Source organism: Oncorhynchus keta, chromosome 37, assembly GCF_023373465.1.
Source record: "Oncorhynchus keta strain PuntledgeMale-10-30-2019 chromosome 37, Oket_V2, whole genome shotgun sequence".
Taxonomy (NCBI): Eukaryota; Metazoa; Chordata; class Actinopteri; order Salmoniformes; family Salmonidae; genus Oncorhynchus; species Oncorhynchus keta.
In genome coordinates this window covers 24,519,069-24,648,779 of record NC_068457.1, presented here as the reverse complement: position 1 = coordinate 24,648,779, position 129,711 = coordinate 24,519,069, and the positions used below count along the sequence as shown (strand labels likewise).

Here is a 129,711-nt window from a genome sequence, read left to right as displayed (position 1 = left end):
GCAGCAGTATAGAAACCAATAACCAATGGCTAGCACACCATTAATGGTACTTAGACTGACAGCCTGGCTCCACTCTGTGTTTACAGACACAGAGCCCTCTATTTAGACACTGTAGTAGCATGGTTGCTTCAGTGAAATGGGATTGATCAGTGGCAGGGGGCTGAAAAGAGATTGGTCTTTACAACTGGCAGATGTAGTTGGACTGGTCGTATTCTACACCACATGAGTGGTGTTAATGATAGTCAACTGAAAGTCCAGACAGCCTCAAATACCAGTTAGATTATATAGAATATCTGAACAATAGCTTCCTCAACAGGCTTGGAGCCCCACACATCCCCTTCAGCCAATCAGTCTGAACCAGAGAAAGTTCAGAGAAAGTTCCTTGTGGCAAGTGTTAGGAGGTGTCATCTCAGATGTTGAAGAGGTGTCATGTTGAGTTTCCTCAGTGTGTTAGGAGGTGTCATCTCAGATGTTGAAGAGGTGTCATGTTGAGTTTCCTCAGTGTGTTAGGAGGTGTCATCTCAGACGTTGAAGAGATTTGAGTTTCCTCAGTGTGTTTGGAGGTGTCATCTCAGACGTTGAAGAGGTGTCAGGTTGAGTTTCCTCAGTGTGTTAGTGCTGGTTCACATTAGTGGTTTGGTCAGGCCACCGCCACTACAGGCGTTAGATATTGTTCTTTCTAATCAGCACCCCTATCGGGTTTCTCTGTGGTGAAGCAAGGCGCCACAACCACGTACACACACACACACTTCATCCATCCCCTTCTCCAACGACCGCCGACTGGCTGGCTGTGTGTGGGTGTGTGTGATGATGAATGAGAATGTGTTCAGCCCGAGGTCCTTTTCTCCATTCCTCTCTCCTCCAACAGGGTTTCTTGTAGGTGTCCTATTGAGCCGTGGTTTGAGGGTGGCTGGGTGGTTGAGTCTGGAGACAGTGATGGATGGGAACATGCGAGGCCCTGTTAGCGTAATGTTATTAATTACAGGCTAAGAGAACAGATGAGTGTGAGAAAGACCACCGAGCCAGGGAGAGACAAGTAGAGTTAATGATGACGGCCTCCCTTGACCGCGCTGAGATGGGCCACTTCATTCTCTGACTGGTGGCTGGATTTAATGTTGAGGTTTACAGTTTGGGGGTAAATGTTGCTCCAAGTGAGGAAGCTGGTAAATGGAAAATGTGATGCTTTGTGCTGCTGAGGCATTTTGATGGATTTCAAATATGTATAATTATGAACGGGTCTTCTCCATAGACTGTCCCCAACCAGGAAGACATAAGGGTACAGAATACTGAGACAAATGAAACAGCAAAGAGCTAATAACTTCCACTTGCACTTTCCAACCGAGGTCTGTCATAAGGCTTGAGAAATAAAACTTGGGATCAACTAATCCTAACCCGAGCTTCATATCCATATCCTGGCTCAACCCTAACCTTAGCCTCAACCCTAACCCTAACCCTAGCTTCATATCCATATCCTGGCTCAACCCTAACCTTAGCCTCAACCCTAACCCTAACCCTAGCTTCATATCCATATCCTGGTTCAACCCTAACCTTAGCCTCAACCCAACCCTAACCCTAGCTTCATATCCATATCCTGGCTCAACCCTAACCTTAGCCTCAACCCTAACCCTAACCCTAGCTTCATATCCATATCCTGGTTCAACCCTAACCTTAGCCTCAAACCTAACCCAACCCTAGCTTCATATCCATATCCTGGTTCAACCCTAACCTTAGCCTCAACCCTAACCCAACCCTAGCTTCATATACATATCCTGGTTCAACCCTAACCTTAGCCTCAAACCTAACCCAGCCCTAGCTTCATATACATATCCTGGTTCAACCCTAACCTTAGCCTCAAACCTAACCCAGCCCTAGCTTCATATACATATCCTGGTTCAACCCTAACCTTAGCCTCAACCCTAACCCTAACCCTAGCTTCATATACATATCCTGGTTCAACTCTAACCTTAGCCTCAAACCTAACCCAGCCCTAGCTTCATATACATATCCTGGTTCAACCCTAACCTTAGCCTCAACCCTAACCCAACCCTAGCTTCATATACATATCCTGGTTCAACCCTTTTAGCCTCAACCCTAACCTAACCCTAGCTTCATATCCATATCCTGGTTCAACCCTAACCTTAGCCTCAAACCTAACCCAGCCCTAGCTTCATATACATATCCTGGTTCAACCCTAACCTTAGCCTCAACCCTAACCCTAACCCTAGCTTCATATACATATCCTGGTTCAATAACCTTAGCCTCAAACCTAACCCAGCCCTAGCTTCATATACATATCCTGGTTCAACCCTAACCTTAGCCTCAACCCTAACCCTAACCCTAGCTTCATATACATATCCTGGTTCAACCCTAACCTTAGCCTCAAACCTAACCCAGCCCTAGCTTCATATACATATCCTGGTTCAACCCTAAACTGGCCTCAACCCTAACCCTAACCCTAGCTTCATATACATATCCTGGTTCAACCCTAACCTTAGCCTCAACCCTAACCCTAACCCTAGCTTCATATCCATATCCTGGTTCAACCCTAACCTTAGCCTCAAACCTAACCCAGCCCTAGCTTCATGACATATCCTGGTTCAACCCTAACCTTAGCCTCAAACCTAACCCTAACCCTAGCTTCATATACATATCCTGGTTCAACCCTAACCTTCCTCAAACCTAACCCAGCCCTAGCTTCATATACATATCCTGGTTCAACCCTAACCTTAGCCTCAACCCTAACCCTAACCCTAGCTTCATATACATATCCTGGTTCAACCCTAACCTTAGCCTCAACCCTAACCCTAACCCTAGCTTCATATCCATATCCTGGTTCAACCCTAACCTTAGCCTCAAACCTAACCCAGCCCTGCTTCATATACATATCCTGGTTCAGCCTCAACCCTAACCCCCTAGCTTCATATACATATCCTGGTTCAACCCTAACCTTAGCCTCAAACCTAACCCAGCCCTAGCTTCATATACATATCCTGGTTCAACCCTAACCTTAGCCTCAACCCTAACCCTAACCCTAGCTTCATATACATATCCTGGTTCAACCCTAACCTTAGCCTCAAACCTAACCCAGCCCTAGCTTCATATACATATCCTGGCTCAACCCTAACCTTAACCTCAACCCTAACCCTAACCCTAGCTTCATATACATATCCTGGCTCAACCCTAACCTTAGCCTCAACCCTAACCCTAACCCTAGCTTCATATCCATATCCTGGTTCAACCCTAACCTTAGCCTCAAACCTAACCCAACCCTAGCTTCATATCCATATCCTGGTTCAACCCTAACCTTAGCCTCAAACCTAACCCAGCCCTAGCTTCATATACATATCCTGGTTCAACCCTAACCTTAGCCTCAACCCTAACCCTAACCCTAGCTTCATATACATATCCTGGTTCAACCCTAACCTTAGCCTCAAACCTAACCCAACCCTAGCTTCATATCCATATCCTGGTTCAACCCTAACCTTAGCCTCAACCCTAACCCTAACCCTAGCTTCATATCCATATCCTGGTTCAACCCTAACCCTAACCCTAGCTTCATATCCATATCCTGGTTCAACCCTAACCTTAGCCTCAAACCTAACCCAACCCTAGCTTCATATCCATATCCTGGTTCAACCCTAACCTTAGCCTCAAACCTAACCCAACCCTAGCTTCATATCCATATCCTGGTTCAACCCTAACCTTAGCCTCAACCCTAACCCTAACCCTAGCTTCATATACATATCCTGGTTCAACCCTAACCTTAGCCTCAACCCTAACCCTAACCCTAGCTTCATATCCATATCCTGGTTCAACCCTAACCTTAGCCTCAAACCTAACCCAACCCTAGCTTCATATCCATATCCTGGCTCAACCCTAACCCTAACCCTAGCTTCATATGCATATCCTGGTTCAACCCTAACCTTAGCCTCAAACCTAACCCAGCCCTAGCTTCATATACATATCCTGGTTCAACCCTAACCTTAGCCTCAACCCTAACCCTAACCCTAGCTTCATATACATATCCTGGTTCAACCCTAACCTTAGCCTCAAACCTAACCCAGCCCTAGCTTCATATACATATCCTGGTTCAACCCTAACCTTAGCCTCAAACCTAACCCAGCCCTAGCTTCATATACATATCCTGGTTCAACCCTAACCTTAGCCTCAACCCTAACCCTAACCCTAGCTTCATATACATATCCTGGTTCAACCCTAACCTTAGCCTCAAACCTAACCCAGCCCTAGCTTCATATACATATCCTGGCTCAACCCTAACCTTAGCCTCAACCCTAACCCTAACCCTAGCTTCATATACATATCCTGGCTCAACCCTAACCTTAGCCTCAACCCTAACCCTAACCCTAGCTTCATATCCATATCCTGGTTCAACCCTAACCTTAGCCTCAAACCTAACCCAACCCTAGCTTCATATCCATATCCTGGTTCAACCCTAACCTTAGCCTCAAACCTAACCCAACCCTAGCTTCATATACATATCCTGGTTCAACCCTAACCTTAGCCTCAAACCTAACCCAACCCTAGCTTCATATCCATATCCTGGTTCAACCCTAACCTTAGCCTCAACCCTAACCCTAACCCTAGCTTCATATACATATCCTGGCTCAACCCTAACCTTAGCCTCAACCCTAACCCTAACCCTAGCTTCATATCCATATCCTGGTTCAACCCTAACCTTAGCCTCAAACCTAACCCAGCCCTAGCTTCATATACATATCCTGGTTCAACCCTAACCTTAGCCTCAACCCTAACCCTAACCCTAGCTTCATATACATATCCTGGTTCAACCCTAACCTTAGCCTCAAACCTAACCCAGCCCTAGCTTCCATATCCTGGTTCAACCCTAACCTTAGCCTCAACCCTAACCCTAACCCTAGCTTCATATACATATCCTGGTTCAACCCTAACCTTAGCCTCAACCCTAACCCTAACCCTAGCTTCATATCCATATCCTGGTTCAACCCTAACCTTAGCCTCAAACCTAACCCAGCCCTAGCTTCATATACATATCCTGGTTCAACCCTAACCTTAGCCTCAAACCTAACCCAGCCCTAGCTTCATATCCATATCCTGGTTCAACCCTAACCTTAGCCTCAAACCTAACCCAGCCCTAGCTTCATATACATATCCTGGTTCAACCCTAACCTTAGCCTCAAACCTAACCCAGCCCTAGCTTCATATCCATATCCTGGTTCAACCCTAACCTTAGCCTCAAACCTAACCCAGCCCTAGCTTCATATACATATCCTGGTTCAACCCTAACCTTAGCCTCAAACCTAACCCAGCCCTAGCTTCATCCATATCCTGGTTCAACCCTAACCTTAGCCTCAAACCTAACCCAGCCCTAGCTTCATATACATATCCTGGTTCAACCCTAACCTTAGCCTCAAACCTAACCCAGCCCTAGCTCTAACTGGTCATTTTATTCCTTGTGATAAACAACATTTATATTCCTGTGCTTAATTGCTTCTGGCTTTCTTTGCACATAACTGAAAGTTGATGAGATCCCGTACTGTAGGTCGTGTCTGTGATGAGATCCCGTACTGTAGGTCGTGTCTGTGATGAGATCCCGTACTGTAGGTCGTGTCTGTGATGAGATCCCGTACTGTAGGTCGTGTCTGTGATGAGATCCCGTACTGTAGGTCGTGTCTGTGATGAGATCCCGTACTGTAGGTCGTGTCTGTGATGAGATCCCGTACTGTAGGTCGTGTCTGTGATGAGATCCCGTACTGTAGGTCGTGTCTGTGATGAGATCCCGTACTGTAGGTCGTGTCTGTGATGAGATCCCGTACTGTAGGTCGTGTCTGTGATGAGATCCCGTACTGTAGGTCGTGTCTGTGATGAGATCCCGTACTGTAGGTCGTGTCTGTGATGAGATGGTTGAATGTAGCCCGTACTGTAGGTCGTGTCTGTGATGAGATGGTTGAATGTAGCCCGTACTGTAGGTCGTGTCTGTGATGAGATGGTTGAATGTAGCCCGTACTGTAGGTCGTGTCTGTGATGAGATGGTTGAATGTAGCCCGTACTGTAGGTCGTGTCTGTGATGAGATCCCGTACTGTAGGTCGTGTCTGTGATGAGATGGTTGAATGTAGCCCGTACTGTAGGTCGTGTCTGTGATGAGATCCCGTACTGTAGGTCGTGTCTGTGATGAGATGGTTGAATGTAGCCCGTACTGTAGGTCGTGTCTGTGATGAGATCCCGTACTGTAGGTCGTGTCTGTGATGAGATGGTTGAATGTAGCCCGTACTGTAGGTCGTGTCTGTGATGAGATCCCGTACTGTAGGTCGTGTTGTGATGAGATCCCGTACTGTAGGTCGTGTCTGTGATGAGATCCCGTACTGTAGGTCGTGTCTGTGATGAGATCCCGTACTGTAGGTCGTGTCTGTGATGAGATCCCGTACTGTAGGTCGTGTCTGTGATGAGATCCCGTACTGTAGGTCGTGTCTGTGATGAGATCCCGTACTGTAGGTCGTGTCTGTGATGAGATCCCGTACTGTAGGTCGTGTCTGTGATGAGATCCCGTACTGTAGGTTGTGTCTGTGATGAGATGGTTGAATGAGTGATACGTCACCAGACAATGACCTAAAATATCTCACCAGTCTTTTTGTTACCGCGATCTTTCAGTGAACCTAAACTATCACCACAGGGGAACAACAAATACAAGGACTGAGAAAAAGATCATCGAAAATCACCTTAGGTTGCCATGGTTATACTGTACTTTTTTAAATGGTGAATTAACTACCCCGGAGACCATATATTACCACTCCCAAATATGAAAATAATTTGTCTGAATCCACCCATTAAGACATGTGGTTGAGTGGATACCATATATATTTCAGTGTTGGGGTAATGATAATGATGGTGTTATTAATGTGGTTGAGTATGCAATTGAATAGAAAATACCTGCATGCATACAAGCACAATGGGAAAGGAAATGATGCAAAATGCCAACAAAACAAGTATCCAGTTCCACAGTATAATCAGATAAATAGTTTAGATTCTGTTTAATTCACCTCCTACATTTTGTTTTGCTAAGTATACTGTTTGGCAACAGAATATCGTACCCAGAGAAGCATTAGAATTAAAGCAACATATTTTCTCAGAATCATAGACTGTTTCAGGATCAGTCTGTGGAGTGTTTGCACCACTGTCTGTTGTTTCCACTATTCCAGCTTGTCCAGTGTTATAGAAGACGTTGGTCCCTCAACACCATGGTAGCCTATAGTTTTCATGTCATGGTTCAGGAAGAGTCTTACAGTGTTTCGTCAAATCAAATCAAATGTTATTTATCACAGGCGCCGAATACAACAGGTGTAGACCTAACAGTGAAAAGCTTACTTACACGCCCTTAACCAACAATGCAGTTTTAAGAAAATAGAGTTAAGAAAATATTTACTAAGTAAACTAAAGTAAAAAATACAAAAATACAAAAAGTAGCACAATAAAATAACAATAATGAGGCTATATACAGGGGGTACAGGTACCGAGTCAATGTGCAGGGGTCCAGGTTAGTTAAGGTCATTTGTAGGTAGGGGTAAAATGACTATGCATAGATAATAAACAGTGTTGTGTCTTTGGCTATGTCAGATTAAGTGATATGACATGCTATTCCATAAAATAATTTCTCTGTAATTAATATTACCTGATTGAGCTAATCATGTAAATGTAATTAATTAGAGAGTCGGGCACCACAAAATAATATTTATAGAGCTGTTTTCTTCCGAATAAACTCTTAAAGACCTAGTAATATTTTACATCAATAGCAGTCAATATCAATCGTCATCTTAATTCAGTCTCATCTGAAAGTTGTAAATTCTTGGTTATCTGCACGAACCCTGGCTAACAATTTGAATCAGCAATACAAAATTGGGTTTAATTATTTATTTACTAAATACCTAACTAATCACACAGAATTACACATAATTAAAACATAATTTGATTACAAATTACATCATAAAGGAAAACGGCCCTAGCGGGCGAAACAGATATGACAGCTTGTTACACAAAGGGGCTGGGTTTGAGTGAAAGAGCGGGAAGACTGAGGAACAAAGGGAAGAAGCTATGCTATCGTAAATACAGTATCTTATGCATTCTAAATTACTGGCCATTTGGAAAAGCAAAATGCAATAAATAATTACTCTGAGCTGCGCTTTGGTAGGTTGGTGGTAGATGGAAGGCCGTGTTGCCCAACCGAGTCCTTTGAAGAATGTCTCTGGTTGTCAATTGGATACGTTGTAGTAACGTCGTTGGGTGATAGACGGGATACTCTGTCTGTTCTTTCCTTGCCCTCGTTTGCATCTGCTGTTGCTCACTAAACAGCTAGGAGGTATCACTTCTGTTGTGAAGTTTCTGTCAAAGTTCATACCATTCGCAACCAAAGCTCACGCTGATGTTGACTTCATTTTGTAGTTATTAACTGAACCATTCTGACAAAGGACCGTCGTCCTCACGTCCTCGGAACAAGAGGTTACATTGTCGTCAAGGGCTTATATAGGAAGGGAGAGGAGGGCGTGTTTGAAAAGTTTTATAGCCCATGTCCCTTCACAGGGGCGGGCCACTGATTGAGCAGAGGCCAATGTTATGAAAACCCAAATCTCACATTTTAGAAGATAAAATCACATTTTATCCCATCACGAATAATTTCATATTCAAACATTTAAATTGAACAACAATTCCATGTGAATCCGATAACTCTGATGTGTAGACTTTTCACTGTAGAGTTTATGTCATCTTATCATTGATGAGAATGTCTCAGATGACAACCGAACTGACATCATATTCATTAAGTACCACCGAATAAACTCAATTGATCGGATTACCAGAATATAGTTCATTTCCCCCCACCTTCTGATGTTCCCATGTTAACCAAGGGTTCTGAAAATGTATCCTCAGTAGGGTAGAGAGAGGAAAAAGGGGGGAAGAGGTATTTATGACTGTCATAAACCTAACCCCCAGGCCAACGTCATGACAACAGTGAGTAGCATCAGTGTGAAAACAAAGGTGGGGGGGGGTCAATGCAAATAGTCTGGGTGGCCATTTGATTCATTGTTCAGCAATCTTATGGCTTGGGGGTAGAAGATGTTAAGAAGCCTTTTGGACCTAGAGTTGGCACTCTGCTACCATTTCTCTTGCGGTAGTCTGGGCGGCCAGGTCACAGTTGTATATGAGAACTTGTTCTCAACTGGCCTACCTGGTTAAATAAAGGTGAAAAAAATAAATAAAAGTACAGTCTCAGACTTGGGTGATTGAGTCTTTGACAATTTGTTGTGCTTTCCTCTGACACCGCCCAGTATATAGGTCCTGGATGTCAGGAAGCTTGGCCCCAGTAATGTATTGGGCCATACGCACACCCTCTGTAGCGCCTTATGGTCGGATGCAGAGCAGTTGCCATACCAGGCAAGATGCAACCAGTCAGGTTGCTCTCGATGGTGCAGCTGTAGAACGTTTTGAGGATCCATGACAAATCTTTTCAGTCTCCTGAGGGGGAAAAGGCGTTGTCGTGCCCTCTTCCCAACTTTCTTGGTGTGTTTGGACCATGATAGTTTGTTGGTGATGTGCACACCAAGGAACTTGAAACACTCGACCCACTCCACTACAGCCCCATCGATGTGAATGGGGGCATGTTTGGCCCCCCTTTTCCTGTAGTCCACGATAATCTCCTTTGTCTTGCTCACGTAGAGGGAGAGGTTGTTGTCCTGGCAGCACACTGCCAAGTCTCAGAACTCCTCCCTATAGGCTGCCTCATTGTTGTCAGTGACCAGGCCTACTACCGTTGTGTCGTCAGCAAACTTAATGATGGTGTTTGGAGTGGTGCTTGGCCACACAGTCGTGGGTGAACAGGGAGTACAGGACGGGACTAAGCATGCACCTCTGAGGGGCCCAGTGTTGAGGATCAGCGTGGCAGATGTGTTGTTACCTTAGTCTTATTCCTGTATTGACGCTTTGCCTGTTTGATGGTTTGTCTGAGGGCATAGTGGGATTACTTATAAGTGTCCGGATTCGTGTCCCGCTCCTTGAAAGTGGCAGCTCTAGCCTTTAGCTCAGTGCGGATTTTGCCTGTAATCCATGGCTTCTGGTTGCGATATGTACGCACGGTCAATGTGGGGAAGACATCGTCGATGCACTTACTGTGACTGAGGTGGTATACTCCTCAATGCCATTGGATGAATTCCAGAGCATATTCCAGTCTGAAACAGCATAGCATCTGTCCTGTAGCGTAGCATCTGCGCCATCTAACCACTTCCGTATTGAGTAAGTCACTGGTACTTCCTGCTTTAGTTTTTGCTTGTAAACAGGAATCAGGAGGATATAATTATGGTCAGATTTTCCAAATGGAAGGTGAGGGAGAGCTTTGTGCGCGTATCTGTGTGTGGAGTAAAGGTGTAGTGTTTTTTTTCTCTGGTTGCACATGTGACATGCTGGTCGAAATTAGGTAAAACTGATTTTAGTTTGCCTGCATTAAAGTCCCCGGCCACTAGGAGGGTCGCTTCTAGATGAGCATTTTCTTGTTTGCTTATGGCCTTATACAGCTCGTTGAGTGCGGTCTTAGTGCCAGCGTTGGTTTGTGGTGGTAAATAGACGGCCACAGAAAATATAGATGCAAACTCTCTTGGTAATAGTGTGATCTACAGCTTATCATGAGGTACTCTATCTCAGGCGAGAAATACCTCGAGACCTTAATATTAGACATTGCGCACCAGCTGTTATTGACAAATAGACACACCCCCACCCCTCATCTTACCAGACGTAGCTGTTCTGTCCTGCCAATGCACGTAAAACCCAGCCAACTGTATATTATCCATGTTGCAGTTCAGCCACAACTTGGTGAAACCTAAAATATTATAGTTTTTAATGTCCCGTTGGTAGGATATTGTCGAATGGAGCTCATCCAGTTTATTCTCCAGTGATTGCACGTTGGCCAATAGAACGGATGGTAGAGGCGGGTTACCCACTCACAGACGAATTCTCACAAGGCACCCTGATCTGCGCCCCCTGTATCTCCTTCTTTTCTTCAAGGGGATTTGGGCCTTGTCCGGGAGCAGCATTATATCCTTCGCGTCAGACACACTAAAGAACAAATATTTGCCAGTTCGAGGTGAGTAAACGCTGTTCTGATATCCAGAAGCTCTTTTCGGCCATAAGAGACGGTAGCATCAACATTATGGGCAGAATAAGTTACAAACAACGCGAAAAAACACACAAAATAGCACAGTTGGGTAGTTCCCAGTCATATCTCACTAGATACCAAAGCAAGGACGCGCATTCAGACACATACCAGTATTCAGGAAAATAATTTAAGGCCAGTTATCTGATCAACCTTACCCCACAGTCAGCTGAAAAATGCCTGTGATGAGAAGAGAATGAATAGGAACGATGCCCATCCATGTTTTAGCACCAGGATGCTGTTTGCTTTGGCAGCCTGACAGACAGACTGTGGAATGCAGAATGCTGTGTTTCTTCTGGGCCATTTCCATCATATGAAGACAGACTACAAGATACAGCCCATCTCCAGGGTGTAGTGTCATGACAACGCTGCCTCGAAGCATTCAGTAAATAGAGGTGTCATTTGTCAATCTGAGTTACACCATGACAAAACAAATATCATGTTTGAGATATCATTTGTCTCTATGTGACAGGAAGCCACAATGGAAGTCGGACCCCAGTTCAATTCCGCATCATAATGTCGCTTTCCCCGGGTCTATGAGTGACCCTGGTGAGTGACAGGGTTCAGGACCCCCAAACAAACACGCTAAAACACACACACACACTGCCGTCAGCTGGCCTTGTGTGCTCAACGGCCCCTCGCTCTAAATAAATGAGCCACTGAGTTCATCACACTACAGAGGCGCTCAGACAGGATGAGGAAGCTAAGACCATTTGATGCATTTGCCTATAATATCTCATGATTCACTGCAGCTGTCTCCTCCCTTGTAGATCTTTAATTCCTCTTTTTGTCCATTTAATAAGGGATACACTCATTCACACATCTTCAGTAGTAAGACTCGTGCAGGTGTGCTGGAGACATTCCCAAAAACAGATTGCTAGCCTAAGTTGAACCTTTTTATTGAAAATGATGTCACTGTTTCGGTCTAATCAGCATGAAAGGCTTTAACAGAGGTTGGTAGACCAAAACATAACTCAAATGATTGTGTACCATACACGTACATTATGCTTTCCAACAGATGTTCAATAGGACCTGTTTAGATTTTCTTTGTGTTATGGTTATCGTACTTTCCCAGCGGTGAGGTTTCTCTATCTTATACGTGTCATACGATAGATGGGAGTCCTACGGTAATTACTACTAACCATTCATAAAAACTAAAACAAAAGAGAGCAGCGAGGCAGAACTAAGACAAACTGCTGGCCAGCCAAGGTTTCGTGAACATGGCATGTTACTTAACGATGGCGTGCTTCGTTTGCCAACACTGACATGCCCACATTTCACAGGCTCATCCATCAAACTAAACTCTACCCTTTAAAGTGAACAAGTGACGGGATAAATATTAAGTGCATCTCTCCGTTCTTCTTCACAGAGGGCACGCCAAAACATACAATAACTGTTTACAATTGACAAGAATAGGAGCATGATTATTTTGAGGGAGCTGAAGTAGTAGGCCTACTGGAACAACCAGTAAAAGACATCTGGCCTCAGCCAATGAGAGCTCTTAAACACTGTCGTCCTGCAGACGTTTAGTCTAGGGCTCCATGCTGGGAGGGGAGGTCAGTGAAGCATGTCGTGAGGTTTGACCCCAATGGCATTTCCTATTGGCCCAGGTCAGGATTCTGGAATGTGTGGAGCCGGTGCCCTCTTTGTTTCACACCTGCTCTCGGTTAACATGACCTCTGTGGATCTAAAGGTTAACTGCATGCCCCTTTCTTAAATAGTTATGTGGTTTTTAGAGCAAGTGGCTTGTTTTGGGTGTGTGGGTGTGTACATTGTAAGATGCATTCTGGGTAAGAGCGCATACTATGACTAAAATGTAAATGTAAGATTGCCTTTTTCATTTCTACAACAGTGTTATATTTCCTTGTTATGCATTACGAATGTACATTTAGGGATTCATGCCTAAATAAAGACTGATATAAGGAGCTATGAGCTGTTATGAATGCTTACAACAGGTCTTAGAATACATTATGATCTGATGGAAGGCTATGTAATGGGGGATCATTGGAATGATGTGATTGGTTTAGATCCAGCTCATACACCCTTGACGTATGTTTCTGGAACTAGTTGAAGGAACCCCGTGACAGTCAATCATGCCTGATGATTTTCAGTCCTAGTTGAAGGAACCCCGTGACAGTCAATCATGCCTGATGATTTTCAGTCCTAGTTGAAGGAACCCCGTGACAGTCAATCATGCCTGATGATTTTCAGTCCTAGTTGAAGGAACCCCGTGACAGTCAATCATGCCTGATGATTTTCAGTCCTAGTTGAAGGAACCCCGTGACAGTCAATCATGCCTGATGATTTTCAGTCCTAGTTGAAAGAACCCCATGACAGTCAATCATGCCTGATGATTTTCAGTCCTAGTTGAAAGAACCCCATGACAGTCAATCATGCCTGATGATTTTCAGTCCTAGTTGAAGGAACCCCGTGACAGTCAATCATGCCTGATGATTTTCAGTCCTAGTTGAAAGAACCCCGTGACAGTCAATCATGCCTGATGATTTTCAGTCCTAGTTGAAAGAACCCCATGACAGTCAATCATGCCTGATGATTTTCAGTCCTAGTTGAAGGAACCCCGTGACAGTCAATCATGCCTGATGATTTTCAGTCCTAGTTGAAAGAACCCCGTGACAGTCAATCATGCCTGATGATTTTCAGTCCTAGTTGAAAGAACCCCGTGACAGTCAATCATGCCTGATGATTTTCAATCCTAGTTGAAGGAACCCCGTGACAGTCAATCATGCCTGATGATTTTCAGTCCTAGTTGAAAGAACCCCGTGACAGTCAATCATGCCTGATGATTTTCAGTCCTAGTTGAAAGAACCCCGTGACAGTCAATCATGCCTGATGATTTTCAGTCCTAGTTGAAAGAACCCCGTGACAGTCAATCATGCCTGATGATTTTCAGTCCTAGTTGAAAGAACCCCATGACAGTCAATCATGCCTGATGATTTTCAGTCCTAGTTGAAGGAACCCCGTGACAGTCAATCATGCCTGATGATTTTCAGTCCTAGTTGAAAGAACCCCGTGACAGTCAATCATGCCTGATGATTTTCAGTCCTAGTTGAAAGAACCCCGTGACAGTCAATCATGCCTGATGATTTTCAGTCCTAGTTGAAGGAACCCCGTGACAGTCAATCATGCCTGATGATTTTCAGTCCTAGTTGAAGGAACCCCGTGACAGTCAATCATGCCTGATGATTTTCAGTCCTAGTTGAAGGAACCCCGTGACAGTCAATCATGCCTGATGATTTTCAGTCCTAGTTGAAGGAACCACGTGACAGTCAATCATGCCTGATGATTTTCAGTCCTAGTTGAAAGGGTTACAGTGCTGATAAAACTCAAACACAGATTGAGTAAGGAATGTCTGTCATATAAAACAGGGTTTGTTTTTAGAAGATATTTCTATTGAGGCTTTTTCTTGGCAGTCGTTTCCCAGTCTGCATCAGAAGGAACTTACCAGGGAAGGATTGTTTCAATTAAATTGAAATTTAACTTAAGTAAATATCATCACAGCGATTTAATCTTGGAACACTGACGTACCCTTTATTTACTGAGTAATGGTACATATTATCGGAACTCTGGGACATGGTTCTATTTTGATATGTCACGTCTCACTCTCACAGCATATTTAGCTCTTTCACCAATATACATTTAGGTTTCCGCTCTCAGAGAGAAGACTGTAAATGTGAACTCCTTTTCTGGCCAAAGCTGTGTGAGCGATCTTAGTCGGACTATCAATTTCACCTTGTACATAACACAAACTGCTCATGCTAAAAGCAACAATGAAAATGGAGACCTAACTCATCAACATGCCAATACTGCATACTATTGAGGTCAGGGGTCAAGGGATGTTCACTTCTGTGAGTATAGATTACTTGTCGTCATGGTGACATATTATGGCATTCCTGCATGCCATAGCTCGAGGTGATTGGAAATGCAAGAAGGTATGAAGAGGTCCATTTCTCAGTCTCAGATGGGTAGTCTTTGTCCCAAGTCCATTCTCTTCTTTTGATTCCATTCAGACTTCGACATGCTTTGGAAACTCTATCCAGCATTGGATGACACGGGATGACAAGGCAATATAAAAGATATCCAGCTTTCATGTCAAAAGAGATTTATTTTTTTCAACATCCATTTCCCCCAATAATGACTCAATGTTGTTTGTTCTGTAGGCTATATCCATTTAGTTATGTAGGCTATATCCAGTTAGTTCGGTAGGCTATATCCAGTTAGTTATGTAGGCTATATCCAGTTAGTTATGTAGGCTACATTCAGTTAGTTATGTAGGCTATATCCAGTTAGTTATGTAGGCTATATCCAGTTAGTTATGTAGGCTATATTCAGTTAGTTATGTAGGCTATATCCAGTTAGTTATGTAGGCTATATTCAGTTAGTTATGTAGGCTATATCCAGTTAGGTATGTAGGCTATATTCAGTTAGTTATGTAGGCTATATCCAGTTAGTTATGTAGGCTATATCCAGTTAGTTATGTAGGCTATATCCAGTTAGTTATGTAGGCTATATTCAGTTAGTTATGTAGGCTATATCCAGTTAGTTATGTAGGCTATATCCAGTTAGTTATGTAGTGTCACACCCTGGTCGAAGTATTTTGTGTTTATCTTCATGTATTGGGTCAGGCCAGGGTGTGGCATGGGTTTTTGTATGTGGTGTGTTTATATCGGGATTGTAGCTAGTGGGGTGATCTAGCAAAGTCTATGACTGTCTGGAGTGGTTCTCAATCAGAGGCAGGTGTTTATCGTTGTCTCTGATTGGGAACCATATTTAGGCAGCCATATTCTTTGAGTTTGTCGTGGGTGATTGTCCTTAGTGTCCTTGTTCCTGTCTATGTGTTAGTGTACACAAGTATAGGCTGTTTCGGTTTTCGTTACGTTTATTGTTTTTTGTAGTGTTTGTATTTAGATTTGTGTTACGTTTGTTTATTAAAACATGGATCGCAATCTACACGCTGCATTTTGGTCCTACTCTCCTTCACACCAAGAGAACCGTTACAGAATCACCCACCACAAATGGACCAAGCAGCGTGTCAACAGACAGGAGCCACAGGAGAGGCAACAGAGGCCGCAGCAGCAGGAGCAGCAGCAGCTGCAGTGGGAGAGGCTGCACTACCTGGAGAAATGGACGTGAGAGGACAAACTGGACGGTAAAGGACCATGGGCTCAGCCTGGAGAATATCGCCGCCCCAAGGAAGAACTGGAGGCGGAAAAGCTGAGAGGCGCAGGTATGAGGAGGCAGCACGGCGTAGCGGATGGAAGCCCGTGAGTCAGCCCCAAAAATGTATTGGGGGGGGCTCACAGGGAGTAGGGCTCCGCTAGGTAGGAGACCTACGCTAACTTCCTGTGGATACCGGGGGGCTAGAGAGACCGGGCAGGCACCGTGTTATGCAGTGGTGCGCACGGTGTCCCCAGTGCGGGTGCATAGCCCGGTGCGGTATATTCCAGCTCCGCGTATCGGCCGGACTAGATTGAGCGTCGAGCCAAATGCCATGAAGCCGGCTCTACACATCTGGTCCCCAGTGCGTCTCCTTGGGCCGGCTTACATGGCACCAGCCTTGCGTTCGGTGTCTCCGGTTCGCCTGCATAGCCCAGTGCGGGCTATTCCACCTCGCCGCACTGGCAGGGCGACCGAGAGTATTCAACCAGGTAAGGTTGGGCAGGCTCGGTGCTCAAGAGCTCCAGTGCGCCTGCACGGTCCGGTCTATCCAGTACCACCTCCACACCCCAGCCCTCCGGTAGCAGCTCCCCGCATCAGGCTTCCTGTGCGTGTCCTCGGTTCAGTACCACCAGTGCCAGCACCACGCATCAGGCCTACAGTGCGCCTCGCCTCTCCTGCGCTGTCGGAGTCTCCCGCCTCTCCAGCGCTTTCGGAGCCTTTCTCCTCTCCTGCACTGCCAGAGTCTCCCGTCTGTTCAGCGCAGCCAGAGCTGCCAGCCTGCATGGAGCAGCCAGAGCTGCCAGCCTGCATAGAGCAGCCAGAGCTGCCAGCCTGCATGGAGCAGCCAGAGCTGCCAGCCTGCATGGAGCAGCCAGAGCTGCCAGCCTGCATGGAGCAGCCAGAGATGTCAGTCTGCATGGAGCAGCCAGAGATGTCAGTCTGCATGGAGCAGCCAGAGCTGTCAGTCTGCATGGAGCAGCCAGAGCTGTCAGTCTGCATGGAGCAGCCAGAGCTGTCAGTCTGCATGGAGCAGCCAGAGCTGTCAGTCTGCATGAAGCAGCCAGAGCTGCCAGTCTGCACGGAGCCGCCAGAGCTGCTAGTCTGTAAGAAGCCGCCAGAGCTGACAGCCTACATGGAGCAGCCAGAGCCGCCAGTCAGCGTGGAGCAGCCAGAGCCGCCAGTCAGCATGGAGCAGCCAGATCTTTCAGTCTGCCAGGATCCGCCAGTCAACCAGACTCTTCCAGATCTGCCAGTCAACCAGACTCTTCCAGATCTGCCAGTCAACCAGACTCTTCCAGATCCGCCAGTCAACCAGACTCATCCGGATCTGCCAGTCAGCCAGACTCTTCCAGATCCGCCAGTCAGCCAGACTCTTCCAGATCTGCCAGTCAGCCAGACTCTTCCAGATCTGCCAGTCAACCAGACTCTTCCAGATCTGCCAGTCAACCAGACTCTTCCAGATCTGCCAGTCAACCAGACTCTTCCAGATCCGCCAGTCAGCCGGGATCTGCCAGAACTGCCAGTCGGCCAGGATCTGCCAGTCGGCCAGGATCTGCCAGTCAGCCAGGATCCGCCAGATACGCCAGTCAGCCAGGATCTGGTAGATCTATCTACCTGCCTGAGCTTCCTCTCACTCCCGAGCTTCCTCTCACTCCCGAGCTTCCTCTCACTCCCGAGCTTCCTCTCACTCCCGAGCTTCCTCTCACTCCCGAGCTTTCTCTCACTCCCGAGCTTTCCCTCAGTCCCGAGCTGCCTCAGTCCCGAGCTGCTCCTCAGTCCAGTGGGGTTCTGGGTGAGGACTACTAGGCCATGGTCGGCGGCGAGGGTGGACTATCCAGGGACGCGAGGAGAGGGGACAAATACATTGACTGAGTGGGGTCCACGTCCCGCGCCGGAGCCGCCACCATGGACAGACGCCCACCCGGACCCTCCCTATTGTTTTGAGATGCGTTCGGGAGTCCGCACCTTAGGGGGGGTTCTGTCACGCCCTGGTCGAAGTATTTTGTGTTTATCTTCATGTGTTGGGTCAGGCCAGGGTGTGGCATGGGTTTTTGTATGTGGTGTGTATATATTGGGATTGTAGCTAGTGGGGTGATCAAGCAAAGTCTATGGCTGTCTGGAGTGGTTCTCAATCAGAGTCAGGTGTTTATCGTTGTCTCTGATTGGGAACCATATTTAGGCAGCCATATTCTTTTAGTTTGTCGTGGGTGATTGTCCTTAGTGTCTTTGTTCCTGTCTATGTGTTAGTGTACACAAGTATAGGCTGTTTCGGTTTTCGTTATGTTGATTGTTTTTTGTCGTGTTTGTATTTAGATTCGTGTTACGTTTGTTTATTAAAACATGGATCGCAATCTACACGCTGCATTTTGGTCCGACTCTCCTTCACACCAAGAGAACCGTTACATGTAGGCTACATTCAGTTAGTTATGTTGGCTTTATTCAGTTAGTAATGCAGGCTACATCTAGTTAGTTATGTAGACTATATTCAGTTAGTTCTGTAGGCTATATTCAGTTAGTAATGTAGGCTATATCCAGTTAGTTTGGTAGGCTATATTCAGTTAGTTATGTAGGCTATATCCAGTTAGTTATGTAGACTATATTCAGTTAGTTATGTAGGCTATATTCAGTTAGTTATGTAGGCTATATCCAGTTAGTTATGTAGGCTATATCCAGTTAGTTATGAAGGCTATATCCAGTTAGTTATGTAGGCTATATTCAGTTAGTAATGTAGGCTATATTCAGTTAGTAATGTAGGCTATATTCAGTTAGTAATGTAGGCTATATTCAGTTAGTAACGTAGGCTATATTCAGTTAGTTATGTGGCTATATTCAGTTAGTTATGTAGGCTATATCCAGTTAGTTATGTAGGCTATATTCAGTTAGTTATGTTGGCTATATTCAGTTAGTTGTGTTGGCTATATTCAGTTAGTTATGTAGGCTATATCCAGTTAGTTATGTAGGCTATATCTAGTTAGTTATGTAGGCTATATCCAGTTAGTTATGTGGCTATATTCAGTTAGTTATGTGGCTATATTCAGTTAGTTATGTAGGCTATATTCAGTTAGTTATGTAGGCTATATTCAGTTAGTTATGTAGGCTATATCCAGTTAGTTATGTAGGCTATATTCAGTTAGTTATGTAGGCTATATTCAGTTAGTTATGTAGGCTATATTCAGTTAGTTATGTTGGCTATATTCAGTTAGTTATGTACGCTATATTCAGTTAGTTATGTAGGCTATATTCAGTTAGTTATTTAAAACGTAGCTTTTATTTTCACGACTTCCGCCGAATATGGTCCCTCTTCTTATTCGGGCGGTGTTCGGTAGTCAACGGGCAAGTACCTTCTCGTCTTCCAAGTACCTTCTCGTCTTCGCTGATACACTTTTCATTTTCCATTGGTTTTGTCTTGTCCTCCATCACACCTGGTTCCATTTCCATCAATTACATGTTGTGTATTTAACCCTCTGTTTCCCCCTCCTGTCCTTGTGGGTAATTGTTTCTTGTAGTGCTAATGTACGGTCTGCTGGTATTTACCGGGTTTTGTTGTATTGTTCTGTTGACGGTGGTTTATGGATATTAAACGACACCGTTGTAAATCAGTTTCTGCTCTCCTGTCTTCTCTGCCGCCAGTACGCACCTCACTACATTTATACTTTTCTTACTTTCTTTTGCAAGGCTAGTGCTCGATCAGTGTGTGATTCCAACACCAGATCTCCAGGTTGTCTCCTCATTTCTCCTCTTCTGAAAGGAAAGTGTGCTGGTCTGGAGGAGGTATGGCTTCCCTTGAAACAACATGCCAAGGACAGAAGCACAGCCTGTGTGGGCTCAAGTCCATTATCCCAACAGCACCGTCAGTGTGAATGCAGGCGCCTGCGGTGGGACTGTGCTAAGTAAAATAGGATTTTCATGTTTCACTATGGTAGAGAGAGAGAGAGTCCACCTTTCCTTGAACCCAGAAGGGGCCCTTCTCCTGACGAGAACTGCGATGGGAATCATTTTGGTACTTCTTTTGGGGTTTTGGAGGGACGGTTTCAGATAGGTTTTACAGTGTTTGCAGATTGCTGACACACTGAAAGTGAATGCTGAGACTAAAGCGTCAAACCCTTAACTTTTGGAACCATGCCTTAAACAGAGGCACCAATTGTACAAATACATTTTCTGCTTTGTGCTTTGTTTGCACTTTGTTTGCAATTCTGCAACACACTTTGCACTTTGTTTGCACTTTGTTTGCAATTCTACAACACACTTGCAAAACACTTTCTTACATTAGACACTTTGTTCAAGAATGACATTTCTTGCAATCATTGGGAAAACACTTCTATTCAAAATGCAAAACATACCTGAAATTTGCAACACACACACACACACACACACACACACACACACACACACACACACGAAAACACAGTAGTTGAACACCAATTAGTCTGAGCCTCAGCACTACAAATAGACCTCCGGTAAGCTCACCTCTTTTGTGAGAACTTTGCAAACATGGAGGCATCGATAGTGAGAGGAAGAGGACGAGGAAGAGGACGAGGACAAATAAGGGGACCAGGCAATAAACAGAGGCATATTTCCAACAACATTAGGGCCACTTTAGTGGACCATGTCATAAATCAAGGCCTGACGATGAGGGAGGCTGGGCAGAGAGTCCACGGTAGCATCCATAATACGGACATTTAGACTGGAGAACAGGTATGTCTTCAACTTTCTACACTAGGCTGTTCCTATGCAATTGTTGTACATCATTCTGCATCACAGTACAATACAATGTAGTCCTACAATATTAGGTCTATGCTCCTCAGTGAACAAAAACAATAGTTACAGTATAGTGCTGTGAAGTACATGTAAAACAGTTTTGATGTTACTGTGTACAGTATGACAGTACAGTATGTATGTTGTCTGTGGGGAACCTGCCTTGCTTGTAGTTTTGACTGAATGTGTGTGTCCCAACCCACCCTTCACCCCCACCCTCATCCTTGTGTGTAAATGTAGACATTGTAGTCCTGTGTTTTGAGTTACGCATTTTCTGTTACAGAGTCCTGGACTTTGATGCAGCTGCGTAGCCTCATGAGTTCTTTTTCATTGATGAAGCTGGATTCAATCTAAAACCAGGCTTCAGGGCCGACATGTTAATGTCCCTGGGCAGCGCGGGGGAAATATCAACTTGTGTGCCGCCATTAGTCTGCAAGGAGTTCTCCATCACCATGCCACCCTCGGTCCCTACAATACTACACACATAATCGTGTTTCTGGATGCATCACCATGCCACCCTCGGTCCCTACAATACTGCAACACATAATCATGTTTCTGGATGCATCACCATGCCACCCTCGGTCTCTACAATACTGCAACACATAATCATGTTTCTGGATGCATCACCATGCCACCCTCGGTCCCTACAATACTGCAACACATAATCATATTTCTGGATGCATCACCATACCACCCTCGGTCTCTACAATACTGCAACACATAATCATATTTCTGGATGCATCACCATACCACCCTCGCTCCCTACAATACTACAACACATAATCATATTTCTGGATGCATCACCATACCACCCTCGGTCTCTACAATACTGCAACACATAATCATGTTTCTGGATGCATCACCATGCCACCCTCGGTCTCTACAATACTACACACACATAATCATGTTTCTGGATGCATCACCATACCACCCTCGGTCCCTACAATACTACAACACATAATCATATTTCTGGATGCATCACCATGCCACCCTCGGTCTCTACAATACTGCAACACATAATCATATTTCTGGATGCATCACCATGCCACCCTCGGTCCCTACAATACTGCAACACATAATCATATTTCTGGATGCATCACCATGCCACCCTCGGTCCCTACAATACTGCAACACATAATCATATTTCTGGATGCATCACCATGCCACCCTCGGTCTCTACAATACTGCAACACATAATCATATTTCTGGATGCATCACCATGCCACCCTCGGTCCCTACAATACTACACACATAATCATGTTTCTGGATGCATCACCATGCCACCCTCGGTCTCTACAATACTGCAACACATAATCATATTTCTGGATGCATCACCATGCCACCCTCGGTCTCTACAATACTACACACATAATCATGTTTCTGGATGCATCACCATGCCACCCTCGGTCTCTACAATACTGCAACACATAATCATATTTCTGGATGCATCACCATGCCACCCTCGGTCTCTACAATACTACAACACATAATCATATTTCTGGATGCATCACCATGCCACCCTCGGTCTCTACAATACTGCAACACATAATCATGTTTCTGGATGCATCACCATGCCACCCTCGGTCCCTACAATACTACAACACATAATCATGTTTCTGGATGCACTACATAATGCAGTTGTACAGGACGGACCAGAGCAGCCCAGGTTTGTTGTCATCTGGGATAATGTTAGTTTCCACCGGGCTGCTCTGGTCAGGGACTGGTTCACCAACCACAATAACTTCACAGTTGTGTACTTTCCCCCTTTACTCCCCATTTCTCAGTCCGATTGAGCAATTATTTTCGGCTTGGCGTTGGAAAGTGTATGACCGCCAACCACATGTCTGCCTGCCTCTTCTGCAAGCAATGGAAGAGGCATACGGAGTTATTGAGGTGGTGTCAGTCCAGGGTTGGATACGGCATGCAAGGCAATATTTTCCCCTTTGACTAACCAGGGATGACATTGCTTGTGATGTGGATGAGATGATGTGGCCAGACCCAAACAGAAGGCGAGATCCATAAACCATCCACCCCATCCCTTACAATCCCTTACAATACTAGTTTTTGTTTACCATTGCGCTGTAATTTTACTGTAATTATTTTTGAGTTTAGAGTAACATATTGTATTGATTATTGTACTGTAATTCTACTTTTCTTCGTGTTTTTTTGTTGTTGTAATATATATTTGTTTAGAGCCTTTCTATTTCTGTGTTCATTGATGTCACACCCCGACCTTAGAGAGCCTTTTTACGTCTCTATTTAGTTTGGTATGGGTGTGATTTGGGTGGGCATTCTATGTTCTTTATTTCTAGGTTTTTTATTTCTACGTTTTGGCCGGGTATGGTTCTCAATCAGGGACAGCTGTCTTTCGTTGTCTCTGATTGAGAATCATACTTAGGCAGCCTTTTCCCACCTGTGTTTGTGGGTGATAATTTTCTGTTTTGTGTTTCTGCACCTGACAGAACTGTTTGTTGTCGTTGGTGCGTTGTTATTTTGTTCAAGTGTTTTGACAATAAATCACGAACACTTTCCACGCTGCGCTTTGGTCCACTTCTTCATGCACCGACGAGCGTGACAATTGAAATGTGGGTAGATGTACTGTACCGGAACAATCTTTCACAGAAGCCTGTATGAGAAATGAAAAAGGTATACAAAGTACTAAAGACAGCAGTGTTTTGTATAAAGTACATCAGTGTGTTGTTGCTGCATAGAAGTGAGATGTAGAAGTGAGATGTGTATCTCCAAGTGTTGTGTCTCATTTGGTTTGTGTGTAGAGCTTTGACACAATGAGCCAAATTCCGCAACAAGTCTGTAAGCAATTGCAAAAAAACTATAAATAATTACGGACAGCACTTTGGCTGAGTCTGCTGGCTCAGTCAATTTCAATGGGACTATTTATCTCTAAACATAAACCAATACCTTGGAGATTGTTTCAAATTGTAACCTTGGAAAAGTCTAAATGCTGAGCCATCTTTTATTTTCCTCATAAACTACTGTCCACACACACCTGAACTTGTAACAGGAGTTTAAATTGCCTTTCCAAAACCATTCAGGAGTTCGATTTAACCACTGGGGAAATGGTTTAACTGCTACTGCATAAATATTTCAGATTTAGCTGGTTTAAGGAATTTATCCCTACCAGGATACAGCAGCTGCATACAATATCCAATATACCAGGGGTTGTGAAGAGGCATGGGTTTTATCCACTCTTCCCTCACCCTTATCTGACAGCCCCTTGCTGTGCTGGAGTGTCGGTGGAGTATTGCTGATGTATCGTTCCCTAATGACACTGAATACAATCCTCAGTAGATAACCCAGGCCTAGCCAGGGACAATGGGCCTCACAATGGGCTGCTGCGCTGTAAATGTAAACCTAATATGCCACTGTTTGGCCAGGACAGATAAGCCTAACTGAGTCCCTGCTAGATTCAACAGATGAGAAGAGACATGAATCCTCAATACAAACAGACCAGACTGGCCAGAGGAGGAACCCCTATCAGAGAGAGAGAGTGTGTGTGTGTGTGTGTGTGTGTGTGTGTGTGTGTGTGTGTGTGTGTGTGTGTGTGTGTGTGTGTGTGTGTGTGTGTGTGTGTGTGTGTGTGTGTGTGTGTGTGTGTAGCTCATGGCAATTCAATGAATTGGTCAATGCACTGGAACATTCTTTTGGTCACGTTTTCTTTGGAGCTGAAAGCTGTGGATTGTGTGTCTATGAAAGATGTGTGTCTTTGAGTTAGAATGCAGATTTACTGTGCCATTGTGATTGCATTATTAGATCATTTGAATATGAATGAAAGAAACCTGGATCTCCACCATGAAGATAATCCCCTTTGGGGTTCTCACACACATATGTCAATCTCACAGAAGTAGCCCTGGCCATAGAGGCCTCTCCCCCTCTCCTTTTCCTCCCTCTCTCCCCCTCCTCCTGCCTGTACAGCGGTTGTAAGGTGATGTAGGCTTCTTTGAAACCTCTCTTTCTTTTCAACAGAAGACTTGGCCCTGCCCTTACACACTCAGACTACTCCTCCCATGCCTCTGAAGGGCAGAAGAGAAAGAGAGAGAATTCGAAAACAACCTCAATTTTGATAAACTCCCATATCTACTGGGTGAACTACCTCAGTGTGCCATCATAGCAGCAAGATTTGTGACCTGTCCCCACAAGAAAAGGGCAACCAGTGAAGAACAAACACCATTGTAAATACAACCCATATTTATGTTTATTTATTTTCCCTTTTGTACTTTAACCTTTTGCACATCGTTACAACACATCTTTACATAATATGACATTTGTAATGTCTTTATTCTTTTGTAACATCTGTGAGTGTAATGTTTACTGTTCATGTTATTGTTTATATTATCTACTCCACTTGCTTTGGCAATGTTAACACATGTTTCCCATACCAATAAAGCCCCTTGAATTGATTTGGCCTCACTGACTAACTAAGGAACTTCTGCCTCCGTGCCTGGCCAGGCCTGGGCCCCAATGTACTGACACACAGAAAGAAGGACATTTAATGGAATGCTGCATCTCAAATCCAGTGTAGTGTAATGCTTCCACCATTCTGTAGTGTGTCTAACTAATAATGATGTTGACTTAACCACATATTAATATAGGTAAAGAGCTTTGAGTTTGAGGAGTAGACGTTCTGTCTATGCAAATCATCAATATTACTTTCTGACAATAACACCAGATCTCCATGGCTACAGACTAGTTGCTATGGAGAGAGGTTAGATCTAAGAAAATAACCTCTCAAGTTGTCTAGGCTACTGAGCCTTGACCCACAATGCTGAGCGCTAGGGGATGTCGGCTTGTTTTCATCTCAGCAGGACAAATATGAATTATGGATTTCACTGTTTGAAAGGGGAAAACCAGGCCAAGGCTTTCCAATTAGTGAATCTAGCTGAATGCCAAGTGCAGTTTGTTGCCCTAGTATCTTGTTCCAATGGGAGCCTTTTATATATAACCCCACTGATCTAAAAAATAACATTGTAATTATTAGATTTTTCTAATAATGCACCCAAATCTCTGTTTAAAAGGCTGCAAGCATTGCTTTTGTAGTCCAGACATCAATCAGATTAGCAGTTGGTTATTATTGAATCAAAGGTTAAATTCTACGTAGGAAAAGTATGAAAATAATTTATTTTTCCTTTCTTTCTTTTCAGTAACATTGTCCTCACACAGGAGGGCAGGGAAGGACAGGCTCTGTCTGTCTGTCCGTCCGTCCGTCCGTCCGTCCGTCCGTCCCTCCCTCCCTCCCTCCCTCCCTCCCTCCCTCTCCAAGACACATTCTGCTCCAGATAACTCTTCTATAAACATTACTGTTGATATTTTCACAATTTACAGAACATAGAATAGAGGCAAAACCACCTCCCTGTAAAAATAATCACAATCAGCTCTTCCCATCATTACCTGCCTGTTTTCCCAACATGGTGTCACATGACAGGAACAAAATAGGCTTTTCTTCCATTTCGGACCAGGCCAGGAAGACCCCATTTGAAGAAATAATCATGTGGTCTCTGTACCCAGGTGACCCGATAGACCAAAGGTTGTTCATTCCTCAATGCTCCATCTCCACTGATCCTTGACCCAGTTAGCTTCACCTTTCTATGGGTTAGGAATGTCCTCCCCACACTGGATAAAGACTGACCAATAAGCTAACCTATAACCAGTCCAGGGACCCCCCATGAGAGAACCACTATGTCTATTTGCACTTTACAAGCTAATTACCAAACAACGGAGCAGGGTTAAGGTAAGTTTAAACTAGCAGCTCAGACGGCGTATACACAGGCAGCTGTTGAATGGTCCATTAGCGCTATGCTAACAGTTAACATCAGAAGTAGAGGCCCCACAGGGTGGAGCCCAGTGAAACATGCAAATCCACTGACCTCCGCCCTTTCCCGCATGACCTATGCAGGCGTTCACTGATTGGCCTGGGATGCTCTGTTCCAATGTTCATAGCGTACCAATTAGAAGCAATGTGTTGGACATGCATTCTAAATGTTATTCTTTTACGCATGTTGGAACATAGACTTTTGTCTTGTGAATGCACTGACTACTCCTCATGAGTCTTATCTACCCACTACTGTTTCAGCTCTGACTATCCTCATGATACCAATGAAGAGTCTTATCTACCCACTACTGTTTCAGCTCTGACTATCCTCATGATACCAATGAAGAGTCTTATCTACCCACTATTGTTTCAGCTCTGACTATCCTCATGATACCAATGAAGAGTCTTATCTACCCACTACTGTTTCAGCTCTGACTATCCTCATGATACCAATGAAGAGTCTTATCTACCCACTACTGTTTCAGCTCTGACTATCCTCATGATACCAATGAAGAGTCTTATCTACCCACTACTGTTTCAGCTCTGACTATCCTCATGATACCAATGAAGAGTCTTATCTACCCACTATTGTTTCAGCTCTGACTACTCCTCATGAGTCTTATCTACCCACTACTGTTTCAGCTCTGACTATCCTCATGATACCAATGAAGAGTCTTATCTACCCACTATTGTTTCAGCTCTGACTATCCTCATGATACCAATGAAGAGTCTTATCTACCCACTATTGTTTCAGCTCTGACTATCCTCATGATACCAATGAAGAGTCTTATCTACCCACTATTGTTTCAGCTCTGACTATCCTCATGATACCAATGAAGAGTCTTATCTACCCACTATTGTTTCAGCTCTGACTATCCTCATGATACCAATGAAGAGTCTTATCTACCCACTATTGTTTCAGCTCTGACTATCCTCATGATACCAATGAAGAGTCTTATCTACCCACTATTGTTTCAGCTCTGACTTATCTACCCACTATTGTTTCAGCACTATTGTTTCAGCTCTGTTTCAGCTCTGACTTGGTTTGGAAAGGGAATCAGATTATATACGGAGCTTGTTCCCCCGTTGCCCGAACGGAGGGGTCAATTGCCTAGATGCAGCATAGATGCAATCTATGTTTATTAGTCTGTTCGTTCATGTGTATAAATCTGTTTCATGGAGTCCTTTGACAATCTGACACTAGCAAGAGCAGGTTCCTCCCAGTTTCAGTCTACCCACTATTGTTTCACTGACTATATCCTCATGATACCAATGGCAGCTCTCATGATACCAATGAAGAGTCCACCCAGTGAGTTCAGCTCTGACTGATACCAATGAAGAGTCTTATCTACCCACTATTGTTTCAGCTCTGACTATCCTCATGATACCAATGAAGAGTCTTATCTACCCACTAGTCTGACTCTCTGACAGAAGAGTCTTATCTAATTATTTCACTTTTAATATGGTGGAAATTCTTATCTACCCACTATTGTTTCAGCTGACTCCTCTCCAGAAAGTCTTTTACCCACTATTGTTTCAGCTCTGAAATCCTAAGATTCAGCACAAGACGGTCTGACGATTCTACTCATGTTTGTCATGACCAGATCAGTCCGTCAGGCGTCAACGCTGCTTCCCCTCCCACCTTCTAACAGAACAGAGGATGAGGGAGGATGGGAGGATGAGGGAGGATGGGAGGATGAGGGAGGATGGGAGGATGAGGGAGGATGGGAGGATGGGAGGATGAGGGAGGATGGGAGGATGAGGGAGGATGGGAGGATGAGGGAGGATGGGAGGATGGGGAGGATGGGAGGATGAGGGAGGATGGGAGGATGAGGGAGGATGGGAGGATGAGGGAGGATGGGAGGATGAGGGAGGATGGGAGGATGAGGGAGGATGAGGGAGGATGGGAGGATGAGGGAGGATGAGGGAGGATGGGAGGATGAGGGAGGGGGTGATGAGGGGGAGGATGGGAGGATGAGGGAGGGATGGGAGGATGAGGGAGGATGGGAGGATGAGGGAGGATGGGAGGATGAGGGAGGATGGGAGGATGAGGGAGGATGAGGGAGGATGGGAGGATGAGGGAGGATGAGGGAGGATGGGAGGATGAGGGAGGGGGTGATGAGGGGTGGATGGGAGGATGAGGGATGGATGGGAGGATGAGGGAGGATGGGAGGATGGGAGGATGAGGGAGGATGGGGGAGGATGGGAGGATGAGGGAGGATGAGGGAGGATGGGAGGATGAGGGAGGATGGGGGAGGATGGGAGGATGAGGGAGGATGGGAGGATGAGGGAGGGGGTGATGAGGGGTGGATGGGAGGATGAGGGATGGATGGGAGGATGAGGGAGGATGGGAGGATGAGGGAGGATGAGGGAGGATGGGAGGATGAGGGAGGATGGGGGAGGATGGGAGGATGAGGGAGGGGGTGATGAGGGGTGGATGGGAGGATGAGGGATGGATGGGAGGATGAGGGAGGATGAGGGAGGATGGGAGGATGAGGGAGGGGGTGATGAGGGGTGGATGGGAGGATGAGGGATGGATGGGAGGATGAGGGAGGATGGGAGGATGAGGGAGGGGGTGATGAGGGGTGGAGGAGTGGGGTTGGATAATGAGCCCATAGCTCCTGGGAGGCTGATCTGACAGTGGATCAGATCGCTGTTTCACTGCCACATTCATGGCCGTGAGAACGAGGAGTCCACACACACACACACAACCACCTATACACACACAACGCCGGCTTTTCTGTGTCCCAGGAGGAATGAGGATACAGTGAAAGGCTGTTTGTTCTGCTACATGGCTGTGCCGCCACGGAGGCCTTTGGCATTCAGACGCACACTGCTCCCACGATCAGTCCATTCAGGAGGCCCTCACACAGGAGAGGGTGCAATGCTCTTAGACCTCTCTGGCGTTGTTCTGGAAGTCCCCATTGATGTTTGGACGGGAGAGTGAAACAGTGAAATAGCACAGGGGTTCGTCTTAGCTGTTGTCTTACTGGATCTGTCTTAATGTCCTGACTGTCATGCCTCTTTCTGTATGTTCTCCTATAGAATCTTATACATAGTGGAAAGTGCTTGATTGGGACAGGCTGGGTAGATGCCAAACTAGTTAACCCTGAAAACCAGTTGGAAACCAGATACTCATGTCTTTGAGTTTCATTGACTGGACTCCCCAGACATCCCTAAACCAGCTTCTGAGTCAACTCTCATAACAATCCGTGTAACAGCTAACTTGTAAGCTTTCAAACATCATTATGTCTCCTGCCAGAACGCGGCCTCTCTGCCTACCTGCTACTCCACGTAACAAGCCTAGCCTGAGGCCTCTGGAGTGGGGGACAAGTTTAGACAGGGCTGGAGGAATCGTCCAGGAGCCAGTCAGGAGCCACTGTCAGTCAGTCTGTCTGTTGCCCTAGGGATCATCACACTCCACTGGGCTAATGTGGATGCGACTGCCCCTGACACGGGGGACAACCCTACTGGAAGAGCATAGTTCCCACCAGGGAGGTGGTTTGTTTGTGTGTTTATTAAATATCATGTCTTGGTTGTTGTTATTGGAGAAACATGAATAATTGTGATTTCAATATTTCTCCTTTCATGTCCTGAATCTGCAGCAGCTAAACATATAAACTACCCCATATATACAGAGTTCTTTGGGATAAACACGGTTTTAACATGATTACTGTATGTTGTGGAAAAGAAGAGATGTGTTCAATAACGTCCATGCTGTGATATACATGTGTTTTTCTTTCTTCCCATCAGCTGGTTAAACAGGGTTCTACCAGGACAGGGCCATTTACACACAGTTGGTGCAGCTTCAGACCCCGGTGGGTAGAAAGGTCTGTCATTGACACGGTTAACTGACTTGGTGAACACCTGGGGTTTCTCTTCATCCAGACACAAACTACAGAGAATAACTGGGGTGGAGCACAGTTGGTCCTGATTAGGTTCTGTCACTCACACACAGACACATGTTGTTCTGGAAGAAAACACAACCCATACATTCTAGAACACACACAGACACATGTTGTTCTGGAAGAGAACACAACTCATACATTCTAGAACACACACAGACACATGTTGTTCTGGAAGAGAACACAACCCATACATTCTAGAACACACACAGACACATGTTGTTCTGGAAGAAACCACAACCCATACATTCTAGAACACACACAGACACATGTTGTTCTGGAAGAGAACACAACCCATACATTCTAGAACACACACAGACACATGTTGTTCTGGAAGAGAACACAACCCATACATTCTAGAACACACACAGACACATGTTGTTCCAGAAGAGAACACAACTCATACATTCTAGAACACACACAGACACATGTTGTTCTAGAAGAGAACACAACTCATACATTCTAGAACACACACAGACACATGTTGTTCTGGAAGAGAACACAACTCATACATTCTAGAACACACACAGACACATGTTGTTCTGGAAGAAAACACAACTCATACATTCTAGAACACACACAGACACATGTTGTTCTGGAAGAAAACACAACTCATACATTCTAGAACACACACAGACACATGTTGTTCTGGAAGAAAACACAACTCATACATTCTAGAACACACACAGACACATGTTGTTCTGGAAGAAAACACAACTCATACATTCTAGAACACACACAGACACATGTTGTTCTGGAAGAGAACACAACTCATACATTCTAGAACACACACAGACACATGTTGTTCTGGAAGAGAACACAACTCATACATTCTAGAACACACACAGACACATGTTGTTCTTCATACATTCTAGAACACACAGACACATGTTGTTCTGGAAGAAAACACAACTCATACATTCTAGAACACACACAGACACATGTTGTTCCGGAAGAGAACACAACCCATACATTCTAGAACACACACAGACACATGTTGTTCTAGAAGAGAACACAACTCATACATTCTAGAACACACACAGACACATGTTGTTCCAGAAGAGAACACAACTCATACATTCTAGAACACGCACAGACACATGTTGTTCTAGAAGAGCATTCTATACATACCAAAACACAAATATTCCCCTCTCAGACAAAGAAGTTTGAGGCAATAATAAACCGTTTTGTGCATTTATTTGTTATTTTACACAAGAGCGTAAAAACATCCACTGACTGGCAAGAAACTGCGTTTGCAAATTCAAAAAGAGTTGCAGGTTGTGACTGAAATGTACACACATTGGCTGTTTTTCTTTTGTGTAGTGAAATAAATGCAAACGAATTGAACAAAAAGAACAAGATAACTGAAATATAACTAATGGTATATTATTTTAAACAGTAGCAGAACTGCCATTTTTAAACATTACACAGAAAGCACACCTTCATTGATTCCGTTTCACAAAACTTCACAAAATCACTGCGCCTACAGATCAACAAATATATAAATATGATATTTACAGAATAAACAATGGATTTGAAAGTCTACTCCTTCATTCTACATACTAAGCACCAATACTTTCTAAATGCGTCATCTAGAGGAGTGTTTGGGACTGGATGGATTCTCCTGGCTTTATATTGACACCTCACTAACCATCATACATACATCAACATACATACATCTACTTCTCACATTGACACCTCACTAACCATCATACACACATCAACATACATACATCTACTTCTCACATTGACACCTCACTAACCATCATACACACATCAACATACATACATCTACTTCTCACATTGACACCTCACTAACCATCATACACACATCAACATACATACATCTACTTCTCACATTGACACCTCACTAACCATCATACACACATCAACATACATACATCTACTTCTCACATTGACACCTCACTAACCATCATACATACATTAACATACATACATCTACTTCTCACATTCTACAGATTGGCTTTCGTGTTTGTAATGTCTTTTTTATGGCCCCAGTGAAGACCAGAAGTTGCTTAAGAGTCAGCTGATGGGGATCAGAATAAAGAATACAAAATAAAATATAGCTTTAGAGTTTTGACTCTGGTCTCGGCTGTCAGTCCGTTTGACATTCCTGATTTCCATGTAAACACAGTGGCTTGATTCAGTGGCAGGTCCTTCAGAGTAATGGAGTCTGGTTGACTGACTGCCTGCTCACATAAACACTGGCAGGGAGAGCACCTCGTCGCCCTCCGCTGTGGCTCTGACCAGGGCAGGGGGAAGTGTGTGTGTGTGTGTGTGTGTGTGTGTGTGTGTGTGTGTGTGTGTGTGTGTGTGTGTGTGTGTGTGTGTGTGTGTGTGTGTGTGTGTGTGTGTGTGTGTGTGTGTGTGTGTGTGTGTGTGTGTGTGTGTGTTTACGGTGTCGTTGAACCATCTGTTTGGGTGACACCAAGTCTCCAGTTCAGAAGAAGTGCTTTCTCAAGAAGACCCCCCACCCCTGTTACTAGGCAAGGGGGAAGTTAACCAAACTCACTCAGAAAGGGGGAAGTTAACCAAACTCACTCAGAAAGGGGAAGTTAACCAAACTCACTCAGAACGGGGAAGTTAACCAAACTCACTCAGAAAGGGGAAGTTAACCAAACTCACTCAGAAAGGGGAAGTTAACCAAACTCACTCAGAAAGGGGAAGTTAACCAAACTCACTCAGAAAGGGGAAGTTAACCAAACTCAAACTCAGAAAGGGGAAGTTAACCAAACTCACTCAGAAAGGGGGAAGTTAACCAAACTCACTCAGAACGGGGAAGTTAACCAAACTCACTCAGAAAGGGGAAACTCACTCAACCAAACTCACTCAGAAAGGGGAAGTTAACCAAACTCACTCAGAACGGGGGAAGTTAACCAAACTCACTCAGAAAGGGGGAAGTTAACCAAACTCACTCAGAAAGGGGAAGTTAACCAAACTCACTCAGAAAGGGGAAGTTAACCAAACTCACTCAGAAAGGGAGAAGTTAACCAAACTCACTCAGAAAGGGGGAAGTTAACCAAACTCACTCAGAAAGGGAGAAAACTCACTCAGAAAGGGAGAAGTTAACCAAACTCACTCAGAAAGGGGGAAGTTAACCAAACTCACTCAGAAAGGGGGAAGTTAACCAAACTCACTCAGAAAGGGGGAAGTTAACCAAACTCACTCAGAAAGGGGGAAGTTAACCAAACTCACTCAGAAAGGGGGAAGTTAACCAAACTCACTCAGAAAGGGGGAAGTTAACCAAACTCACTCAGAAAGGGAGAAGTTAACCAAACTCACTCAGAAAGGGGGAAGTTAACCAAACTCACTCAGAAAGGGGGAAGTTAACCAAACTCACTCAGAAAGGGGGAAGTTAACCAAACTCACTCAGAAAGGGAGAAGTTAACCAAACTCACTCAGAAAGGGGGAAGTTAACCAAACTCACTCAGAAAGGGAGAAGTTAACCAAACTCACTCAGAAAGGGGGAAGTTAACCAAACTCACTCAGAAAGGGGGAAGTTAACCAAACTCACTCAGAAAGGGGAAGTTAACCAAACTCACTCAGAAAGGGAAAGGGGAAGTTAACCAAACTCACTCAGAAAGGGAGAAGTTAACCAAACTCACTCAGAAAGGGGAAGTTAACCAAACTCACTCAGAAAGGGGAAGTTAACCAAACTCACTCAGAACGGGGGAAGTTAACCAAACTCACTCAGAAAGGGGGAAGTTAACCAAACTCACTCAGGAAGGGGGAAGTTAACCAAACTCACTCAGAAAGGGGGAAGTTAACCAAACTCACTCAGAACGGGGGAAGTTAACCAAACTCACTCAGAAAGGGGGAAGTTAACCAAACTCACTCAGAAAGGGGGAAGTTAACCAAACTCACTCAGAAAGGGGGAACAACAAAACGGGAGTTACACTGAAACAGAGCATATTTGGTCTTGGTCTTTTACAGTGCGTCTAATGTGCTTGAGATGTCCTTCCCAGGGACTGCATTCAGTCAGTTAACTGTTCAGCCCATTCAGCAGGCCTTAAGTAGAGTCTGTTTGGTAGAGAGTCAGTTCTCTGTGAGTTGTGTGACATCACCTCTGTGTGTCCAAGACAATTTTCCCCTCAGGGACAATTTTCCTCTCCCAGCGGGCCAATCACACGTTATTCTCCACAGCCGCCACGGCCAAGTACTCTGTCTCGGACACATGTGATGCGTCAATGAGCTTGGCCAGGCCCGTCTTGGTGGAATACTTGAAGATGAATGCCTTCATGAGGTCGTAACGGTAGTTTCTGTTGATGAAGTTATAAATGACGGGGTTGATGCAGCAGTGGATGAGGCTGAAGCACTGGGTCAGGTGGAGGGATACATACAGGAAGTTCTCCAGCCTGCAGCTGAAGGGCAGGACGTTGAGGAGAGATAAAGTGTCGACCAATAGGACTCCGTGGTAGGGCAGCCAGCAGACCAGGAACACCACAATGTAGGTCAGGATGATCTTCCGGCTGAAAACAATCATTGATTAATCATTGATTGGATTTATAAAGCGTGTGTGTGTGTGTGTGTGAATGTGTGTGTGTTTGTGTGTGCATGTGTGTGCGTGCCTGCGTGCGTGTGTGTGTGTGTAAGGGGGACACTCACCTGATGCGGCGCTCCTGGTTTGAGTTGGCGCTGGAGCCGGGCGGGTTGGCGTTGCCAATGGAGCTCGCTAATAACAGGTAGAAGACAGCGATGACTGGGAACGGGATGGCGAAGCCCAGGACGATGAAGCTAAGCTGGATGCCCACCATCCACTCTCGGGGGTTGTCAGTGGGGTAGACGGGCCGGCACAGGGTGGCGTCAGAGTGTGTGGACTTGACCGACTGCAGAAAGTAAGTGTCTGGGACGGAGGCGGCCAGTGCCAGCAGCCAAACCAGGATACAGATCACTCTCCGTACCACCTTCTTCCTGCGGCTGTTCCCTCCGTCTCCGAACAGCGCCACGGACAGGTAGCGGTCCACGCTCATACAGGTGAGGAAGAAGATACTCCCGAAGAGGTTGACGCTGAACACCAGGTGGGTGATCTTACAGATGGCCTCGCCGAAGGGCCAGTGGCCATGCTGTAGCAGCGAGCTGACCCAGACTGGGAGAGTAGCCACCACACAGAGGTCAGCCACAGCCAGGTTGAGGATGTACAGGTGGGTTTCAAAGCGGTTCCTCTCTGAGCGGAGGTTGACCCACACCACCAGGGTGTTGGCGGCCAGGCCCACCAGGAAGATGAAGATGTAGAGGACAGAGAGGGTGTAGAGCACCGCCGCGTGGCTGAACCCAGCCGGGCACAGCAGAGCCTCTACGTGGTGGGATGACATGTTGTCCCCTGTGAAGTTAAGTTCCGCCCATATCTCCATCAGCTCCGTCAGCTCGTTCACACTCAGACTCATGGTGGCGTTCACCGCAGTAGGGGGAAGGCCGTGTTGTGAAAAAGCCAGAATCCACAATCTGTAAAGCAAGAAGTTAGCTGGTTAGAGTTTGCGCAAAACAAGTGGATCAACTGAGGGGCTGTATGAGGGGAAATATGTCCATTTGCAAAACAAGACATTTGCTGGGTGACCATACAAACATATGGACCAATTATGTCAAACAATCATTTGTTTAGAGGGACAACAGGCGTTGTCTAAAACATCTCAAGAGGCCAGGGACGTCAATGACCCCTGAAATCTGAGGGGGGACAAAGTATGTGAGGATGTCTGGGGGGGGGGGTGGCTAGGTGGTCCTGAAGTTGGAGAATCTTCCATTTTTCAAACTCCTGAAACAGCATTTTCCATGCTTAATTCTACGTTAAAAAAAATATATGTTAATTTTTCTGCATATCTAAGCATACCTCATGAGCTGTCTGTATCCTCCTGGACGGTGGTTATTATTTTAAAGAAACTAAATATGCTCAAATCTGGGTAAAAGATTGAAAGGGATGTGACTTATTCAGTACATTTAGTTATTGTTGCTTTTCTAAAGTCTTCCAACCTTGCCAGCAGGCATTCCAGCTCAGATCGTTTTAGACAAGCTAGCTACTCCAACTAGACTGATAACCTGAAATGGCTTCTGGGTAGCTAGTTATTGGGTTGGGAACATATCTGGAATAGCTAAAGCCAACTTCATACAATTGCAGGGTGGCTAGTAGTGTTAAAGAGACATTTTAGTATTTTTTATTACAGGATAAATCTCAGGGTCATGTCCCCTGTGCTCCCCATGGGCCTGGCGCCTCTGTCCGAGGCGGCATGGTGGGATGTCAGGGGGTTCGACCGATCGCTTGCTGTGTCCAGGAATGTTCTCAATGTTTTCCCTCTAGTTCATTAGACAGAGACATTCCTCAGGACTCCCGAGTTCCTCCTAGTCCATCGATAACAATCAAAGTTCCTCCTACCTAGTCCATCAATTACAAGCAGAGTTCCTCCAAGTACATCAATAACAAGTAGAATTCCTCCTAGTACATAAATAACAAGCAGGATTGGGGCAATCGGTGCCAAAGGAGGAGTTATCATGGTGTAAGACAGACAGATTCTTACATCTGAGACTAATCTGACTACTGCAAACTGGGAGCTGAGGGACTATTTCAACTATGCCTGTATTACCACTGAATTATGAACTGAAGTAAGCCAGTAAATGATTTATTACTAAATCAAAATAAAATGCTTTTCAGATGATACCATTTTCAAATGTAACTGTGGCATGGTCCATTTTAAGCTAAACCAAATAAACATCAGTAAATACTGTAGGTACATGTGGAGCATGGACATTTATGATTCCATTGTATTTGTGTACATCCATTTTCATGACTGTGAAATAGGGACCTCCCAACCTCACAAGGACCTCTCAACGACATTCACTTAGCCTTGAGCACAAAGAGAGTGAAGAGAGTACTGACGCTTTCAATGCGACCCAGGAATACCTCAAGGTGAGAACTTCACGGACACGGAAACGTAGCCTGCGATTTAGATATGGACAGGATGGAGTGTGTGTGTGTGTGTGTGTGTGTGTGTGTGTGTGTGTGTGTGTGTGTGTGTGTGTGTGTGTGTGTGTGTGTGTGTGTGTGTGTGTGTGTGTGTGTGTGTGTGTGTGTGTGTGTGTGTGTGTGTGTGTGTGTGTGTGTGTGTGTGTGTGTGTGTGTGTGTGTGTGTGTGTGTGTGTGTGTGTGTGTGTGCATGTCTGTCTATGGAAGGTATGGAAGGTGAACGGTCCCGTTCTTCACTAGAACAGTGAACCGGCATCATGTCATGACCCTTTCCTTTGAACCGACAGTTCGAGGGTGAGGGGTCAGAGGGCCGTGTTGTTGAGAGAGAGATGTGAAGCGAGCCAGAGAGCTTCACATTAGATGGAACCATAGAACACAGGATGCAACTGGTGCTGCTGAGTAGCCCTTCACACACTGATAAAACCTCTCACGACTTGGCTTTTACTGCCTGTTTTCATGGAATACAGCACTTCATAAGACACGTTCAGACTGTTCAGAGTTTATACCTTATAAGGCATGTTCAGAGTTTATACCTTATAAGACATGTTCAGAGTTTATACCTTATAAGACATGTTCAGAGTTTATACCTTATAAGACATGTTCATACATGTTCAGAGTTTATACCTCATAAGACATGTTCAGAGTTTATACCTTATAAGACATGTTCATACATGTTCAGAGTTTATACCTCATGTCTGTAAAACAAATAGAACTAATATAAATGCAATTGACACGGATGAACTGGATTTAACCATCAAACAACTTAATCGTTTCTTTATTTGCTTATAACATTAGCCAGATGTTTGTTCATCTAACAGAATTACCATATAGCCTTAAAAGAATTGTGGGTAACATGAGTAGATAGACAGCTGTCTTTAAGATGACCTTAAATCCCTGACAGATGAAAACTAAAAGCCTGGCCCATTTGGGAGAGGTGGGTCACATAATAAGAAAAGCTGCAGAAAGCTTGGTGTTGTTACTGCCGTCAATCCCACCACCATCCATCTGGGAATGGATAACATTAAATGCTGCATCTCCACGTGCCATAAAACGCTGCGGCCCTTTTGAGGACCCCAGTCCTTGTAAATCTGTTGTGTTTTCACTGGTCAAACAGAGTGGCTCTTCACCTGGTTCCCTTGTCCTCCCTCTAGCCCCTACTGGCCCCAGGGCAGCTAGCACCGTCTGGGACACAAAGAGCTGCCCGTGTGGACACAGCATCTCTCACCACCACACCCCAATATTACATCCAACCACAGACACACACAAACACACTCACATACACTCACGTACTCACACACACACACAAACAAACATACAGTATACACATATTATACACACCTCCACTCTCTTTCTCGCTCTCAGTCTCCCAGTCTCCCAGTCTTTCAGTCTCCCAGTCTCCCAGTCTCTCAGTCTCCCAGTCTTTCAGTCTCCCAGTCTCCCAGTCTCTCAGTCTCCCAGTCTCCCAGTCTCCCAGTCTCCCAGTCTCTCAGTCTCTCAGTCTCTCAGTCTCCCAGTCTCTCAGTCTCCCAGTCTCTCAGTCTCCCAGTCTCTCAGTCTCCCAGTCTCCCAGTCTCCCAGTCTCCCAGTCTCCCAGTCTCTCAGTCTCCCAGTCTCTCAGTCTCCCAGTCTCCCAGTCTCTCAGTCTCCCAGTCTCCCAGTCTCTCAGTCTCCCAGTCTCTCAGTCTCCCAGTCTCCCAGTCTCTCAGTCTCCCAGTCTCCCAGTCTTTCAGTCTCTCAGTCTCTCAGTCTCCCAGTCTTCCAGTCTCTCAGTCTCTCAGTCTCCGAGTCTCCCAGTCTCTCAGTCGGGCAGCTCAGTCTCCCAGTCTCTCAGTGTGTGTGTGCTCAGCTCAGTCTCCCAGTCTCCCAGTCTCCCAGTCTCTCAGTCTCTCAGTCTCCCAGTCTATGAGTCTCCCAGTCTCTCAGTCTCCCCGTCTCCCAGTCTCTCAGTCTCCCAGTCTCCCAGTCTCTCAGTCTCTCAGACTCCCAGTCTCCCAATCTCTCAGTCTCCCAGTCTCTCAGTCTCACTGTCTCTCAGTCTCTCAGTCTCTCAGTCTCCCAGTCTCTCAGTCTCCCAGTCTCTCAGTATCCCAGTCTCTCAGTCTCCCAGTCTCCCAGTCTCCCAATCTCTCAGTCTCCCAGTCTCTCAGTCTCCCAGTCTCCCAGTCTCCCAGTCTCTCAGTCTCCCAGTCTCCCAGTCTCTCAGTCTCTCAGTCTCCCAGTCTTCCAGTCTCTCAGTCTCTCAGTCTCCCAGTCTCCCAGTCTCCCAGTCTCTCAGTCTCTCAGTCTCCCAGTCTATGAGTCTTTCTCACTGTTTTTCTGTCTTTCTCCATCTCTGTCTTTTCTGTTTTTGCCTCTCTGCATAATACACTCCCTCTCCCTGTCCATCTCCCTGTCCATCTCCCTGTCCCTCTCCCTGTCCATCTCCCTGTCCATCTCCCTGTCCATCCCCCTGTCCATCTCCATCTCCCTGTCCATCTCCCTGTCCATCTCCATGTCCATCTCCCTGTCCATCTCCCTGTCCATCTCCCTGTCCATCTCCATGTCCATCTCCCTGTCCATCTCCCTGTCCATCTCCCTGTCCATCTCCCTCCCCATCTCCCTGCCCATCTCCCTGTCCATCGCCATGTCCAGCTCCCTGTCCATCTCCATGTCCATCTCCCTGTCCAGCTCCCTGTCCATCTCCCTGTCCATCTCCCTGTCCATCTCCCTTCCCCCTCTCCTCTCCGACCCCTCTCCCTTCCCCTTTCCATCTTCCCTACCCCTCTCCATCCTCCCTCTCCCTCTCAATCCCCCTTCTAGTTCTTGTCTCAGAAGAAACCCTGCAACTTTAAACTGTTTCCCTCCTCCTCCAAGGAACTAACCCCCCCCACCCCACACACACATTTCTCTCTCCCCACTCTTTTTCACAGTGAAAATTCTGCAACCATCTGTACTAAATGAATGTATTGAAAGGTAGGCTATTAACGGTGTCCATCCAGCATATAGCCTGCTGAATATGTGAATGACCAAAATGGGTCAGTCTTAAGTGAGATTTTAGTGATTGTGCATAAGTCTTCTGAAGATACAGTAGATGAATGTTGTCCTACTTACTATAAACGACTTTTGTTAACGGAAATACACACTATAAACTACAGAACTGTTCCATTAATTATTTGATGCGTGATTTATTCACATAAACAGACCCACAGTTCCTGAACACGCTATACCTCTCTACCTGTCAGCTATAATGCAATATGTTAAGATTTTTTTTAAAGAACGTTATTGTGCACAATTTAGGTGCGTCTATCCATTGCCGTATAATTTGCTTACATACAGGGCAATCTAGATCTGATTGAATGTAGACCAGTCTGCGGGGATATAACCCACTGTTAATCCGATAGAACCCACTGTTAATCCACACCCCCAACTGTGAGACCCGGGGCGCTTTTACAAATGTATGACAACTTCAGAGCACAACAAATCTCAGCGCCATGGAATGGTTGGGTAATGTCGAAGTATTCGTTTTCTAAACTAAAAAAAAACTAACAAATAACAAACATATAACATGCCAGTTATAAAAAGTATAATAGCCTATGAAAACTAAATGTATTTTATTTTCTGTCAGTGAAAAAGTAGGATAGAATGCACTATGGGTAGTGTTATTTAAAAATTACTTACAAAAGGCCTTTCGGTGTCCTTTGTAATTCCGTCAGCACAGAAATTGCACAGAAAGTCCCCGTGAATGCTTTGAGAGTCCCTAGACTGGTGTTAATATTGAGGTTATAGTAGGCCCATTGAAGTCTGTAGGTTATACGCAAATTGACTGAAGAGCTCTCGGGTTCCTGCTCTGTCGAGAGACTACCTCGCTTTGTCCGGGTGCACTTGTTAAATACTGCAGAGAGCAACGCCTACTAGGGCAACTAGGCAGCTTGGTAAAACTGATTCATTGACGTTTCAGCAAAAAAAAACTATGGAATCGACGGACTTGCGAAACATCGGATTTCCACTCCCACCAACATAATAGAGATATAAATAGTAGTTAGTTATTTGTGTCCGAGTACTGAAAAGTCTGACGTCCAATTTGAAAGTCAGTGGGCTACGGAGTGCGTATGCTGCTTTGCATTCCATCACCTTCCGATACTGGTGGTGCGTTGGTGCTGAATTCTTTAGGGGACATTTCTTATAATAGATTTACGAGCTTTCCTGTAGGGCAATATATTATCATGATTGTATTATAATTTAGTAGCCTATGCTAAATTCATTAGAATATTGGTAGATAATTGACTAAAATGTATGTAAAATATTTACAAGAAACTGTTAGCCAGTGGGCTATGTTTTACACTGAATTATTGTCTATGCCTACTTTGAAACATAATTTGAATGCATTAATAGGCCTATATAATGATGTGCAGGCGGCAGGGTGGTTAGTGATTAGAGCGTTGGACTAGTAACCGAAAGGTTGCTGACAAGGTACACATCTGTCGTTCTGCCCCTGAACAGGCAGTTAACCCACTGTTCCTAGGCCGTCACTGAAAATAAGAATTTGTTCTTAACAGACTTGCCTAGCTAAATACAGGAATTTAAAAAAAAAATATATTCACATCTTTAAAGGGATACTTCTGGAATTTGGCAATGAAGCCCTTTATCTACTTCACCAGAGTCAGATGAACTTGTGCAAACCATTTTTATATCTGCCTGCAGTTTGAAGGAAGTTACTAACTAGCGTTAACACGGTTGCAGCCAACCATCCAGTCACATGCTAGCAGTCATTGCGCTAGCGCTAGTTAGCATTGGCTCACTAAACTACCTCTATCATTCTGGATGCAGAGACATACAACTGGTATCCACGGAGGAAGGTAGCCTAGCGGTTAAGAGCTCTGGAGCACTAACTCGAATTCCTGAGAAAAATCTGTAGATGTACCCCTGAGCAAGGCACTTCGCCCTAATTTCTCCTTTAAAATTATGACTAAAAATGTAGAAAGTAAATGCAAGCCACAAGTTCACCTGATGTAGATAAAAAAAACAAAGGGCTTCATTACCAAATTCCCCAATAAGGCTCTCTATTAACCAAATTCCATTTGGAGTGACCTGAGTGCGCATAAAAGATTGGTGTGAAATATCGATTATTTTGCGCTTCTAGGCAAAGTAGGTATGAAGGAATTCATGCAAACAGATTATCTAGACAGAAGAGACACTCTCCTTTATTTGACCTGCACGTGGTTAAAGTTGGAACACTTTGTGTTGAATGTTTTTGGTGTTTAACTATATTTTTTAACCTTTCTTGGAACAAACTCAAAGGCTTGGCGTTCTTTAGGAGCTCACCTGTTCACCTGCATGCCTTACTGGGATGAGTTTAAACACATAGGCCCTATGCCAGCTTGGCTCTTGTTATCTTGATTTTGGCAAGACATCTTACCATATGCCATATAAAAAAGCACAATGTGAAATTTCATTCATTGAAATATTTGCCAATGTATTGTGTAATTTTAGAAAGGAAGGATGGATGTTTGTTTGCCAGGGAATTTGATACAGTAGATAGATTGTGTCTGACTGACAAAGCCAGGGTGCTGCACCTGGTTCAACAATGCATGTCCATCCTCACTGCATCTGACAGAACCATCAGGGCCCGTCTCTGATGTCCTGCAAGCCAACGCCAGATTCGGGTACTTTCTGAGGTTGTTCCCACCTGGCTTGGGCCCGTCAGAGGGGAATCCAGTGAGATTCGGTAAAAAGCACCCCTCTCCCCTCCACCTTATGAGGTTACAGTTGGCTACATAACTGCCCATGTTGTGTCCTTAAACCTCTATTTTAATGATATAAATAATATACCATGGCAGGAACGCATGACGGATCATATAGCACTCATAATCAGTCTTTGTTTTGGGGGACCACCGGGATAAAGGATGTCCTTAGGATCTATTGATGCGTTCACTGCAAATAGAATTTTACAGTATGCTGATATTGCACATTAGAAAACCATTCATCTCTATTCAGCCAGCCCATTTGCCTAAGCGTGCATATAGTGACGTGTGTCTGTCTTTACATGTGCTGGTATTATTGACTAAATATTTTCAACAACTTCAGAAAAACAACTTGGGCAAATGTAGACTGACACAAGAGAAAGGAATGCTCTGTGTAAATTAATTTGCTGCCGGTAAAGTGAGAGCAACATCTCTTCTGCTACAGTTCTAAACGACACGAGCGGTCGTTTGGTCAAACCTCATTGCGCAGGCGTGGCGTTTCGTTGCTAGACGCTCTGGCGCACGCACACACAGCAAGAAAGCAAACACGCTTCAGTCGATGGGAAAGCGCATAACTTTTTTGGCGAAGTCTTTAAATTGAAAAATAGGTATAGTATGGCATCTTCAGTGTGATTTTATTGATGACAAAATCTAAAATGATTCGTGTTTAAAATTATAATCTTATTCTGTGTTATTTGAGAGTGTGACGATATTTTCCCACGTCAAATGCGATGTTATTGGCTCCTGTTTTGTGCGATAGAGATTTTAACCTGGTCTCCAAAGCACCTGTCTGACCCATGTTTTGACTGCCGAACGGTTTCTGACAGCGGTGTTTCCCCTAGAATAACGTAAATATAGCTATTATCATTAAATACCACATTTTTTAATTAAAGTGAGATGTTTTCAATTTCATCAGATGCGCAATTTTTTATTTTATTAGGCAAGTCAGTTAAGAACAAATTTTCAATAACGGCCTAGGAACAGTGGGTTAACAGCCTTGTTCAGGGGAAGAACGACAAATTTGTCAACTCGGGGATTCGATCTTACAACCTTTCTGGTTTCTAGTACAACGTCCTAACCACTAGGCTACCTGCCGCCAAATGCAATGCTTGTGCATTAATAGCCTTATAGTGCATCGAGAAAAACGGAACTCATAATTCTATTGGAAACATAGCTCGTGGAATTACACTCAAGAATGTCACACAGGTATTCTATTTTGTTTTATCTACATGATGTATCTCATAGTGTGCAAATGCTGTAACCAATGTTGTGGCTAGACTATATAGGCCTATAGGACACTTGGAAAGATCCAAATGACATCCACAGACATATCCAGGAGAGGCACTGCACAACTCTAAACAGAGTCAACCACTTACTCAGTTGTGGTCATACTTCCTTTATGATTTCCTGACTATTAAAAGGGCTATGGGAGAGCAGCAGTTTGCGAAAGAGAGAGGAAGTCTACATTGTGTTTTGCTGTTCCCATAACAACAGACAGTCACGTTTGTATCAACCTGGCTAAGCATTTCAAAAGCAGTTAGTCTGAGCTATATTTCCCATCCCTAGATGTTGTTACTGAAATGTTACCACACAGCTTTATTCACAGACATATGTCTACTCACTGAGGACATGTGAAACAAAAGAAACAAAATAAAGCCTCATCCTTTATTTCCTGGTCCCCTGACCGGTATAAGCCTTTGTGATTTGTTGACCTTGTAGTTTTGGGGGTTTCATTGGGGGTCCTTTGAATTATTTTGACTTCACAGCGTTGTTGCCTGGGCACTAGTTGGGTATCTGGTTGAATTCCCCAACACCCTCTCATTTTTATTGTAACGTCCCCCTCAGAAATGTCCTTTCAGCCTAGTCCTCACTACACCTCCCCCATTCCCACCCACTGACCCCTGGCAGCTTTGATTCAACCAGTCCCTTAACAAGAGTGGGCCATGGAAATGCTGCCTTTAGGGTAATGACATAGGCCTCATAGGAATATGAAAGGAGCCTGGTTTCTCCATTGTAAGCATCAGCTCTTTTAGATATACAGAGGCAGCAACTATGTTAAAAGTTAAAAGAAAATAATTACATGTATACAGATGTAGGAGCATCATTTTATCACTCTTTGTTTTGTTGCTGAGAATTTTCCAGCACCGCAGGAAATGCAGATGAGCTTTGTGATTCACATAAATGAACTGAAAACCCACATTAACACACGGTTATATTAACAGTATTGCACTTTTCTTGTAGCCTACTTTTTGGCCAGATTATGGACTAAATGTTAAAATCTGTTAAAATCCCGTTGCTACAGGATTATTTTGCTGTGACAATATGGGTCAAATTAAGATCCTACATCTGTAGGCCTATAATGGTTATTTGTTGATGGCTGTTAGGGAGTGACATTAGGGATATCTAGCGGCCATTTTTGTTTTCTTCTATGGCATTGATAGTTCTATGTGTCAACAAACTCTCATTTTTACAACAGCTAGGCTGAGGTAGGAAGGTATTTTTACAACAGCTAGGCTGAGGTAGGAAGGTATTTTTACAACAGCTAGGCTGAGGTAGGAAGGTATTTTTACAACAGCTAGGCTGAGGTAGGAAGGTATTTTTACAACAGCTAGGCTGAGGTAGGAAGGTATTTTTACAACAGCTAGGCTGAGGTAGGAAGGTATTTTTACAACAGCTAGGCTGAGGTAGGAAGGTATTTTTACAACAGCTAGGCTGAGGTAGGAAGGTATTTTTACAACAGCTAGGCTGAGGTAGGAAGGTATTTTTACAACAGCTAGGCTGAGGTAGGAAGGTATTTTTACAACAGCTAGGCTGAGGTAGGAAGGTATTTTTACAACAGCTAGGCTGAGGTAGGAAGGTATTTTTACAACAGCTAGGCTGAGGTAGGAAGGTATTTTTACAACAGCTAGGCTGAGGTAGGAAGGTATTTTTTACAACAGCTAGGCTGAGGTAGGAAGGTATTTTGACAACAGCTAGGCTGAGGTAGGAAGGTATTTTGACAACAGCTAGGCTGAGGTAGGAAGGTATTTTTACAACAGCTAGGCTGAGGTAGGAAGGTATTTTTACAACAGCTAGGCTGAGGTAGGAAGGTATTTTTACAACAGCTAGGCTGAGGTAGGAAGGTATTTTTACAACAGCTAGGCTGAGGTAGGAAGGTATTTTTACAACAGCTAGGCTGAGGTAGGAAGGTATTTTTACAACAGCTAGGCTGAGGTAGGAAGGTATTTTTACAACAGCTAGGCTGAGGTAGGAAGGTATTTTTACAACAGCTAGGCTGAGGTAGGAAGGTATTTTTACAACAGCTAGGCTGAGGTAGGAAGGTATTTTTACAACAGCTAGGCTGAGGTAGGAAGGTAGGAAGGTATTTTTACAACAGCTAGGCTGAGGTAGGAAGGTATTTTTACAACAGCTAGGCTGAGGTAGGAAGGTATTTTTACAACAGCTAGGCTGAGGTAGGAAGGTATTTTTACAACAGCTAGGCTGAGGTAGGAAGGTATTTTTACAACAGCTAGGCTGAGGTAGGAAGGTATTTTTACAACAGCTAGGCTGAGGTAGGAAGGTATTTTTACAACAGCTAGGCTGAGGTAGGAAGGTATTTTTATACCTACAGTAAATATCAACTATGACCAAGAAGACAAGTGCACCCCTCTCATTCCCAGGTGTTTTAGCCAGGTGGTGTTAGGCTTGTTTGAAGGTTTTGACTGACAGACCACCTGCCAGTTACTGCATGACAAAGAGAGGGTTATTGACAATCTAGTGCAAAGTGAAAGAAATAGGTGTTAGAATCCTTTTAACGGTACTTATCAGACATTACCTGGAGAGACAGCTCTGCCAAGGGCAGCTATCCTGAAGCAGGTGACGGTTCTACCTTGGCCTTGATCCGTCCAGAAAAGTAAGAGAGAAAGTGACAGAAATAGGAAGAAACCCTCCCCTCGAAATAGAACCCTCCCCTCGAAATATGTCCAATATGTCCATCCACATATGATATGCCCTTCCCCTTCGCTCTCCCTTCTCTTCCTCCTTCACTTCCCCTTCTCCTCCTTCCCCTCCTCCTTCTCCTTCCACTCCTCCTTCTATTTCCCCTTCCCCTTCTCTCTCCTCCTGTTCTTTCTCCTTCCCCTCCCCCCTCCTCCTCTTTCCCCTTCGCTCTCCCTTCTCTTCCTCCTTCACTTCTCCTTCTCCTCCTTCCCCTCCTCCTTCTATTTCCCCTTCACCTTCTCTCTCCTCCTGTTCTTTCTCCTTCCCCTCCCCCTCCTCCTCTTTCCCCTTCGCTCTCCCTTCTCCTCCTCCTTCACTCTCCCTTCTGCTTCTCTTTCCCCTCCTTCTCCTTGTCCTTCTTCTCAGCTCCTACACCAGGATGTGGGTCCAGGCCCATGGAGCCTTGGAGGACCTCCTGGTGGATGAGCACCCTCCCACTGCCCCTCGGCCGCTGAAGGACCGGCTGCAGGTCTTCCAGGGCCTGGCCACCTTCTACCTGAAGTACCTGCAGATCTTCCGCAGCCTGGAGGCTGTCTACGACCAGATAGTTCACCCCCAGAAGAGACGCATGGTCAGGCACGTGTTGGACGGCGTGATGGGTAGAATCCTGGAGCTCAAGAACGAGATGGTGGAGCTGGAGTTCTCAGAGTTCCACTACTTTGATGATGTGCTGCAGGACCTCAAGCTGACACCTGTGAGTCAGTGGTACTGTACCGGGGACTGAGTGATAGGACGTGAAGGGGGAATGAGGAAAAGGAGTTTCTGTATCCTGACAGTCATTTTCAAAGTATTTGGAACTCACCCCTTTAACTCAGAGATTCTACCTTTTGAATCACACACAACGACAGAGAAATATTTATGCAATATTATATTTTGCAGGAGGACCTGGAGGTGCCCATCCCTCAGTATTTTGTGAGAGAGAAGATGCGTGTGCTGCGGGACAGAGAGAAGATGCTGGCTCATGTCATGGCTAAAGGGGGACACATTGAACAGGTTGAGCAGGTTAGAGAAACACACTATCAGACTCCCTTATGCAAGAAATTATTACAATTGTTACCATGCAATTCATTAAAAGAAATACGGTTACCTCAGCCTAGATATATAGTGTGTATGTAGAATAAAATATTAAACATTATTCTAGTCTCACACAGCAGATGCTTCTTCCCAAGTTGTATGCCTGGGGAGGAGGTTAACATTACTCTAGTCTCACACAGCAGATGCTTCTTCCCAAGTTGTATGCCTGGGGAGGAGGTTAACATTACTCTAGTCTCACACAGCAGATGCTTCTTCCCAAGTTGTATGCCTGGGGAGGAGGTTAACATTACTCTAGACTCACACAGCAGATGCTTCTTCCCCAAGTTGTATGCCTGGGGAGGAGGTTAACATTACTCTAGTCTCACACAGCAGATGCTTCTTCCCAAGTTGTATGCCTGGGGAGGAGGTTAACATTACTCTAGTCTCACACAGCAGATGCTTCTTCCCAAGTTGTATGCCTGGGGAGGAGGTTAACATTACTCTAGTCTCACACAGCAGATGCTTCTTCCCCAAGTTGTATGCCTGGGGAGGAGGTTAACATTACTCTAGTCTCACACAGCAGATGCTTCTTCCCCAAGTTGTATGCCTGGGGAGGAGGTTAACATTACTCTCACACAGCAGATGCTTCCCAAGTTGTATGCCTGGGGAGGAGGTTAACATTACTCTCACACAGCAGATGCTTATTCCCAAGTTGTATGCCTGGGGAGGAGGTTAACATTACTCTAGACTCACACAGCAGATGCTTCTTCCCCAAGTTGTATGCCTGGGGAGGAGGTTAACATTACTCTAGTCTCACACAGCAGATGCTTCTTCCCCAAGTTGTATGCCTGGGGAGGAGGTTAACATTACTCTAGTCTCACACAGCAGATGCTTCTTCCCCAAGTTGTATGCCTGGGGAGGAGGTTAACATTACTCTAGTCTCACACAGCAGATGCTTCTTCCCCAAGTTGTATGCCTGGGGAGGAGGTTAACATTACTCTAGTCTCACACAGCAGATGCTTCTTCCCAAGTTGTATGCCTGGGGAGGAGGTTAACATTACTCTAGTCTCACACAGCAGATGCTTCTTCCCCAAGTTGTATGCCTGGGGAGGAGGTTAACATTACTCTCACACAGCAGATGCTTCTTCCCAAGTTGTATGCCTGGGGAGGAGGTTAACATTACTCTAGTCTCACACAGCAGATGCTTCTTCCCAAGTTGTATGCCTGGGGAGGAGGTTAACATTACTCTCACACAGCAGATGTTTCTTCCCAAGTTGTATGCCTGGGGAGGAGGTTAACATTACTCTAGTCTCACACAGCAGATGCTTCTTCCCCAAGTTGTATGCCTGGGGAGGAGGTTAACATTACTCTAGTCTCACACAGCAGATGCTTCTTCCCAAGTTGTATGCCTGGGGAGGAGGTTAACATTACTCTAGTCTCACACAGCAGATGCTTCTTCCCCAAGTTGTATGCCTGGGGAGGAGGTTAACATTACTCTAGTCTCACACAGCAGATGCTTCTTCCCAAGTTGTATGCCTGGGGAGGAGGTTAACATTACTCTAGTCTCACACAGCAGATGCTTCTTCCCAAGTTGTATGCCTGGGGAGGAGGTTAACAATACTCTAGTCTCACACAGCAGATGCTTCTTCCCCAAGTTGTATGCCTGGGGAGGAGGTTAACATTACTCTCACAGTGTTGAGGTCCTGTCCCTCTTATGTCTATAAAACTGTCTGTGTCAGGAGGTGTCGGTTCAGACCATGTGTCTGGAGGAAGCTGTTCGGGTCCTTCAGGTTTGTGAGCGGGCACGGCAGGGTCGGCTCAGGCATCGCTTCATGAAGGAGATACGGCAGGCTGAGGAAGAAGGGAGCCAGGCCAAGAGCCAAACACCCATCAGCACCCTGGACCCTGACCAGGCTGCCACATGCATTCAGAAGGTAAGGAGTGTAGTATACTTATTGTTTCGTTTCTCATATGTTGTCCGCAAACTTTACTTTCAATACCAGGCCAACATTTCCAATTGCTGTTGAACAGTACTGACTGATGTTTTAATACGAGTGAACCACTAAAGACACAGCCAACAGTCAGGGAAGCTGATTAACTGGGTTAAAGTAACTGTCCAGTGTTTCCAGATTTTTATGAAATATTACTTATAGTTAATTACAACATGAGTGAAATAGTTTTCCTTTTTCATTTATTAAGTATGTTAAAACGCAGCTTTTCTGTGTTGGAATGGTGTGGGCATTAAAAATATGAATGCAAGTAGACCACTGATTGGCCAGCTCATCCTCAGGATGATGACATCATCCTCTAGAACGAAATAATAAGCATTTTTGAAATGGTCTGTTTGAGATACAAGTTTGAGTTGTTTTTTTTTAAGTGTTTTTTCCAGAGGGTTGTAGTTCATCCCACTCTCTCTAGTCAGAGGGTTGTAGTTCATCCCACTCTCTCTAGTCAGAGGGTTGTAGTTCATCCCACTCTCTCTAGTCAGAGGGTTGTAGTTCATCCCACTCTCTCTAGTCAGAGGGTTGTAGTTCATCCCACTCTCTCTAGTCAGAGGGTTGTAGTTCATCCCACTCTCTCTAGTCAGAGGGTTGTAGTTCATCCCGCTCTCTCTAGTCAGAGGGTTGTAGTTCATCCCACTCTCTCTAGTCAGAGGGTTGTAGTTCATCCCACTCTCTCTAGTCAGAGGGTTGTAGTTCATCCCACTCTCTCTAGTCAGAGGGTTGTAGTTCATCCCACTCTCTCTAGTCAGAGGGTTGTAGTTCATCCCACTCTCTCTCGTCAGAGGGTTGTAGTTCATCCCACTCTCTCTAGTCAGAGGGTTGTAGTTCATCCCACTCTCTCTAGTCAGAGGGATGTAGTTCATCCCACTGTCTCTAGTCAGAGGGTTGTAGTTCATCCCACTCTCTCTAGTCAGAGGGTTGTAGTTCATCCCACTCTCTCTAGTCAGAGGGTTGTAGTTCATCCCACTCTCTCTAGTCAGAGGGTTGTAGTTCATCCCACTCTCTCTCGTCAGAGGGTTGTAGTTCATCCCACTCTCTCTAGTCAGAGGGTTGTAGTTCATCCCACTCTCTCTCGTCAGAGGGTTGTAGTTCATCCCACTCTCTCTAGTCAGAGGGATGTAGTTCATCCCACTGTCTCTAGTCAGAGGGTTGTAGTTCATCCCACTCTCTCTCGTCAGAGGGTTGTAGTTCATCCCACTCTCTCTAGTCAGAGGGTTGTAGTTCATCCCACTCTCTCTCGTCAGAGGGTTGTAGTTCATCCCACTCTCTCTCGTCAGAGGGTTGTAGTTCATCCCACTCTCTCTAGTCAGAGGGTTGTAGTTCATCCCACTCTCTCTAGTCAGAGGGTTGTAGTTCATCCCACTCTCTCTAGTCAGAGGGTTGTAGTTCATCCCACTCTCTCTAGTCAGAGGGTTGTAGTTCATCCCACCTCTCTAGTCAGAGGGTTGTAGTTCATCCCACTCTCTCTAGTCAGAGGGATGTAGTTCATCCCACTCTCTCTAGTCAGAGGGTTGTAGTTCATCCCACTCTCTCTAGTCAGAGGGATGTAGTTCATCCCACTCTCTCTCGTCAGAGGGTTGTAGTTCATCCCACTCTCTCTAGTCAGAGGGTTGTAGTTCATCCCACTCTCTCTCGTCAGAGGGTTGTAGTTCATCCCACTCTCTCTAGTCAGAGGGATGTAGTTCATCCCACTCTCTCTAGTCAGAGGGTTGTAGTTCATCCCACTCTCTCTAGTCAGAGGGTTGTAGTTCATCCCACTCTCTCTCGTCAGAGGGTTGTAGTTCATCCCACTGTCTCTAGTCAGAGGGTTGTAGTTCATCCCACTCTCTCTAGTCAGAGGGTTGTAGTTCATCCCACTCTCTCTAGTCAGAGGGTTGTAGTTCATCCCACTCTCTCTAGTCAGAGGGTTGTAGTTCATCCCACTCTCTAGTCAGAGGGTTGTAGTTCATCCCACTCTCTCTAGTCAGAGGGTTGTAGTTCATCCCACTCTCTCTAGTCAGAGGGTTGTAGTTCATCCCACTCTCTCTAGTCAGAGGGTTGTAGTTCATCCCACTCTCTCTAGTCAGAGGGTTGTAGTTCATCCCACTCTCTCTAGTCAGAGGGTTGTAGTTCATCCCACTCTCTCTCGTCAGAGGGTTGTAGTTCATCCCACTGTCTCTAGTCAGAGGGTTGTAGTTCATCCCACTCTCTCTAGTCAGAGGGTTGTAGTTCATCCCACTCTCTCTAGTCAGAGGGTTGTAGTTCATCCCACTCTCTAGTCAGAGGGTTGTAGTTCATCCCACTCTCTCGTCAGAGGGTTGTAGTTCATCCCACTGTCTCTAGTCAGAGGGTTGTAGTTCATCCCACTCTCTAGTCAGAGGGTTGTAGTTCATCCCACTCTCTCTAGTCAGAGGGTTGTAGTTCATCCCACTCTCTAGTCAGAGGGTTGTAGTTCATCCCACTCTCTCTAGTCAGAGGGTTGTAGTTCATCCCACTGTCTCTAGTCAGAGGGTTGTAGTTCATCCCACTCTCTAGTCAGAGGGTTGTAGTTCATCCCACTCTCTCTAGTCAGAGGGTTGTAGTTCATCCCACTCTCTCTAGTCAGAGGGTTGTAGTTCATCCCACTCTCTCTAGTCAGAGGGTTGTAGTTCATCCCACTCTCTCTAGTCAGAGGGTTGTAGTTCATCCCACTCTCTCTAGTCAGAGGGTTGTAGTTCATCCCACTCTCTCTAGTCAGAGGGTTGTAGTTCATCCCACTCTCTCTAGTCAGAGGGTTGTAGTTCATCCCACTCTCTCTAGTCAGAGGGTTGTAGTTCATCCCACTCTCTCTAGTCAGAGGGTTGTAGTTCATCCCACTCTCTATAGTCAGAGGGTTGTAGTTCATCCCACTCTCTCTAGTCAAAGCCAAACCACCTCTTGATGAATTGCTCAAAGATGGGTAACAGAATACCATCTGTTTAAAACTCTGCTAGACACTTGGACTGAGTCCAAGTCCAGATCGATGGCTGCTTTTACTTTGTATGGAGACATGGGTCCAAGTGATATAGTTTTCTGCCTGCTTTGCAAAAAGGCACAACAACTCCATCTCAACAATGTTATCTCAATGTCACCTCCCTGTTGTTGGTTTGTTCAGAACCAGAGTACCACCTCGATGTTCTCATACAGACACCCAGATGTCAAAACGCGGGGTCATCACATTACATGATCAGCAAGGTCATGGAAACAAACACCTAAAATTCAGACTCCCTTTCAGTTCCCCCCACCATTCTCTCTCATCGGCCCAAGTGTAAACCATCTCTGGCCTAACAAAGCCACTGGGCACATTGCTTTCACGGAGGAATCGGGTGTGTAGATATTTTATGGAGAGGTTGGATCATGTATCGTTCTAATAATGTGTCATGGCTGAGGTCGTGACAAGTGGTTCTGTTGACCTTACCTGTTAGGGTTCATGTTCAGGTCAGAGCGCTGGGTCAATGTTAATCCCTGTCTTGCACAAGGGACGGTATCGATCAAACACTGTTAGACAAACCTGACTTTGTAAGCAGCACCTTGGTAGAACAGGACACTACTTTATATCAGATGACACCACCACTGTGACTGATACATAGAGGCTAATTCCTCCCTGCAGTAGAGTTACATTCCTCGTGGGGGGAGATATCATTGTAGCAGACCAGACAAAGAGAGGGGTCTCTTCTACGGGGGGCAGGTGTTATCATGAGTAGCGTCGGTCTCCTGGATGTTAGCCGCCTGCCAGCCCCCGGGTCCTGAGTGTTTGGCATTTGTCAGGCTCTGCTCAGCTCTCAGCTGTTCATGCAATGCAGTATAGGCATGCTGGATATAAAATCCCCTTTTGTCTGTCCCCTTGTGTTGTGTTCTACTTGTCTTGTTTTATGTTCTATGTGTGTCTTGTATTGGGTTCTAGGTATGTATTTTTGTGTTCTAGGTGTCCTGTTTTTCTGGTGTGTTCTAGGTGTCCTGTGTTGTGTTCTAGGTGTCCTGTTTTTCTGGTGTGTTCTAGGTGTCCTGTGTTGTGTCCTAGCTGTTCTGTTGTTCTGGTGTGTTCCAGGTGTCCTGTGTTGTGTCCTAGCTGTTCTGTTGTTCTGGTGTGTTCCAGGTGTCCTGTGTTGTGTCCTAGCTGTCCTGTTGTTCTGGTATGTTCCAGGTGTCCTGTGTTGTGTCCTAGCTGTTCTGTTGTTCTGGTATGTTCCAGGTGTCCTGTGTTGTGTCCTAGCTGTTCTGTTGTTCTGGTATGTTCCAGGTGTCCTGTGTTGTGTCCTAGCTGTTCTGTTGTTCTGGTATGTTCCAGGTGTCCTGTGTTGTGTCCTAGCTGTCCTGTTGTTCTGGTGTGTTCCAGGTGTCCTGTGTTGTGTCCTAGCTGTTCTGTTGTTCTGGTGCGTTCCAGGTGTCCTGTGTTGTGTCCTAGCTGTTTTGTTGTTCTGGTATGTTCCAGGTGTCCTGTGTTGTGTCCTAGCTGTTCTGTTGTTCTGGTATGTTCCAGGTGTCCTGTGTTGTGTCCTAGCTGTTCTGTTGTTCTGGTATGTTCCAGGTGTCCTGTGTTGTGTCCTAGCTGTTCTGTTGTTCTGGTGTGTTCCAGGTGTCCTGTGTTGTGTCCTAGCTGTTCTGTTGTTCTGGTATGTTCCAGGTGTCCTGTGTTGTGTCCTAGCTGTCCTGTTGTTCTGGTATGTTCCAGGTGTCCTGTGTTGTGTCCTAGCTGTCCTGTTGTTCTGGTATGTTCCAGGTGTCCTGTGTTGTGTCCTAGCTGTTCTGTTGTTCTGGTATGTTCCAGGTGTCCTGTGTTGTGTCCTAGCTGTCCTGTTGTTCTGGTATGTTCCAGGTGTCCTGTGTTGTGTCCTAGCTGTTCTGTTGTTCTGGTATGTTCCAGGTGTCCTGTGTTATGTCCTAGCTGTCCTGTTGTTCTGGTATGTTCCAGGTGTCCTGTGTTGTGTCCTAGCTGTTCTGTTGTTCTAGTATGTTCCAGGTGTCCTGTGTTGTGTCCTAGCTGTCCTGTTGTTCTGGTATGTTCCAGGTGTCCTGTGTTGTGTCCTAGCTGTTCTGTTGTTCTGGTATGTTCCAGGTGTCCTGTGTTATGTCCTAGCTGTCCTGTTGTTCTGGTATGTTCCAGGTGTCCTGTGTTGTGTCCTAGCTGTTCTGTTGTTCTGGTATGTTCCAGGTGTCCTGTGTTGTGTCCTAGCTGTTCTGTTGTTCTGGTGTGTTCCAGGTGTCCTGTGTTGTGTCCTAGCTGTCCTGTTGTTCTGGTGTGTTCCAGGTGTCCTGTGTTGTGTCCTAGCTGTCCTGTTGTTCTGGTGTGTTCCAGGTGTCCTGTGTTGTGTCCTAGCTGTCCTGTTGTTCTGGTGTGTTCCAGGTGTCCTGTGTTGTGTCCTAGCTGTCCTGTTGTTCTGGTATGTTCCAGGTGTCCTGTGTTGTGTCCTAGCTGTCCTGTTGTTCTGGTATGTTCCAGGTGTCCTGTGTTGTGTCCTAGCTGTTCTGTTGTTCTGGTATGTTCCAGGTGTCCTGTGTTGTGTCCTAGCTGTCCTGTTGTTCTGGTATGTTCCAGGTGTCCTGTGTTGTGTCCTAGCTGTCCTGTTGTTCTGGTATGTTCCAGGTGTCCTGTGTTGTGTCCTAGCTGTTCTGTTGTTCTGGTATGTTCCAGGTGTCCTGTGTTGTGTCCTAGCTGTCCTGTTGTTCTGGTATGTTCCAGGTGTCCTGTGTTGTGTCCTAGCTGTTCTGTTGTTCTGGTATGTTCCAGGTGTCCTGTGTTGTGTCCTAGCTGTCCTGTTGTTCTGGTATATTCCAGGTTTGGCGGGGCTACAGTCAGAGGAAGAGGACCAGGAGAGAACGGCTGGAGGAGATGATATTTCTGGGAATGGTGGGTGTACTTGTTCACTGTTCCCTCTACCAGGACTGTGTTGGGTAACAAAGGGGCAGGGTTACTCTGAGTCAATAAACACAGGCACGTCTGTATTGGGAAGGTCAGCCAATCAGTACCAGTGGTGATAACCAGACAAGCCTTGGTGCCATGGTAACTATGTTTGTCTTCCCTTTGTGCTAAGTCAGTCAGTCAGTCAGTCAGCTGTCTCTGTCTCTCTCTAAGGGGCTTTATTGGCATGGGAAACATTGCCTAAGCAAGTGAAATAAACATTAAAACAGTAAACATTACATTCACAAAAGTTACAAAAGAATAAAGACATTTCAAATGTGATATTATGTCTATATACATTGTTGTAACAATGTGCAAATAGTGTGCAAATAAATGGTGTTGTTCTTCACTGGTTGCCCTTTTCTTGTGGCAACAGGTCACAAATCTTGCTGCTGTGATTGGATTGGATTTGGATTCAAATTCTTTGTGGATCTGTGTAATCTGAGGGAAAATATGTGTCTCTAATATGGTCATACATTTGGCAGGAGGTTAGGAAGTGCTGCTCAGTTTCCACCTCATTTTGTGGGCAGTGTGCACATAGCCTGTCTTCTCTTGTTAGCCAGGTCTGCCTATGACTAAATCAAATCAAAATCAAATCAAATTTTATTTATATAGCCCTTCGTACATCAGCTGATATCTCAAAGTGCTGTACAGAAACCCAGCCTAAAACCCCAAACAGCAAGCAATGCAGGTGTAGAAGCACGGTGGCTAGGAAAAACTCCCTAGAAAGGCCAAAACCTAGGAAGAAACCTAGAGAGGAACCAGGCTATGTGGGGTGGCCAGTCCTCTTCTGGCTGTGCCGGGTGGAGATTATAACAGAACATGGCCAAGATGTTCAAATGTTCATAAATGACCAGCATGGTCGAATAATAATAAGGCAGAACAGTTGAAACTGGAGCAGCAGCACAGTCAGGTGGACTGGGGACAGCAGACTATCTTTCTCAATAGCAAGGCTATGCTCACTGAGTCTGTACTTAGTCAAAGCTTTCCTTAAATTTGGGTCAGTCACAGTGATCAGGTTTTCTGCCACTGTTAATTCTTTGCAATGTGTCAAGTAATTATCTTTTTGTTTTCTCATGATATGGTTGGGTCTAATTGTGTTGCTGTCCTGGGGCTCTGTGGGGTCTGTTTGTGTTTGTGAACAGAGCCCCAGGACCAGCTTGCTTAGGGGACTCTTCTCCAGGTTCATCTGTCTGTAGGTGATGGCTTTGTTATGGGAGGTTTGGGAATTGTTTCCTTTTAGGTGGTTGTAGAAAATCTTTCTGGATTTTGATAATTAGCGGTATCGGCCTAATTCTGCTCTGCATGCATTATTTGGTGTTTTACGTTGTACACTGGGGATATTTTTACAGAATTCTGCATGCGGAGTCTCAATTTGGTGTTTGTTCCATTTTGTGAAGTCTTGGTTGGTGAGCGGACCCCAGACTTCACAACCATAAAGGGCAATGGGCTCTATGACTGATTCAAGTATTTTTAGCCAGATCCTAATTGGTATGTCGAATTTTATGCTCCTTTTGATAGTCCTTGTCTCTCAGATCGTTCACAGCTTTGTGGAAGTTACCTGTGGCGCTGATGTTTAGGCCAAGGTATGTATAGTTTTTTGTGTGTTCTAGGGCAAAGGTGTCTAGATGTAATTTGTATTTGTGGTCCTGGCGACTGGACCTTTTTTGGAACACCATTATTTTGTTCTTACTGAGATTTACTGTCAGGGCCCAGGTCTGGCAGAATATGTGCAGAAGATCTAGGAGCTACTGTAGGCCGTCCTTGGTCAGAGACAGAAACACCAGATCATCAGCAAACAGTAGACATTTGACTTCAGATTCTAGTAGGGTGAGGCCGGGTGCTGCAGACTGTTCTAGTGCCCTCGCCAATTCGTTGATAGATATGTTGAAGAGGGTGGGTCTTAAGCTGCCTCCCTGCCTCACCCCACTAATCTCTATAGCTGTGTCTGGTCCTCCCTGGTCCTCAGGTCCCTCCAGAGCAGCAGCAGCAGAGGCCCAGTGTGGCCCAGCTGAAGGCCCAGCAGGTGGAGACGACTCGCAGGCTGGTCCAGGAGGAGAATGAGGCTGAGTACCAGAGGGCCCTGGTCAGCATCAAGGAGTCTGTGCGTGCCGTGGACGGCCCTGACCTACGGGAAACCCTGCAGGAGCAGATCAGACAGTGGTTTATCGAGTGCCGGTGAGACAGGCAGGCAACGGGGAAGTCTGTCTTCTTTCACAGTAGCTGTTTCTTTTCTGTGTTATCCTCTCTCTCTGCCCAAACCTGCCTCTTTCACTGCCACATGTCTCTGAGGTTATCACACCCATAGACTCTTCCTGGCTCCTGCCAAACCCTTCACCACCAGTATGTATCTATCCCTGTTCGTGTCATGAAGAGGAGGTTGGAATGGAAAAGGGGAGGGGGAGGACAAGAGCAAAAACAGAGTGTTAGTGTGAGGCCTAATGGCTGTTAGGTGCAGGATATGGCCGGAGGAATGGAGTCACAGTCAGTGGCTAGGTGTGTCTTCCCTCTATGTGTGTCTTCCCTCTATGTGTGTCTTCCCTCTATGTGTGTCTTCCCTCTATGTGTGTCTTCCCTCTATGTGTCTCTTCCCTCTATGTGTGTCTTCCCTCTATGTGTGTCTTCCTCTATGTGTGTGTCTTCCCTCTATGTGTGTCTTCTCTCTATGTGTCTCTTCCCTCTATGTGTGTCTTCCCTCTATGTGTCTCTTCTCTCTATGTGTGTCTTCCCTCTATGTGTGTGTGTCTTCCCTCTATGTGTGTGTGTCTTCCCTCTATGTGTGTCTTCCCTCTATGTGTGTCTTCCCTCTGTGTGTGTCTTCCCTCCATGTGTGTCTTCCCTCTATGTGTCTCTTCCCTCTATGTGTGTCTTCCCTCTATGTGTGTCTTCCCTCTATGTGTCTCTTCCCTCTATGTGTGTCTTCCCTCTATGTGTGTCTTCCCTCTATGTGTGTCTTGCCTCTATGTGTGTGTCTTCCTCTATGTGTCTCTTCCCTCTGTGTGTCTTCCCTCTATGTGTCTCTTCTCTCTATGTGTGTCTTCCCTCTATGTGTGTGTGTCTTCCCTCTATGTGTGTGTGTCTTCCCTCTATGTGTGTGTCTTCCCTCTATGTGTGTCTTCCCTCTATGTGTGTCTTCCCTCTATGTGTGTCTTCCCTCTATGTGTGTCTTCCCTCTATGTGTGTCTTCCTCTGTGTGTGTGTCTTCCCTCTATGTGTGTGTGTCTTCCCTCTATGTGTGTGTGTCTTCCTCTATGTGTGTCTTCCCTCTATGTGTGTGTGTCTTCCCTCTATGTGTGTGTGTCTTCCTCTATGTGTGTCTTCCCTCTATGTGTGTCTTCCTCTATGTGTGTCTTCCCTCTATGTGTGTCTTCCCTCTGTGTGTGTCTTCCCTCCATGTGTGTCTTCCCTCTATGTGTCTCTTCCCTCTATGTGTGTCTTCCCTCTATGTGTGTCTTCCCTCTATGTGTGTCTTCCCTATGTGTCTCTTCCCTCTATGTGTGTCTTCCCTCTATGTGTGTCTTCCCTCTATGTGTGTCTTCCCTCTATGTGTGTGTCTTCCCTCTATGTCTCTTTCCCTCTGTGTGTCTTCCCTCTATGTGTCTCTTCTCTCTATGTGTGTCTTCCCTCTATGTGTGTGTGTCTTCCCTCTATGTGTGTGTGTCTTCCCTCTATGTGTGTGTCTTCCCTCTATGTGTGTGTCTTCCCTCTATGTGTGTCTTCCCTCTATGTGTGTCTTCCCTCTGTGTGTGTCTTCCCTCTATGTGTGTCTTCCCTCTATGTGTGTGTCTTCCCTCTATGTGTGTCTTCCCTCTATGTGTGTGTCTTCCCTCTATGTGTGTCTTCCCTCTATGTGTGTCTTCCCTCTATGTGTGTCTTCCCTCTATGTGTGTGTCTTCCTCTATGTGTGTCTTCCCTCTATGTGTGTCTTCCTCTGTGTGTGTCTTCCCTCTATGTGTCTCTTCCCTCTGTGTGTCTTCCCTCTATGTGTCTCTTCTCTCTATGTGTGTCTTCCCTCTATGTGTGTGTGTCTTCCCTCTATGTGTGTGTGTCTTCCCTCTATGTGTGTGTGTCTTCCTCTATGTGTGTGTCTTCCCTCTATGTGTGTCTTCCCTCTATGTGTGTCTTCCCTCTATGTGTGTCTTCCCTCTATGTGTGTCTTCCCTCTATGTGTGTGTCTTCCCTCTATGTGTGTCTTCCCTCTATGTGTGTCTTCCCTCTGTGTGTGTCTTCCCTCTATGTGTGTCTTCCCTCTATGTGTGTCTTCCCTCTATGTGTGTCTTCTCTCTATGTGTGTCTTCTCTCTATGTGTGTCTTCTCTCTATGTGTGTCTTCTCTCTATGTGTGTCTTCTCTCTGTGTGTGTCTTCCCTCTATGTGTGTCTTCCCTCTGTGTGTGTCTTCCCTCTGTGTGTGTCTTCCCTCTATGTGTGTCTTCCCTCTATGTGTGTCTTCCCTCTATGTGTGTCTTCCCTCTATGTGTGTCTTCCCTTTATGTGTGTCTTCCCTCTATGTGTGTCTTCTCTCTATGTGTGTCTTCCCTCTATGTGTGTCTTCCCTCTATGTGTGTCTTCCCTCTATGTGTGTCTTCTCTCTGTGTGTCTTCCCTCTGTGTGTGTCTTCCCTCTATGTGTGTCTTCTCTCTGTGTGTCTTCCCTCTGTGTGTGTCTTCCCTCTATGCGTGTCTTCTCTCTATGTGTGTCTTCCCTCTATGTGTGTCTTCCCTCTATGTGTGTCTTCCCTCTATGTGTGTCTTCTCTCTATGTGTGTCTTCCCTCTGTGTGTGTCTTCCCTCTATGCGTGTCTTCCCTCTATGCGTGTCTTCCCTCTATGTGTGTCTTCTCTATGCGTGTCTTCCCTCTATGCGTGTCTTCCCTCTATGCGTGTCTTCCCTCTATGCGTGTCTTCCCTCTATGCGTGTCTTCCCTCTATGCGTGTCTTCCCTCTATGCGTGTCTTCCCTCTATGCGTGTCTTCCTCTATGCGTGTCTTCCTCTATGCGTGTCTTCCCTCTATGCGTGTCTTCCCTCTATGCGTGTCTTCCCTCTATGCGTGTCTTCCCTCTATGCGTGTCTTCTCTCTATGCGTGTCTTCCCTCTATGTGTGTGTGTCTTCCCTCTGTGTGTGTATTCCCTCTATGTGTGTGTCTTCCCTCTATGTGTGTCTTCCCTCTATGTGTGTCTTCCCTCTATGTGTGTCTTCCCTCTATGTGTGTCTTCTCTCTATGTGTGTCTTCCCTCTATGTGTGTGTCTTCCCTCTATGTGTGTCTTCCCTCTATGTGTGTCTTCCCTCTGTGTGTGTCTTCCCTCTATGTGTGTCTTCCCTCTATGTGTGTCTTCCCTCTATGTGTGTCTTCTCTCTATGTGTGTCTTCTCTCTATGTGTGTCTTCTCTCTATGTGTGTCTTCTCTCTGTGTGTCTTCCCTCTATGTGTGTCTTCCCTCTGTGTGTGTCTTCCCTGTGTGTGTCTTCCTCTGTGTGTGTCTTCCCTCTATGTGTGTCTTCCCTCTATGTGTGTCTTCCCTCTATGTGTGTCTTCCCTCTATGTGTGTCTTACCTTTATGTGTGTCTTCCCTCTATGTGTGTCTTCTCTCTATGTGTGTCTTCCCTCTATGTGTGTCTTCCCTCTATGTGTGTCTTCCCTCTATGTGTGTCTTCTCTCTGTGTGTCTTCCCTCTGTGTGTGTCTTCTCTCTGTGTGTCTTCCCTCTGTGTGTGTCTTCTCTCTATGTGTGTCTTCTCTCTATGTGTGTCTTCCCTCTATGTGTGTCTTCCCTCTATGTGTGTCTTCCTCTATGTGTGTCTTCTCTCTATGTGTGTCTTCCCTCTGTGTGTGTCTTCCCTCTATGCGTGTCTTCCCTCTATGCGTGTCTTCCCTCTATGCGTGTCTTCCCTCTATGCGTGTCTTCTCTCTATGCGTGTCTTCCCTCTATGCGTGTCTTCCCTCTATGCGTGTCTTCTCTCTATGCGTGTCTTCCCTCTATGCGTGTCTTCCCTCTATGCGTGTCTTCCCTCTCTGCTGGTGTGTGTCTTCCCTCTATGCGTGTCTTCCCTCTATGCGTGTCTTCCCTCTATGCGTGTCTTCCCTCTATGCGTGTCTTCTCTCTATGCGTGTCTTCCCTCTATGCGTGTCTTCTCTCTATGCGTGTCTTCCCTCTATGCGTGTCTTCCCTCTATGCGTGTCTTCCCTCTATGCGTGTCTTCTCTCTATGTGTGTCTTCCTCTATGCGTGTCTTCCCTCTATGCGTGTCTTCTCTCTGCGTGTCTTCCCTCTATGCGTGTCTTCCCTCTATGTGTGTCTTCTCTCTATGCGTGTCTTCCCTCTATGCGTGTCTTCCCTCTATGTGTGTCTTCCCTCTATGCGTGTCTTCCCTCTATGTGTGTCTTCTCTCTATGCGTGTCTTCCCTCTATGCGTGTCTTCCCTCTATGCGTGTCTTCCCTCTATGTGTGTCTTCCCTCTATGCGTGTCTTCCCTCTATGTGTGTCTTCTCTCTATGCGTGTCTTCCCTCTATGTGTGTCTTCTCTCTATGTGTGTCTTCCCTCTGTGTGTCTTCCCTCTGTGTGTGTCTTCCCTCTATGCGTGTCTTCTCTCTATGCGTGTCTTCCCTCTATGCGTGTCTTCCCTCTATGCGTGTCTTCTCTCTATGTGTGTCTTCCCTCTGTGTGTGTCGTCCCTCTATGCGTGTCTTCTCTCTATGCGTGTCTTCCCTCTATGCGTGTCTTCCCTCTATGTGTGTCTTCTCTCTATGTGTGTCTTCCCTCTGTGTGTGTCTTCCCTCTGTGTGTGTCTTCCCTCTATGCGTGTCTTCTCTCTATGCGTGTCTTCCCTCTATGCGTGTCTTCCCTCTATGCGTGTCTTCCCTCTATGCGTGTCTTCCCTCTATGCGTGTCTTCCCTCTATGCGTGTCTTCCCTCTATGCGTGTCTTCCCTCTATGCGTGTCTTCCCTCTATGCGTGTCTTCTCTCTATGCGTGTCTTCCCTCTATGCGTGTCTTCCCTCTATGTGTGTCTTCTCTCTATGCGTGTCTTCCCTCTATGCGTGTCTTCCCTCTATGTGTGTCTTCCCTCTATGCGTGTCTTCCCTCTATGTGTGTCTTCTCTCTATGCGTGTCTTCCCTCTATGCGTGTCTTCCCTCTATGCGTGTCTTCCCTCTATGTGTGTCTTCCCTCTATGCGTGTCTTCCCTCTATGCGTGTCTTCCCTCTATGTGTGTCTTCTCTCTATGCGTGTCTTCCCTCTATGCGTGTCTTCTCTCTGTGTGTGTCTTCCCTCTGTGTGTGTCTTCCCTCTATGCGTGTCTTCTCTCTATGCGTGTCTTCCCTCTATGCGTGTCTTCCCTCTATGCGTGTCTTCTCTCTATGTGTGTCTTCCCTCTGTGTGTGTCTTCCCTCTATGCGTGTCTTCTCTCTATGCGTGTCTTCCCTCTATGCGTGTCTTCCCTCTATGTGTGTCTTCTCTCTATGTGTGTCTTCCCTCTGTGTGTGTCTTCCCTCTATGCGTGTCTTCTCTCTATGCGTGTCTTCCCTCTATGCGTGTCTTCCCTCTATGCGTGTCTTCCCTCTATGCGTGTCTTCCCTCTATGCGTGTCTTCCCTCTATGCGTGTCTTCCCTCTATGCGTGTCTTCCCTCTATGCGTGTCTTCTCTCTATGTGTGTCTTCCCTCTATGCGTGTCTTCCCTCTATGCGTGTCTTCCCTCTATGCGTGTCTTCCCTCTATGCGTGTCTTCCCTCTATGCGTGTCTTCTCTCTATGCGTGTCTTCCCTCTATGTGTGTGTCTTCCCTCTATGTGTGTGTCTTCCTCTATGTGTGTATTCCCTCTATGTGTGTGTCTTCCCTCTATGTGTGTCTTCCCTCTATGTGTGTCTTCCCTCTATGTGTGTCTTCCCTCTATGTGTGTCTTCCCTCTATGTGTGTGTCTTCCCTCTATGTGTGTCTTCCCTCTATGTGTGTCTTCCCTCTGTGTGTGTCTTCCCTCTATGTGTGTCTTCCCTCTATGTGTGTCTTCTCTCTATGTGTGTCTTCTCTCTATGTGTGTCTTCTCTCTATGTGTGTCTTCTCTCTATGTGTGTCTTCCCTCTATGTGTGTCTTCTCTCTGTGTGTCTTCCCTCTATGTGTGTCTTCCCTCTGTGTGTGTCTTCCCTCTGTGTGTGTCTTCCCTCTATGTGTGTCTTCCCTCTATGTGTGTCTTCCCTCTATGTGTGTCTTCCCTCTATGTGTGTCTTCCCTTTATGTGTGTCTTCCCTCTATGTGTGTCTTCTCTCTATGTGTGTCTTCCCTCTGTGTGTCTTCCCTCTATGTGTGTCTTCTCTCTGTGTGTCTTCCCTCTGTGTGTGTCTTCTCTCTGTGTGTCTTCCCTCTGTGTGTGTCTTCCCTCTATGCGTGTCTTCTCTCTATGTGTGTCTTCCCTCTATGTGTGTCTTCCCTCTATGTGTGTCTTCCCTCTATGTGTGTCTTCTCTCTATGTGTGTCTTCCCTCTGTGTGTGTCTTCCCTCTATGCGTGTCTTCTCTCTATGTGTGTCTTCCCTCTATGTGTGTCTTCTCTCTATGTGTGTCTTCCCTCTGTGTGTCTTCCCTCTATGCGTGTCTTCCCTCTATGCGTGTCTTCCCTCTATGCGTGTCTTCTCTCTATGCGTGTCTTCCCTCTATGCGTGTCTTCCCTCTATGCGTGTCTTCCCTCTGTGTGTCTTCCCTCTATGCGTGTCTTCCCTCTATGCGTGTCTTCCCTCTATGCGTGTCTTCCCTCTATGCGTGTCTTCTCTCTATGCGTGTCTTCCCTCTATGCGTGTCTTCTCTCTATGCGTGTCTTCCCTCTATGCGTGTCTTCCCTCTATGCGTGTCTTCCCTCTATGCGTGTCTTCTCTCTATGTGTGTCTTCCCTCTATGCGTGTCTTCCCTCTATGCGTGTCTTCTCTCTGTCTTGCGTGTCTTCTCTCTATGCGTGTCTTCCCTCTATGTGTGTCTTCTCTCTATGCGTGTCTTCCCTCTATGCGTGTCTTCCCTCTATGCGTGTCTTCCCTCTATGTGTGTCTTCCCTCTATGCGTGTCTTCCCTCTATGTGTGTCTTCTCTCTATGCGTGTCTTCCCTCTATGCGTGTCTTCCCTCTATGCGTGTCTTCCCTCTATGTGTGTCTTCCCTCTATGCGTGTCTTCCCTCTATGTGTGTCTTCTCTCTATGCGTGTCTTCCCTCTATGTGTGTCTTCTCTCTGTGTGTGTCTTCCCTCTGTGTGTGTCTTCCCTCTATGCGTGTCTTCTCTCTATGCGTGTCTTCCCTCTATGCGTGTCTTCCCTCTATGCGTGTCTTCTCTCTATGTGTGTCTTCCCTCTGTGTGTGTCTTCCCTCTATGCGTGTCTTCTCTCTATGCGTGTCTTCCCTCTATGCGTGTCTTCCCTCTATGTGTGTCTTCTCTCTATGTGTGTCTTCCCTCTGTGTGTGTCTTCCCTCTGTGTGTGTCTTCCCTCTATGCGTGTCTTCTCTCTATGCATGTCTTCCCTCTATGCGTGTCTTCCCTCTATGCGTGTCTTCCTCTATGCGTGTCTTCCCTCTATGCGTGTCTTCCCTCTATGCGTGTCTTCCCTCTATGCGTGTCTTCCCTCTATGCGTGTCTTCTCTCTATGTGTGTCTTCCCTCTATGCGTGTCTTCCCTCTATGCGTGTCTTCCCTCTATGCGTGTCTTCCCTCTATGCGTGTCTTCCCTCTATGCGTGTCTTCTCTCTATGCGTGTCTTCCCTCTATGCGTGTCTTCCCTCTATGCGTGTCTTCCCTCTATGCGTGTCTTCCCTCTATGCGTGTCTTCCCTCTATGCGTGTCTTCCCTCTATGCGTGTCTTCTCTCTATGCGTGTCTTCCCTCTATGCGTGTCTTCCCTCTATGCGTGTCTTCCTCTATGTGTCTTCCCTCTATGCGTGTCTTCCCTCTATGCGTGTCTTCTCTATGCGTGTCTTCCCTCTATGCGTGTCTTCCCTCTATGCGTGTCTTCCCTCTTCCCTCTATGCGTGTCTTCCCTCTATGCGTGTCTTCCCTCTATGCGTGTCTTCCCTCTATGCGTGTCTTCCCTCTATGCGTGTCTTCCTCTATGCGTGTCTTCCCTCTATGCGTGTCTTCCCTCTATGCGTGTCTTCCCCTCTATGTGTGTCTTCCCTCTATGCGTGTCTTCCCTCTATGTGTGTCTTCCCTCTATGCGTGTCTTCCCTCTATGCGTGTCTTCCCTCTATGCGTGTCTTCCCTCTATGCGTGTCTTCCCTCTATGCGTGTCTTCCCTCTATGCGTGTCTTCCCTCTATGCGTGTCTTCCCTCTATGCGTGTCTTCCCTCTATGCGTGTCTTCCCTCTATGCGTGTCTTCCCTCTATGCGTGTCTTCCCTCTATGCGTTCCCTCTATGCGTGTCTTCCCTCTATGCGTGTCTTCCCTCTATGCGTGTCTTCCCTCTATGCGTGTCTTCCTCTATGCGTGTCTTCCCTCTATGCGTCTCTCCCTCTGCGTGTCTTCCTCTATGCGTGTCTTCCTCTATGCGTGTCTTCCCTCTATGCGTGTCTTCTCTATGCGTGTCTTCCCTCTATGCGTGTCTTCCTCTATGTGTGTCTTCCTCTATGCGTGTCTTCCCTCTATGCGTGTCTTCCCTCTATGCGTGTCTTCCTCTATGCGTGTCTTCCCTCTATGTGTCTTCCTCTATGTGTCTTCCCTCTATGCGTGTCTTCCCTCTATGCGTGTCTTCCCTCTATGTGTGTCTTCCCTCTATGCGTGTCTTCCTCTATGCGTGTCTTCCCTCTATGCGTGTCTTCCCTCTATGCGTGTCTTCCCTCTATGTGTGTCTTCCCTCTATGCGTGTCTTCCCTATGTGTGTCTTCTCTCTATGTGTGTCTTCCCTCTATGTGTGTCTTCCTCTGTGTGTGTCTTCCCTCTGTGTGTGTCTTCCCTCTATGCGTGTCTTCCTCTATGCGTGTCTTCCCTCTATGCGTGTCTTCCCTCTATGTGTGTCTTCCTCTATGTGTGTCTTCCCTCTGTGTGTGTCTTCCCTCTATGCTGTGTCTTCCCTCTATGCGTGTCTTCCCTCTATGTGTGTCTTCCCTCTATGTGTGTCTTCCTCTATGTGTGTCTTCCCTCTGTGTGTGTCTTCCCTCTGTGTGTGTCTTCCTCTATGCGTGTCTTCCCTCTATGCGTGTCTTCCCTCTATGTGTGTCTTCCCTCTATGCGTGTCTTCCCTCTATGCGTGTCTTCCTCTCTATGCGTGTCTTCCCTCTATGCGTGTCTTCCCTCTATGCGTGTCTTCCCTCTATGCGTGTCTTCCTCTATGTGTGTCTTCCCTCTATGCGTGTCTTCCCTCTATGTGTCTTCCCCCTCTATGCGTGTCTTCCCTCTATGCGTGTCTTCCCTCTATGCGTGTCTTCCCTCTATGCGTGTCTTCCTCTATGCGTGTCTTCCCTCTATGCGTGTCTTCCCTCTATGCGTGTCTTCCCTCTATGCGTGTCTTCCCTCTATGCGTGTCTTCCCTCTATGCGTGTCTTCCTCTATGCGTGTCTTCCCTCTATGCGTGTCTTCCCTCTATGCGTGTCTTCCCTCTATGTGTGTCTTCCCTCTATGTGTGTCTTCCCTCTATGCGTGTCTTCTCTCTATGTGTGTCTTCCCTCTATGCGTGTCTTCCTCTATGCGTGTCTTCCCTCTATGCGTGTCTTCCCTCTATGCGTGTCTTCCCTCTATGCGTGTCTTCTCTCTATGTGTGTCTTCCTCTATGCGTGTCTTCCCTCTATGCGTGTCTTCCCTCTATGCGTGTCTTCCTCTATGCGTGTCTTCCCTCTATGTGTGTCTTCCTCTATGCGTGTCTTCCCTCTATGCGTGTCTTCCCTCTATGTGTCTTCCCTCTATGCGTGTCTTCCCTCTATGTGTGTCTTCTCTCTATGTGTGTCTTCCCTCTATGTGTGTCTTCCCTCTATGTGTGTCTTCCCTCTATGTGTCTTCCCTCTGTGTCTTCTCTCTATGCGTGTCTTCCCTCTATGCGTGTCTTCCCTCTATGCGTGTCTTCCCTCTATGCGTGTCTTCCCTCTATGCGTGTCTTCCCTCTATGCGTGTCTTCCCTCTATGCGTGTCTTCCCTCTATGTGTGTCTTCCCTCTATGTGTCTTCCTCTATGTGTGTCTTCCCTCTATGCGTGTCTTCCCTCTATGCGTGTCTTCCCTCTATGCGTGTCTTCCTCTATGCGTGTCTTCCTCTATGCGTGTCTTCCCTCTATGCGTGTCTTCCCTCTATGCGTGTCTTCCCTCTATGCGTGTCTTCCCTCTATGCGTGTCTTCCCTCTATGCGTGTCTTCCCTCTATGCGTGTCTTCCCTCTATGCGTGTCTTCCTCTATGCGTGTCTTCCCTCTATGCGTGTCTTCCCTCTATGCGTGTCTTCCCTCTATGTGTGTCTTCCCTCTATGCGTGTCTTCCCTCTATGCGTGTCTTCTCTCTATGTGTCTTCCCTCTATGCGTGTCTTCTCTCTATGCGTGTCTTCCCTCTATGCGTGTCTTCCCTCTATGCGTGTCTTCCCTCTATGCGTGTCTTCTCTCTATGTGTGTCTTCCCTCTATGCGTGTCTTCCCTCTATGCGTGTCTTCTCTCTATGCGTGTCTTCTCTCTATGCGTGTCTTCCCTCTATGTGTGTCTTCCCTCTATGCGTGTCTTCCCTCTATGCGTGTCTTCCCTCTATGTGTGTCTTCCCTCTATGCGTGTCTTCCCTCTATGTGTGTCTTCCTCTCTATGTGTCTTCCCTCTATGCGTGTCTTCCCTCTATGCGTGTCTTCCCTCTATGTGTGTCTTCCCTCTATCTATGCGTGTCTTCCCTCTATGTGTGTCTTCCTCTATGCGTGTCTTCCCTCTATGTGTGTCTTCTCTCTATGTGTGTCTTCCCTCTGTGTGTGTCTTCCCTCTATGCGTGTCTTGCGTGTCTTCCCTCTATGCGTGTCTTCCCTCTATGTCTTCCCTCTATGTGTGTCTTCCCTCTGTGTGTGTCTTCCCTCTATGTGTGTCTTCTCTCTATGCGTGTCTTCCCTCTATGCGTGTCTTCCCTCTATGTGTGTCTTCTCTCTATGTGTGTCTTCCCTCTGTGTGTGTCTTCCCTCTGTGTGTGTCTTCCCTCTATGCGTGTCTTCCCTCTATGCGTGTCTTCCCTCTATGCGTGTCTTCCCTCTATGCGTGTCTTCCCTCTATGCGTGTCTTCCCTCTATGCGTGTCTTCCCTCTATGCGTGTCTTCCCTCTATGCGTGTCTTCCCTCTATGTGTGTCTTCCCTCTATGCGTGTCTTCCCTCTATGCGTGTCTTCCCTCTATGCGTGTCTTCCCTCTATGCGTGTCTTCCCTCTATGCGTGTCTTCTCTCTATGCGTGTCTTCCCTCTATGCGTGTCTTCCCTCTATGCGTGTCTTCCCTCTATGCGTGTCTTCCCTCTATGCGTGTCTTCCCTCTATGCGTGTCTTCCTCTCTATGCGTGTCTTCTCTCTATGTGTCTTCCCTCTATGCGTGTCTTCCCTCTATGCGTGTCTTCCCTCTATGTGTGTCTTCCCTCTATGCGTGTCTTCCCTCTATGCGTGTCTTCCTCTATGCGTGTCTTCTCTCTATGCGTGTCTTCCCTCTATGCGTGTCTTCCCTCTATGCGTGTCTTCTCTCTATGCGTGTCTTCCCACTATGCGTGTCTTCCCTCTATGCGTGTCTTCCCTCTATGCGTGTGTGTCTTCCCTCTATGCGTGTCTTCCCTCTATGTGTGTCTTCTCTCTATGTGTGTCTTCCCTCTATGTGTGTCTTCTCTCTATGTGTGTCTTCCCTCTGTGTGTCTTCCCTCTATGCGTGTCTTCCCTCTATGCGTGTCTTCCCTCTATGCGTGTCTTCTCTCTATGCGTGTCTTCCCTCTATGCGTGTCTTCCCTCTATGTGTGTCTTCCCTCTATGCGTGTCTTCCCTCTATGTGTGTCTTCTCTCTATGCGTGTCTTCCCTCTATGTGTGTCTTCTCTGTGTGTCTTCCCTCTGTGTGTGTCTTCCCTCTATGCGTGTCTTCTCTCTATGCGTGTCTTCCCTCTATGCGTGTCTTCCCTCTATGCGTGTCTTCTCTCTATGTGTGTCTTCCCTCTGTGTGTGTCTTCCCTCTATGCGTGTCTTCTCTCTATGCGTGTCTTCCCTCTATGCGTGTCTTCCCTCTATGTGTGTCTTCTCTCTATGTGTGTCTTCCCTCTGTGTGTGTCTTCCCTCTGTGTGTGTCTTCCCTCTATGCGTGTCTTCTCTCTATGCGTGTCTTCCCTCTATGCGTGTCTTCCCTCTATGCGTGTCTTCCCTCTATGTGTCTTCCCTCTATGCGTGTCTTCCCTCTATGCGTGTCTTCCCTCTATGCGTGTCTTCCCTCTATGCGTGTCTTCTCTCTGTGTGTCTTCCCTCTATGCGTGTCTTCCCTCTATGCGTGTCTTCCCTCTATGCGTGTCTTCCCTCTATGCGTGTCTTCCCTCTATGCGTGTCTTCTCTCTATGCGTGTCTTCCCTCTATGCGTGTCTTCCCTCTATGCGTGTCTTCCCTCTATGCGTGTCTTCCCTCTATGCGTGTCTTCCCTCTATGCGTGTCTTCCCTCTCCTTCCCTCTATGCGTGTCTTCTCTCTATGCGTGTCTTCCCTCTATGCGTGTCTTCCCTCTATGCGTGTCTTCCCTCTATGTGTGTCTTCCCTCTATGCGTGTCTTCCCTCTATGCGTGTCTTCCCTCTATGCGTGTCTTCTCTCTATGCGTGTCTTCCCTCTATGCGTGTCTTCCCTCTATGCGTGTCTTCTCTCTATGCGTGTCTTCCCACTATGCGTGTCTTCCCTCTATGTGTCTTCCCTCTATGCGTGTGTGTCTTCCCTCTATGCGTGTCTTCCCTCTATGCGTGTGTGTGTGTCTTCTCTCTATGTGTGTCTTCCCTCTATGTGTGTCTTCTCTCTATGTGTGTCTTCCCTCTGTGTGTCTTCCCTCTATGTGTGTCTTCCCTCTATGCGTGTCTTCCCTCTATGCGTGTCTTCTCTCTATGCGTGTCTTCCCTCTATGCGTGTCTTCCCTCTATGCGTGTCTTCCCTCTATGTGTGTCTTCTCTCTATGCGTGTCTTCCCTCTATGCGTGTCTTCCCTCTATGTGTGTCTTCCCTCTGTGCGTGTCTTCCCTCTATGCGTGTCTTCCCTCTATGCGTGTCTTCCCTCTATGCGTGTCTTCTCTCTATGCGTGTCTTCCCTCTATGCGTGTCTTCCCTCTATGCGTGTCTTCCCTCTATGCGTGTCTTCTCTCTATGCGTGTCTTCCCTCTATGCGTGTCTTCCCTCTATGCGTGTCTTCCCTCTATGCGTGTGTGTGTCTTCCCTCTATGCGTGTGTGTGTCTTCCCTCTATGCGTGTCTTCCCTCTATGCGTGTGTGTGTCTTCCCTCTATCTGTCTCTTCTCTTTATGTGTGTCTTCCCTCCATGTGTGTCTTCCCTCTATGTGTGTCTTCCCTCTATGTGTGTCTTCCCTCTATGTGTGTCTTCTCTCTATGCGTGTCTTCCCTCTATGTGTGTGTGTGTCTTCCCTCTATGTGTGTCTTCCCTCTATGCGTGTGTGTGTCTTCCCTCTATGTGTGTCTTCCCTCTATGTGTGTCTTCTCTCTATGTGTGTCTTCCCTCTATGTGTGTGTGTCTTCCCTCTATGTGTGTCTTCCCTCTATGTGTGTGTGTCTTCCCTCTATGTGTGTCTTCCCTCTATGTGTGTCTTCCCTCTATGTGTGTCTTCTATGTGTGTGTGTCTTCCCTCTATGTGTGTGTGTCTTCCCTCTATGCGTGTCTTCCCTCCATGTGTGTCTTCCCTCCATGTGTGTCTTCCCTCCATGTGTGTGTGTCTTCCTTCTATGTGTGTGTGTCTTCCCTCTATGTGTGTGTGTCTTCCTTCTATGTGTGTGTGTCTTCCCCTCCATGCTAGCTGCCTATTAGTGAATTCCAGGGTGATTTATGGTTGGCCAGCGGTGGGTGCTGCCTGCATACCCAGTAGAGCAGGAACAATGGACATAAGTCATCCAGGCTGGAGAGCCCTGGGGAGTGAACAGAGAGAGAACAGCTCCCATGGGGATGAAGCAATGACCCACAATGGCCCTGGCCTCCACATTCAGCCCCAGTCTGCATCCCAAAAGGCACCCTATTCCCTAAATAGTGTACTACTTTTGACCAGAGCCCTATGGGCCCATTTGGGACGCATCCCCAGTGTCTCAGGCTCCAGCCTGGCCTCCACGGCCCTGCCCTCTGCTGTGACCTCGGCTGAGCTGCTGACAACATTATACGCACCGTGACGGATGGATGAGGTGGTCACACCCTCCAGGGTAGTCTAAACTCTAAACCCTGTCGGTACAGTACAGCTTCCTCAACCTGTCTGATGAGAATCTAAACCCTGTCGGTACAGCTTCCTCAACCTGTCTGATGAGAATCTAAACCCTGTCAGTACAGCTTCCTCAACCTGTCTGATGAGAATCTAAACCCTGTCGGTACAGCTTCCTCAACCTGTCTGATGAGAATCTAAACCCTGTCGGTACAGCTTCCTCAACCTGTCTGATGAGAATCTAAACCTGTCGGTACAGCTTCCTCAACCTGTCTGATGAGAATCTAAACCCTGTCAGTACAGCTTCCTCAACCTGTCTGATGAGAATCTAAACCCTGTCGGTACAGCTTCCTCAACCTGTCTGATGAGAATCTAAACCCTGTCAGTACAGCTTCCTCAACCTGTCTGATGAGAATCTAAACCCTGTCGGTACAGCTTCCTCAACCTGTCTGATGAGAATCTAAACCCTGTCGGTACAGCTTCCTCAACCTGTCTGATGAGAATCTAAACCCTGTCGTTACAGCTTCCTCAACCTGTCTGATGAGAATCTAAACCCTGTCGGTACAGCTTCCTCAACCTCTCTGATTGAGAATCTAAACCTGTCGGTACAGCTTCCTCAACCTGTCTGATGAGAATCTAAACCCTGTCGGTACAGTACAGCTTCCTCAACCTGTCTGATGAGAATCTAAACCCTGTCGGTACAGCTTCCTCAACCTGTCTGATGAGAATCTAAACCCTGTCGGTACAGCTTCCTCAACCTGTCTGATGAGAATCTAAACCTGTCGGTACAGCTTCCTCAACCTGTCTGATGAGAATCTAAACCTGTCGGTACAGCTTCCTCAACCTGTCTGATGAGAATCTAAACCCTGTCGGCACAGTACAGCTTCCTCAACCTCTCTGATTGAGAATCTAAACCTGTCGGTACAGCTTCCTCAACCTGTCTGATGAGAATCTAAACCCTGTCGGTACAGCTTCCTCAACCTCTCTGATTGAGAATCTAAACCTGTCGGTACAGCTTCCTCAACCTGTCTGATGAGAATCTAAACCCTGTCGGTACAGCTTCCTCAACCTGTCTGATGAGAATCTAAACCCTGTCGGTACAGCTTCCTCAACCTGTCTGATGAGAATCTAAACCCTGTCGGTACAGCTTCCTCAACCTGTCTGATGAGAATCTAAACCCTGTCGGTACAGCTTCCTCAACCTGTCTGATGAGAATCTAAACCCTGTCCTCAACCTCTGATGAGAATCTAAACCTGTCGGCACAGTACAGCTTCCTCAACCTGTCTGATGAGAATCTAAACCCTGTCGGTACAGCTTCCTCAACCTGTCTGATGAGAATCTAAACCCTGTCGGTACAGCTTCCTCAACCTGTCTGATGAGAATCTAAACCCTGTCGGTACAGCTTCCTCAACCTGTCTGATGAGAATCTAAACCCTGTCGGTACAGCTTCCTCAACCTGTCTGATGAGAATCTAAACCCTGTCGGTACAGCTTCCTCAACCTGTCTGATGAGAATCTAAACCCTGTCGGTACAGCTTCCTCAACCTGTCTGATGAGAATCTAAACCCTGTCGGTACAGCTTCCTCAACCTGTCTGATGAGAACACAAACATTTTGAGGCCAAGAGGAGAGGACCAGATTTGAAGGAAGTTGGAAGCTAAACGTTGGTTCACAGGGTTGCTCTAAGATTTAGGATAATGAGAGCTGGAAGGGAAGTGAGGGATACATAGTTTGTCGTTCCAAAGAGCAATTCCTGGTCGGGTGATTATTTTCTCTCCACATTGAGATAACTGCTCCATGACATGAACCACCCCTAATTAGTGGAAGTATCTGAGGCATTTAGTAAACCATTAGGAGGGTCTGCCCTCTGGTGACCTTGTTGGAGGTCTGCCATCTAACTCTCAGTGTGACATAGTACAATTCATCAAGAATGATACATCTGTAATGATCATTTAAGAACAGGAAGTATCTCAGATTGCGCTGTTAAAACATGCTATTTATTGTAGAGATGCCACTGGAAAATTTCCTGACTTCCCCAATGCTGAGGATGGGGGATCAACAGCCATATTTACACAGAAGACACCTGACCAGGTAGACTAATGACCCATGGTCCTCATCTAACCTACAGACAGTTGACAAACACTCCGTTTCCTTTTCTATGCTCATCTCATGTCTGTTCCTGATAGGTCGCTGCAGAATTAGCAGCGAAAGAGGAAGAGAAGGAGAAGAAGAGGAAAGACAACGTAAATAAAGATAAGAAGGGTGGGAAGGACCGCAAGGATCAGAAGAAAGACAAGAAGCGGAGAAGCAAACAGAAGAAAGGAGGAAAAGAAGAAGGAGAGGTGGGCTCAGACAAGGCTTGACCAATAGTGGCTCATGTTATTAAACAGACAAGGCTTGACCAATAGTGGATCATGTTATTAAACAGACAAGGCTTGGCCAATAGTGGCTCATGTTATTAAACAGACAAGGCTTGGCCAATAGTGGCTCATGTTATTAAACAGACAAGGCTTGGCCAATAGTGGCTCATTTTATTAAACAGACAAGGCTTGGTCAATAGTGGCTCATGTTATTAAACAGACAAGGCTTGACCAATAGTGGCTCATGTTATTAAACAGACAAGGCTTGACCAATAGTGGATCATGTTATTAAACAGACAAGGCTTGGCCAATAGTGGCTCATGTTATTAAACAGACAAGGCTTGGCCAATAGTGGCTCATGTTATTAAACAGACAAGGCTTGGCCAATAGTGGCTCATTTTATTAAACAGACAAGGCTTGGTCAATAGTGGCTCATGTTATTAAACAGACAAGGCTTGGCCAATAGTGGCTCATGTTATTAAACAGACAAGGCTTGGCCAATAGTGGCTCATGTTATTAAACAGACAAGGCTTGGTCAATAGTGGCTCATGTTATTAAACAGACAAGGCTTGGCCAATAGTGGCTCATGTTATTAAACAGACAAGGCTTGGCCAATAGTGGCTCATGTTATTAAACAGACAAGGCTTGGCCAATAGTGGCTCATGTTATTAAACAGACAAGGCTTGGCCAATAGTGGCTCATGTTATTATAAAGACAAGGCTTGGCAAATAGTGGCTCATGTTATTAAACAGACATGGCTTGGCCAATAGTGGCTTATGTTATTAAACAGACAAGGCTTGGCCAATAGTGACTCATGTTATTAAACAGACAAGGCTTGGCCAATAGTGGCTCATGTTATTAAACAGACAAGGCTTGGCCAATAGTGGCTCATGTTATTAAACAGACAAGGCTTGGCCAATAGTGGCTCATGTTATTATAAAGACAAGGCTTGGCAAATAGTGGCTCATGTTATTAAACAGACATGGCTTGGCCAATAGTGGCTTATGTTATTAAACAGACAGGGCTTGGCCAATAGTGACTCATGTTATTAAACAGACAAGGCTTGGCCAATAGTGGCTCATGTTATTAAACAGACAAGGCTTGGTCAATAGTGGCTCATGTTATTAAACAGACAAGGCTTGGCCAATAGTGGCTCATGTTATTAAACAGACAAGGCTTGGCCAATAGTGGCTCATGCTATTAAACAGACAAGGCTTGATGGCCAATAGTAGCTTCAGAATTGCTTTACCCAGGCTTTTGATAAGAAGAGCTCAGTTTATTCTCTTCCCCTGAAACATTCTTAAAACAAAGTGAAACATAACTGATCTGAGTCTGGTCTTAATGCCATTCTTAAAACAAAGTGAAACATAACTGATCTGAGTCTGGTCTTAATGCCATTCTTAAAACAAAGTGAAACATAACTGATCTGAGTCTGATCTTAATGCCATTCTTAAAACAAAGTGAAACATAACTGATCTGAGTCTGGTCTTAATGCCATTCTTAAAACAAAGTGAAACATAACTGATCTGAGTCTGGTCTTAATGCCATTCTTAAAACAAAGTGAAACATAACTGATCTGAGTCTGGTCTTAATGCCATTCTTAAAACAAAGTGAAACATAACTGATCTGAGTCTGGTCTTAATGCCATTCTTAAAACAAAGTGAAACATAACTGATCTGAGTCTGATCTTAATGCCATTCTTAAAACAAAGTGAAACACCCAAAACCTTCAGAAGACCACAGAGTCTCCAAGTCAAACCAGTAGACAGAAAGTGTAAGTGATGGGCAATAATCTTCAGTCGTGTGCTTTTCCTCTTAAGCGAATTGAAGTATGTGCTGTGTTGCAGCCTCTCTCCACCTGTTTTCCTCATGAAGGCCCAATCCCACGGGACGTGCACAATTAAGACCATAAAATACACCTCCGCTACTAAATCAGAAGCTAAGCGGTAGAGCTTTGTCTTCTCAGATGATTGAGGGTGTGGTGGAACGAAAGAGATGTTTACTGCTGAAGACTGTGAAGACTGTGAGGAAATGTTTCTGATTTCAGTCAAGTGTTCCTCAAAATGGTTTGTTCAAGCCAAGGATTTAGTCCCAGTCCACATCACCCTGGCATGAACATACCCCGTGGAACAACAATATGTCTCTCGTTGTCCAAGATCAAGCCAATAAAACTAAGGGCTATATTCATTCTGTATCGCTGAAGAGTTACAGATTACGCAATATAAATGTAGAGGTCAATTCCGATTGAGCTGACATGTGCAGTGTTTATCATGAATGCAGGCTCAGCTAATGCTGGAACATTGCCTTTAAATTTAAATCTCTCTGTAACACTGTGTTTCCTGGATACGGATTGAATAGAGCATTAAGATTATTCATGACTATTTTGTTGAATGACTTCTCTATGACTTTAAATCTCTTATTGAAGTAGCTAATATGTGTTCCTGAACAGAATAGCAACAGCTATTGGACAAGGAGGTCACTTGTTTTCAATCAAAGTCTATTTAACTGGGTTTACCGTACAGTCCTGGACATCTGGTTACAGAGTTTGCTTGAATAGGGCTCTTAGAATAGCTGTGATAATGGTTGAGGGTGATAATGTAGGGTTAAAGCCAAAATAACTGATAAGAGATGTTCAGGAGAACAGAGCTGAGCCTTGGCAGGGCTTCTCTCCTTTGTAGTTGGGAGTCACTTTAGCCTCTCAGACAGAATGGTACAGCGTGCTTCTGAGTGAGGTGTGTGATTAAACTAGCACTCTGCAGTCTGTCAGACTCTAAAAGCAGACTGACCGTCTCAGAGATAAAACCAATGTGTCTTAGTCTGTCACTCAGGCCTTTACCAAAGACGGATAGAGTTGAAAAGGGCATGATACTTCTCAGTTTACAGTAAGGCTAATCCTGTACACTGGGGACCTTACAATGTTCTAGAATCAGGATGATGTCATGACTAGTGGTTACCGTGCAACAGAAAGAGGATGACAGGTCCTCACTCACATTGTCTGGCTCTGATCCCACAGACTAGAATGGAAGCATTGTTCACGTAAAAACCAAGAAATGCCCCTTTAATTTGCTATGGAGGAACATGTCACATCCACCTGACTACGTTGGAGACAGCTCATGAACCAGAGAAATAGCATGGCTAGAAGGGGACATCACTTTAGAGGTTCCTAGAAGATTATTCCAGATGTGCCAGATGGTTGAACTCATCAAATAGACACTTCATCTCTATACTGCTTTCTATGACCGTTACATCTGCAATGGAGGTTAAGTTACACATTGACTCATGGTGGTGTGAACGGTTATATTTTAAACCCTATGGTTGTGCCCTGGTTTGTTATTGGACTTCTATGGGACTTCCTTAACCTTGTCCTGAACAATCCTGAACAGTCCTACAAAGAGAAACAATGAAGTGTTGTCTATAGATCAACACTGGTTTACCAGGTCACTAAAACCCCCCAGTCTAAAGCACAATGATCGACATCAGTTCCTCACTACCTGATCCGTCTCTATTAAAACCCTGGTACGTTCTCACAGCCTTGAAAAGCAACATCTGACGTTCAGATCATTCCTGTCCTGGTTCTGGTCCTGGTTCTGGTCCTGGTTCTGGTCCTGGTTCTGGTCCTGGTTCTGGTTCTGGTCCTGGTCCTGGTCCTGGTCCTGGTTCTGGTCCTGGTCCTGTTCCTGGTCCAGGTTCTGGTCCTGGTTCTGGTCCTGGTTCTAGTCCTGGTTCTGGTCCTGGTTCTGGTCCTGGTCCTGGTCCTGGTTCTAGTTCTAGTTCTGGTTCTGGTCCATCCATAAGGACGCTTCCTGCCTCGCACCATGAGTGTCGTCATCTAACGTTGAAGCGTATTATGAAGCACTTAAGATTCCTACAATATTTTCCAATGGATTTCTCCTCTTCTGGGAGCCATTAAATGCTACTGGAGGAATGTATTAAAGAATGAGAGGGAACATAAAACATGCCATGTCTGAATAACTGATAGACCCCTTTTGAGAACCCCCCCCCCAGTCCACTCCCTACCTGTCTACAACTCTCCTCATTGAATGGAAGAGAAACTGTGCGTGTGCGTGCATGAGCGCGTGTGTTTTCATAGGCGTGCATGTGTAAAGGGACTGGATGTTGATGTTGTACCCCTGACTATGCATTCAGACAACATCTAGTTCTGGAAGTCATCCACCCAGCATCTCTCCGTCTGCTACTGTTTATCCACATCATCAAAGTTAGCTCTGGATCTGACCTGGTGTCCCAGCATGGATAGTTCTGGATCTGACCTGGTGTCACAGCATGGATAGCTCTGGATCTGATCTGGTGTCCCAGCATAGATAGTTCTGGATCTGATCTGGTGTCACAGCATGGATAGCTCTGGATCTGACCTGGTGTCCCAGCATGGATAGTTCTGGATCTGATCTGGTGTCCCAGCATGGATAGTTCTGGATCTGACCTGGTGTCACAGCATGGATAGCTCTGGATCTGATCTGGTGTCCCAGCATGGATAGTTCTGGATCTGATCTGGTGTCACAGCATGGATAGTTCTGGATCTGACCTGGTGTCCCAGCATGGATAGTTCTGGATCTGATCTGGTGTCACAGCATGGATAGCTCTGGATCTGATCTGGTGTCACAGCATAGATAGTTCTGGATCTGATCTGGTGTCCCAGCATAGATAGTTCTGGATCTGACCTGGTGTCACAGCATAGTTAGTTCTGGATCTGGTGTCACAGCATAGTTAGTTCTGGATCTGGTGTCACAGCATAGTTAGTTCTGGATCTGATCTGGTGTCACAGCATGGATAGTTCTGGATCTGACCTGGTGTCACAGCATAGTTAGTTCTGGATCTGATCTGGTGTCACAGCATGGATAGTTCTGGATCTGACCTGGTGTCACAGCATAGTTAGTTCTGGATCTGACCTACCTGGTGTCACAGCATAGATAGTTCTGGATCTGATCTGGTGTCACAGCATAGATAGTTCTGGATCTGATCTGGTGTCACAGCATAGATAGTTCTGGATCTGATCTGGTGTCACAGCATGGATAGTTCTGGATCTGATCTGGTGTCACAGCATAGATAGCTCTGGATCTGATCTGGTGTCACAGCATAGATAGTTCTGGATCTGACCTACCTGGTGTCCCAGCATAGATAGTTCTGGATCTGACCTGGTGTCACAGCATAGTTAGTTCTGGATCTGACCTGGTGTCACAGCATAGATAGTTCTGGATCTGATCTGGTGTCACAGCATGGATAGTTCTGGATCTGACCTACCTGGTGTCACAGCATGGATAGTTCTGGATCTGACCTACCTGCTGTCACAGCATGGATAGTTCTGGATCTGATCTGGTGTCACAGCATAGATAGTTCTGGATCTGATCTGGTGTCACAGCATGGATAGTTCTGGATCTGACCTACCTGGTGTCACAGCATGGATAGTTCTGGATCTGACCTACCTGGTGTCACAGCATGGATAGTTCTGGATCTGACCTACCTGGTGTCACAGCATAGATAGTTCTGGATCTGACCTGGTGTCACAGCATAGTTAGTTCTGGATCTGACCTACCTGGTGTCACAGCATAGTTAGTTCTGGATCTGACCTGGTGTCACAGCATAGTTAGTTCTGGATCTGACCTGGTGTCACAGCATAGTTAGTTCTGGATCTGACCTACCTGGTGTCACAGCATGGATAGTTCTGGATCTGACCTGGTGTCACAGCATAGTTAGTTCTGGATCTGACCTACCTGGTGTCACAGCATAGATAGTTCTGGATCTGACCTGGTGTCACAGCATAGTTAGTTCTGGATCTGGTGTCACAGCATAGTTAGTTCTGGATCTGATCTGGTGTCACAGCATAGTTAGTTCTGGATCTGACCTGGTGTCACAGCATAGTTAGTTCTGGATCTGATCTGGTGTCACAGCATAGATAGTTCTGGATCTGATCTGGTGTCACAGCATAGATAGTTCTGGATCTGACCTGGTGTCACAGCATAGATAGTTCTGGATCTGATCTGGTGTCACAGCATGGATAGTTCTGGATCTGACCTGGTGTCACAGCATAGCTAGTTCTGGATCTGACCTACCTGGTGTCACAGCATGGATAGTTCTGGATCTGACCTGGTGTCACAGCATGGATAGTTCTGGATCTGACCTGGTGTCACAGCATAGTTAGTTCTGGATCTGACCTACCTGGTATCACAGCATGGATAGTTCTGGATCTGACCTGGTGTGACAGCATAGTTAGTTCTGGATCTGACCTACCTGGTGTCACAGCATGGATAGTTCTGGATCTGACCTGGTGTCACAGCATGGATAGTTCTGGATCTGACCTGGTGTCACAGCATAGTTAGTTCTGGATCTGACCTACCTGGTGTCACAGCATGGATAGTTCTGGATCTGACCTGGTGTCACAGCATAGATAGTTCTGGATCTGACCTGGTGTCACAGCATAGTTAGTTCTGGATCTGACCTGGTGTCACAGCATAGTTAGTTCTGGATCTGACCTGGTGTCACAGCATGGATAGCTCTGGATCTGATCTGGTGTCACAGCATAGTTAGTTCTGGATCTGATCTGGTGTCACAGCATAGTTAGTTCTGGATCTGATCTGGTGTCACAGCATAGTTAGTTCTGGATCTGATCTGGTGTCACAGCATAGTTAGTTCTGGATCTGGTGTCACAGCATAGTTAGTTCTGGATCTGATCTGGTGTCACAGCATAGTTAGTTCTGGATCTGACCTGGTGTCACAGCATAGTTAGTTCTGGATCTGACCTGGTGTCACAGCATAGTTAGTTCTGGATCTGACCTGGTGTCACAGCATAGTTAGTTCTGGATCTGATCTGGTGTCACAGCATAGTTAGTTCTGGATCTGATCTGGTGTCACAGCATAGTTAGTTCTGGATCTGGTGTCACAGCATAGTTAGTTCTGGATCTGGTGTCACAGCATAGTTAGTTCTGGATCTGACCTACCTGGTGTCACAGCATAGATAGTTCTGGATCTGATCTGGTGTCACAGCATAGATAGTTCTGGATCTGACCTGGTGTCACAGCATAGTTAGTTCTGGATCTGGTGTCACAGCATAGTTAGTTCTGGATATGACCTGGTGTCACAGCATAGATAGTTCTGGATCTGACCTGGTGTCACAGCATAGTTAGCTCTGGATCTGATCTGATCAGGTCATCTGTAGAGCAGCTTTGAACTCGATCCAAGTCATATGGTGTCTCTGAAAACCTCAACTCTCTCCACTAAATTAGCCATTGGCCACTGTTATTACCTTAAACTAGGGCGGCAGGGTAGCCTAGTGGTTAGCGTTTTGGACTAGTAATCGAAAGGTTGCAAGTTCGAATCCCTGAGCTGACAAGGTACAAACCGGTCGTCTCTGCCCCTGAACAAGGCAGTTAACCCACTGTTCCTAGGCTGTCATTGAAAATAAGAATTTGTTCTTAACCAACCTGCCTAGATAAATAAAAAATCTACAAGGTGCTATTTCCTTTCTGCCTTGCTTCGATTCCATCTATCCTGAAAAACACAGGACTTTAAGGAAATAATATGGAATTAAAACCGTGTCCAGCTATAATACATGTAATTGATTCATTCATTTCTTGTCTCTTGAAGGAGGAGGAGAAGGGCTGGAAAATGCCCCCGAGCAACTTCCTCCCTACTGTTGTGGAGGGAAACAAAATGTACAAAGGTGAGTTAGAGAGTAGGTATGAGACCATAGTAATGTATAAAGGTGAGTTAGAGAGTAGGTATGATGACCATAGTAATGTATAAAGGTGAGTTAGAGAGTAGGTATGAGGACCATAGTAATGCATAAAGGTGAGTTAGAGAGTAGGTATGAGGACCATAGTAATGTATAAAGGTGAGTTAGAGAGTAGGTATGAGGACCATAGTAATGTATAAAGGAGTTAGTGAGTTAGATAAAGAATTAGTAGGTATGAGGACCATAGTAATGTATAAAGGTGAGTTAGAGAGTAGGTATGAGTTAGAGAGTAGGTATGAGGACCATAGTAATGTATAAAGGTGAGTTAGAGAGTAGGTATGAGGACCATAGTAATGTATAAAGGTGAATTAGAGAGTAGGTATGAGGACCATAGTAATGTATAAAGGTGAGTTAGAGAGTAGGTATGAGGACCATAGTAATGTATAAAGGTGAGTTAGAGAGTAGGTATGAGGACCATAGTAATGTATAAAGGTGAGTTAGAGAGTAGGTATGAGGACCATAGTAATGTATAAAGGTGAATTAGAGAGTAGGTATGAGGACCATAGTAATGTATAAAGGTGAGTTAGAGAGTAGGTATGAGACCATAGTAATGTATAAAGGTGAGTTAGAGAGTAGGTATGAGGACCATAGTAATGTATAAAGGTGAGTTAGAGAATAGGTATGAGAACCATAGTAATGTATAAAGGTGAGTTAGAGAGTAGGTATGAGGACCATAGTAATGTATAAAGGTGAGTTAGAGAGTAGGTATGAGGACCATAGTAATGTATAAAGGTGAGTTAGTAGGTATGTTAATGTATAAAGGTGAGTTAGAGTAGGTATGAGGACCATAGTAATGTATAAAGGTGAGTTAGAGAGTAGGTATGAGGACCATAGTAATGTATAAAGGTGAATTAGAGAGTAGGTATGAGGACCATAGTAATGTATAAAGGTGAATTAGAGAGTAGGTATGAGGACCATAGTAATGTATAAAGGTGAATTAGAGATGAGGACCATAGTAATGTATAAAGGTGATTAGAGGGTATGAGGACCATAGTAATGTATAAAGGTGAGTTAGAGAGTAGGTATGAGAACCATAGTAATGTATAAAGGTGATTTAGAGAGTAGGTATGAGGACCATAGTAATGTATAAAGGAGTTAGAGTTAGAGACCATAGTAGGTTAGATAGGTATGGACCATAGTAATGTATAAAGGTGAGTTAGAGAGTAGGTATGAGGACCATAGTAATGTATAAAGGTGAATTAGAGAGTAGGTATGAGGACCATAGTAATGTATAAAGGTGAATTAGAGAGTAGGTATGAGGACCATAGTAATGTATAAAGGTGAGTTAGAGAGTAGGTATGATGACCATAGTAATGTGGTGGTAAGAGGCACAGCATTGCTAAAGGGTCGAGCTGATATTCACAGATCTGAAGTCTACCTTCCACAGTGTTCCTCTCTGTGATGGTTAATGATGTCTCACTGAAGACAGCGGTGTATAGTGACAGGAGTCACAGCTTGAGAGGCTAGTCGTTTCTGAATCTTTACCATGGGCCTGTTGTCAGTGTTTTTTTTAATCAGTGTGGGACCACAAATCAATCTGATCACCTGACAGACTTCCTGTCTCCCATGGTGCCCTTGGCCCTTAACAAGGAAGTGATGCGTGCCGCCCAGACTCCTGTCTCTCAGTGACCCGTGGAGGGGCGTGTGTCCAACCCCCATATCTGTCTTTACGCAATGACTCAGTGAGGAGCAGTTGGACCTGGAGCCTCCAGATTGTTGTTTCAAGTCAACCACCCTGCTTCCTCCAAACCCAATGGAGATGGATGACTGACTTTGTTTTGGTGTTTTAGCTTTTCGCAGGTTTAGTCATTAGCCCTTTGACAGCTATCCCCTCTTCTGGTTAAGTCAGTTTGACTCTTTCCACATTTTGGCGACCAAGGGAGATTTCAACAGAATGTTGAGTACTGAAGTAATGGAGAAACAATGAAGAGAAATGACAGAAGCTGCTGCTTCCCTCCTGTTGCTGCCAGATTCAGGTCAAACATCCAGGAGTAACTCTCCATTAGAGCTCGTCTGGCTTCAATATTTTACTCTGTAAAGACTCAAACCCTTTCAACAACGTTTCAGCAGCCAGATGAAGCTTCTCGGTCCCGAGTAGGGAGGGATCTCTCTCTCTCTGGAGGAGTCTGCATCCTCCGACCACATACATCCTGGGTCTCATCACTCCTTTCTCTTCCCTCTCCCTCCCTTCATTTAACTTATCTGACCCAGTCACCTGAGGTGGAAGGGTTCTAGGTGGAATGGTGGAATGCTTCTCTGGGGGCAGCATGTGTTATTTGGCTTCTCGCAGGCGGTTCCACTGCTGCACAAACACCCACAAGTCACTGAGGGAAATATGCGGATCAGTCACCACTGCTCTCCAGGCGTGGCTCAAAGGTCTACCGGGTTGGTGCCAAAACAACAAACATTATTCAGAGGAGAAATGGCCTGATTATTATATTACACAGGCTTATCCCCCAAAGCTGTGGGGAGTATTATGAATAGCACAGCAGTTTCATTTAAACGTCTAGGAACTCAATAGTTCCATTCTGAATTCCAGGCAGTTTAGTAGTTGAAATGGAATTGACTCCCTCTCTGATACAAAGTGACCAGTCAATATCTCAGCTCATTGAACGTTCATGGGCCTGTGATATCCTTGGATGAAAGGTAGGTGAATGAGGCTGAAGGGAAGTGAGTGAATAGTCGCTGTGTGTATATCTGTGCCACAGTGTCAAATTCAGCCCTTTCAAGCTGCTGCGCTACTTCCTAATCTACACAATGAGAGCATTAGAGTCAAATCACTGGGATATCCTGTTGACATCCCTATGGAGGACAAAGATACAGCCTTCTCAGTGTTCCCAGCTTAATGAGATGTGTCATAACAACACAACAACGCCTTCATTCAAAGATACCTACAGTCCAATATTAAACAAACATATTCAGAGCAGGTGACCCATGTGGGAATTCATTTGAAGCCACAACGTTGGTCTTGCCAGCACTGGTTTTACAAACTCCACTTTTTTGGGGACAGCTCAATGGTCTTTTGATCAGAATCATGGTCCAACCAACAGAACCAGCTGGAGAAATGAACATCTTACTTGTGTCTAACCCTAGTCTGTCAGTCACCTTTAGTTCAGCATTGAGAGGGTAACAGAGGGTAACAGAAACAGAACCTACAACCAATAGTCAGTCAGCAGCTGTAGAGTCGCAGGACGTAATTATATTCCCAGTCAAAAGTGTTCAATTCTCTCCTCGTTATGATTCACCTCAGAATGTCAACTGGTACAACACAGGGCTTTAGGTTACATTCCTGTTAGAAGCAACACACACACACAGACCTTTGAGATGTAATGAAGACCAGATGCTGGCCCAGCGCTTTACACCTCACCACCTGACCTCCACAACGTTTATAACGTTATGTGTGTGTATGTGTGCGCACTGTGTAGTGAGGTCAGCGGTTTCTACAAGGCCATAGAGCGGTGTTGCCTATATCAGGGGCCAGTCTCTCTTATTAGCCCAAACTCGCCCCGGTCTAAGGTAGCTGTAGGTTGACGGAGTCTAGACTCCAACATGAGAGGGGAGTGATTGATTTTGAGGTTTTTATTAGGAGTGACCTCTCCTCTTAGTGCAGTAATGGGGAAGGACAGGAACTAAAACACTGCAGCTGGTCCTCCTCCCTCTTCTCCCACTCTCTCTCCTCCCTGCCATCCTCCTCCCTCTCCTCCCTCTCTCTCTCCTCCCTGTCTTCCCTCTCCCTCTCCTCCCTCTCCCTCTCATCCCACTCTCTCTCCTCCCTCTCCTCCCTCTCCTACCTCTCCCTTTCTTATTCTCCTGTCTCTCGTCTCCTCCTCTCTCCCTCTGTTCTAATCCTTCTCCCTCCTCACTCCTCCTCCTCTCCCTCTCTTCATCTCCCTTAAACCTCAGCATTAAAGATCCTTAAACACAGTTTGTCATTAACATTAATAAAGAGCAGAATATAGCTCTTAAACCCATGTAAAACATCCAGCCTGTCAAAGGCCTGATGAAAAATAATAATAATAAACGTCAGGGCGCTTTGTAAACGGTGGTCCTGTCACATCAGCTCTGTTTTATCAGGTGTGTGTAATTGGAAAATGGTTTAATGACTGGCTCGTTAGGTTGATTTAGATGTAATGAAGCGGAAAAGGTGAAGCAAATATTTACCCAGAATTCAATGAGGGTTCAGGGCTATAGGTCCGTTGCTCTGAGAGTTTGTGTTTGTTGGGAAAACAAAAGACGCTTGACTTTCTCGGTAGTGTGAGACTTTTACTTTGGCATCTTGTCCATACACTAGTCACGGATAAGTGTTTCATTGAGGTGATCGTTCATTGTGTGCTACTTTATCCTGTTATTTTTGTTTTGTTTTGTTTCCGTCTCTCTCGTTGGGTACTTTTTTTTTTGTTTATATCACTTTTTTCCCACTACCTCCTCTACTTCCCCCCATACATCCCAGCTGGGCTGGGGGCTGGAAGGGAACCATGGACGGACAAACCCTGGGAGTGTGATTGGAACTGGACCTCTCTTCCTGTGTGCCCAGGCAAGCCAGGCTCAGCGTCACAGAGCAGCGGTTAGATGTGAACCATGGATATCATTTCCATTTCCTGTCCAGAGGACCGTGCAATAGGAAGCATTCTTTACTTAGCAGACTCACTCTTCCTGTTTGCAGCTCAGCTCAAAACACCTTGTTTTTCCCAGAGTGAAGCAGAAAAGGGGGCTCTGTGGTAGAAAGGTGTGCAGCAGCATACTAATGGCTAGATATATATTGGAAGCCGAAGCACATACTGTGGGTGTAGCAGACTGTGGCCTTGGCAAAGAAAACGCTGTTGATCACAATTCAGTTCTACTGTGTCTTTCACCAGCCAGGTGGTATATATATATATTATATATATATGGCCAACAGTGTATCCAATGACAGAGCAGCCTGTTCTTACAGGTGTGTGTGTGTGTGTGTGTGTGCGTGCGTGTGTGTGCGCGTGCGTGCGTGCGTGCGTGCGTGTCGTGAGCTTGACGTGAGCTTGTCCAATAGTCAGCTTGGTCAAGTGAACTGATTAAATTGCCGTTGGCTCATCCTCAGACCTAGTGAGGCTTTTTCTCTACCCAGCCTAAGTCTCTTAGATTCTCCTAATGGCAATACAGTGGACTTTAAATGCTGACCTTTCTACCACTTGCACCACTGCTTTCTCTTCACACCCTTCTACTTTCAGAGGCATAGAAATGATGCCCTCTTTAAACAAACAGACAGATTGACTTTTGGGAACACACACACGAGACAAGAGAAAAGGTAATTACATGTATCAGATTGCCTGGGGGATGTTTTGAAACGGGGGACTTTAAAAAGGGGGCCTTGTGGAGGAGGAGAGGAAAGGTTGATCTCTGACCTTCTGAGCAGATCTCATTTCAAAGAGACGGCGTATATAGAGGTGCCACCGACACAAGCTGTTAAACCAATGGCCTTTGACTCCTGCCTGAACTTGACAGGTCTGCATTCGAAAGGGGGGGGGGGTTTAACTGTCAAATGTGAAAACAAGTCGGATGTTAGTAATTATCTTGTGATACCATGTTAACAAAAAGGTCTCACAAAATGGCACATTTTGATCACAACCGTTACCATGCCAATGCAGAGACCAAAGGAGGATTTTAGAAGAAATATGGCAGAGCAGCTGTGGTCTTCTGTCTGTAATGGCCTTTGGCTATACCAGTGTTTAGTCGTGTCCGGCATTTTGAATGGTTGTTTTGAAGGCTCAGATCCCATTCCCCCACCTGTCTGGCTTGATGTGGAAATCTTTGCTTGGCGTTGTGACAGGCCGGTAGCAGGAACAGGAAGTTCATTTCCTGACCAGGGAGTGGTGCCTGAGAGCGGACAGAGCAACTTGGAGAGGACAATATGCATTGCCTTAGTCCCACACAAAAACACATACACTCCTCCACCTGCCTCTCTCTCTGGTCCTGTCTGCTTTCCCTGCTGACCACTCCAGCATGCTTCCTCATGCTCTACTGTGTGTCTGTGTGTGTGTCTGTGTCTGTGTGTGTGTCTGTGTGTGTGTGTGTGTGTGTGTGTGTGTGTGTGTGTGTGTGTGTGTGTGTGTGTGTGTGTGTGTGTGTGTGTGTGTGTGCGTGCGTGCGTGCGTGTGTGTGTGCGTGTGTGTATAGACGTGTGGCAGGGGCGTGATGAAACACAGAACTTCCTGCAGCGGTTTGATGCCCAGCTGGTGCGTGATGAGAAGAGGTTGGAGGTGGAGGAGGAGGTCAGAGTTCAGGTGAGAGACTAGGCCATTGATCCCAACACACACTCACACACAAACATTCAGACACACAAACACACACACACTTACACACAAACACTTCAATCATATGTGACTGCCTCGATTCGGTCTTATGTTGAAAAATTTGAAATTGTGTTTTTTTACATTGGATAAAAGTAGATGACTCGGAACTAGAAAATTGTATATCATACACTGCAGTTGTGGAACAATTGGGAAAGAAATTCTGCTTTGAAAGTTGATAAACTTGTAACCCCCTTTTGAGAAAATGGTCCTTGAATGTTTTGGTACCTACTGGAGAGCTCTTCATTAAGGATTCACTTGAGACCATTTGCTAAACAGAGTGCGTAGTTTAGTAAACAACCAAAAATGTGAAGACTAAAAGTGGTAAAAGTAGTAGCCTACAATAAGGAAATACACTTGATCTCGTCCTTGGCCTTTATCCTAATCTGACTTTGGTGCAGGTCATGTTGTTCTTCACATTACCGTCTCTGGTAAACACACACTATATCAAATAAAATCTATGTTTATTTGTCACACAGGATACAGCAGGTGGAAACGGTACAGTGAAATGGTTATGTGTATATTTTTATAGTAGCAAAAAAAAAAGTGTCCACAAAAAATATTGTATAAATATTTTACATTTATTAGATGATGCTTAGTGCTTACCCAGACACACTGACCAACCCCCAGACACTCCAACCAACCCCCAGACACTCTAACCAACCCCCAGACACACTGACCAACCCACAGACACTCCAACCAACCCCCAGACACTCTAACCAACCCCCAGACACACTAACCAACCCCAGACACTCCAACCAACCCCCAGACACACTAACCAACCCCCAGACACTCCAACCAACCCCCAGACACACCAACCAACCCCCAGACACTCCAACCAACCCCCAGACACTCCAACCAACCCCCAGACACTCTAACCAACCCCAGACACTCCAACCAACCCCCAGACACACTAACCAACCCACAGACACTCCAACCAACCCCCAGACACTCTAACCAACCCCCAGACACACTAACCAACCCCAGACACTCCAACCAACCCCCAGACACACTAACCAACCCCCAGACACTCCAACCAACCCCCAGACACACTAACCAACCCCCAGACACTCCAACCAACCCCCAGACACACTAACCAACCCAACACCCAACCAACCCCAGACACTCCAACCAACCCCCAGACACTCCAACCAACCCCCAGACACTCCGACCAACCCCCAGACACTCCGACCAACCCCCAGACACACTAACCAACCCCCCAGACACTCCAACCAACCCCCAGACACTCCAACCAACCCCCAGACACTCCAACCAACCCCAGACACTCCAACCAACCCCCAGACACTCCAACCAACCCCCAGACACTCCAACCAACCCCCAGACACTCCAACCAACCCCCAGACACACTGACCATCCCCCAGACACACTGACCAACCCCCAGACACCCCAACCAACCCCCAGACACACTGACCAACCCCCAGACACCCCAACCAACCCCCAGACACACTGACCAACCCCAGACACTCCGACCAACCCCCAGACACACTGACCAACCCCCAGACACTCCAACCAACCCCCAGACACTCTAACCAACCCCCAGACACTCCAACCAACCCCCAGACACTCCAACCAACCCCCAGACACACTGACCATCCCCCAGACACACTGACCAACCCCCAGACACTCCGACCAACCCCCAGACACTCTAACCAACCCCCAGACACTCCAACCAACCCCCAGACACACTGACCATCCCCCAGACACACTGACCAACCCCCAGACACTCCAACCAACCCCCAGACACTCCAACCAACCCCCAGACACACTGACCATCCCCCAGACACACTGACCAACCCCAGACACTCCAACCAACCCCAGACACTCCAACCAACCCCCAGACACACTGACCATCCCCCAGACACACTGACCAACCCCCAGACACCCCAACCAACCCCAGACACACTGACCAACCCCAGACACCCCAACCAACCCCCAGACACACTGACCAAACCCCAGACACTCCGACCAACCCCAGACACACTGACCAACCCCCAGACACTCCAACCAACCCCCAGACACTCTAACCAACCCCAGACACTCCAACCAACCCCCAGACACTCCAGACACACTGACCAACCCCCAGACACACTGACCAACCCCCAGACACTCCGACCAACCCCCAGACACTCTAACCAACCCCAGACACTCCAACCAACCCCCAGACACACTGACCATCCCCCAGACACACTGACCAACCCCCAGACACTCCAACCAACCCCAGACACTCCAACCAACCCCCAGACACACTGACCATCCCCCAGACACACTGACCAACCCCCAGACACCCTAACCAACCCCCAACCAACCCCAGACACACTGACCAACCAAACCCCAGACACTCCCAACCCCCAGACACACTGACCAACCCCCAGACACTCCGACCAAACCCCAGACACACTAACCAACCCCCAGACACTCCAACCAACCCCCAGACACACTAACCAACCCCCAGACACACTAACCAACCCCAGACACTCCGACCAACCCCAGACACACCGACCAACCCCCAGACACTCCGACCAACCCCAGACACTCCGACCAACCCCCAGACACACCGACCAACCCCCAGACACATTTACCAACCCCCAGAAACACTAACCAACCCCCAGTCACACTAACCAACCCCCAGTCACACTAACCAACCCCCAGACACATTAGCCAACCCCCAGACACACTGACCAACCCCCAGACACACTAACCAACCCCCAGACACTCCAACCAACCCCCAGACACTCCAACCAACCCCCAGACACTCCAACCAACCCCCAGACACTCCGACCAACCCCCAGACACTCCGACCAACCCCCAGACACACTGACCAACCCCCAGACACTCCAACCAACCCCCAGACACTCCAACCAACCCCCAGACACACCAACCAACCCCCAGACACTCCAACCAACCCCCAGACACACTGACCAACCCCCAGACACACTGACCAACCCCCAGACACACCAACCAACCCCCAGACACACTGACCAACCCCCAGACACCCCAACCAACCCCCAGACACACTGACCAACCCCCAGACACTCCAACCAAACCCCAGACACTCCGACCAACCCCCAGACACACTGACCAACCCCCAGACACTCCGACCAACCCCCAGACACTCTAACCAACCCCCAGACACTCCAACCAACCCCCAGACACTCCAACCAACCCCCAGACACACTGACCAACCCCCAGACACACTGACCAACCCCCAGACACTCCGACCAACCCCAGACACTCTAACCAACCCCCAGACACTCCAACCAACCCCCAGACACACTGACCATCCCCCAGACACACTGACCAACCCCAGACACTCCAACCAACCCCCAGACACTCCAACCAACCCCCAGACACACTGACCATCCCCCAGACACACTGACCAACCCCCAGACACCCCGACCAACCCCCAGACACCCCAACCAACCCCCAGACACACTGACCAACCAAACCCCAGACACTCCGACCAACCCCCAGACACACTGACCAACCCCCAGACACTCCAACCAAACCCCAGACACACTAACCAACCCACAGACACTCCAACCAACCCCTAGACACTCTAACCAACCCCCAGACACACTAACCAACCCCCAGACACTCCGACCAACCCCCAGACACTCCGACCAACCCCCAGACACTCCGACCAACCCCCAGACACTCCGACCAACCCCCAGACACACCGACCAACCCCCAGACACATTTACCAACCCCCAGAAACACTGACCAACCCCCAGTCACACTAACCAACCCCCAGTCACACTAACCAACCCCCAGTCACATTAGCCAACCCCCAGACACACTAGCCAACCCCCAGACACACTAGCCAACCCCCAGACACACTAGCCAACCCCCAGACACACTAGCCAACCCCCAGACACACTAACCAACCCCCAGACACGTTAACCAACCCCCAGACACGTTAACCAACCCCCAGACACGTTAACCAACCCCCAGACACATTAGCCAACCCCCAGACACACTAGCCAACCCCCAGACACACTAGCCAACCCCCAGACACACTAACCAACCCCCAGACACACTAACCAACCCCCAGACACGTTAACCAACCCCCAGACACGTTAACCAACCCCCAGACACGTTAACCAACCCCCAGACACGTTAACCAACCCCCAGACACGTTAACCAACCCCAGACACATTAACCAACCCCCAGACACACTATCCAACCCCAGACACACTAACCAACCCCCAGACACATTAACCAACCCCCAGACACACTAACCAACCCCCAGACACATTAACCAACCCCCAGACACATTAACCAACCCCCAGACACGTTAACCAACCTCCAGACACACTTGTCTAAATTGATGGGTCATGTGAACTAAATGCTAAAACAAACCCCCAGACTCCCTAACCAACCCCCAGACACACTAACCAACCCCCAGACACACTAGCCAACCCCCAGACACACTAGCCAACCTCCAGATACACCGACCAACCCACAGACACACTAACCAACACCCAGACACACTAGCCAACCCCCAGACACACCAACCAACCCCCAGGCACACTAACCAACCCCCAGACACACTAGCCAACCCCCAGACACACTAGCCAACCTCCAGATACACCGACCAACCCCCAGGCACACTAACCAACACCCAGACACACTAGCCAACCCCCAGACACACCAACCAACCCCCAGGCACACTAACCAACCCCCAGACACACTAGCCAACCCCCAGACACACCAACCAACCCCCAGACACACTAACCAACCCCCAGACACAATTTTTTTAATTGATGGGTCATGTGTCTAAATTGATGGGTCATGTGTCTAAATTGATGGGTCATGCTAAAACCAACCCCCAGCCACATCTAGCTAAGTGAATGGGGCCCTATTGTCATACACGTAACGTTAGCTAGCGAGCCAGCAAGTTAATGTTTGTTAGATAGTGAACAGTAAGCTTTAAATTGCAATGAAAACGCAGTTTAGCCCATGAATTCATGTCAGTCCATCCCTATTAAAAAATGAAAATGCATTATTAACCTTTAAAAAAAATCTGTTCATCACCTGAAGATAATATTACCTCAAATGAAACAGAATTCACCTTTACCCTGTTGCATACATCAGTAGCGGACTTGAAATGCTGTGAACGATTTCCAACTATGAGACAAGCCGAGTGGTTACGGTGACTGGTGAGCGTGCATGTTAAAAAATCTCTCCACAGGTCGATGAGCTGATGAGACAGGAAGTGAAGAATCTCAAGCTGGCTGTGGACCGAGAGAAAGGGAAGAAGAAGAAGAAGGGAAAGAAAGGTGGCAAGAAGGTAAAGAGTCGCTCTGCTCTGAACTCGTGTGGATATGGGGTCTGGATAGTTTGGATGGTGATGGTGAGATATGGGGTTAATCCAAGTCATATGATCAGACATATGTATGGTTGGGATGAAGGATTACACATTTCCTAGGTAAGCAATAACAGCTTCCATATGGCAATTCTACCATTGCTTCATGTAGGAATAATATAAAATGGACATCCATAATCTCAAAATAAAATGAGCGTTATGAATTAATGTAATGAAATGAAAGTAATCAACCATTGGCCTCGTTGTCTGTTGGTGTGAATGTCATTCTATTGTACTTCACAGCTGTCTTCTCTGGGTTCTGTTTGTCCTTTTCCAAACAAACTAAGTAGACATGAGAACAGTCATTACATTTCTACACCAGTGTCAGTTCATCCCCACAGTTTGTATATGCCCTGCACATTCCCTTCCCCCATATCTCAGTTTGTATATACCCTGCACATTCCCCTCTTCCCCCATATCTCAGTTTGTATATACCCTGCACATTCCCCTCCCCCATATCTCAGTTTGTATATACCCTGCACATTCCCCTCCCCCATATCTCAGTTTGTATATACCCTGCACATTCCCCTCCCCCATATCTCAGTTTGTATATACCCTGCACATTCCCCTCCCCATATCTCAGTTTGTATATGCCCTGCACATTCCCCTCCCCCATATCTCAGTTTGTATATACCCTGCACATTCCCCTCCCCCATATCTCAGTTTGCATATGCCCTGCACATTCCCCTCCCCCATATCTCAGTTTGTATATACCCTGCACATTCCCCTCCCCCATATCTCAGTTTGTATATGCCCTGCACATTCCCCTCCCCCATATCTCAGTTTGCATATGCCCTGCACATTCCCCTCCCCATATCTCAGTTTGTATATACCCTGCACATTCCCCTCCCCCATATCTCAGTTTGTATATGCCCTGCACATTCCCCTCCCCCATATCTCAGTTTGCATATACCCTGCACATTCCCCTCCCCCATATCTCAGTTTGTATATGCCCTGCACATTCCCCTCCCCCATATCTCAGTTTGTATATACCCTGCACATTCCCCTCCCCCATATCTCAGTTTGTATATACCCTGCACATTCCCCCCCCATATCTCAGTTTGTATATGCCCTGCACATTCCCCTCCCCCATATCTCAGTTTGTATATGCCCTGCACATTCCCCTCCCCCATGTCTCAGTTTGCATATGCCCTGCACATTCCCCTCCCCCATATCTCAGTTTGTATATGCCCTGCACATTCCCCTCCCCATGTCTCAGTTTGCATATGCCCTGCACATTCCCCTCCCCCATGTCTCAGTTTGTATATGCCCTGCACATTCCCCTCCCCCATGTCTCAGTTTGCATATGCCCTGCACATTCCCCTCCCCCATATCTCAGTTTGTATATGCCCTGCACATTCCCCTCCCCCATGTCTCAGTTTGCATATGCCCTGCACATTCCCCTCCCCCATATCTCAGTTTGTATATGCCCTGCACATTCCCCTCCCCCATGTCTCAGTTTGCATATGCCCTGCACATTCCCCTCCCCCATATCTCAGTTTGTATATGCCCTGCACATTCCCCTCCCCCATATCTCAGTTTGCATATGCCCTGCACATTCCCCTCCCCCATATCTCAGTTTGTATATACCCTGCACATTCCCCTCCCCCATATCTCAGTTTGTATATACCCTGCACATTCCCCTCCCCCATATCTCAGTTTGCATATGCCCTGCACATTCCCCTCCCCCATATCTCAGTTTGTATATACCCTGCACATTCCCCTCCCCCATATCTCAGTTTGTATATACCCTGCACATTCCCCTCCCCCATATCTCAGTTTGTATATGCCCTGCACATTCCCCTCCCCCATATCTCAGTTTGTATATGCCCTGCACATTCCCCTCCCCCATATCTCAGTTTGTATATACCCTGCACATTCCCCTCCCCCATATCTCAGTTTGTATATACCCTGCACATTCCCCTCCCCCATATCTCAGTTTGTATATACCCTGCACATTCCCCTCCCCCATATCTCAGTTTGTATATGCCCTGCACATTCCCCTCCCCATATCTCAGTTTGTATATGCCCTGCACATTCCCCTCCCCCATGTCTCAGTTTGTATATGCCCTGCACATTCCCCCCCCATATCTCAGTTTGTATATGCCCTGCACATTCCCCTCCCCCATATCTCAGTTTGTATATACCCTGCACATTCCCCTCCCCATGTCTCAGTTTGTATATGCCCTGCACATTCCCCTCCCCATGTCTCAGTTTGTATATACCCTGCACATTCCCCTCCCCCATATCTCAGTTTGTATATGCCCTGCACATTCCCCTCCCCCATATCTCAGTTTGTATATGCCCTGCACATTCCCCTCCCCCATGTCTCAGTTTGTATATGCCCTGCACATTCCCCTCCCCATGTCTCAGTTTGTATATACCCTTCACATTCCCCTCCCCATATCTCAGTTTGCATATACCCTGCACATTCCCCTCCCCCATGTCTCAGTTTGTATATACCCTTCACATTCCCCTCCCCATATCTCAGTTTGCATATACCCTGCACCTTCCCCTCCCCCATGTCTCAGTTTGCATATACCCTGCAATTCCCTCCCCCATGTCTCAGTTTGTATATGCCCTGCACATTCCCCTCCCCCATATCTCAGTTTGTATATGCCCTGCACATTCCCCTCCCCCATATCTCAGTTTGTATATGCCCTGCAGATTCCCCTCCCCATATCTCAGTTTGTATATGCCCTGCCCATTCCCCTCCCCATATCTCAGTTTGTATATGCCCTGCACATTCCCTCCCCCATATCTCAGTTTGTATATACCCTGCACATTCCTTCCCCATATCTCAGTTTACATATGCCCTGCAACATTCCCCTCCCCATATCTCAGTTTGTATATACCCTGCACATTCCCCTCCCCATATCTCAGTTTGTATATGCCCTGCACATTCCCCTCCCCATGTCTCAGTTTGCATATGCCCTGCACATTCCCCTCCCCATATCTCAGTTTGTATATGCCCTGCACATTCCCCTCCCCCATATCTCAGTTTGTATATGCCCTGCACATTCCCCTCCCCCATGTCTCATTTTTGAGAAACCTACATGCCAAGTATAAACCATACATTGTGTTACCTACAGGTTATAGAAAAGAGCAGAAACACTGAACCTGTCCGTTCAGACCCCAGTCCTTCCTACCTACAGGTTATAGAAAAGAGCAGAAACACTGAACCTGTCCGTTCAGACCCCAGTCCTTCCTACCTACAGGTTATAGAAAAGAGCAGAAACACTGAACCTGTCCGTTCAGACCCCAGTCCTTCCTACCTACAGGTTATAGAAAAGAGCAGAAACACTGAACCTGTCCGTTCAGACCCCAGTCCTTCCTACCTACAGGTTATAGAAAAGAGCAGAAACACTGAACCTGTCCGTTCAGACCCCAGTCCTTCCTACCTACAGGTTATAGAAAAGAGCAGAAACACTGAACCTGTCCGTTCAGACCCCAGTCCTTCCTACCTACAGGTTATAGAAAAGAGCAGAAACACTGAACCTGTCCGTTCAGACCCCAGTCCTTCCTACCTACAGGTTATAGAAAAGAGCAGAAACACTGAACCTGTCCGTTCAGACCCCAGTCCTTCCTACCTACAGGTTATAGAAAAGAGCAGAAACACTGAACCTGTCCGTTCAGACCCCAGTCCTTCCTACCTACAGGTTATAGAAAAGAGCAGAAACACTGAACCTGTCCGTTCAGACCCCAGTCCTTCCTACCTACAGGTTATAGAAAAGAGCAGAAACACTGAACCTGTCCGTTCAGACCCCAGTCCTTCTTACCTACAGGTTATAGAAAAGAGCAGAAACACTGAACCTGTCCGTTCAGACCCCAGTCCTTCCTACCTACAGGTTATAGAAAAGAGCAGAAACACTGAACCTGTCCGTTCAGACCCCAGTCCTTCCTACCTACAGGTTATAGAAAAGAGCAGAAACACTGAACCTGTCCGTTCAGACCCCAGTCCTTCCTACCTACAGGTTATAGAAAAGAGCAGAAACACTGAACCTGTCCGTTCAGACCCCAGTCCTTCCTACCTACAGGTTATAGAAAAGAGCAGAAACACTGAACCTGTCCGTTCAGACCCCAGTCCTTCCTACCTACAGGTTATAGAAAAGAGCAGAAACACTGAACCTGTCCGTTCAGACCCCAGTCCTTCCTACCTACAGGTTATAGAAAAGAGCAGAAACACTGAACCTGTCCGTTCAGACCCCAGTCCTTCCTACCTACAGGTTATAGAAAAGAGCAGAAACACTGAACCTGTCCGTTCAGACCCCAGTCCTTCCTACCTACAGGTTATAGAAAAGAGCAGAAACACTGAACCTGTCCGTTCAGACCCCAGTCCTTCCTACCTACAGGTTATAGAAAAGAGCAGAAACACTGAACCTGTCCGTTCAGACCCCAGTCCTTCCTACCTACAGGTTATAGAAAAGAGCAGAAACACTGAACCTGTCCGTTCAGACCCCAGTCCTTCCTACCTACAGGTTATAGAAAAGAGCAGAAACACTGAACCTGTCCGTTCAGACCCCAGTCCTTCCTACCTACAGGTTATAGAAAAGAGCAGAAACACTGAACCTGTCCGTTCAGACCCCAGTCCTTCCTACCTACAGGTTATAGAAAAGAGCAGAAACACTGAACCTGTCCGTTCAGACCCCAGTCCTTCCTACCTACAGGTTATAGAAAAGAGCAGAAACACTGAACCTGTCCGTTCAGACCCCAGTCCTTCCTACCTACAGGTTATAGAAAAGAGCAGAAACACTGAACCTGTCCGTTCAGACCCCAGTCCTTCCTACCTACAGGTTATAGAAAAGAGCAGAAACACTGAACCTGTCCGTTCAGACCCCAGTCCTTCCTACCTACAGGTTATAGAAAAGAGCAGAAACACTGAACCTGTCCGTTCAGACCCCAGTCCTTCCTACCTACAGGTTATAGAAAAGAGCAGAAACACTGAACCTGTCCGTTCAGACCCCAGTCCTTCCTACCTACAGGTTATAGAAAAGAGCAGAAACACTGAACCTGTCCGTTCAGACCCCAGTCCTTCCTACCTACAGGTTATAGAAAAGAGCAGAAACACTGAACCTGTCCGTTCAGACCCCAGTCCTTCCTACCTACAGGTTATAGAAAAGAGCAGAAACACTGAACCTGTCCGTTCAGACCCCAGTCCTTCCTACCTACAGGTTATAGAAAAGAGCAGAAACACTGAACCTGTCCGTTCAGACCCCAGTCCTTCCTACCTACAGGTTATAGAAAAGAGCAGAAACACTGAACCTGTCCGTTCAGACCCCAGTCCTTCCTACCTACAGGTTATAGAAAAGAGCAGAAACACTGAACCTGTCCTTTCAGACCCCAGTCCTTCCTACCTACAGGTTATAGAAAAGAGCAGAAACACTGAACCTGTCCTTTCAGACCCCAGTCCTTCCTACCTACAGGTTATAGAAAAGAGCAGAAACACTGAACCTGTCCGTTCAGACCCCAGTCCTTCCTACCTACAGGTTATAGAAAAGAGCAGAAACACTGAACCTGTCCATTCAGACCCCAGTCCTTCCTACCTACAGGTTATAGCAAATATGTTGTTTTAGTATTTATCCAGGAGCCCCAAACTTCTATGTCAAAGATAATAAAACAAAAGCACTATAGTAAATACAACAGTAGTCTGCAAAAACACTACAGTAAATACTACAGTATACTACAGTCCACAAAAACACAACTTTAAATACTACAGTGTACTACAGTCCACAAAAACACTACAGTAAATACTATTTATTTTACTGCAGTATTTATAATATAGTAAACTGTAAATACTACAGTATACTACAGTGAATAATACAGTTAAGTCTGCAAAAACCCTACAGTGAATACTTAAGCAACAAGGCATGAGGAGGTTTGGTATATGGTCAATAAACCACGGCTCTGGGCTGTTCTAATGCATGACACAATGCAGAGTGCCTGGACACATCCCTTAGCCATGGTATATTGGCCATATACCACAAACCATGAGGTGCCTTATTGCTATTATAAACTGGCTAACAACGTAATTAGAGCAGTAAAAATAAATGTTTTGTCATCCACCTGGTATACGGTCTGATATAACACGGCTGTCGACCAATCAGCAATCAGGGCTCAAACCACTCAGTTTATACTATAGTATTTTTTCATGTGGATCGCCAAAGACATATTTGGCAGAATATTTTGGGATTTACCTCAGCCAGAGTAGCTGAGCGTGTTGATTATTGAATCAGTAGTTCTGTTTAGCTCTTGTTTGTGTCCATTCTGTAATGAAAGTAATGTGGTAAACAAAGAAAGTAAAATCCTAAACCACCCAACATAACCATAGCTCCTTCTTTGAGAGGTGTTAATTTATGGTTTGCTGCCAGCACTGTAGGCTACGATTAAACATAGTTTCACAGTGGTCCAAAATTCCTGAAGAAAGAGAGGGGAATTCTTAAATATTTCTGTGAGAGGAACACCCTCTCATAGCAACAGGGAGGTGGTGTATTTACTAAATGAAAGAGCACATGTATTTTGGTTCATAGGTCGTGTCAAATCATCTCTCTATGAGTGTTATTATAGACCAGGAACATGTTGTTATCCCCAAAGACTGTGACTCAGTTTTTCCTTTCTGATCTCAACATCTTCCATGCTGTTCACTTTAGGCTCCCTCTGTATGGCGTTTTTGTGGAGCTATGAGCTACATTCATCTCAATGTTTTCAGCTGTCTTATGTGCATATCTGACTATCTTGTAGGACATTCCTTGGCTGCTCTGCCAGCTTGGTTGTGGTTTTGGAAGAACCCTCAGTTCCAGAGGAGGCTGGTGTGAGGAGCTATAGGAGCACGGCTCATTGTAATGGCTGGAATGGATTAAATGGAACCGTGTCAAATATATGGAAACCACATGTTTGACTCTGGTACATTGATTCCATCCCAGCCATGACACTGAGCCCGTCTTCCTATAGCTCCTACTACCAGCCTCCACTGCTTAGTTATATGTCTCAATTGTAGAAAAAGAAGAAAGGAAAGAAGGGCAGTAAGAAGAAGAAGAAGAAAGAGAAGGATCTGACTGCCGACAGGTCAGTGTCTGATAATATCAGTCTGCCATATGGAGCAGATGATTGGTTGGCAGAGGGCAGGAGTATGATGTCATGGAGTGACCACCACTCCAATAGGCCTGGTTAATGATTAGCGTGTTTGTGACCTGCTCCCCCGCCCTCAGTTTAACACCATCTTTCTCTCTCCCTCCCTCTCACCCGACTTACCATTCTCTCGCTCTCTCTCCCTATCTCTCTCTCTCCTTTCCTTTCTCTACTTCATGTTTATCTCTCACTTTCATTGCCCTTTTTCTCACTCTGTCTGTCCCTCCACACTCTCTCTCTCTCTCCCTCCCTCCGTGTCTTACTCTCTGTCCCTCCTTCTCTCTCCCTCTCTCTCTCTCTCTGTCTCTCTGTGTGTCTCTCTCTCTCTCTCTCTCTCTCTCTCTCTCTCTCTCTCTCTCTCCCTTCACTCTCTCTCTCTGTCTCTCTGTGTGTGTCTCTCTCTCTGTCTCTCTGTGTCTCTCTCTCTGTGTCTCTCTCTCTGTGTCTCTCTCTCTGTGTCTCTCTCTCTCTCTCTCTCTCTCTCTCTCTCTCTCTCTCTCTCTCTCTCTCTCTCTCTCTCTCTCTCTCTCTCTCTCTCTCTCTGTCTCTCTCTCTCCCTTCTCTCTGTCTCTCTGTGTGTGTCTCTCTCTCTCTCTCTCTCTCTCTCTCTGTCTCTCTCTCTCCCTTCACTCTGTCTCTCTGTGTGTGTCTCTCTCTCTGTCTCTCTCTCTGTCTCTCTCTCTGTCTCTCTCTCTGTGTCTTACTCTCTCCCTCCTCTCTCTGTCTCTCTCTCTCTCTGTCTCTCTCTCTCCCTCCTCTCTCCCTCCTCTCTCTCTCTAGAACCCTTGAGTCTCTGTATGAAGAGCTGGTGCTGGAAGGCTTCTTGATTAGACCCTTGAACATCAAGCTCTCTGAGTATATTGGTATGGTACTGACATCTCACACACACACACGCACACACACACACACAGCGCGGAAACTATTCAGACCCATTTTTTTCACATTTTGTTACCTTACAGCATTCTAAAATTGATTGAGTTGTTTTTTCCCCTCATCAATCTACATACAATAGCCCATAATGACAAAGCAAAAACAGGTTTTTATAAATGAATAAAACTGAAATATGACATTTACATAACTATTCAGACCCTTTACTCAGTACTTTGTTGAAGCACCGTCGGTGATTACAGTCTCAAGTCTTCTCGGCACACCTGTATTTGGAGAGTTTCTCCCATTCTTCTCTGCAAATACTCTCAAGCTCTGTCAGGTTGGATGGGGAGCGTCGCTGCACAGCTATTTTCAGGTCTCTCCAGAGATGTTCGATTGGGTTCAAGACCGGGCTCTGGCTGGGCCACTCAAGGACATTCAGAGACTTGTCCCGAAGCCACTCCTGCGTTGTCTTGGCTGTGTTCTTAGGGTTGTTGTCCCCAGTCTGAGGTCCTGGGCATTCTGGAGCAGGTTTTCATCAACGATCTCTATCTCATCAAGGATCGCTCCGTTCTTCTTTCCCTCGATCCTGACTCGTCTCCCAGTCCCTGCCGCTGAAAAACATCGCCACCAGCATGCTTCACCGTAAGGATGGTATCAGGTTTCCTCCAGACGTGATGCTTGGCATTCAGGTTTCATCAGACCAGAGAATCTTGTTTCTCATGGTCTGAGAGTCTTTAGGTGCCTTTTGGAAAACTCCAAGCAGGCTGTCATGTGCCTTTTACTGAGGAGTGGCTTCCGTCTGGCCACTCTACCATTAAGGCATGATTGGTGGAGTGCTGCAGAGATGGGAGAACCTTCCAGAAAGACAACCATCTCCAAAGAGGAACTCTGGCCTTTCTCCCCCGATTGCTGAGTTTGGCCGGACGGCCAGCTCCAGGAATAGTCTTGGTGATTCCATTTTTTTCCATTTAAGATTGATGGAGGCCACTGTGTTCTTGAGGATCTTCAATGATACAGAAATGTGTTGGTACCCTTCCCCAGATCTGTGCCTCGACACAATCCTGTCTCGAAGCTCTGCGGACAATTCCTTCAACCTCATGGCTTTGTTTTTGCTCTGACATGCACTGTCAACTGTGGGACCTTATATAGACAGGTCTGTGCCTTTCCAATCAATTGAATTTACCACAGGTGGACTCCAATCAAGTTGTAGAAACATCTGAAGGAGGATCAATGGAAACAGGATGCACCTGAGCTCAATTTTGAGTCTCATAGTAAAGTGTTCGAATACTTATGTAAATAATGTATTTCTGTTATGTATTTTATATACATTTTCCAAAAATGTCTAAAAACCTGTTTTTGCTTTGTATTTATGGGGTATTGTGTGTATATATACATTTTAGAATAAGGCTGTAACATAACAAAATGTGGAAGAAGTCAAGGGGTCTGAATACTTTCCCAATGCACTGTACATATAAAATGTTGGTGACTTAGGTCTGGCTTCTGTCAATTGGATAATCCTTAGTCACAGCTATATGAATGTTCATGCATACGTGTGTGTCTGTGTACTTTGGTGTGTGTGTCTACTTGCTTTGGTGTGTGTGTCTGTGTACTTTGGTGTGTGTGTGTCTACTTGCTTTGGTGTGTGTGTGTCTACTTGCTTTGGTGTGTGTGTCTGCATGCTTTGGTGTGTGTGTCTGCATGCTTTGGTGTGTGTGTCTGCATGCTTTGGTGTGTGTGTCTGCATGCTTTGGTGTGTGTGTCTGCATGCTTTGGTGTGTGTGTCTGCATGCTTTGGTGTGTGTGTCTGCATGCTTTGGTGTGTGTGTCTGCGTGCTTTGGTGTGTGTATGAAAAGGTGTGTTTGCTCACAAGTGTCTAGTAGGGCCAGCTGGATATCAGACAGGGAGGCTGCCTCGTCTCCACAGGGATTTATGACTCAATATCCCACTCTGTGCCTCATTCCCTCCCTGCCTCCCGCCCTAGATGTCTCGCTGCGGCCATGTTGCAATAAGGGTCAGGATGACACCACACTCTATCATGTTGAACAGACAGACACACACGCCTGGCTCCCCAAAACCAGTTACTGTTGGTTTCAATTATATCCACATACAGTGCCTTTGATGTTGGGAGGGAGTTCGGAATGGTTGAGGAGGAGAGTCCGGCAAGAGGGACAGAGAAATAGATGTTGATGTCTTGTCTATGATAGTGGCCTAAATACCTTCCCTTACTTCAGTTCTAGCCACAGTATAGCTAGATGCCTTGATGCCTAGAGGCTCCTGAATTACAGCCAATTAATGTCTAAGTTGCATTAGTACAGGTTTCTGCTGTGTTGATTTATGTCTGAAGATATGCATCAGCCAATGTACAAAGAGCTAATTCCATACCTCAAAGAACAAGACTATTGTCTGATGGATGTCTGACTTCTCTCCCTCCCCCTCTCTCTCTACCTCCCTCCCTCCCTTGTCTCTCCCTCCCCTCTCTCTCTCTCTCTCTCTCTCTCTCTCTCTCTACCTCCCTCCCTCCCTCCGTCTCTCCCTCCCCCGCCCTCTGTCTGTCTCTCCCTCCCCCTCCCCCTCCCACTCTCTCCCTCCCTCCCTCCCACTCCCTCCCTCCCTCCCTCGTCTCTCCCTCCCCCCTCTCTCTCTCTCCCTCCCCCTTCCCCCCTCTCTCCCTCCCTCGTCTCTCCCTTCCCTCCCTCTCTCCCTCCCTCCCTCGTCTCTCCCTCCCTCCCTCCAGGTGAGTTCAGCTACCTGGGTACGACCCTGCGCCAGGCAGACATTGAGCCCATGCCCTCTCTGTCAGACGTCAGACAGCTCATTGCCCTTTATGGGATCCTGCCTCTGGGTGAGTGAGAGAGAGCCCATCCCATCCACTCATCATTGTGACTGTGATCACATCACCCCACAACCTGGCTAGTCTGATTCATACTTATTGTACTTGCAACACACACACACACTCACACTTTGATCCTTCAGCCATTCTCTCCTGGCTGAGCCTTTCTGTCACTGTCGCTGCCACCACTATGCTACAGCTGCAGAACACAGGGGAGTCAGGTAACAGTGGTCCAGAACCCAGAATAGAATAGAAAAGCACAGAGAAGAACATAGAATACTAGAGGAAAGTAGAACAGAATAGAACAGAATAGAATAGAACAGAAATACAGAATTCAAATACAGAACAGAAATACAGAACAGAACAGAATAGAATATTCCACACCACTAGATCATCTAGAAGCAGCTAGTGGGCTTATGCTGATCCAGGGATCCTAATGGTAATAGAATACAGCTCACTGAAGTTCACCCCAACCCTGAAGGGACGTGATCTTTCTCCCCAACACGTCTCATGTCACCTGGCGTTAAGACCCATTTCCATCCCATCCCCCTACGCCAGCGTCGTGGACCCCCAGACGTAGCTCCCGAAGAGGGGAGGGTTACTGAACAAACAGGCCACCCACCCTGGAGAAGAAGATGATGTCTTTCAGCACCTCAGACCTAATCAAAGGCAATATGACTACCAGAGGCCTGGATGGGCTGGTGTGGATGTCCATCACCACCATCATCACTACCACCACCACCTTCGTCACCTGCAACACCACCCCCTCCACCACTACCATCCCCCCCACCACCATCACTATTATCATCACCACCACTACCACCACCACCACCACCACCACCACCACCACCACCACTACCATCCCCCCACCACCATCACAACCATCATCACCACCACTACCACCACCACCACCACCACCACTAAAACCACTACCATCACCACCACTACCATCACTAACACCACCATCACAACCATCACCACCACCATCATCACTACCACCACCACCTTCGTCACCTGCAACACCACCCCTCCACCACTACCATCCCCCACCACCATCACTATTATCATCACCACCACTACTACCACTACCACCACCACCACCACCACCACCACCACTAAAACCACTACCATCACCACCACTACCATCACTAACACCACCATCACAACCATCACCACCACCATCATCACTACCACCACCACCTTCGTCACCTGCAACACCACCCCTCCCTCCACCACTACCATCCCCCCACCACCATCACTATTATCATCACCACCACTACTACCACTACCACCACCACCACCACCACCACCACCACTAAAACCACTACCATCACCACCACTAACACCACCATCACAACCATCACCACCACCATCATCACTACCACCACCACCTTCGTCACCTGCAACACCACCCCTCCACCACTACTATCCCCCACCACCATCACTATTATCATCACCACTACTACCACTACCACCACCACCACCACCACTAAAACCACTACCATCACCACCACTAACACCACCATCACAACCATCACCACCACCACTAACACCACCGTCACTAACACTACCATCACTACCAACACCACCACTACCATCACCACCACTACCATCACCACCGCCACCATCATCACCACTACCATCACCACCGCCACCACTACCAACACCATCACCACCAACACCATCACTACCATCACCACTACCATCACCTCCAGCATCACTACCACCACCACCATCATCACTACCACCACCATCACCACTACCACTACTACCACCACCATTACCATCACCATCACTACCACCACTACCATCACTACCACCACCATCATCACCACCCCCACCACCACCTCTACCATCATCATCACCACCACTACCACTAAAACCACTACTACCACCACCACCACTACTACCACCATCACCTCCACCATCACCACCACTCCCACCACCAATTACACCACCACCACCATCCCTACCACTACTACCACCACCACCACTGCCATCACCACCACCACTACCACCACCACCACTACCAACACCATCACCTCCACCACCACCACAACTACCACCACCACCACCATCATCACTACTACCACCACCACCACCATCATCCCTCACTACCACCACCACCACCACTACCATCACCATCACCACTACCATCACCACCACCACTACCATCACCACCACCACTACCATCACCATCACCATCACCACCACCACTACCATCACCACCACCACTACCACTACCATCACCATCACCACCACCACTACCACCACCACCACTACCACCACCACACCATCACCTCCACCACCACCACAACTACCATCACCACCACCATCACCACCACTACCACCACCATCACCATCACCACCACCACTACCATCACCACCACCACTACCATCACCACCACCACTACCATCACCACCACCACTACCATCACCACCACCACTACCATCACCTCCATCGTCACATACTACAGTTTATTTATACCTGCACTGTGAACACACAACACTGCCTAAGCATCCACCTCTTTTTATGAAATGAATCACAACAGGACATTGTTTTGTTGTTCCCGAACTTTATTGTCATTCTCACCAAGAGTTGGCTCAGTTTCAGCTACTCTGTGATGATTCAGAGATTCCTCAGAGACTGGTTTGGTTTTCTATCTAGTATAAGCATTGTATATTGGAGGGAGGCTGGCTAGATCGTGTCCTTGGTAGAGAGATATCTCTGTGTACTCCCTTTGTTAGCGATTCACAGCCAATTATCCAGACTGGCTGCTATCTCATTCTCAGTGGTGTCTGTTATTTTCACAAGAAAGTGACAACATTTGAACATGATAGTGTTCCTTCTTTTAACCTGTGTTTGACCTTATTGTTCAAGCTTCTACATTTCATTTCCTATGGAAAAGGACAAGTGCACGTTGCACTAGTCAATTGATCGGCTAATCTGTCCCAGATGGGTTAGAGGCAGGAAGGAGATCATCATTAGACCTTAATGGGAGGAGTAGTCTTCTAATCAGTGCTCATAGTGTACCTAATGTACCTAACTAACACTGTGACCTGATCTAACAGAGAGTGAACTGACCCTATAAACAGCCTGCAGCATAGAGAGAGAGAGAGAGAGAACAGAGAACAGAGGCCAGAGCCTGTTGCCAGCTATTGTAGTTTTAATGAGTTCCGGTCAGAGCAGTAGGAGCGGGACTTCTTGGCTGGACCTACCCCAGGGACAGGAGGGGATTCCTGGGGATAAGGGTTACACGGCTGCACCTGCTCTGGGTCTCTGGGTCTAGAGGTTAATGGAGGGGTGTTGTGATTGGATGTGTTTACTCTCACGTTCTGTGTCCTGGCCCTCTGGCCTCTGTCCAGCCTGGACTTTTAACAGTTAGTATCAGAGAGCACACAATGCACCCTCAGCCCAGCCTCTAGCCTCAGCACACCCTCACCCCAGCCTCAGCCCAGGCTCAGTCCAGGCTCATCCCAGCCTAACCCCAGCCTCAGCCCAGCCTAACCCCAGTATCATCCCAGCCTCAGCCCCAGCCCAGCCTAACCCCAGTATCATCCAGCTGGGTAATTCAACTATTTTCCCTATGGTAGGAGGTTAACCTGACTGAATCAGTTAGTACCAGTTAAGCAGCACTGCTGCTGCTGAGGTCCTCAGAGACCTCACAGGGGCTACAAACACCTATAGTGACCTTACGGCTCTGTTCAATCCGCATGGCGGAAGATCAGCTTTAACAGTTTAGCATTATGCTGTGATTGAAATTTACTACCACCTAACCATCACCATCTACATGTTATCATCCTGTTATTACTCTCTCACTCTCTCTCTCTCTCTCTCTCTCTCTCTCTCTCTCTCTCTCTCTCACTCTCTCACTCTCTCACTCTCACTCTCTCATCTCTCTCTCACTCTCACTCTCTCACTCTCTCTCTCTCTCTCTCACTCTCTCTCTCTTACTCTCTCTCTCTCTCTCCTCTCTCTCTCTCTCTCTCTCACTCTCTCTCTCTTACTCTCTCACTCTCTCTCTCTCACTCTCTCACTCTCACTCTCTTACTCTCTCTCTCTCTCTCAAACTCTCTCTCTCTCTCTCTCACTCTCTCTCTTCTCTTACTCTCTCACTCTCAAGATCTCTCACACTCTCATTCTCTCTCACATTCTCACACTCTCACTCTCTCTCTCACTCTCTCTCTCTCTCTCTCTCTCTCTCTCTCTCTCTCTCTCTCTCTCTCTCTCTCTCTCTCTCTCACTCTCTCACTCTCTCTCACTCTCTCTCACTCTCTCTCTCTCTCACTCTCTCTCACGCTCTCACTCTCTCACTCTCTCTCTCTCTCTCTCTCTCACTCTCTCTCTCTCTCTCTCTCTCTCTCACTCTCTCTCACTCTCTCTTTCTCTCTCCCTCCCAGGATCCCAGTCCGTCCATCAGAAGGCTCCCCTGATGAAGACTCTGCTGCTGGCTGGTCCTGGAGGCGTAGGGAAGAGGATGCTGGTCCATGCTCTGTGCACTGAGACCGGGGCCAACCTCTTCAACCTGTCCCCCAGAAACCTGGCTGGGAAGTACCCCGGCAGGAGCTGCCTCCAGTACCTACTGCACATGGTCTTCAAGGTTTTTGTCAATCTGCTACTGTACATAGTGAGGAAGGCAGCAAAATGGTGCCATGTACGAGGGTAGAGGTCATTGTCTGTTTTGATTCAGATAGTATATGCACACATACTGTATGGCCCACAAAAACACTTTGGCAGTGTACATGATTAGGTATCAGTGTTGTGAATGAAATGCCTGCTGGTGAAGTCAGGAATAAGCTGCACTATGAGCTGCTCTATGTGTTTCTCTGTCAGCTTGATGTTTCTATGTGTTGCTCTGTCAGCTTGATGTTGCTATGTGTTGCTCTGTCAGCTTGATGTTTCTATGTGTTGCTCTGTCAGCTTGATGTTGCTATGTGTTGCTCTGTCAGCTTGATGTTTCTATGTGTTGCTCTGTCAGCTTGATGTTGCTATGTGTTGCTCTGTCAGCTTGATGTTTCTATGTGTTGCTCTGTCAGCTTGATGTTTCTATGTGTTGCTCTGTCAGCTTGATGTTTCTATGTGTTGCTCTGTCAGCTTGATGTTGCTATGTGTTGCTCTGTCAGCTTGATGTTGCTGTGTTGCTCTGTCAGCTTGATGTTTCTATGTGTTGCTCTGTCAGCTTGATGTTGCTATGTGTTGTTCTGTCAGCTTGATGTTTCTATGTGTTGCTCTGTCAGCTTGATGTTTCTATGTGTTGCTCTGTCAGCTTGATGTTTCTATGTGTTGCTCTGTCAGCTTGATGTTTCTATGTGTTGCTCTGTCAGCTTGATGTTGCTATGTGTTGCTCTGTCAGCTTGATGTTGCTATGTGTTGCTCTGTCAGCTTGATGTTTCTATGTGTTGCTCTGTCAGCTTGATGTTTCTATGTGTTGCTCTGTCAGCTTGATGTTTCTATGTGTTGCTCTGTCAGCTTGATGTTTCTATGTGTTGCTCTGTCAGCTTGATGTTTCTATGTGTTGCTCTGTCAGCTTGATGTTGCTATGTGTTGCTCTGTCAGCTTGATGTTGCTGTGTTGCTCTGTCAGCTTGATGTTTCTATGTGTTGCTCTGTCAGCTTGATGTTGCTATGTGTTGCTCTGTCAGCTTGATGTTTCTATGTGTTGCTCTGTCAGCTTGATGTTTCTATGTGTTGCTCTGTCAGCTTGATGTTTCTATGTGTTGCTCTGTCAGCTTGATGTTTCTATGTGTTGCTCTGTCAGCTTGATGTTGCTATGTGTTGCTCTGTCAGCTTGATGTTTCTATGTGTTGCTCTGTCAGCTTGATGTTTCTATGTGTTGCTCTGTCAGCTTGATGTTTCTATGTGTTGCTCTGTCAGCTTGATGTTGCTATGTGTTGCTCTGTCAGCTTGATGTTTCTATGTGTTGCTCTGTCAGCTTGATGTTTCTATGTGTTGCTCTGTCAGCTTGATGTTTCTATGTGTTGCTCTGTCAGCTTGATGTTTCTATGTGTTGCTCTGTCAGCTTGATGTTTCTATGTGTTGCTCTGTCAGCTTGATGTTGCTGTGTTTCTCTGTCAGCTTGATGTTTCTATGTGTTGCTCTGTCAGCTTGATGTTTCTATGTGTTGCTCTGTCAGCTTGATGTTTCTATGTGTTGCTCTGTCAGCTTGATGTTGCTATGTGTTGCTCTGTCAGCTTGATGTTTCTATGTGTTGCTCTGTCAGCTTGATGTTTCTATGTGTTGCTCTGTCAGCTTGATGTTTCTATGTGTTTCTCTGTCAGCTTGATGTTTCTATGTGTTGCTCTGTCAGCTTGATGTTTCTATGTGTTGCTCTGTCAGCTTGATGTTTCTATGTGTTGCTCTGTCAGCTTGATGTTGCTGTGTTGCTCTGTCAGCTTGATGTTTATCAGATCAGTTCATAGTTGTCTATCGGTTAACACAGTTACTGTTCACGGTTCCCCTGTGACATTCTGCACCACTGACTCATCTGAGACATGGAGGGGGGACGAGGGACATGAGAGAAGAGAGAGACATGGAGGGAGAGAAATGGGGCGGGGGGAGAGAGATGGGGCGGGGGGAGAGAGATGGGCAGGGGGAGAGAGAGAGGGGGCGGGGGGAGAGAGAGAGGGGGCGGGGGGAGAGAGATATTTGTCTCGCTTGGACACCTCTCTATGCAGCTGTCTTGAGAGGCAAACAAGTCAGGAGCCCATAGCCACTAGCGACATTGTTCTGAATCTCGCCTGTCAGCACCTCATTGGTCGGCACCCTCTCTAAGTGCATTCTGGGATCAGGAGCGTGTCCTGACAGCACTTCCTGCTTGCTGAGACAGTGTTGGTTTATAAAAGGCTTGTAACATTTGGGTGTGGCTGCCTCCCTCACCCCAAGTTGTTTTTGTCAATGCCAGCCATGGAAACACTGCAAGTTCACAATACTGTTTCTCCATAAGCCTGTGGTGTCATTAACTACAGACTTACTAGCTCTCCTCCCCTATGGGACATAAGGCAACAATGAGCTCCTTCCAACACTCTCTGTCCTTGGCCACGTGTTGTGCCTCGTGATATGAGATGTTCATCTTGGCCAGCTCCTCTGTCACAGTTCTGCACCAGGAATTCTTCTTCTCCCTGGTAGAGTCCACCTTTTTGGGATAAGGGTTATGGTTAGGGCCAGGGTTAGGTTTAGGGTTATGGTTTGGGCTAGGGTTAGGGTTATGGTTAGGGCCAGGGTTAGGGTTATGGTTAGGGCCAGGGTTAGGGTTATGGTTAGGGTTAGGTTTAGGGCCAGGGTTATGGTTATGGTTAGGGTTATGGTTTAGGGTTAGGGTTATGGTTAGGGTTATAGTTAGGGTTAGGGTTATAGTTAGGGTTAGGGTTATAGTTAGGGTTAGGGTTATAGTTAGGGTTAGGGTTAGGGTTAGGGTTAGGAGATACACTGTGGTTTAATGTTACTGATAGTCCAGTTAATGTACGACTTGTGCGTGTGGGTGTTATTTTGTTTGTGTGTTTGTGTGAGACTGATGTTTCTGCTGGTTAGACTGTTTGGTTTGTTGAGGTTACTAATCTTCCCGGATGGGAGAGTTGTTTGAACATTGGCCTTGATGTGTGAAATAAAGAGGTGTGTTTCTTTGTATTGTTCTACTGAGGCAGGTGGCTCGCCAGCTGCAGCCCTCTGTAATATGGATCGGAGATGCAGAGAAAACCTTTTATAAGAAAGTCCCGAAGATGGAGAAAGAGGTATGTTCTCTACACAACAGCAGCATATCTCAATACCACTGTTCATCTCGTCAACAAAAATAGTGAATCAAATATTTGGCAAACATATTTTTCAGTGGCAATTAACGAGACTATAACTGACTAAATAGACCCAGAAAAAACTGTAACTAAACAAAAAAGAAGAGACTAAATTATCTCTGTGACTAAAATCTGTTGGACTGAACAAGAGTTTTTAGACAGATTGAGAGCTATTCAGTGATACGTACTGTTAATATTAGCAGAACAGATGCCCAGTCCAGTTCTGTTCATGAGTCTGGGCAGACAGGCTCCACTCCATCTCCGCCTCCGATCAAACACATTGCGCAGGCGACTCTGTTGCTTCCTCGTAGCTAACCAGTCACCACCAGCCTTCCAGTTAGATAACACCCTTTGCCTGGTTAACAAACACAAGATGCTTTACAAAATGAAAAACAAAGCAGCATTAAGTTTAATAGTAAAACAACAGTCTAGCTATGTTTTTCTCTCTCTTGAGTATAGAAGCGCTTTTGAATTTGTAGTCTTGCTCAACACTCACACTTTCCCCACTGCATTTCATAGCCAGGTTCTGTCTCCGACTTCTAGCCAAGTCTCCCTCTTTTCCTCAGAGAAAATGGCTCTATTGTAGCCATTACCTTTCAAAAGATATGACTCATAATACCAGCGCTACATTTGTTTTCTTTCTGTTGTGGCGGGCCGTTCTACAAGTAGGCAACTTGCGGACTCGATTGGGACTCGAGGTTAAGTGGATCGGCCTAATTCTAAAATACATTTTTTCCCTCATCAATCTACACACAATACCCCATAATGACAAAGCAAAAACTGTTTTTTAGACATTTTGCTAATTTATTAAAGATAAAACACTGAAAAATGGCATTTACATAAGTATTCAGACCCTTTACTCAGTACTTTGTTGAAGCACCTTTGGCAGTGATTACAGACTCGAGTCCTCTTGGGAATGACGCTACAAGCTTGGCACACCTGTATTTGGGGAGTTTCTCCCATTCTTCTCTGCTGATCCTCTCAAGCTCTGTCAGGTTGGATGGGGAGCATTGCTGCACAGCTATTTTCAGGTCTCTTCAGAGATGTTAGATCGGGCTCAAGTCCTGGCTCTGGCTGGGCCACTCAAGGACATTCATAGACTTGTCCCAAAGCCACTCCTGCGTTGTCTTGGCTGTGTGCTTAGGGTTGTTGTCCTGTTGGAAGATGAACCTTCACCCCAGTCTGAGGTCCTGAGTGTTCTGGAGCAGGTGTCATCAAGGATCTCTCTGTACTCTGCTCCGTTCATCTTTCCCTCGATCCTCACTAGTCTCCCAATCGCTGCCACTGAAAAACATCCCCACAGCATGATGCTGCCACCACTATGCTTCACTGTAGGGATGGTGCATCGTAGCTCTACGGACAATTCCTTCAACCTCATGGCTTGGTTTTTGCTCTGACATATACTGTCAACTGTATAGACAGGTGTGTACCTTTCCAAAACATGTCCAATCAATTGAATTTACCACCTATGGACTCCAATCAAGTTGTAGAAACATATCAAGGATGATCAATGGAAACAGGATGCCCCTGAGCTCAATTTTGAGTCTCATAGCAAAGGGTCTGAATACTTCTAAATATAAGGCATTTCTGTTTTATGTTCCCTTTGTCGTTATGAGTATTGTGTGTAGATTGTTGAGGAAAAACATGTATTTAATCCATTTTAGAATAAGGCTGTAACGTAACAAAATGTGGAAAGGGGGAAGGGATCTGAATAGTTTCTGAATGCACTGTATGTAATATCTATGTAGTCTGAACTAAGAATTCATAAGGCCAGATAATTGTTATATATTCTTATATATATGTGTTGGTAGGATAAGGCTTTGTCTGTTTGGTCACATAGAAGTCAGTGATGTATGTTAACTATAGGTTAATGAGGCAATGCAAATGTGATGTGACTAAAATGTGACTACAATTAAAGGGTATTTAGTTGACTAAAATGGCCCACTGTTTTTGTCATTTTGACAATAACTAGACTAAATCATTATTCAATCGACAAAAACTTGACTAAAACGTAATGATATTTTAGCCAAAATGACTAAGACTAGACTAAATGTAAAAAAGAGTCCAGTTATTAGCACTGCTCAATACCAGCCCTCGACACTCGACTCAACAAACTGGATGCAGTCTATCACAGTGCCATTCTTTTTGTCATCAAAGCCCAATATACTACCCACCATTGCGACCTGTACGCTCTCGTTGGTTGGCCCTCGCTTCATACTCGTCGCCAAACCCACTGGCTACAGGTTATCTACAAGTCTCTGCTAGGTAAAGCCCCACCTTATCTCAGCTCACTGGTCACCATAGCAGCACACACTTGTAGCACGCGCTCCAGCAGGTACAGTATATCTCACTGGTCACCATAGCAGCACACACTCGTATCACGCGCTCCAGCAGGTACAGTATATCTCACTGGCCACTCCCAAAGCCAATTCCTCCTTAGGCTGCCTTTCCTTCCAGTTCTCTGCTGCCAATGACTGGAACAAACTGCAAAAATCTCTGAAGCTGGAGACTCATATCTCCCTCACTAGCTTTAAGCACCAGCTGTCAGAGCAGTTTACAGTACATAGCCCATCTGTAAACAGCCCATCTATTTACCTCATCCCCATACAGTATTTATTTATTTATCTTTCTCCTTTGCATCCCAGTATCTCTACTTGCACATTCATCTTCTGCACATCTACCATTCCAGTGTTTTAATTGCTATATTGTAATTACTTCGCCACCATGGCCTATTTATTGCCTTAACCCCTTAACTTACCTCATTTGCACTCACTGTATATAGACGTTTTGTTTTCTTTTGTTCTACTGTATTATTGACTGTATGTTTTGTTTACTCCATGTGTAACTCTGTGTTGTTGTATGTGTCGAATTGCTTTATCGCTTTATCTTGGCCAGGTTGCAGTTGCAAATGAGAACTTGTTCTCAACTAGCCTACCTGGTTAAAGAAAGGTGTTCTCAACTAGCCTACCTGGTTAAAGAAAGATGAAATAAATAAAAACACTACAGTGCACATTGACAAACAGTGTAATCAAGGGACTTGTTTTGACAAGAATGTTTACATAGCAGATTGTCAAGTAACCTTCTCCATTATTGTATTGTTTGTGAATGAACTAAAGTGGGACTCACATCCATCGTTGGGTAACATGGGTTATATGAGATGACAGCTGTGAGCAGTTGAAAATGGGGACATCTTGAATTTACAAATAAGTTTATGCTGCCCTCATGTGGCCGGTCATAACTCTACCCCCTCTTCCTTGTTCTCCCTCTCCTCCCTCTCCTCCCCGCTCTCTCTATCTCCATACCCCTCTCCATCTCCTCACTTCCTCTCCCTCTCTCCCTCTCTCCATACCCCTCTCCATCTCCCTCTCTCCCTCTCTCCATCTCCCTCTCCCCTCTCTCTCCTCACTTCCTCTCCCTCTCTTTCTCTCTCCTCCCTCTCTCCTCTCTCCCTCTCTAGATGGATCCTAAGCGTCTGAAGAAGGACCTAGTAAAGGTGCTGAAGTCTGTGAAGCCTGAGGATCGTGTTCTGGTCGTAGGGACGTCCCGGAGGCCCTTTGACGCAGACCTCAAGCCCTTCTGTAAAGTCTATAGGAAGATCATCCTCATCCCCAGACCTGACTATGCCTCCAGACTGGGTGGGTTATCTATAGTAGTCTATATCGGTTTATATTGGTTTATAGTGGTCTATAGTGGTCTGCATTGGTCTATATTGGTTTATATTGGTTTATAGTGGTCTATATTGGTTTATAGTGGTCTAAATGGATTTATAGTGGTCTATATTGGTTTATATTTGTCTATATTGGTTTATAGTGGTCTATATTGGTTTATAGTGGTCTATATTGGTTTATAGTGGTCTATATTGGTTTATATTAGTTTATCGTGGTTTATAGTGGTCTATATTGGTCTATATTGGTTTATAGTGGTCTATATTGATTTATAGTAGTCTACAGTGGTCTATATTGGTTAATATTGGTTTATAGTGGTCTATATTGGTTTATAGTAGTTTATAGTGGTCTATAGTGGTCTATATTTGTCTATATTTGTCTATATTGGTTTATAGTGGTCTATATTGGTTTATAGTGGTCTATATTGGTTTATATTAGTTTATCGTGGTTTATAGTGGTCTATATTGGTCTATATTGGTTTATAGTGGTCTATATTGATTTATAGTAGTCTACAGTGGTCTATATTGGTTAATATTGGTTTATAGTGGTTTATAGTGGTCTATATTGGTTTATAGTAGTTTATAGTGGTCTATAGTGGTCTATATTTGTCTATACTTGTCTATATTGGTTTATAGTGGTCTATATTTGTCTATATTGGTTTATAGTGGTCTATATTGGTTTATAGTGTCTATAGTGGTCTATATTGGTTTATAGTGGTTTATAGTGTCTATAGTGGTCTATATTGGTTTATAGTGTCTATAGTGGTCTATATTGGTTTATATTGGTTTTTAGTGGTTTATATTGGTTTATAGTGGTCTATATTGATTCATAGTTGTTTATAGTGATCTATAGTGGTTTTAGTTGGTTTATATTGGTCTATATTGGTTTATAGTGGTCTATATTGGTTTATATGAGTCTATAGTGGTCTATATTGGTTTATAGTGGTCTTTATTGGTTTATAGTGGTTTATAGTGTCTATAGTGGTCTATATTGGTTTATAGTGGTCTATATTGGTTTATATGAGTCTATAGTGGTCTATATTGGTTTATAGTGGTCTATATTGGTTTATAGTTGTTTATAGTGATCTATAGTGGTTTATGTTGGTTTATATTGGTCTATATTGGTTTATAGTGGTCTATATTCGTCTATATTGGTTTATAATGGTCTATATTGGTTTATAGTGGTTTATATTGGTTTATAGTGGTTTATAGTGGTCTATATTGGTTTATAGTGTCTATAGTGGTCTATATTGGTTTATAGTTTTTATAGTGATCTATAGTGGTTTATGTTGGTTTATATTGGTCTATATTGGTTTATAGTGGTCTATATTTCTCTATATTGGTTTATAATGGTCTATATTGGTTTATAGTGGTTTATAGTGTCTATAGTGGTCTATATTGGTTTATAGTTGTCTATAGTGGTCTATATTGGTTTATAGTTGTTTATAGTGATCTATAGTGGTTTATGTTGGTTTATATTGGTCTATATTGGTTTATAGTGGTCTATATTTGTCTATATTGGTTTATAGTGGTCTATATTTGTCTATATTGGTTTATAGTAGTTTATAGTGGTCTTTATATTGGTTTATAGTGGTCTATATTGATTCATAGTTGTTTATAGTGATCTATAGTGGTTTTAGTTGGTTTATATTGGTCTATATTGGTTTATAGTAGTCTATATTGGTTTATAGTAGTCTACAGTCATCTATATTGGTTTATATTGGTCTATATTGGTTTATATTGGTCTATATTGGTTTATAGTGGTCTATATTGGTTTATAGTAGTCTACAGTCATCTATATTGGTTAATATTGGTTTATAGTGGTTTATATTGGTCTATCTTGGTTTATTGTGGTTTATAGTGGTCTATAGTGGTTTATATTGGTTTATAGTGGTTTACAGTGGCCTATATGGGTTTATAGAGGTCTATAGTGGTTTATATTGGTTTATAGTGGTATATACTGGTCTATATTGGTTTATATCGGTTTACAGTAGTTTATAGTGGTTCATATTGGTTTATAGTGGTTTATAGTGGTCCATAGTGGTTTTTAGTGGTTTATAGTGATGTAAAGTGGTCTATATTGGTTTATGGGGGTTTATAGTGGTCTATATCTAGGCCAACCTGTTGGCTATGGACAGACAGAATCTGTGGAGGTTTTATTCCCTAAATCCACCAGAAATGAGTTGACATGAAAAATACTGGTGGAATGAATTCATATGATAGGCCCACCAGTAAACACACATCTTTAAAAAAAATGTTGTATTCATTGCCCGCTTCTGGTTTGAACTCTAACCTTTCTATCCCTGTCTGTGATGTGTTCTCCAGTGCTGTGGAGGGAGCTGCTGTGTGGCGGCGGTGCTCGCCTCACCCCCAGCCTAGACCTGAGCTCCCTGGCCAAGGTGACAGACGGCTACACCCAGGGCCACATCCTGCAGGCTGTGAGGCAGGTGCTGACCCCTCGCAGGCTGGCCCAGCAGACTACCAGACCACTGACCGCTGAAGAGTTCATCCCTCCACTGGCCAGACAGGACCCCGTCTACAAAGAGGAGGAGGAGGCCTTTAAGGTTCAGTAGCATCAATCAATTAATCACCTTTGATTTGCATAATTTGTTTTTACATATGTTTATCACCAAAGTGCTCAGGATAGCCTTACTCCCACATAAATCAGAGGCGACAATTGGAAAGCTCCTATGTAGGAGGAAGGAAGGGGTTATTTTGCCATTATAACAGTTAAAATGGTCCTCTGTATCTCAGTAGGTGGTGCAGTAGGTGGTGCTTGCATCTTAGGATAGTGGATTTGATTCCCGGGACCACACACATGTAAAACAATATTATGGCATATTATTATATTAAATCCTGTTTTTGCCTTTGTTGTGCTGATTGGTCTACATCTATTATCATAATCAGATATGAATTCAGTATTATTACTATTATCATTATTGTATTATGAATTCAGTATTATAAGCCGATATGAATTCAGTATTACAATCAGATATCAATTCAGTATTATAATCAGATATCAATTCAGTATTATAATCAGATATCAATTCAGTACTTTAATCCGATATGAATTCAGTATTATAATCAGATATCAATTCAGCACTATAATCATATATCAATTCAGTAGTATAATCAGATATCAATTCAGTACTTTAATCATATATGAATTCAGTATTATAATCAGATATCAATTCAGTACTTTAATCATATATGAATTCAGAATTATAATCAGATATCAATTCAGTATTATAATCAGATATCAATTCAGTATTATAATCAAATATCAATTCAGTACTTTAATCATATATCAATTCAGTACTTTAATCATATATGAATTCAGTATTATAATCAGATATCAATTCAGTATTATAATCAGATATCAATTCAGTACTTTAATCATATATGAATTCAGCATTATAATCAGATATCAATTCAGTATTATAATCAGATATCAATTCAGCATTATAATCAGATATCAATTCAGTATTATAATCAGATATCAATTCAGTATTATAATCAGATATCAATTCAGCATTATAATCAGATATCAATTCAGTATTATCCGATGAACTCTATATATACATTTGAGAGTCCTGCTCCAACAATCACCACATGAGGGTGCTGCGTTCCTACAGTTAGGAAGGAAATGCCACTGTATAACAGGTTTTATTTCCTCCGACCGTGGATTGATGGCTGTGAATGTGTTTCAGATGTGGTACGGCAGGACACCTTTGGGTAAGAAGAGGGCACGGGCGGCCAAGGCCATCGAGGAGGAGGGAGAGTCGGGCAAGGACAAAGACAAGCGGGGCACTGGGAAGAAGACAGGGAAAGAAGAGAAAAGCAAGAAGAAAAATAAGTAAATGTCAAATACAAGAGATAAATGTCGTCAACATTGGGGAGGTCTACAGATAGGGACTTTCAGGGGATGTGATTTACATTCCTCCTACTTAGATATGATGGACGATACATTTACTACCAGTCTATGACTGTAAATGTCATGACAACAGTATAACGGTAACAGTCGATCATGTTATGATCATAATGACAAAAGTAGCTGTTTATCTTGTATGAGACCAGATATAAAGTATGTAAAATAAATCATTGTTATCGCAGTGTAAATATTTAAGATGGAAATAAGTGTTCTTGATTTGAGTCCAAATGGATCACAGCAGTATAATTTCATGAGATTCTATTTGGGGGATGTTTATTTTCAGTCTCCGACTATTTTGACCATTAGAAGCTAATTAGCCTTGTTGATGAGCGCTGAGTTGTTTAAACTGGGGGCTCTGAGCTGCAGTGGGAGGGGGGGCGTACTGAGACTCACAACCCCCCCCCCAAAATACACCCCGTCGCATCCGAGCCCCGGGCTCCCCTCGCTCCCCTGTCCTGAGACAAATCATCATTAACCATCCCCAGAACCACGAGACCGTGCAACGATGGAGGGATTCCTCTCAAATGTTAGCTGCTAACCGTAATGATGAAAAAACACAGCAACGGTGCCTTGTATTTCCTGTCCGTCTTCCTTTCTCTCTCTCCGTCTCTCACTCTCTCTCTCTCACTCACTCTCTCCCTTTCCTCAGCCATCGTTGGGTTTGCGTGGCTTCTGTGCCATAGGAGTCTGTTAATTAGCCTGTGTAATTGTCATTGTTGCCAGTTACAGCCAGGGGGCTTCAGGCAGAGACACTGTGCAATGTAGCAGCACCTTGTCCCAGGTCGCCCTGTGTTACTGTTTACACCCAGTTAGCGCTAACAAGCCAGCCTGCCCTGCCAAGCGGCTGACCCACTTCAAGGCTCCAGCAAGCCTCTACTAGCTCCCCAAGGACCAACTACCCCCGTTCACTGGCCATCTTTAATCAAGTATTAGTCAATGGGAAACCAGATCCCCATTGTCCACCACAGCATAACCCTAACCATGCATCTGTACCCCTCTTGTCTTTTGGGTGTCTGGGTCTACACACTCCACACTCTCTCTTGTCCCGGTCTTTATTGTCCTCCTCTACCTTCCCTTTCTGTCTGTCTTTCTCTCACTGTCCCATCCCATCGCTCTCTCATTTTCTCTCTTTCTTTCTTTATCTCTCTCTTCTTCTTCTCCGTCCCATCTCTCCTCCTGCCAGGTGGGTTTACAGAGCGTGACAAACACTGTCACCTTTCCTGCTCCTTGTAGCTTAAACCAACATCTAATTGAATTATTCATGTGTGTGGACCACCGCCTTCTCACCCAAGAAAAGGCCCTTAAGCAGTCTTTTATGTGACGACCAAGCTGTTTTTACTCCAGTGGTGTTCCCTTTGGGATCTATTTACTGTAGTATGACTGAGGTGAACCACGACGTGCATTTATCCAGAATAACACATTCACAATGTCTTAATGCACAGATAATTAGCAAATGTGGAAAGACAGCATTGTATTTGGTTAATTGCTCACAGTGTGATGGTTACTAGCGTTGTTATCAGCTGATCTGTATCTCAGACAGACTTATTTTTTAGATTTTGCCCATCTTCTCCTCCTTCATGCGTCATTTCTTAATTTCCATAACACTGGATTTCTCTCCACATTTTTGTGGCGATGATAATGAAGCATTATTTGATTAGATGAATCATTCTTTAATTTCTGTGTTTTGTGATGACAGAGTCAAGGGTGATTCAACCCTGTGGTCATGGCAGTAATAAAATCAAGACCACTGTCGACTCTTGGAGACCTTTAACCATTATTTTGCAATTCCTATTTATGTCCCTGTCTCTTGGCTTGAGGGCCCAGTTCTCCATACACCCATACTTTCTCTCTCAACCCCTGACCCAGTGTTCCTTTTTATGGTGATGTATCCAGTCTTTCCACCCAGTCCTCAGCCAGAGGTGGGAAGAAATGCTGATATGACCTAGAAAATGTTCAGCTCAGGTCCCAGCCCCATTCCTATTCCCAACCCCAGCACCAGCCTTCCTCTGTAGCCCAGGGGGAGTGATGCTCTGACAGGCTCATTTGCTTTGTGATCCCCTGGTCTACTGGGGCCCTGTACTGGGACAGAGTGACAGCTAGGAGCTCTGGAGGGGGACACAGGCTCAGGGGGGTCCCCTCTCCACTGTCACATACTATCACAAAGTTCCAATACTCTTTTTCAAGGCAGCATCCACTTTAAAACCATGAAACCTTCAAATAATGTTTCCTGTATTCCACTGTTCTATTGTAATAAAATAGATGTATACCATATACATAGATTTATAGTTGAAACGTTATGCTGATGACATTTGAGACAAACTCAGGAAGCTAGGCCAATTTGAGCTGGTTGGTTAGTATTATCTGGTTGGGTAGTACTATCTGGTTGGTTAGTATTATCTGGTTGGTTAGTACTATCTGGTTGGTTAGTACTATGTAGCTTGTTAGTATTATGTGGTTGGTTAGTACTATCTGGTTGGTTAGTACTATGTAGCTTGTTAGTATTATGTGGTTGGTTAGTACTATGTGGCTTGTTAGTATTATGTGGTTGGTTAGTACTATGTGGCTTGTTAGTATTATGTGGTTGGTTAGTATTATCTAGTCAGTCAGTATTATCTGGTTGGTTAGTATTATGTGGTTGGTTAGTATTATGTGGTCGGTTGGTATTATGTGGTTGGTTAGTATTATCTGGTTGGTTAGTATTATCTGGTTGGTTAGTATTATGTGGTTGGTTAGTATTATGTGGTTGGTTAGTGTGGTTGGTTAGTATTATGTGGTTGGTTAGTATTATGTGGTTGGTTAGTATTATGTGGTTGGTTAGTATTATGTGGTTGGTTAGTATTATCTGGTTGGTTAGTATTATGTGGTTGGTTAGTATTATCTGGTTGGTTAGTATTATGTGGTTGGTTAGTATTATCTGGTTGGTTAGTATTATGTGGTTGGTTAGTATTATGTGGTTGGTTAGTATTATGTGGTTGGTTAGTATTATGTGGTTGGTTAGTATTATCTGGTTGGTTAGTATTATGTGGTTGGTTAGTATTATGTGGTTGGTTAGTATTATGTGGTTGGTTAGGTTGGTTAGTATTAGTTGGTTATATTATGTGGTTGGTTAGTATTATGGTTGGTTAGTATTATGTGGTTGGTTAGTATTATGTTGGTTAGTATTATATTATCTGGTTGGTTAGTATTATCTGGTTGGTTAGTATTATGTGGTTGGTTAGTATTATTATGTGGTTGGTTATTATCTGGTTGGTTAGTATGTGGTTGGTTAGTATTATCTGTTGGTTAGTATTATCTGTTGGTTAGTATTATCTGGTTGGTTAGTATTATCTGGTTGGTTAGTATTATCTGGTTGGTTAGTATTATCTGGTTGGTTAGTATTATCTGTTGGTTATTGGTTATTATGTGGTTGGTTAGTATTATCTTGGTTAGTATAGTATTATCTGGTTGGTTAGTATTATGTGGTTGGTTAGTGTTATCTGGTTGGTTAGTATTATGTGGTTGGTTAGTATTATCTAGTTGGTTAGTATTATGTGGTTGGTTAGTATTATCTGGTTGATTAGTATTATCTAGTTGGTTAGTATTATGTGGTTGGTTAGTATTATCTGGTTGGTTAGTATTATGTGTTTGGTTAGTATTATGTGGTTGGTTAGTACTATCTGGTTGGTTAGTATTATGTGGTTGGTTAGTATTATCTGGTTGGTTAATATGATCTGGTTGGTTAGTATTATCTGGTTGGTTAGTATTATCTAGTTGGTTAGTATTATGTGGTTGGTTTGTATTATGTGGTTGGTTTGTATTATGTGGTTGGTTTGTATTATGTGGTTGGTTAGTTAGTATTATCTAGTTGGATAGTATTATGTGGATTGTTAGTATTATTTGATTGGTTAATATTGTCTGGTTGGTTAGTATTATGTGGATTGTTAGTATTATGTGGTTGGTTTGTATTATGTGGTTGATTACTATTATGTGGTTGGTTAGTATTATGTGGTTGGTTAGTATTATGTGGTTGGTTAGTATTATGTGGTTGGTTAGTATTATCTAGTTGGTTAGTATTATGTGGTTGGTTAGTATTATGTGGATTGTTAGTATTATGTGGTTGGTTTGTATTATGTGGTTGGTTAGTATTATCTGGTTGGTTAATAATATCTGGTTGGTTAGTATTATCTGGTTGGTTAGTATTATCTGGTTGGTTAGTATTATGTGGTTGGTTAGTATTATGTGGTTGGTTAGTATTATCTGGTTGGTTAATAATATCTGGTTGGTTAGTATTATCTGGTTGGTTAATATTATCTGGTTGGTTAGTATTATCTGGTTGGTTAGTATTATCTGGTTGGTTAGTATTATCTGGTTGGTTAGTATTATGTGGTTGGTTAGTATTATGTGGTTGGTTAGTATTATGTGGTTGGTTAGTATTATGTGGATTGTTAGTATTATGTGGTTGGTTAGTATTATGTGGTTGGTTAGTATTATGTGGTTGGTTAGTATTATGTGGTTGGTTAGTATTATGTGGTTGGTTAGTATTATCTAGTTGGTTAGCATTATCTAGTTGGTTAGTATTATGTGGTTGGTTAGTTAGTATTATCTAGTTGGTTAGTATTATGTGGTTGGTTAGTATTATCTGGTTGGTTAGTATTATCTAGTTGGTTAGTATTATCTAGTTGGTTAGTATTATGTGGTTGGTTAGTTAGTATTATCTAGTTGGTTAGGATTATGTGGTTGGTTAGTATTATCTGGTTTGTTAGTATTATCTAGTTGGTTAGTATTATGTGGTTGGTTAGTATTATGTGGTTGGTTTGTATTATGTGGTTGGTTTGTATTATGTGGTTGGTTTGTATTATGTGGTTGGTTTGTATTTTGTGGTTGGTTAGTTAGTATTATCTAGTTGGTTAGTATTATCTGGTTGGTTAGTATTATGTGGTTGGTTAGTATTATGTGGTTGGTTTGTATTATGTGGTTGGTTTGTATTATGTGGTTGGTTAGTTAGTATTATCTAGTTGGTTAGTATTATGTAGATTGTTTAGTATTATGTGGTTGGTTAGTATTATCTGGTTGTTTTAGTATTATGTGGATTGTTAGTACTATGTGGTTGGTTAGTATTATGTGGTTGGTTAGTATTATTTGGTTGGTTAATATTATCTGGTTGGTTAATATTATCTGGTTGGTTAATATTATGTGGTTGGTTAGTTAGTATTATCTGGTTGGTTAGTATTATGTGGTTGGTTAGCATTATTTGGTTGGTTAATATTATCTGGTTGGTTAATATTATGTGGTTGGTTAGTTAGTATTATCTGGTTGGTTAGTATTATTTGGTTGGTTAATATTATCTGGTTGGTTAATATTATCTGGTTGGTTAGTATTATGTGGTTGGTTAGTTAGTATTATCTGGTTGGTTAGTATTATGTGGTTGGTTAGCATTATGTGGTTGGTTTGTATTATCTGGTTGGTTAGTATGATCTGGTTGGTTAGTATTATCTTGTTGGTTAGCATTATCTGGTTGGTTAGTATGATCTGGTTGGTTAGTATTATCTTGTTGGTTAGCATTATCTGGTTGGTTATTATTATGTGGTTGGTTAGTATTATCTGGTTGGTTAATATTATGTGGTTGGTTAGTGTTATCTGGTTGGTTAGTATTATGTGGTTGGTTATTATTATCTAGTTGGTTAGTATTATGTGGTTGGTTAGTATTGTCTGGTTGGTTAGTATTATGTGGTTGGTTAGTATTATGTGGTTGATTAGTATTATGTGGTTGATTAGTGTTATGTGGTTGGTTAGTATTATGTGGTTGGTTAGTATTATCTGGTTGGTTAATATGATCTGGTTGGTTAGTATTATATAGTTGGTTAGTATTATCTGGTTGGTTAGTATTATCTAGTTGGTTAGTATTATGTGGATTGTTTAGTATTATGTGGTTGGTTTGTATTATCTGGTTGGTTAGTATGATCTGGTTGGTTAGTATTATCTTGTTGGTTAGCATTATCTGGTTGGTTATTATTATGTGGTTGGTTCGTATTATCTGGTTGGTTAGTATTATGTGGTTGGTTAGTATTATCTAGTTGGTTAGTATTATGTGGTTGGTTAGTATTGTCTGGTTGGTTAGTATTATGTGGTTGATTAGTATTATGTGGTTGGTTAGTATTATGTGGTTGATTAGTGTTATGTGGTTGGTTAGTATTATGTGGTTGGTTAGTATTATCTGGTTGGTTAATATGATCTGGTTGGTTAGTATTATATAGTTGGTTAGTATTATCTGGTTAGTTAGTATTATCTAGTTGGTTAGTATTATGTGGTTGGTTAGTATTATCTGGTTGGTTAGTATTATGTGGTTGGTTAATATTATCTAGTTGGTTAGTATTATGTGGTTGGTTAGTATTATGTGGATTGTTTAGTATTATGTGGTTGGTTAGTATTATGTGGATTGTTAGTACTATGTGGTTGGTTAGTATTATCTAGTTGGTTAGTATTATCTGGTTGGTTAATATTATCTGGTTGGTTAGTATTATCTGGTTGGTTAGTATTATCTGGTTGGTTAATATGATCTGGTTGGTTAGTATTATATAGTTGGTTAGTATTATCTGGTTAGTTAGTATTATCTAGTTGGTTAGTATTATGTGGTTGGTTAATATTATCTAGTTTGTTAGTATTATGTGGTTGGTTAGTATTATGTGGATTGTTTAGTATTATGTGGTTGGTTAGTATTATGTGGATTGTTAGTACTATGTGGTTGGTTAGTATTATCTAGTTGGTTAGTATTATCTGGTTGGTTAATATTATCTGGTTGGTTAGTATTATCTGGTTGGTTAGTATTATCTGGTTGGTTAGTATTATGTGGATTGTTAGTATTATATGGTTGGTTAATATTATCTGGTTGGTTAGTATTATCTGGTTGGTTAGTATTATGTGGTTGGTTAGTATTATCTGGTTGGTTAGTATTATCTGGTTGGTTAGTATTATCTGGTTGGTTAGTATTATCTGGTTGGTTAGTATTATCTGGTTGGTTAGTATTATCTGGTTGGTTAGTATTATCTGGTTGGTTAGTATTATCTGGTTGGTTAGTATTATCTGGTTGGTTAGTATTATCTGGTTGGTTAGTATTATCTGGTTGGTTAATATTATCTGGTTGGTTAGCATTATCTGGTTGGTTAGTATGATCTGGTTGGTTAGTATTATCTTGTTGGTTAGCATTATCTGGTTGGTTATTATTATGTGGTTGGTTAGTATTATCTGGTTGGTTAATATTATGTGGTTGGTTAGTGTTATCTGGTTGGTTAGTATTATGTGGTTGGTTATTATTATCTAGTTGGTTAGTATTATGTGGTTGGTTAGTATTGTCTGGTTGGTTAGTATTATGTGGTTGGTTAGTATTATGTGGTTGATTAGTATTATGTGGTTGGTTAGTATTATGTGGTTGATTAGTGTTATGTGGTTGGTTAGTATTATGTGGTTGGTTAGTATTATCTGGTTGGTTAATATGATCTGGTTGGTTAGTATTATATAGTTGGTTAGTACATTTACATTTACATTTAGGTCATTTAGCAGACGCTCTTATCCAGAGCGACTTACAAATTGGTGCATACACCTTATGACATCCAGTGGAACAGCCACTTACAATAGTGCATCTAAATCTTTTTAGGGGGGGTGAGAAGGATTACTTACCCTATCCTAGGTATTCCTTGAAGAGGTGGGGTTTCAGGTGTCTCCGGAAGGTGGTGATTGACTCCGCTGTCCTGGCGTCGTGAGGGAGTTTGTTCCACCATTGGGGGGCCAGAGCAGCGAACAGTTTTGACTGGGCTGAGCGGGAACTGTACTTCCTCAGTGGTAGGGAGGCGAGCAGGCCAGAGGTGGATGAACGCAGTGCCCTTGTTTGGGTGTAGGGCCTGATCAGAGCCTGGAGGTACTGAGGTGCCGTTACCCTCACAGCTCCGTAGGCAAGCACCATGGTCTTGTAGCGGATGCGAGCTTCAACTGGAAGCCAGTGGAGAGAGCGGAGGAGCGGGGTGACGTGAGAGAACTTGGGAAGGTTGAACACCAGACGGGCTGCGGCGTTCTGGATGAGTTGTAGGGGTTTGATGGCACAGGCAGGGAGCCCAGCCAACAGCGAGTTGCAGTAATCAAGACGGGAGATGACAAGTGCCTGGATTAGGACCTGCGCCGCTTCCTGTGTGAGGCAGGGTCGTACTCTGCGGATGTTGTAGAGCATGAACCTACAGGAACGGGACACCGCCTTGATGTTAGTTGAGAACGACAGGGTGTTGTCCAGGATCACGCCAAGGTTCTTAGCGCTCTGGGAGGAGGACACAATGGAGTTGTCAACCGTGATGGCGAGATCATGGAACGGGCAGTCCTTCCCCGGGAGGAAGAGGAGCTCCGTCTTGCTGAGGTTCAGCTTGAGGTGGTGATCCGTCATCCACACTGATATGTCTGCCAGACATGCAGAGATGCGATTCGCCACCTGGTCATCAGAAGGGGGAAAGGAGAAGATTAATTGTGTGTCGTCTGCATAGCAATGATAGGAGAGACCATGTGAGGTTATGACAGAGCCAAGTGACTTGGTGTATAGCGAGAATAAGAGAGGGCCTAGAACAGAGCCCTGGGGACACCAGTGGTGAGCGCGTGGTGAGGAGACAGATTCTCGCCACGCCACCTGGTAGGAGCGACCTGTCAGGTAGGACGCAATCCAAGCGTGGGCCGCGCCGGAGATGCCCAACTCGGAGAGGGTGGAGAGGAGGATCTGATGGTTCACAGTATCGAAGGCAGCCGATAGGTCTAGAAGGATGAGAGCAGAGGAGAGAGTTAGCTTTAGCAGTGCGGAGCGCCTCCGTGATACAGAGAAGAGCAGTCTCAGTTGAATGACTAGTCTTGAAACCTGACTGATTTGGATCAAGAAGGTCATTCTGAGAGAGATAGCGGTAGAGCTGGCCAAGGACGGCACGCTCAAGAGTTTTGGAGAGAAAGA

At 45.4% G+C, this 129,711-nt stretch overlaps 2 protein-coding genes and 5 long non-coding RNA genes across 13 annotated transcripts; 5 read left to right on the top strand and 2 right to left on the bottom strand.

Moving 5' to 3' along the window:
• Window positions 1–32,031: 32,031 nt before the first annotated feature.
• LOC127916776 (uncharacterized) lies at window positions 32,032–33,558 on the bottom strand. The gene is made up of 2 exons (XR_008095873.1): window positions 32,550–33,558; window positions 32,032–32,493 (listed from the first exon to the last, which is right to left on the bottom strand). It is a non-coding gene; the product is annotated as an uncharacterized LOC127916776 (long non-coding RNA).
• An 887-nt stretch (window positions 33,559–34,445) lies between these two features.
• Window positions 34,446–41,860, bottom strand: ackr3b (atypical chemokine receptor 3b). The gene is made up of 3 exons (XM_052499810.1): window positions 41,482–41,860; window positions 35,478–36,314; window positions 34,446–35,341 (listed from the first exon to the last, which is right to left on the bottom strand). Exons 2-3 carry the CDS (start codon window positions 36,254–36,256, stop codon window positions 34,996–34,998), a joined length of 1,125 nt encoding a protein of 374 aa, XP_052355770.1. The 5' UTR covers window positions 36,257–36,314; window positions 41,482–41,860; the 3' UTR covers window positions 34,446–34,995.
• Window positions 41,861–44,074: 2,214 nt separating this feature from the next.
• Window positions 44,075–120,953, top strand: iqca1 (IQ motif containing with AAA domain 1). The gene is made up of 19 exons (XM_052499808.1): window positions 44,075–44,750; window positions 47,889–48,216; window positions 48,402–48,524; window positions 50,276–50,470; window positions 56,313–56,384; window positions 58,405–58,613; window positions 74,751–74,835; window positions 74,931–75,086; window positions 82,700–82,775; window positions 88,995–89,101; window positions 94,380–94,478; window positions 101,548–101,615; window positions 102,459–102,541; window positions 105,284–105,391; window positions 109,781–109,980; window positions 113,020–113,106; window positions 116,621–116,798; window positions 119,153–119,391; window positions 120,538–120,953. The coding sequence occupies exons 1-19, from the start codon at window positions 44,740–44,742 to the stop codon at window positions 120,685–120,687; spliced, it is 2,574 nt and encodes an 857-aa protein (XP_052355768.1). The 5' UTR covers window positions 44,075–44,739; the 3' UTR covers window positions 120,688–120,953.
• Window positions 46,015–47,137, top strand: LOC127916772 (uncharacterized). The gene is made up of 3 exons (XR_008095863.1): window positions 46,015–46,467; window positions 46,568–46,897; window positions 46,939–47,137. It is a non-coding gene; the product is annotated as an uncharacterized LOC127916772 (long non-coding RNA).
• LOC127916775 (uncharacterized) lies at window positions 49,462–50,064 on the top strand. Of its 3 annotated transcripts, none has more exons than XR_008095871.1 (3): window positions 49,462–49,650; window positions 49,709–49,771; window positions 50,021–50,064. It is a non-coding gene; the product is annotated as an uncharacterized LOC127916775 (long non-coding RNA). The 3 variants fall into 3 exon arrangements; XR_008095870.1 differs by lacking the exon at window positions 50,021–50,064 and adding an exon at window positions 49,894–49,937; XR_008095872.1 differs by lacking the exon at window positions 50,021–50,064 and adding an exon at window positions 49,830–49,855.
• LOC127916774 (uncharacterized) lies at window positions 54,559–55,859 on the top strand. The gene is made up of 3 exons (XR_008095869.1): window positions 54,559–54,872; window positions 55,065–55,160; window positions 55,689–55,859. It is a non-coding gene; the product is annotated as an uncharacterized LOC127916774 (long non-coding RNA).
• On the top strand, window positions 82,833–86,223 carry LOC127916773 (uncharacterized). Of its 5 annotated transcripts, none has more exons than XR_008095868.1 (6): window positions 82,833–82,962; window positions 83,081–83,322; window positions 83,494–83,579; window positions 83,651–83,779; window positions 83,854–83,912; window positions 84,058–86,223. It is a non-coding gene; the product is annotated as an uncharacterized LOC127916773 (long non-coding RNA). The 5 variants fall into 5 exon arrangements; XR_008095867.1 differs by having other exon boundaries at window positions 83,408–83,579; XR_008095865.1 differs by having other exon boundaries at window positions 83,081–83,365; window positions 83,451–83,579.
• Window positions 120,954–129,711: the final 8,758 nt, after the last annotated feature.

What these genes read in the sequence shown, in the direction of transcription:
- ackr3b (XM_052499810.1), bottom strand. Translation starts at nt 36,256, where the DNA reads ATGAGTCTGAGTGTGAACGAGCTGACGGAGCTGATGGAGATATGGGCG. An exon ending in AACCAGGAGCGCCGCATCAG is followed by an intron (nt 35,342 to 35,477) that starts GTGAGTGTCCCC and finishes GATTGTTTTCAG; the next exon opens with CCGGAAGATCATCCTGACCT.
- iqca1 (XM_052499808.1), top strand. An exon ending in CTGCCACATGCATTCAGAAG is followed by an intron (nt 50,471 to 56,312) that starts GTAAGGAGTGTA and finishes GGTATATTCCAG; the next exon opens with GTTTGGCGGGGCTACAGTCA. An exon ending in CACAGAAGACACCTGACCAG is followed by an intron (nt 74,836 to 74,930) that starts GTAGACTAATGA and finishes TGTTCCTGATAG; the next exon opens with GTCGCTGCAGAATTAGCAGC.